Here is a 144,179-nt window from a genome sequence, read left to right as displayed (position 1 = left end):
AGCGTATTGAATGTGCTTCAAATGCCATGCGCAGGTTTGTAAGTCCTGTTTGTAGGCTGAGGAGGAGAGGGGGGGAAGCGGGGACGTGGGGGGAGAGGGCTGGAGTTTCTGTGACTGAGAGGAGCTGATGACGCATTCGTTTAAATGAACCTTGACACACGGTAGTAATGAAGCGGCAGAGCAGCTTGCAACAAGATTTCAAGCAATAAAAGCGCATTAGAAAAGAGAATTCAGATGGATTTTCTTGGATTTTTATGTTTCACTGTGTAGAAAAGGATTTCTGAATCTCTGTCTATATTCAAAAGTATACTGTGCGTTTAACACTATACAGCGATAGTTATAGGACACTGTTAGACACTGGTGTGTTGTGTGTCTAGCCATGCTTTCTTTTCCTTTACAGCACGGCCATAGTTTAATATGCATTTCTTGTTTTGTAACAGAGCAAGTAGATTTTAGACTGGGTTTACTGATTGGTTTTAGGATACTCAATCGTGCTGTGAAAATTCAATACACATATTTGTAGGACTTATAAGCACTAATTGGCAAGACTGGGGAAATATTTGGGTTTTCAAACTTTTTTATACTTTTATACTTGTACTTCACTTTTTACAATACAGATTATTGGGTTTGCTGCAACTAAAAAGTGGTCATGTAAAGAGCTAAAATAAAAACGCTAAGAAAGTTCAAGATATCAGTTTTTACTTTAACTACCTGACTGTATATGAAGATGAACAAACACTGACATCACCCGTAGAATTTCTGAAGAGTGTTTTTGAAGCTGAACGCTGTCGCCATCTTCCCCTTTCTTCCACCTAACTCCCAGCTGATTCAAATATGGCCAAGGAGATGGAGAATGAGTGGAGCTGAGCTGGGCACAAGAACACATGGCGGACATCTCACCCCCAGGTCACTCAAAGCAGCCTCACCCTTTACTTAAACATATATTTAAGCTATAATTAAATTTAAACCATATGGGCGGATGGTTAATTTAACATCAGAAATCAAAAGTTTTACAGCCTGTAAACATGTTTATTTCTCCTGTAAAGTTGGGCAAGGAACTTAAGTTGTTGGAACTTCCACATTGGCGTCATTTTTTTTTCAGCCCCTTCAGGTTGCTACCTGCTACCTTCCTGTTATATCACAGTTCCCAACAGTGGCCACATGCTTAGCTGAGCACAAAGACTGGAAACAAAAGGAAACAGATAACCTGGGTCTGTTCTAACCCCCACTTGGTGGTTAGCACATCTAAAGATCACTGAGCTCAACTAGCTGGCTCAAGGATGTAACCTCATTTTCAGCTTCAAGAAAGCAAATCAATGAGGACCAAGATCAATAATTAGGTTAATCTCATTAACCTGTCTGTACTGACACTACTGTAAACAAGAAACACATGCCATTTAGCTCCAGGGTTTCTACATTATTCATTCCGACTCGGTGTCTTGAAAAAATATCTCAAAATGAATTTCCATCCAACAGACCTCCAGCTTTGAATAGTGAAGTTGCATCTACTCTCCACCACACTCCACCACTGACCAGGTGTATACAGACTAAAATGAATCCATGTGACAGTTTCCAGAAAGAATTCTGACAGAAACCATCGCCCTGAACATGCGAAACTTATGAATGAGGGGATAGTATCCAGAGAGAACAAATAGAGGTGGTGCTGCAGTAATGTTGAGGTTTGCTTCTGGACACAAGATGATGCTGAAGATAGAAATTGTCAGGGAAATTCATGTAACCAAGCTACGGTGTCTGAGAATTTCAAAATCAGCTGTTTCATACAATGTAAACTTGAGCTCTTATTGTGTGTACGTTAGAAGTCATAGATGACTTCCACAGTGATTTAGACTAGCTTGTACCTTCGAAAGACTTGGTATTTCATACTGACAGAGAACAGAATTTGAACCTGTTGGTGCAGTAACATCGGGGCTGTAAAGACGAGCCATAGGATTACTTCATTTCGTCAACAAAGCTGGACCAGTCTGTGAGAATGTCTGTTGCACATATTTACTGCAGGTTTGACTGAGAAGGTTGCCATTGCACATATCATGTCTATTACTAGTATGTACTCAGGATCGCAGGATCTACAACAACTCTATGTACTTCACGAGTGATGTCTCAAAAACTGTTCTTGGTGTACGTGTCACTAAGCAACCTTCATTCAAATAGAAGAGGCACCAAACCTGTAATCTGGTTCAAGTTTCCCATTAGCTACCTAGTGGCCTTGTCCATGTGTGTTTGATGTAAGTTGCTCATTGAGTTTGATGAAAACAGAAAGTAAGTTTTATGAAATGGTGCAAAACTTTGCTTCCAGCTGCTCATCACTTCTAACGGGGCTTGCTAATGAGACTTTTTGTAGCTTAACCTCTTACCTCACCAAGCAACGCCATTAGCTCGTAAAACGTTTCTCACCCCAGGATGTAAGACTTGGTTGTTAATATGGTTAGTAGACGGTTTCCTGCTAGTATTAGAGCAGAAACACACTGTTTAATTTAGGACTGTAATGACTTTAATTTCAGTGCTTAAATCTCTCTTGGTCGCATCCACATCACTTCTGCATGGGGGAAATAAAAATCTGGATAGATTGCTTCAGGCAGCTGCATGTGAAGATGTAATCTGTGCATACACAGTAAGCCAATATATCATGGCATTTTTCTTATGTTAATATCCTTCTGTCCTGTAAGCAAGATTTGTATTTTAGTGGAAAGTTTTACATACGTGTCCAGATTTGACTTGTTCAGTCATATGTAGTTTCATAAATAGGGTGTAATTTTTCCTACATAGTGGTGTCAATATATGACTGCAGAGTTCATTTTGTTAATGAGGATTGCCTTGATAAGGTTAAACAGGAGTTTGCTGCAGATGGGTTTGAGCACTTGAACACATTTTTGATGAGATGCAAATTAGAATTGGACTCAATGTTGCATCCCCAATTTGTACAAAGGTGGCTTTCATCCCCACAAGGAATGCGGACTTGTCCCTGTGGAAAACATACCAGACATGTTGTCGCTAACATACCTGGCAACAGTTTGAGTCATTCAGCTTCTTCCCTCAGTTGCACCTGCACTCCAGCAACGAATCACACAAACCCCTGTGGAAAGCTTACTCATCCCTCTGCCCATGGTAACAATTCTCTCAACAGCCCTTGAGACGGAAAGAAGTGGTGCTCTCAACTGCATACCAGAGCTTATATTGCTGTACAGTTAGCAGTTATCATGACCTGTGTCAATTGTATCTGTACATGTGGTAATGGAATGTCACCCCACTTACAACTACTTAAAAACTTCCACTGGAAATTCTCTGCCATTCTCTGTCTAATTCTCATGTCAACGTGCCTCTGGATCTCACTTAGATCTACCAAGTGCATTTGTTACAAACAAAGCAGTTGAAATGAAATGTTAATTAAGCTGTATATTCCCCTTGATAGCTTCCTTGAAGTTGAATTCAACAAGCACAATCAATTAAAAGGAAGATGAAGAATACAACTCTGGGGATGCAAAAGATAATATGACAGAAGCATATTAACCATTGGGAAGCATAGTGAAAAAAAGGTGCGGCCCTCTGAATGCTTCTCATCTTTCCTTAGAAATTGTAAGAAGTGAAAAAGGTTGGACGTCATTCAGAGATGGTGTCACCACTATGTCATTTGAAAATCATGGACTCATCTGTAAATGTGCCACTTCAAATGTTTCTTTACAGATCACAACGATCATTGGCCGCTCAAGAAACAATCGGGCTACATTTAAAAACTAGAAATATTTACATCTTGAATACACAAAACAACTGTAAATTAGTCTTTCAGAGGCTAATGTCCAATGACGGACAGCACTTTAAGTGTTGTTCTGTATACTGTCAACAAAATCAGCTTATTTCTCTGAATGGTTCTACTTCTGCCTGTTCACCTTCTCTTACTTATATCCTCAAGGAATATTTAGTCATTAAAATCTATTCTTCTTTACGTCAGAGCAAATTTAACAGCAATTCTCTTAAGAGTTGCTGATATATTTAAGTGAGGACCAAAATGGTTACGATTAGTACGATTATTGTCAGAGAATTTATCACGATATTATGATTACAATCACGATTATTATGCGTTGAACTCTACAACACACAGTTGAGCTTTGTTTGGGCTGTAATGAATTATGTTGACTGTCAAAATATAATTATATTACTAATTATATGGCCCAGTATTTGTATTTGTATATTTAAGTATCTATTTATGTAGAACCAATCATTATCCTCCACAGGAGAACTGTTTAAATTATTTAAGTCATCAATTGTCATCTATATCAGATGTTTAAGTTTATTTTTAATCGTGTTAATCATTTGTCTAATTTTATGTGGCCACATGTAAAACTTTGCTAAAATATTGGATCGAATTGTAATTAACTGCAACATAATTTACAGTTCAGGGTTGATCACAATTCCAAAGTGAGCGATTTTAGTCAACACACGCCAGCTTTCTGTCTTGTAAGTTTGTTTATATGCAGATTTTACATCTTTATTTATACTGTTTTATGTAACTACATTTCAACTTATATTTTATTTTTTCCCCCATCATATTATTTTTATTTTCATCTTCTTTTAACTACCTTCACCTACATTCTCTTTACTAGTGGTCCTCAGTGTTTTTATATAGTTTATATAGTTTTTATGTGAAACTAAGCAGTTTCCCTTATAAATAACTAAGTTATAATTCATGTTGAAAAGAGAGAGAACTTAAATTTAGAACGCAGAAGACAGATGGTAAGCAATCGAGGATCTTTAACACTGAGCTGACAAAGTGTCCTTTAAAATGCCTTAAAAAATTGGAATATTTAATTTATTTAGCAAATTAATTCTTAAAATTAACTATTTATTGATGTCTTTCACTAGTCAATTTTGATATATTTATATCATTTTTATATTTCATATTTTCATAGATGGTCCATGGGATGTCCATTAAAACATAATAATAAATTACTGTGTAATTTAAACTTTTATTTGTACATTAATGGGTATAATTGTAATTAGATTAAGTAAGGCCTGTTGCAACATGTATCAGTGTATCAGTACATAACATGTTTTGAGTCATTAGGCTCATACCACAGTGTGTTATTGCAGCTGAGTATCTATGTCAAAGGTCAACTACAGGTGTTCTCGAATGTTCTAAAATGTTGTTGTCACGTCAAGAATTAAGTTGTTCATTCTTCTAACATTCTTCATTCTTCATCTCAAAGTCATTTTGTTTACTTGCGTATCGAGGATTTCCTGAGTGCTTTTACACATTTCACCCGACTCGTTGTAAGACATTCATCGTTACTTTAGTCAGTTCCGTATTCAGACAGCCTATCCTATCCATGGCGTTCACTGAAGCAAGTAGAGGCATCTACAGCCCCATCAAGGTAAGGATCAGTTCAACTGTCTTCGGTCTGATTCTAAACATTTTCAGATGTAGGTAACACAAAATAAGATTAGAAAAATGAGCTAACAAACTGACCTTTTTTTCCACAGGTGTTCTTTGACACCATCGTCTATGAGCAACCTCTTCAGACCTGCTGGCATCTCGGCTCCTACAAGTGTTATGTAAGATCCTCTACAGTTTCAAGTCTTCTATATCTGTCTCTATATAATACAAACAAGGTAAGGCATTAACCCGTCTGATCTCTTATTTTTCACCTAACACATCTGTTGAAGACACGATTGAGCTGCTGATGGAGGAGAGCAAGAAGACTCTCAGAACCCAGTGAGTATTTGACAAACACACCACACCTGGGTTTTACTATGCTCATAATAAGGAATTGTAAAGATTAAACTTTTCTTTGTGGGAAGGATGTGGGAATATGAAATATCATAAGACCTACGCCAAACCTCTTGCCCAGCTGGCAAGGACCAACTCTGAATACTAGTTTGAATTCAATTGATACTTTTTCACTTCTTTTTCTCCTGTAAATATGCTCAGTCTGCTCAGCACCCCTTTTCTTGTTTCAGGTGTGGGAAGTGAGCAACAGCATGAAAAATAGAGATGTGAACATTCCTCCACACTTCACAGCCAATGCCTCTCAACTTCCAGTAAGTGACATCTGCCATTTATTTCTTCTCAGTTAAGTTCTTTGGTTGTACTGTTTGTGTCGTTCCCTAAAACTAACTCTGGAAAACTGTAACCCACAGACATCCCGTGATCATCAGTCAGGCCAAGGAGTTTGCCAGGAGGCTGACAGAGGAGCAGTGTGAGGCCCCCAGCTCCAAAGAGCCTGAACCATGAGAGGTGGTGGCGGAGATGGTTCCCAAAGTCCTGCAGGGCTTCTGGGACCTTCCTCCAAACATTTGTGTCGACTTGCCCTCCAAGAACCTCAGTAAAATGGCTGTTGGAGTCACAAAAGCTGTAGAGGACCGAGTCTTTGCTGCTCTGTTGTCCATCTTCGTGCAGTTCACATACACCCGCGCTATACGAGATGACATGGTCCAGTCTATCCAGGACAAAGTTAGACAGGCCTACACCGAAGACGTCTTGAAGAAGAGTCACAACTGGTTTGCTGCAGAGTTGCTCAACACCATTGTTGATGTCGCAGTGAAAGAAATCTGTTCGTTGTTTCCTCCAAATTGTCTTGCCACCACTGCTGAACCACCAGTGCTGTGGTATAGGACCCTGAATGCAACAGAGGAACGGGAGTCGTCCATCCCTGTAGTCCACCAAACCCTGACTACATCTGCTGTGGCTCCACCCCCTCTACCTCCACCTCCACCTGCAACCACCGCAGATGAACCTCCAGCCAGCGTTCAGCTTCCATTTGGGTTTTATCCTAGTTTCAATTGTTTTCTTTTTTATTTCTCCATCCATGCATGTAGTTCATTTTCTGTGGCGTATTTCACGTCATTTTTGTTCATGTTCATTTTCTCTTTTTTAGTTTCATTTAGTTTTTATTCAGTTTTATTTAGTTTTCATTGTTTCCCATTTTACTTCAAGTTCATTTACATTTACATTTTTGCTTTCATTATTAGTTCATTTTCATTTTGCGTTATTTAGTTTGAATTTGTTGGTCTTGCGATGGCGTGTTTCGCATCATTTCCGTCCATGACATTTTAGTTCATGTTCATTTTATTTATTATTTTCAATTTGGCTTTATTCAATTTTAGTTATTTTTTGTATTTTAGCTTTATTCAATTTTAGTTTTTTCAGTTTTATTTAGTTTTCATTAGTTAGTGTTTACTAAGTTAATTTTCAATTAGTTTTATTTGGTTTGAATTTGTTGTTCTTTTGGTGGTGTCGAAAAATCTGACTGCTTCTGTTGGCTCTGAACTGAGCGAGAGACTCACTGTAGTTTCAGCCCCACTCCACCATTTTGATTTTGATTTTTTATTTTTTTATTTATTTCATTGTTATTGCTTTATTGGTTTTGTTTCACTGTTATCGCATTTCAATAAATTGTTCCATTCAGATTATTCTGAATTTCCATGTGACTGTGAGTACTAATTTGTCTTCCCCCTTTCCCTGTGGCAACTTGAATCAGTAATAGATCATGAAAAAAAATGTTTGTGCTTCATTCTGATTGAACTGAACCTGTATGATAAAGAACTGCGGGCATCCATCTTTTCAGGCATGCTGGCGCCACGGCTTTTGCAGTTTGTTGGTCTGTCCACCACTATGGTCCAGCTCAAATGTTACAGACCCGGGATGGAGCCAGTAGCCAGATTACTGTAACTGTAAAAACAGTAAAATAAAGATGAGATGGGTAGCATGTGGTGGTTCACCTTGTCTCGCTTCTTTATTTGCACAGAATATGGCATACATTTCCATACAGTTGTGCTGGTACTCTTTAACAAATTTGAAAGTAATCAGGTCAAATTCGTTTTGACTGTTGCTTACAATCTAAATCAATGCGAAAGTGTCTGGCTCACACAATAACAGTCCGCTTAGCAAGATGTTAACTGCATGACACTGCATTGGGAAATCCCAAAACGCCAGAAGTACACGAATGATTGAAAGACTCAAACCAACCTAGAAGATGCGACAAGAGCGTAAACGGAGTAGCAGAACAAAGAAGTGAATATTATATTATATTAAAGTGAACACTGACATGGGATCACACTCTCTTAACATTAAGGTTAGCTAGCGCGCATTTTAGCATCTGGCTACATTATCATCCAAACTGAAAATAAACAACTATACAAATTCAAGCAGGATATAATTTACGTTCGCACGGTACAGAAATTAAGAAGTATTAATTACGAACCTGTAAAATAGTAAAATAAATATGAGACGGGGAGCAGGTGACGTTTCTCAATGTTCTTCCTTCTCGCTTCTGCCATTCTGAGGTGGACAGCTCACAGGTTAAGCTAAACGTCTCCTATTCGCGGCATCGCCCCCTTCTGACATAAATTGGAACAGCAATCCCAAACAAAATAAACAAAAAATTAAATTAAGCATATTATAAGAATAAAAAAAATAAAAAATCCACCACATAATGTGGCCAATATACAGTCAATGGTGGCCACACATTGGTGTGTGTCACACAAACAATACTCCAATGAACTAGCATGGAACCTAAGAGACACGATAAGTATTCGTTGGAGTTCCCGATAGGGGCGCTGTGGCTTAGTTGGTTAAAGCGCCTGTCTAGTAAACAGGAGATCCTGGGTTCAAATCCCAGCAGTGCCTTTGGGGAAGGGTTTTTTTATTTATCCTCTGAGTCCTACTGATTTTAGTGATCCACAGACTCTTCCGGGAATCAGTTTTAAATAGTTAATATCGGAACATCCCCTAAAAACATTATTCCAGTGTAACCTTAGTCATCCCTGACTCTTCTAACACCACCATGGCCATGCCTGCTGTAGTCGAAAGTGAAATGAATGCATTCCCATATAAAACCTTGGTGATCATTGGCTATTCTTCTAGTGCAGCTAAGTTTATGACCAAATATCTGCAATCATCCCATCATCCTCATCTGTAGTTTGATGCTAATCACCACATTATTCTCACACGTTAAAACAATGTACCTTATATACTTTAGTGTCAGCATGTTATTATTGTCATTGTGACAACTGATTTCTCTAACGTTAAGATAGGCCCATGTTTGTCATGGTATACCAAACCTAAGCGTGCTTAATATATTTGGTGCTGTCAGTGTGAGGGGCATCTTTCTTAGCCGTGTCATTTCATATTTCTATGCAGATGTTTGATTGTCAAGCCAATACAAATTGATCTGGACACACAGTGTGGATAGACAGCTTTCAGCACGCATGAAGTCAAAGTCCCAATCAAACATTGGCTGGAGCTTCTAAGTGACTGACAGACAAGGGTGTTTTCCTAATGACTGTGGAGCTGTTTGCATATGAGGTAAGAAGTATTCTCTGCAAAGCTTTTTAGTCATCCAGGTCAATGGTATATTCAAAAATGTTGGATAAGGCAACTAGACATGTAGATTTTCTTGAAGAGGTTTTGCCACTCATCCGAGTAGCTACCTAAGTTCTAATGGACAGGTGGGGAGTTAAGGTTTAAATAGAAACATCTGCAGGTGTAGTCCATCATAAACTTGACTTGTTTCTGCTGACAGCCAGAAACGTCTGGAACCACTGCAGGGATGGCAGCAAAATCTTAACACACAAATTGGAACACAAGAAACAAGCAGGGGCAACAGAACAGAGACAACATAGCACAGGTGAAACAAGTGAGGGCCACACAAGGAGAAACCAATACAGCAATCAAAATGGGAAAAACACAGGACGTAAAACAAAACACGCCAAGGAAGAACTCCTTGGAACTATTTGAATATTCAATTAAGTCCAGTTGCTTTGTTTTTTTCATATAAAATGACCCACATGGCTGAGAACCTTCATAGATTCTCTTCATAAACATTAATAAGCTGTCTTGCCCCTGCTGCTAAATCAATGATGACCACATGCCTTCATCATCATCCTCCCTGGCAGCCTAGCCCTGCCCCAGTGCAACAGCGCTTCTATATTTAGATCCAGGAACCAGAATACAGTAGCCAAGTAATCACCCCCATCCTGTGTGAGTGATGAACTGCTCCCAGCCTCCCCCCCCAAGGCTCTACAGGAGGCTGAGGAGCCTCTGCCAAACACCAGCGTGGTCTGTGGTCAATAACACAAATCTTTACTTCAGTATCTACAATCAGACACGCGCGCGTTGACTGCGTCAGACACACGTAGTGACACTGTGACTGTAGTGACACTGTGAATGTAATACTTTGAGTCATGAATGCAGATGAGCTTGTACACACGCTCACACTCATCAGGAGGTCGCACACATGCGTCAGTGATGTTGTGATTGAATCCATATGCATCAGCCTGATATAGTGTGCATTATTAAGTGGAAATTCAAGCTTGAATTTACCCAGTTTTATCTTCAGTTATTATGCTGCACCTGAAATAACTTGTGAATGTGTACACGAGAAATCCCCTTTGTAAAATGAAGCAGAACTAACTAGCAAAACAGTTCCACAGCTATGGTCATGGTGGAAAATACAGTACAAGCCTCTCCCCCTTTAAGATGACTCGAGATCACAATCTACCCAAACTTTGTTTCCACGGTAACAATCCCCTCCTCTTTTTCCCTCTCTCTGTCTCCTTTGCAAGTCTATTTTAATTAAAGTGTGTAAGATGCCAAAGGCCAGTCAGCCAGTCTAGTCGTTGCCTCTGACTCTGTCCTGCCATGTTTGCTCTAACTCCCACACATCTTCCTTCCATCACTTTATCCGCACTTCCTGTATGTATGTGTACATCGTTTCTCCTTGTTTACTTTCTCTCTGGCCACCTCTGTCCCGTAATTCATGCATTTTTTAACACTGTCTTCTTTCAACGCAGGTTTCTGCTGTATGCTGAGCCACTTACGTATGCATTACAGAAGCAAGGCAGATAGCAGGCTAGGTATGTGTCTATTGCCACCGACAGGAATCTTAACCAAACTCGATGAAGAAAATTGACAGTTGCAGTTTAACAACATAATTTTTTATTTTTCTTGCTTCACATTAAAGTGGAAATATTATGCCCACCTTCCTCATTTTGTGTAGGTCTCTCTTGTGCCTCCAAAACAGCTGTGACTCATCAGAGAATGGACATGGACCTTCTGAGGGTGTGCTGTGGTGTCTGGTACAATGTTGTCAGTGGGGACCTTTGGATGTTATGGGTTGAGAGGAGGGGCCTCTGTGGATCATCTCACAGATACCTGATCAGTTGTTGTGGCTGACTGATGTATATAGATGACAAACAATGTGACATCATAGGTTCCTTGGAGATTTGAAACTGCATGCTCTGGCTTTGGTCGCCACCATCTTGGAAGCTGCCTAACTCCTGGTTAAACTCTGAACCACAACTTTTGGCTAGTAGCAAAAGACACGGAGAGTGAGTGGAAGCTACAAGATCCGTTAACAACATACAAGGTCACCCATCTGTCACTCAAATTGACTTTATTAATGTCGAACTTTAAGCTTTGATATCATTTAAATGGGTAAATTATTTAAAAATTGTTATGAATGAAAGATTTAGCATTAGAATCTGGAAATGCTTTGGTTTGTTTTTGAAAGTCTGTGGGCATTGTTTCGCTTTTGAAACCACCCTCTAGTGGCCATATGAGGAACTGCAGTTTTTGACGCCTCCGCTGGCTTCATTTTTCAGCCTCTGGAGGTTGAGGCTCGCTATTTGCACACCCACCACTCTAAGTGCAGTGTTACCATTCATCGTGACTCATGTTTCTGGTCACCGCATGAAAGCAATATTTTAGTTTTGCCTTAGTCTTTAACAGAAAAATACATCTGCATATTTAGTTGCTAAAAAAAATAAGCCATTGGCTCTATAATATATATATATATATATATAATATATATATATGTATATAAACTATTGACTTGTCGCTGAGGATATTTTTTCATTAGAATAACAAACCTTTGCCAATCTTTTTTAATTCATCTTATTCGGGATATGGCTGGGCACCAGAGCAATTTGTACAAAGCTGTAGCAGTCGCTTTACTCCATTTCCTCTGTCTTAATAATAATTTTATAAAAGCTCAAAGCAAAGAAAGGAAAAAAACCTTAATTGACACTCAGCACGAACATAAGCTGATTATGATAATCACATCTAACAAAGTGTGTTTTGCTTTCTAACAACGTGCCGTCCCCTGCCCCCACATCCCTGGAGGTAAGATCGGAGGAATTAGTTATCAGACCACTCATCTGTCACATCACATTCTTTATGCAAGTGAATTCCAGCTAATTAATGTGCAGAGAGAACAACTCGGAAACATTTGACCTCCTCCAGCTTAAAAATAAGTCCCAGAATCCTTTTGGGCTATAAGAACTGCGCAATGGGATGTCCCGATTTCCAGCGCGTAGAAACGTGTGCGTGTGATAATTATTGCAGTGCAGAGGCTAATTGGGGCAATGCATATTAACTCATTAAAATGTCTCCCTGCTGGTCTCCACTTTAGATCTGGGCCTCATCTGTTGCAAGGGTAGGTGTCCTGGTAGGTTCCTGGGAGAAATACAAAATGAATTATTCTCAGGTAGTATCCAGAGATATCATGATGTCTGTCAGCATAGATATTCAAAGAGTCTCTCTACTCTACAACTTTGCCTGACAAAGAAAGGTCTGATCCTTTTTGCTACCATTTAACTTCCTCTTGCAACAAATTATTTACTCATATGAAAAAATGTCCTTAGCGTGTGTACATGTAAATGTGTGGGAGGAAAACAAAACTAGAGTCTAAATAGGCCCATAGGCTACACTGGTGAGCTGGCTAGTGAGTAGTTACCATAGCAAACTGCGTAGTACTGACTTCTGGCAAAGACAGATGTTTTTTGTCCAATCCCTGTACTGTACTGTGCAAGTGTGTGTGTACTTTGAAGCCATCCATCTGATAAAGCCTTTTATTACATGTTAAATGAACCAAATGAGCAGATAGCAATCAGCTAAAGGGCAAAGTGGGCTTCTGGACACAATAGAGACAGGCCATGACCTAAAGCCACGGCGTGTATGTATGTGTGCATGTGCATGTCCATGTGTGTTAAACCTACCTGAGGCCATATTGTGTGCCAAGAGATGCGTGTCATTATAAAGCAATTCATGCTGACTGCACCTAAATAAAACCAGACCATTATTGTTATATGTCTTTGTGAAAGTCTTCTTTACCTAGAGAACATATAATTGAAGCAGTAGGAAAAAAAGGCTGCATCTTACAATGTTGAGAGGAGGTGGGACAAAAAAATGTAATTATGGATAATCAATGGTCTACTGGAGCACAGAAAAAGGGAGTTTAAAAGACACAGGCAGAAGGAGAAATACTGAGAGACATGACAAAGCCGTGACAGAGGACTGAGAGAATGTCTGACCACGTGGTCTATGACATTGAGAGAACGGGATGACAACGAGGGGGAAAAGACAAACTAGGTTAGACAGAGGGGAAAGGGGGGGGGGGGGGTATGGAGTAGAGTTGATGAGCTGGAAAACACAACCATGCCTTGACCCACTCTTAGAGAAGTAGATTTATGAGGAGGAAACAGGGACGAGAAGATAGCTGACAAAAAACAAAAACAACAACTCACAAAAAAAAACGAATATGGTTTAACTATTTAATTTATCCCACACCTGCTGTGCCCTAATTAATATGTTATAGTAGCGATGATTCAAATTTTTGTGTGGGATGTGAACGGTGATGTACAGGCAGGAAGTTAATGCATCATTTATGGAAAACCAAACCATGATAAAAGTGATCGAGATCTCTCAGATCCATATAACCATTTAGCTTCTTGTAGGTTCGGATTTGTGGACTTTGTAGCTTTTATTTTTCAGCTGACTCTTTACGGTCTCACTGACTTCATTTTCGTGTGCAGCAAAATATGCTTAAATATAGAATCTACCTGCCAGTGTGTAGTGGTACAGAGCAGTTAACCTGTCACTGATGACTGCTATTTTTGCTATTTTTGCTGTTTTCGCAACTAAACCAGAGCTCCCTGTCTACGTGCCAACAGCGGTTATGAACTGTTGGAAAACTTAATTTCTTTAGATTAGAACGATGTACGCCATTTCGGGATACAATAATATCTGCATGCTCAGTAAACAATTATGTCAGAGCACTCATAAACACAAATATGTATGCAACTCATTTACTGAGCCTCACAGTATTTCAAAATCAAATAAAAAATGTTCATGTTACATTGCCATGGGTTCGCTAAATATCCTCCAGTAAAATAGTTAGTCCACACAGCAAGCATTTGATGGATGAAGGCACAATGTACATAAACTTTCACAGTCTCCACAAATTCTCACTCATAACTGCAGTTAGCTTGTACGTATTAACATGAGACATATGTGACACCAAAACAGCTATGACCTCTGAACTTTTGAGTGACACCTCACTTGACCCAATAGATAACTGTTACCAAGTCTTTGGCGCACCCTTGTCTAGTACTATCCTCAGAGAAAATATTCTTGCTATTGTCAAATGTGAAATGCGACTCAGTAACATTTTTCAAGCTCTGCTCTAATTGTGTTTTTCAGTCCACTCCACCAAGCTACAGTAATTTTGAAGCTAAATATTATTGAAAAAATAAAAATAAAAATCCTTTTTTAGTGTATTCAGCCTCTCATTACTCAGTGCCAGTAGCACTAAGGCACATTCTGAAGTGTTAATCGAAATGAGGCTGAAACCTTGCCTGTACTCCAAATGGTTCACGAACAGCTCTAAATTTACTCTGGGTATGCTTTTGTTTAGGCGATTCAGGCAAAAATTTCTGGAATTTGAAGGGGTTAAAGAGACAGATTGCGTGTGAAACCAAGGCAGAGCTAAACACAGAGTGAATGCCAGATGACGAAAAGACAATGTTACTCCTAACCCACATCAAGATCGCATTTATAGTCCAAATCATGATCAGTGTAACTCTGCAGCTCTTTTATCTGCAGGTGAAACTCTTCTTGCTCTTGAAGTCTTGTCAACATTTTATGAGCTCAATATTTTATTTACATTTCTCTGCCTTGAAGAAGTGATTTATGTCACCTGAGGCCTTGAACAGCACATGTAAAACAATAGAATAAAGGAAAATAGCCACAGTATTAATTCATGAGGAGCAAGAGACAGGCATATGAACATAACAGTTACAATGCAGTACAAATGTTATGCTAAAACTAGAGAGAAGGGAGTAAAACCCTTCTCACACCATAGAGCCAGACTCTCAGACAGCTCATACTTACAGACTGTGGACGGCGTTCCTAATAGCACTCCTCATAACCCTCCTAAAAACTTAGAGGGAAGTGAGTGAAACTTTTCAAGATGTATCCAGGATTTAAGTAAATGTCACAGTAATTAATTGATGTCACTGTCACCGAAGCGCGGGATATTTTCATCTTTAGTGGTGCCACTCGGGAACTTGCTCAGGCATAGTGTGCATTACTGCTTATCTATAATAGATGTGTCACGTTCACCACACAGAGCTGTGGCTGGGAGGACTGTGTAAAGTAATATGCCACATGCTCCAGACTGAAATGAAGGCCTGACGGACGACAGACACACAAACACTCACTGAGTCTGCTGTGGCGGCAGGAATTGTAAAATCATTTCAAACGGATTCAGATAACAGGAAAAGGACTGAAACATGGGAAACCTCCCAGACTGAATTTGAACCCACTATATTTGAGCTACAAGTTTGAATTGATTTCCCATGCTGTACAGTAGATGTGGGCTTTTGAGAATCACAAACAGATCACATAGAATGATTTATTTGGAATATAAATTGTGATCACAAGGATATCTAGTCTAGCTTTATTCCCATGAAGTTAGGGATTGCAATTTAGTTTTTGCTGAAAAACAGACAGAGCTCAGCTGGATTTGTTGCCCTAACATAGCAAAAAGAAAAGAAAAGAAAAAAAAAACATTTCGCTCAGTTCATTAACACAATCATGGAACATTCTCTTGTAATTGAGACCTTCTGTGTTTCACTTTCATATACATTTACATAATTTGATGCTCGCTTTGCACAGAATGCAGAAATAAAGAGTTTGAAAGACGGAAAGCGGCATTTGGAAATGACAGTGTCTCAGTAGATCTGGCTCATCCAAGCACTGACACTTTCGTTGCCAAATACAGACATCACCCAAAATTGGATAAACTAATAGTTCGTATATTGTATCTGCCAGTGAACAATGAATAATGAGCGGATGAGGCTGCACTGACTGATCTGATTAATATTAAGACAAGGGCTTATGTGTTCAGCCAGAAAAACAAACGTGATGGGCAAGAAATGAAAGGATATCATGACAGGAAAATTTCCAGATAGATAGATAGCTATGCTCTTTACATGATCAAATAAAACCATTAAACCATGATCTGGCATAGTATTGTGATCACCTTCCTAATATTGTGTAGGTCTCCCTGGTGCCCCCAAAACAGTTGTGACTCATCAGAGGATGGACATGGACCTTCTGAGGGTGTCCTGTGGTGTCTGGTAACAGGATGTTGTTAGTGGGGGCCTTTGGATCCTATGGGTTGAGGGGAAGGGTCTCTATGGAGCATCTCACAAATTCACTTGATCAGTTTGGGATCTAGTGAATTTGGAGGTCAGGTCAACACCTTGTAATGTTCTTCATGTGGGGATGGCTACTGGGAGAGTAGAGTGGTCTTGGTCTAGAAACAACATAATCCTGAAAAATCCTAGTCTGGGCTGGTTGAGGATGTTAGCCCATGCATATTTTGGCAGGGGCTTATGGGTGAGGCCAAGCGTTGTCTAGGCAACAGACAGCCGCATCGGCTCCACAATGCACATTCACACATATATTCTTTTAATGAGGCAACTCATCAAGCGACTGGTCCGGAGCAGACACACACATTCACACACTTGTATACAGACATGTAATTCTATTGACAAAGTGCATTCCCCGGCCCATTACAATAACCCTCATAATCCAAACTAAGTTCCTAAACCGTAAACTAGCCCTAAACACAACCGAAGAACCTTTAACCTAAAATCAAGTCTTCACAAACGCACACACTTCCTGACTCTGATGTGTGATCAACTGTCCACAACCGCATTAATGAGTTGCTGTTGTAAATAGCAGCTGGGAGACCTGTCTCTGACTGCAAAGCAGCTACAGACAAATTATACTGATGCACACGTTTAAAACAAGAATATGACGACACCGAATTATTTTAGCAACTGTGTCGCATTATAGGATGCATTTATCAAACTTGGAAAGTTATTGCTCTTTTGCCTGCGGCTTTATTGCCTTTTATCTTCACCACTCTGAGACAAAATATCTTGATGTGTTTGCTACAGATATGAGTATTGTTTCACAGAGTCAGTACAAGCATGGAATTAAGATAGAGAAAGGCACGGGGGACATAAACAAGGAAATGGGGTGTTATGAGACAAGCTTATCTTCAAGTGTCTATTTGAGAGCAGCAAAGTGTTCGTAGTTGTACATCAAGATCCCAGTGTCCTCTAAGTGGCAGGTGGATGAAAAATGGTTGAAGGCTGGGATTATAATTAATATCAGTTTTGGTTGGCATTAAGGTTTAGAGGTTAAGGTTCAGTCCATAGACCGTGAGTGTTATTTTAAAAAGTTGACTCTGACTGATGGGACTATATTCATCGACCCCTACACTCTCACTCACTGGATGGACGATTTGAGCAAAGGAGGACACAGAGGAGACGAAGTCTTGTCTGTCTTTATCAAATGAAGCCTCTCCAATAAAGATATTACAAGAAGTAAGTGGAACTACTGTGGAGGGTAACGTAGTAAATTCAACTTATGCTTGGACGCCACTGAAACACACAACTAACGTTGTGTTTGCTCGCGGTTAGCATTAGCATTAACCTGTAACAAGAATCCCCCAAATAAGGATTCATTTAATGTAATTTCAGTTATGATGTATTCTAACCCATAATGTTTTCCAGGTTGAAACTGATGATGCATTACATATTGATCTGGCCTGATGTGAAATGTGCCCATTGATTGTCTCACTCCAATCCTTTCTTTTAATCGCCAAAGCCAAACCAAGGTTGTCTACGACTGACAGTGGCTGGTATGTGATAAAACTTAACGTTTTAGATTTTTCAGTTTTAGCACCAAAAATACAGCGAGATGACATTGTCATAGTTGAAAGTGATAGCGTTTGGCTGAAGGTTCCCTCTGTTTTGCCTCCAGTTAACATCATGATGTCACAGTGACGTAGGCCATGAAGGGGTCTGTAGCCTTGTCCAGCAGTGGGAATAGGGTGAGCTATGGGGTTATGACATGTAATCAAAAATTACCAAAAACCCAAGGACTCTTAACTCCCATATGGTTCAATCAAAAAAAAAAAAAAAGGAGGTCAGGATTTATTTTAATGAAAATGAGGCAAGATATTCCTTTGGTACTCGTGGATTACCCATGGATTTCATCATGCATCTCTTTATTTGCATTAGAGACTTTGTTCCCAGGAAGACCTGAATTAAAATGTTTTTCAGTATAATGAGGTCAGTCCGAATCTCATAGTCAGAGGTCTGGGGTCTGTGGATCAATACATCAACACTTAAGTGTGTATATTTCTATTTATATGGCCTGTCACAAAAACTGTGGGAGCAAACTGTCCACATCAGATCTACGGAAGCTTAATGATACTTCGAAGGCCAGTTAACACTTTTAAATGACTGATTTGTGTTTTTGTTTGTTTGGTCGCCACAGTCATCCATCATTCTACACACATATGTATTTTTTTTGTTTTGATCCAAGTTAACAAGCTGAAACCTCTATAAGGCCCTCAGCTATGGATCCCGAAATATTGGTTTCTCACCTCATTAGTATGCTACGGTGCATTGGCCATTCCACAGTCGGCCCCAGGGCATCAGTGCAGCGTGGTAACCAACAGGAAGTGACAGAAGACAAATGGATGTTGACAAATTTGATGACTGATGGTAATCTTCCCAGCAACTCTGATTTAATGGTTTGGACTTTTTCTTCCACAAGCTGATGTATTACTTTATTGCATAGCATTAACTTTATAGTTCCTGAAGTACACACACATGGAAATGAGGCTTTTAGCTGCTACTACCAGCTACCGTGAGATTACCATTAATTAAGGTTGCCGTATGGTAACCTCTTATTGTCAGTGGTTACCTGCCAATACATCATAATGACCAAATCAATCAGCATTTTAATTCATATTTTGATTTAGAACAGAAAATTTGTATTGGGGCTCTTCGTAGCTTAGCAACAACGGAAACCATTAGTTGGGATATTAATGTAATGCAACAATGGGGCAGCTACATCACAGCAAATTCATGTCCATCAGCTGGCCAATTGTGTATACTCTGTGATCATAGTAGTGGCCAAAACCCTGCCATTGTCAGTTTATGTAAATGAACCCGCAATGATTAGTAATCATTTCCAACAATTTGTGTCAGCCGCTCAATTTGGAACAGAGTGTGACAGAGTTTTCTCTTAGTCGGGCCCCGGGCTTGGACAGTTTAATAAACGGTTCCGGCAGCAGATTTACAACATGACTCACAGGCTGCCTTATTAGCTCAGTTGTGCAGTATGTATGATGCACTTACGATTTCGGTCATGCAGTCCGGTAGCTGGTCACTCCTGACTTCCATAGAATGATGCCTGAGGACGTACTCCAAACACGCTTCGTCATTGTCAATGCAAATTTAAATATTGATCTCTTTTATGGAGGTTGTTAAAGCGGCCCTGCAGCTGCTGGACAAAGCATTTCAATATAATGATTCGGAAGTCACCAGTTTTCCCATTGACCCTTTATTCTCTCCACAGGATCACATTGTGACAAGGTCTCACTTTGTTGCGACAAATTCAGCTTTTACCATTAATTAGTTTATAAGAAATCAGCTTCCTATACAAAACTTGCCTTATCTTGTTTGCTACTGACTCAATTACAAGATCACAAATTGAATGGAAAGCTGTCCACGAAGCAGCATTTTCAGATGAATACTCTGTCTGTGTGCCAATGTAGGATGATTACATTAACCAGCAAATGTATGTATGCTGGTTCAAATTGGCAGTCTAAATGAACATTTACAATATTTTGCATAAAAATCACATGAATGTGTTTTAAAGAACTGTGTGGAGCTCACCTCTTTGCCCTGACACACTTTTTATTATTATTATTATTATTTTAAGTTGTCTTATCTCCACAAACCTCTATAAGGGGTGACTGTTAGGGCTAGGGCTAGGGCTAGGGTTAGAGTTAGAGTTAGAGTTAGTGTTAGAGCTTGGATCAGCACAAGTCCAAGTGCAAGTGCAACGTTAAAGTTTATAAAATCACAATAGCTTTATTAATGGGAAATACTGCACATCAGGTTGAAATAACCTGGAATTATTCTAGAGTTCCCACGAAAGTAAATTTGATGTGTAAGTGTTGTGTAATGATATGTCTTTCCAGTATCTTGCTGAAGAGTGACAAGTGCTTTTGTATGGTATATAAATTATTTCCACCTCCTGGAAAACAATCTAAGAAATGTTGATGACTCACTCATCCTGCATTCAGGGGCTTATCTTGCGCAAAAAAAATATTTTGATCTTCCCGCAGTCTTTCCTTCACTACCAGCACTCAAGTCTTTGGATTTGTGGATCCTCACTCCATAAAAATTGTCTCCACGGTCATTTCTCTCTCATCCCTTTCAAATTCATCTGTCAAATTTTCAGGCGCAGGCAATGGTGGTGGCAAAAAGTCCTCAACAACAGAGAATATCGTCAGAGCTGGGGTAGGTAGTGGGGTAGGTTTCCTTTGGTTCCCATTTCAGCCTTAACAGGGAAGTTAAGGCTGGGCCGCTGTGTTTGCAGAGGCAGATAAAGCCCTGCAAGTCATTTCATGGGAAATTTATACCATTAAAGAGAATTTGATGTCAAACGCTGTGACATGTTGATTTGCCCAGTTGTGATTTAGACTCTCCATGTTGTAATTCTAATCTCTGTGTACATGGAATGGAGGTGCAGAGTGTTGAGGTCATAGTGCTACCTGCTGCTGTAAATTGGGACTGCTAAACTATAGATTGCCCCCTTTCCCTGTATAACAATGTGGGGCGGACACAACTGTGCAGGAGGTGCTGGTGACTCAGCGAGTGTGGAAATAGAAAACCATGTAGTGGAAAAATTCTATTAAAATGACTTACTAGCCTTCTACTGGAGTGGACGCTGTAGGTGATAGAAGAAGTAGAGCTAGCTTGCGTATGCCTCATGAATGGAGGAGAAAGCTAAAATCTGAAAGGGTCAATCCTTTTTGTAAAGAAAGACATGAATTATACATTGCTGAAAAATGGGAATTGACTTCTGTCATGCAATTTTCTGAGGATATACAGACACAGTCCAGGGAGTTGAAGAGAACCAGTGTTTAGTAGTATCACAGTATTGCAGCATTTCTAAATCCTGGATAGTATTTAGAGAAATATTGAATATCAGTATCGTTATATTTCTTATACAGAAAGTCATAATAGTTCAAATTTCAGTTCAGTTTCAACATTGTGCTGCAAAGAGCATTACAATGGCTGAGATTCTCAGCGCTCCCATGATATTCTGAGAAGTGTAGCTGCGCCATGATTTGAAAATTCTGGGTTAAATAAACAACTAAAGTCATGACTTACTTACTTGACGTACTGTAGGTTTTCTGCTCTCTTTCTTCATCACCAGCTCCAGATGAGTCATTCCTGCTGCACTCAGCTCATCAATTATACAAAAGCCTCCATCCTCATGCCAGTGGGCCCAGTCCACATTACTAATTTAACTTTTTATTTTTCTGTTTTCTCTGCCTGCCTTGCTCCCTGCTCAGATGAGATGAGATGAGGAGGTCGGCAGCATAGTGATGAGGGCGAGGTTTCTGCAAGCTGTAGGATAGATAGATGCTTTATTAATCCCAAACTGGGAAATTGCACAAGTTCAGTCTAAACAGTGCAGTCATACCATTAATTTAGTGTAACAATTTCACTGTCTGAATGATATATACTTTGCCGTTCATTCATGTGTTTACTTGCAGGACTGGAAGAATTACTTGAGGTTTGAACCATTTTCAACAGGAGCATACAGTCGTGTTTGTTGGCCTTGTAGTGTTATTTTACATCCTCAGTGGTTAGGTGTTCATCCCTCAACCAAAAGGTCACTTTAAGCTTCACCTCATTTGTCTACTCTGGTCCTGACAGTTAGGGTGCTATTGGACATCGATCCTTGAATTACGCATCCTTGAATTGCTGAGAGGTCAAGCAATCAGGCTATGCTAGCTTTTCAGGGATTCTCCTGGGGATGATGTAAACAGGTGTAGCCCAACAGCAATATATTGAAATGGATCTTTTAGACTAGTTTGTATTGATTCACATGGACTGTGTTGAAAATCCAGCAGATGCAGTACACGACTTCTGACTTTAGAAGCATATGTGTGTGTGTGTGTGTGTGTGTGTGTGTGTGTGTGTGTGTGTGTGTGTGTGTGTGTGTGTTACATAACCACAGCATAGCCTGATGTATTCTTCAGTAGATGCTATTAACTAGCCCTGGGCATTTAGCCACATCTAATCCTTTCATGCCATTGGGGGTGCTGCCAAAGCTTGCTAATGAGCAACAGCTGTATCAAGTGCCTCTCACCACCTCACAGTACTCCTTATGAATTATAAATGCATATTACATAGTAAAGTATACAGTATATACTAGTAAAGCACCATAAATTTCAGCCGTTATTGTTTTCATTGATGTTCATCCTTGTCCTTGATACTTTTGCTACTGCTCAGGGGTGCCAGAGGTAGAAAAAAAATGATTTAGTCATTTTTTATTTGTTTGTTTTATGGTTTTAAGGAGTGTGGGCGGACAGCTTTTGTAATTCTGTTCAGTTTTTGGATTAGTAATTCTTTTAATGAATTATAACTCTCAAGTGAAGACAATTGAAAAAGAAATAAATAAATAATCAAATCCTGTATTTAAATATATCAGGGATGTAGCCATTAAAACTATGCCAAATTCATGGGGGCTGGTTAATACGTTCTGTGGCATGATATACTGTGTTATTAATCATGAACATGCATCAGCACAGCTGGAATTCCATTGGAATAATATGGTACAAATTAATTTTGGTGAATGTGCCTCTGCTAATTCTCTGAAATGAATCCATTCATTTACACAATACTAAATTTAGCTTGGACACAGATGAATTTAAGACGTTGTCATTTCCAATCAAAAATGAGAAGTTATGTTTCGTAGCAGGTCAACGGTTTCAGAACTTGAGAACCATGGTGAGGGGATGACACAACAATTTCCACAAAGACTGCCAATCAGAAAAAAAAACACACAATGAGCCTTTTGTGGCGTGCCAAGGAAGGCCGCTATTGCTTACAACGCTATATAAAAATCCATACACTTACTGTAATACTGTAAACCATTCAAAGACTTAATCCCCCACTGACATGTAACAATGGATATAAATTTATTAATGTAGAAGCGCCTGAACTTGATCTAGAAGACCTTGGAGCTTCTGCCAATTTTATGATCAGGTACAGACTAGGTGGAAAGCTTTTACTGTTAGGATTAGTGCCTTTCTTCTAGCTTGGTTTAGCCCCAACATGATGAAAGTTTATAGTCATAACAAGAAAAACTGAAAATAAAATTGCTCTCAGCAAAATGGCTGGTGAAATGGGACATGGGGCGCTACCAGTCTTAAAAAATGTTGCTTATTTCTCGACTCTCAGAATTGTTTATTACTTCTGGATCTGGTTCATGTGTCTCAAATGTTTAGCAGTACAAATTCTATATGAGTGTAGCAGAGGAGAGTATTAATGCCAGCCATTCATCATCATCAGTTTAGTCCCAGCTCCCTGCCCTCGCTTCGCCAGTCATTAAGTCCTCCTGTGTTGATCTTACAGGTGAGAACGTCCTCTTCTCACAGCTGAAGGAGATTATGTTGAAGCATTACTGTATGCAGTCAAAGCATTAGCGAGAAGTCCATTAAAACCAGCCGCCTCACTCTGGCTTGACATGAGTGTTTAAGTCTGGTTTGAAGTATGATGCATTAACGAACCATGAACCTGTGAAGCCATGTGAAACCATTTAGCTTATGTATTCACCCCCACTCTTCACTTTTTAGACTCATTATTAACAGCATGGGGCCTCAGACAGTCAGGGCTCACTTTGAGAAGTGCTTGCATATTTAAAACAAATGAAACAAGAAGGATGTCATTGGGATCACAAACAAGAACATCCCTGTTCCTATGAAAGCAGCTCTGGTATAATTCCTCTGTCTGAACACAGGTGATACTCCAGGATTATCTGACACACTGCAGACAAGTGGGAGGAGGGAATCCTGGTTCCCTTCTGACAAATCACCTGCTCAGTGTGGTTTCATTTCTACCTTTTGTGAAGTAAATCGTCTATGTATGGGATGCAGGGCTTGCATGTTAACACATTTACACATGTATTTGTTACTGTTGCTTATAGCTTAGCAGGTGCTGCATATGTGCAGTTTTTGCTTGTTAATTGTCATTTCAACAAGTGAATAACATTGACCACATTGTGACAATTCACTGGTCTGCTGGGAAACTTTTGGACCTGGCATTCATGCGTATGTAACTTAGACATGTAGCACCCACCTAGACCAGACACCTCCACCCCATGAGGGTCAACAGCAGGATGCAGCTTGACACACACACAAAAATCAACAGCACTTCCACTTAAGTGCATACCACACCAGCCTGAAAATTAGATCCAAACATACAAACTTTCCATTTCACAGATCAAAAAATGGTGAGGGTAGTGAATTTTTGATGTGACGTGTAGCCATCAAAGGCATATTTAAGATTTTATGATTCTTGTCCAAATGGAGGCGCTAACGTCAGCTCAGTCCGCTAGCAAACTCTTCATTTAGTGATGAGGCGCCTGCTTTTATTTATCTCTGTCTGAAATGAAAGAAACACGGTTTTATAAAATATTAGTGGTAAATCTACCACCGTCACTGTAAACTGCGTATGAGCTAAGGAAGGAAAGCTTAACTGGCATAGTCGTCATCTTCAGGTGATCTTGGGATATTTGTTCCAGTCCATGATGACACTGAGTATGTTTGCGGTGTTTTTGTTTTGAACATTGAACTTTAAATGTTGGTTCCCATAACATCCATCCATCCATCCACTATTACCACTTATTCTCTGGAGCAGGGGTGTCAATATGTTGATATACCCACGCATGAGCTGCTGCAAAAAGTAGTTAATTGTCCAGTTTATATCGGCTGGCAACCAGCAGCTCCTGTCCTTGTCTATGCAACCCTGGCTGACTCCATGCTGTGGTATACCATGAATGTACTGTATTATACTATATATTACAAAAAAAAATATATATATATATTATTTTGTATTATTATTTTGTATTATTATTTTTTTCAGGGTTTGTTCCCTCAGTACCAGCTGATGCAGGCATGTGCTCTTTTTCATTTTACTCAGATTTATATTGGCAATAATTTGATCGTCAATTCTCAGCAGCCACAGTGTCAACACAGACACAACTGTCTATGTCCCTCCCACAGTGAACCAGAAGCGTACAGATGGCTTGTCACTGGGACAAAAGTAAGCACCGCTTGAAGAAAACGCTCTTCTCGGATCAAAATTAAGGCTCCAAGTGTAGGAAGTCTTGTCTGTCGTTGACTATTTAATGACGTCCAGGTGTAACAGTGAGTAGTTCAAGCAAGTTCAGAAACTGATATAAATGTATCTGTGCTGTATGGAGTTTTTGACTAATAAGAGAATGCACTTTCCTCGTATATTTTGATGCTTCAGTGTAATGCTTTTTGCTCTTGTTTGACAGGATGATTCATGGTTGAAGCTCATGTGGCAGCATGGTTGCACGGTAGCCACATGCAGGGACAGCTATCATATCTGCTCTTCACTGAATGCTCAATTATGGGAAGCGGGCTCCCCGCTGAGCTCGTGTCTGTGTTGAAGATACAGGTGAGGTGCAGGACAATGACTATGCCATTGTATTTCCTGAAAAGACAAATATCCAGTTACATGTCCAGCTCTATTCATGGATTTTCCACATGTCATAGAGCTTGGGTCAAATTAAACAGTGGAAAATGTTCTGACATTTACCATTAATGTTTTTTTTTTTTTTGTTTTTTTGTCATGAGGAGAATATCAGGCAATTAAGTTGAATGATAGAATACTTATTTCCTGTTGCTCTTATTTAGTACTAATAGTTGTCTGGAACAAACGTGTACCCAAATGGTTTCCTAGCAACCTAGTTGCACTGTCTATAACCTGGATGCAGGATCTTTCTCTGCATTGTGCTCGTTTGTTTGGTGTTCAGTTTATTGCTGACTGCTGCAGCGCATTGGGAGGTGGGAAACAGACCTCTAGCACTTCTGCTCTGTAATAAAAGTTTCATCTGATCGCGATGCCTGCAGGGCCAAACATGCAAATGGTGACAAAGCAGACGGCTACTCACAGGAGGAATAGTTTTTTCAGTTCATGTTCATATTGACTGTATATAGTATATACAGATGCATAGATGTATATACATATATATACTATTTTTTATTCTAAAAAACGATTTATGTTGTACAGTATTTCTTTTTTTGCGTACATGTTATTTATGTTGCTTTTTATTTTCTTGTACCATTGAGCAAAGTGACCGGAGTCAAATTCCTTGTATGTGTTCACATACCTGGCCGATAAAGCTGATTCTGATTCTGATTCTGAAGTCTGCCAGACACAAACCTGAAGCTGGTTAGGATGTGCGAAGGGGGCGCAGGGAGCTGTATGACAGTTTAAAATTTAAGATGTTGGTCTACTGGAGAAAAGAACACCCCTTGGATAATTCAGATTGCTTGAATTGGCAGTACAATAAAGGCAGATGACATTTTGCTGGCATCAGCACTATCAAAAATTTACTTTGATGCTTTATTTTCATGCTTTTCTGTCTTTTGATTTTTTTGGCACTGAAGTCTTTGACAGATCCTAGCTCATATCAACAGACTGTTGTTCCACTACTGATGCCAGTCATTTTTTATCTGGCTGGACTACTCCTTTCAGTAGAACGACTGCCAGCCTGGGCATTATGTAAGGTCCTTTCTTTAATATCGAGTAAAATAGAGGACTTTATGTGTGTATCTTTTAATCATGTCTGGCAGCAGGAATATGAATTTTTGTGTGTTTTCATGTTTTACTGTCTTCATTGCATTGTTGACTCATACATTACATACTCTAGTATAGACTGCACTTTTTTTTCCTTCTAGGAATTTCTAGTAGATTAAATAATTTTTAATTTATAATTGTATTTATATATATATCCTCTGGCATATGGTGCATATGGCATTGGTATTTTGTTTGCTTCAGAATGAAAGTTACATAATGGAAAAGCACTTACAATACAAGTGTTAAACACTATCGAAGTAAACCATGTGATTTGTTATCGTCATACACAAATTATTTGTCATGTATATCAACTTATTCCTTTGGGAAAATGGCTTCTGAGTGAGTATTTTGCTGATTCATCTGGACAGTTTTATGAGAAAATGAGAAATAAGCAAGATTTTGTATTGATTTTTAGAGCTCACCACCCAAGCCCTGATAACGGCGACCGGCATGTAGAAAATGTGGAGTACTTGGGCACCATAACAAATGAACCTTCAACAGGGACAGCAACTGGTGTAACCTAACTCATACGCCGATCAGCCACAACATTAAAACCACCGGCATGAGAAGTCAATGACATTGACCATCTTGAGACAGTTCAATGTTCTGATGGGAAACCATTGGGCCTGGATGTTACTTAGACATGTTCCACCCACTTAGACCAGACCAGACGCCCCCACCCCATAGCAATGACACTCCTTGATGGCAGCATCTATCCCCAGCAGGATGCAGCCTGACACACACACATACACAAATACGCTTTAGGAACAACTCAAAATCCCCCAAATTCACTAGAAGAATCTGTGGGATGATCCACAGATGATGATCTGATTAATTAGACATATGTTTATGTTGAATTGTGAGAAGAAGCCAAGTGAAGTTATGAATATCCTCAATAATTTTTTTCTTTCACTGCTGCGGTCATTTTTTTCTAACTATAGACTTGAAGTCTCCAGAGCCACTGACACGGAGCTGAGTGAGCCCACTTGAAGCATTTATCCGGTTTTGTATGCTTTTCACATGCGGGTATAAAATTGATTCCTCTTTATAAATAATGTTTTGTGGGTGAGGCGGAATTCCTTGTTGTTATTTAAATTGCAGCAAAATATATATTTTTGCCATCCTGTGATGTCCTGTATTTAAACACCCGCCTGTCCCTCTGTGGTGAATGACACCGAGAACAGCAGAAAGCCGAAACATTCCCATCAATAAATTACAACATAAAGTCAGTGCTGGTCATGTTGTTCGACAGCGCAAGTCCAAAGCGGACCCCAATGCTTTATCCTACTTCAGCAAAGGTCAAACAGGTCTAACGATGCTCTCCTGTGGGGAGTCGAGCTCCGAGCGCAGCGAAGGAAGTCTTTCTAGAATACTGGAATGAAGGTCAGTTTTCTGGGCCGCCGTTTCCCACAGTGACCATCCTGCCTGGGGAAGAGGAGATGGAGGATGCAACGCAACACGACCGCTGCACAGTTACGCAAGACCGGAGAAAGTGCAACAACAGCACTGAACCTTGGCTCAGAGGAGGGAAAGTGCCACAGTACACAAAACACAAAGGGGCGAGTGAGGAAAAACCGAGGGAAGGAGAGGAGGAGGAGAATGGGGTAATTCAATCACATCAGTGTCCTCATTCACAGGACAGAGAGGGAGAGAGTTATGAACAACTAATGAAATAAGCAAAAGCTGAGTCAGATATTTTCCTCATGCTCACGCTCATGGAAACAACAGAAAGGTGAAACAAGGAGAAGGATGAGGAGAGAACCCCAGAACCACAGCTGGATAGAGACACAGCTGTTCGACTGCTAAGTGAAAAACTCTCCCATACACCCTAATCCCACTGAGCCGTAGAGGACATGCATGATCACACACATAAACGGCCAACTGTCCAAACCTACAGCTTCCCGCTATCCTGCACACTTCCATGATTATTCTCCCTCGGGTCTGATCTCCAGCACCAAGACTGATGACAGCTCCAACCACACCCAGCAGCTCACTGGATGCAGCAAAGACCCACTAAGAAGATTTTAGCAGCACACAATACTGTGATGAACCAACAGACAGAACTGATTCCTGTTTTATGTCGTATGGGACCAATGAGCGAAGTATCTCCACAACTGGTAATTATGATAAATGTGTTATGATGTGATTGTATCATTAAGTTTTCCATGAGACTACTCTCTTCATATACCCATCTCACAACTTCACTGGCCCTGATGACGTTTCCAAATCCAACCCTTACACACTGAATGACAGTGTGGATCACATGTTCCTACATTCTGAATACGATGATGATGACAGGTGTATTTCGGCACTACTTGGCTAATTTTAGTTGCAAAAGCAAAGCTGCCTAACTTTAGAGGAACTTTAGAGTTTCAGTTTACATAAAATACCTTTGGTTTTATGCCTTATCCCTTGTAGCTAACTGGGGCAGACAATATCTGTCATTAAAACACAAGCCACCAGAAGGGATGTGGACCACTTTGTGACCTGTTAATGAGACCGAAATGTTCGTAGCTTGTGTTGTACATCAGGTCCAACACCATCAGTGTTACGGCTGCTTATTGAAAGCTGTTATTTAATCTTTAATTTAGAATAACTATTAAGCCAAAGTAATTATTGCAGAAGTAAAACTTTTTAATTCTGCCTGTGTACCTCACATCTCACTCTGGTCAGCTAATTGGTGCAAAGCAACACACAGATGTTGTAAATTGTGAATCTGGGTGTTTATTCATTCATTCTCTGCTGCAAGGTAGAGCTGGAGCCATTCAAATAGCAGTTCATTGACATGCACAGCTATGGCCTGTTCAGAATCACCACTTAACCTACGCAGCATGTCTTTGGACTGCGGGAGGAAGCACAGGTACGAGGAGGCCCTGACATCTAGATGCTTAGAGGAGGTAAAACTTCAAAAGAGTCACCTGAGGTCGAGTGTTAATTAGAAAGATAGGGTGAGCAACGCAGGCTGATATTGTGCTGACTACCTTGATATTACTTTCAAACTAGCAGCAAATGAGCAAAGAGCTACAGTTCATTTTCAATAGAGGCCCAGCATTTGTTGTTATGTGATGGCTTACTATCAACGTCAACGAGAGCTTGAGCAACGCTTAAATGGGAACTGTTTTGTAGCTTTTGTTGCTGGGTGTGTGAACGCAGCATTAGTCAATATTTGCAGGACAGAGTCTGGATGTTCTGGTGTCACTTGACTCTTGCTCTGGATCTTTCCACAAAGACGATGGTAATCAATAAAAGCTTGTTTTTGCACCAGTCCGGAGACCCCTAGTGCACTATTTGAGACCTTGAATGCTCTTTACTACACGCCCGCTTATGCATCATTTGAAACCCATGCTGAAATTGTAATTTTCACTCCTGCCATCCTGCAGTGACATCTAATTCTGAATTTGATTTGTCCAGCCCCGTTGTGATTCCTTCTCCTCCAATCCACGGCTCTCAAGTGAAGATTTGTAATTCTGTTTAAAGGATTCATCACCACACACTGGTGACTGTGGCGAAGAGACAACGTGGACAATGTCAACGACGTGGTGTTATGTAAATGACTGTGGGCTAATGAGACATGATCATCACACGCTACAACGGTTGATTAAGAAGCTGCGGATCCTTTGTCTGAAATCCATCATGGCAGAGGCTGTCTTAGGAAATAGTTTTTGCCCCCTGCACATATATGCTCCCTTTAGGAATGTGTCGTTTTTAATTTTTCTGTCAGGGTAGCACTGGTTACGCTGGCCAGCTGTCTCTTAGATGAGCAGTCAAACTTAGTCCTGAGAGATCTGTCTGTGACTCATCTCCAACCTTTGGAACTAATAAAAAAAAATCTTCCCATGGCTCTCCGGAGCTCTGTGAGGTGTGACAAAGTACGGCTGATGTCTGGCTCAGATGGTGAACTTGGGTATGTGTGTACGTCCCTAAGAGTGTGCGGATGGGTCCTCAGCCAGTCCAATTAACACTGCCTTTTTTCTAACGCTCTGAATCACACCTTTTTCTTTATAATGTACGTGTGTGTGTGTGTGTGTGTGTGTGTGTGTGTGTGTGACTTACATTAAAAACAAAGAGGCTGCCCAACAGTAGTGAAGAGCAGTGTGTCCCTGTCCACCTGCATTTTTAATGTCCACAACAACAACAAAAACTGGGGTAGATAGGTTGAAAATAAAAAAAATAATTGAAATTTTATTTCACTGCATTACTACTTTTAGATTTAAAAATCAAAATTACATTACTTGTAAGTAAAGTATTCAATTCAACCTACCAGAAAAATCTTGTGTCTGAGGCGCCGTTCTCTCTTCTTCTGTCCAGTCACATGGATCCAAACAAAAACGGATTTCGACAATAAATGGGTTGAGTTGGGTCAAATGAGCCCAACCAGGGGTTTATCTATAAATGAACCTCTTTCAACCCCATTTACCCAATACAAAACAACCCAGCAATATGTTTGTAGTACCTCAAATAACCCAGAAATATGACCCAGCCTGAACAGAAATTTGTTTACAGAAACAACCCAGCAATTTTAAAAGTGTAACATTTGGATCAAAATCATTCAAACATAGACATTCCACGTATTCTGTTGTTGTGACATCTGTGTCTATCGATATTTCAAATATGGATTCTAGATAGATGCTTCATTTATCGTGTGAGAAATTTGGTAAACACCTTTGTGCTGACTGTGGAACTGAACACAGGTCCACTGCTATGCTCAACACTATAACAGCTCCTTCACCAAAACCACCTTAAAGCAAAGCAACAGTTTCTGGGTGCAACTTTATGAAACACAGCAACAAAAGAAAATAACGGCTCACAACTGCTACTCAGTTTTAAAGAGCCAGTCAATAGTTTTGGTTTGTTTGCCCCGACTGTACTGAGCATGTGCAACATGACTTCTGACTTTATGCTATGTGCTTGAACTCCAGTACGTTTACATTGTTTTACAGCCTTTTGTAGTAAGTGAAAAGGGTTTTCTGAGCTACAGCGTGTAGTGATGGAAACTACACGTTTTAATCACTCTAGTAGTACTTACTCCTCCTTTGTACTACATTTCAGAGGAAAATGTGATGGATTCATTTACTCACAATTAGACAATAGACCATATATCACGCTTTTCAAAACATGGCTGTGTGTATTTGAGATGCCACTTCTCATATGTTCGAGTTCTTAACCGCTCGACCGAAGAGTGACGATTCCCTTTGTCATCTCATCTCAAGTCATGTCAAGGTTTCTTTTCAAGGAATGTTCCTGTCATCCAATACCTCACAAAATGTCCAAGATTAGAAGAATCACAACATTGTGGCTCATTCTCCTCTCGTACATGGCCTCTCAGATTTAAACTGGTGTGGTGAATCTACTGTATTTAAAGCTATATTCAAACAGTGTACAGGTGCTTGCACACTGACGCTATTAACAATCAGATTTAATAATACAACTGTCAGAGGAAACCAGTGGTTTTCATTCTCTTTTTAACTAATACCGCCAATGATGCTGAAGTACTTTTAATAAAATAGGATCATTCACACAGGCTCTTTGTAATGCAGCATTTTTATATGTCTGTATTCATACTTTTAAGACACACTGAACTTAAAAAACAGTCAGATCAGGAGAGTATACATATACACTTACAGGTGTATTCTTCATTTAACACATAATGGCTATAGGTGCACATAGACCCACATTTTTTGCAGCACTGCCCACATTGAGTCTGCAGGTTGCTTTGCTAACACCATGTATACACCACGAGCTTCCAGGAAACCCAGTGTTTGCTCTGCATGGAGGACCTATTCACTCCAACCATCAGATCAAGTGTTTACATGGTTATTAGGTGCTATTGAACGGCTTAACAAAGGGTTTACATTACCTCTCTCAATCTGATTGAAATCCCTTTGGAGCAGACAGTGCCATCAGGCATAATGGTGATAGATTATAATTCTGTTTAGTAGTCAAATACTGGTGTCCTGCTGAATATATACAAGGCATAAAAGACGCATGGCCACCTGGAATTAGGATCCTAGAAAGGTGATGCACATTGGTTGCCTATTGATTGGAAAACACAAGTAGGATGAGGTCTTCCTTCTCTTTTATAAAGTGGTAAACTTAGCTGTGTATTTCGTTACTTCAAATAGAGGAGGATACCTATGATATCAGCAGAGGGCTGCAAGGTAACCAGGGATGAGTCACAGGCAAGTTCAGGAACATCTGTGATGTTTAATGACTGGTTCTGATTTGATGCGTTCAACAACAGCATAAATATCTATTCTAGCAACAGATTCAGGTACATACACAATATAATGCAGTTTTGGCATCTAACCAGACGTTTAAATAGCAGCAGATGCAAAGTTAGCCCAATAACAGCTATCACTATTGTTTAAGTATTTTGAAATAAGAGTATATAAATGTGTAGCAACAGCATATAGGGTATGTATATTGCAGTATGTGTGCAGAATAACAATAAGAAAGCCTAATGTAATCTTCCTTCTACCATTAAGACAAATACACTAGTGGTCAACGGAGTAATGTGGAGTTATTTCTCTCCTGGGACCATAATGGAACATTATGGTGATATTATACTGTACAGTGTGAACACTCATTTGTGATCCCTGCTCAGTCCTTCTTAGGCACAGAAACGCTATTATTACACACACGGTTCGCCATCATTCTGTGTTGTGGCACACACATCTATCTGTTTTACGAGAGCGAGAGGGAGAAGAGAGAGGGATAGAGTAGGAGGAGGAGGAGGAGGAGGTTCTGTGCGCAACGTCGGTGCCAATAGGCGCTGCGCTATCTAATTAAACCCCTACCACGTAATCCCAACGACACCATCCCCCCGTTTAAATCCACACCACCGGCACACCACTTAAACACACTGTCCTCCTCTTCTGTCCTGTCCCGTCCTGGCCACTGGAGGAGAGAAATAAAACAGCATCAGCAACAGCAGCAGCAGCAGCAGCAGCTCTCCACCGCAGCACCATCACTGCTGCCTCTAGCCCGCACGGTAACATGGTTTGCAGGATTCGGCTGCTGTAGCCACGGGACACTTAGTTAGTCACTTAGCCAGCGAACAGTGTGGATGTGTGCGAGCGTGCATTAAGAAGCGCCCAGCATAACCGCACGGAGGTCTGTCCCGCAACGCCGCTCAGCAGGAGCTCCGCAAGGAAGGCGTCCAGAGCGAGCCGAGCATCCCCGCATCTCTGTCTGCCGTCCTGCACACCGGCCCCGCTCCACCGCAGCAGGGATACAACTCTCTCTCTCATCCCGCCGGCACCAGCACCATCGCTTCATCGGGTAAGAGGGAGAGAGAGAGCGGATCAGCGCTCTCATGCACACACGCGCGCCTGGTCCGCCTAGATTATTAATGTTTCCTGTAATGCTACCGCTGGTGTAGGCTAATGAATACGGCTCCTGCAAAAGGCAGACGCTTTTGTTTACCCGCGGAAAGTGTGCGTCTTCCGGCCGCGCTGGTGATGATCAACCTGCCCGAGTGCGCGCGGGGTGCTGGAAACACGAGCGGTTCATTTCACTTCATAAATGAGGTGTTTATTTAAGTAGCAGTGTGGCTCTCGTACCGGCCCACAGAAATACAAGGAGTAGAAACATGTTTTCTTTCTTTCTTTCCTTTCCTTTTTTTTTTCGCATCAGCAGCCAATAGCGTGACAGCAGTGCAGGCCTGCCATTTTTTTATGAATGATCTTGACGCGGGACATGAGGAGAGGACGGAGGCGCATGGCGGGGCTCTGGATCTTCGTCCTCTCCGGCTGTTTTAGCTTGAAACGCGCTCATAGCAGACAGACAATGTTAAGTACGTGTGTTTGTGTGCGCAGAGCTTTCAATCAGCCACCTTCCCTCTGCATTATAAGCTCTCTCTGCGGTGTATTTCTTTATTAGTACAGGAGCCTGATGAGCTATGGTAACATCCTTGCCTCTGTGGCTGAGCATGAGGTTATCACTCTGCTTCATAGTGTTACTATCAGCTTTCCTGACCAATCTGTGTGCTCAGAAAGCAGCTGGGGGTCTGCAGAGATAGCCCACACCCTGCCATCTCCACATGTTTAGCCTTCATTTCATACTGGCAACTGGATAGTGGAGCTTCTCTTGCTTATTGGCAGTTGTGATAGGAATTGGATAAATTAAATCAGAGGCAGGGGCAGAAGCCTGGTGGCCCTCTTGGGCATCGAGAATGCTACGTTAAATCTCCATCTGCCACAGAGGTGTTCAGGACCTCTGCTCTGCTTTTCCGTGAAATCACAAGCCGGCCGGTGCCTGATTCGGGCTCCGGTGATAGCGTGATTCATTTCCGCCTGCGTTTTTGTCTTTCCTAAATGCCACTCAGCTGTTGCGCGTCTTCAGTATAATCTGTTTAGCTTGAACAAGTCTCCGTCGGGCTTGGGGTCAGGCGCCAAGAAATGAAATTTGTGCGGAGAGTCATCGCTGCCGGAATATTCAAAGGAGTCCCATGGGTGTCAGATCTCAGGGTTGCAGAGCCATTGTGTTCATTCCCTTCTTGTCATTTAGGGCCGCTAATAGTATAAAGGATGATGAAAGAGCCAATAATGTGGCTGTTAGGGCCTGATGCAAGGTTGGCTGAGAAAAATCGTAGCCCCCCCCCATCAAATTGAAATGCTTTTAGGGACGGTGTCCTGAGAAAACCTGCGCCGCTCCACTTCCTCAGGTTGTGAAACAGGTTGAATCCCACTGCTTGTGCTTTGGTTGGGGAGGAGCAGCATTTCGCCTGCATGGGCTAATGCCAGTCTACTTATTACATAAGAAGATAAATGTGGCTGGAGCACTGCTCTTGCTCTAACTTGGACTCAAAAGCGTAGCAAACAGCACACACAAACACTTCTAACTTGTATCCATACACATCAGAAGAGGTTTTAACCACGAGGGGCTAAGCACCTAGCAAATATATGTGTAGTGTAGGTGTTTTTCAATGGGGCAGGTGAGTTGTAGCGCAAAGAGCAAGCACAATAGTGTCATTATCATCTCATACTCTCTTCAGCAGTTATCTCATGCCTTTCTCCTGTGTTTACCACAGATGTCTCTGTGTGTTCCATACGGCAGGTTTTTACACTAACAGCCACAATGCAACCTCCCTTATATGCTTGACCTTGCTCTCATATGACACAGCTAGAAATTCTAGACAAGATGCCCCTGACTGCATGTATGGAATACATAAGAGCACAGCCTGAAAGTCACTTTGAATTAAGTTGCTTATATTGTTATGTGAACAACGCTCAGCAGTTCATCAGGTTAAGCATCTTGTATCTTCCTGTTTTCTCCCATAGAGATAAGTAGAACCTCTGAATGTTTCTGATGTCTCCCAATGCTCAGAAATCCAAAACCATCTTCCAGCAGCATGGTGGATGTTAAGGACTAGTGGCATTTCCTCTGAGGACAACTGCTTCGGAAATAAAGACATAATCATTACTAGCACAGCAAAGAGATGGATTTCAGTGTAAAATGGTTCTGTGGTTGGGTGGTATAACACACTAATGGTGGTAGTGGTGGAAATGATTCTGTTTATCCTTTGTGAGTGTTATGTTAATGAGCAAACACTGAGCAGCCACTTTCCCATAAACCATTAGCACCATAATTGTTATGTTGTTTTCCATTAGGTATTAATGTGCAAGAAACTCACAAGAAAATTCGCAAGAGCACAGAGTACAGTAGCGTGACAATCTGATACCACTGAGTATAATATTTCTATTCTTAGATGAGATTTGAAAAACATACATTCAAACTATATTCAAATGTTAGTTCTGGATGCTCGCTCACTCTCGATCGGTGTGCAGCAATGCAGGACTTCATCTAGCAACACATGAGCTCTGCCCAATCAAATCCAGGTTAGAAAAACAACCAAGACTTCTCACCAAAAAATGCTCAAACTCAGATTAGTTTGAGTTTACGTTGGACTGCATCTCTTACATTTGGAATTTTATTTACAATATATGTTTGCAGGGTTCTTTAAACAAGTTGACCAAGCTGTAATAGCACAGGATCCTGCATTTCCCATCACGCAACACGGTAGCATCTTTCAGTTTCGATGATGCTTCCTGGCTAACAAATGCCCATTTCTTTCAAACCCAGCACATGTTGTACAAGCTTTCAAAACACGTTTATACTGCTGACATCAGTGTGACATCGCTGGGGTTATGTTGTCATATTTGTTCCTCCCCTAAAGTCGTAGAAAACACATGAACATTGCTGCTGAGAATCTCTTCTTTCCCTTGTATTATTGTATCCCTTGTACTAAATTACACCCTAATACCTACACCCGGTCACGTGCAAATAGTTGCGTGCTACTTATATACCAAGGATCTAATAACAATCAGGGATTCTGTGTGTTTTCATGCTGTGTTGAGCTTGTGTGCGGCTCTGTTTTCATATGTAGGGGAGTGGGATGTGGACTGCATGGGTTAACACGAGGTCCGTGTTTCCCATGCCCGGCCCTGTAATCTGCCCTGATCCGACTTGGGAGGGGCGTCTCCCGCCTGTCAGATATCCAGTCTGGTAATGCCTGCGACATGGCTGGGAGAGCAGCTGCTCTGCTGGAGGTGGACGACTCAGAGGGGAAAAAAAACAAAGATTTTATTTTTCTTTTTTATTACAAATCAGCACAAATTATGCTGGATGTAGCTTAAACTTCAGTGTAGGTGTTGAGTTTGGTCCTGGTTGGTGCATAGTTCTCGGGTGAAGTAGTGAGAAAATACTGGCTGTTATTTCTGAATGTTCTCAGTTTCAGATAAAACAAATGACACGTGAACTTAATCAAGACATTATGCTTTGTAGGGAGGCCTAGCCGCTCCGTCTCCAAGGGATCCTAATCAGAAGACACTGGCCTGGAATAATTTGACTAGAGTATGTGACTCTTCCTTCTGTTTTCTAACAAAAGCACAAAAACAAATTAGAAGAGAGCAGCGGGGAGACAGAAAGTAAAGGAATAATATTAAAAAATATTTTGCATGCAAGAATACGTTTTGAGCTGCGGTCTTTAATAAAGGACAATAACTCTGCTATCTCTCCTCTGCTTTCCTCTCCTCTGGCCATTAGGAGGCTGAAAGGGCAACCGATTACTCCCAGAGCCCTGCACGCGGTTTGGCTAATGAAGCCGGGGAGAGGGGAGAAAAGTGTTTGTATGTGTTCTTTATCATAATGGGCCAACAGCTCTCGACTGATAAGGCGTGGTGGAGGGAACGCAGGCGAGCGCCATGTGCGTTCACCAGTACCTCCGCTGAGATCAAAACCTCCATCCCCTCCTCCTCCTCCTCCTCCATCTAGTCTCCACGTCTCTATCAAACCCTCAGAATCTTTCGGTTAAGTGATTTTTTTTCTCTCTCCATCGTCTCGCTTCCTCCCTCTACAAATTAGCTTTCATCTTTTTTCTTTTTTTGCAATTCAGCTCCTGTCCAGTTCAGACGGCTCCCTGAGAAATAAAAACTACTTTAATGAGCCCCGTTGCTGTAAGAAGCCGTGCGAAGCGAAAAAACAAAACTGCGTTCTGTTCTCCGCGACTTTTGAAGGGTTTCTACCTCGATTTAGTTTCCAGCCCTTATGCCTGAGTAGAATCTGTGGAGTTTTACAGAAGAACAACCACCAGCTGTGCCTCAGCCACGCAACTGTTAACAGAGAGATGGATGTTGCGCCTGTATTTCTTTTATTTCTTTATTATGTATGAGAGCCTGGATGCGTTCCACGCAGTGAGAGGGACAAGATAAAAGGTTCCGGGTGGCAAATTCAAACCTGTTTCATGCCCCGACAGTGTCAATTAAGCCCAGCGTTTTCTCCCTGTCGTCAGCCTCTCTTGCTGGGGCTCCCAGGGCAATAACAGAGGGCCAATCAGGAATAGCAAAATCGATCTGGCGCCGGCTGGCATGGATGCATTTACAAGCAGCCGTAATGACTGCAGACTCGTTTCTCCGGCTGCTGCCGGTGCAATCACATAGCAACCCTTTTTCTTTCTTTTCTTTTTTCTTTCCCGTGGAGCTGTGAGCAAAGAGAGCAGCATTACTCCGTGGAGTCTGTTTGATTGCCGTATGTGCTTCCTGCCTCTTAGGTCAAAGTGTGACACTCTTCTGATGTGGACTGCACTTGTTTGTTTGTGGAGATGCTTCTCATGGTTTGCGACTTTCCCCATGCTCGGTTTTTCCCTTCAGGTTGACGAGGTGTTATTGATGATGCTGCTGTTTGGCGGCTGTTGGTTTAAATTATGGCTCATCAGTTGGAGGAGGGGTCGCTCTTACTGATCGACGGGGGCCAGGGCTGAACCCAAACCCTGGAAAATGGCAGATATCACAGAGAGGTGGACGTCCTGCGGAGGGGGGACGTCCTCCCGTACCTCTAAAATTACAGTTAGTGAATGAAAGTGTACGGGTGGATTGTATCAGTAGAAAAGGTACTCGAATCTTAGCATTCTTTTTGGTCAGCAGCACAAAGACAAACTAGTATTTCTGGGCTTGAGGTTTTAAAATGTGCTAAAACCATCTGCTTTCAGTCTCTTTCTTTCTTCTCCACTGCCTCGGTCAACAGGTGAATACTACGAGGCACGAATGCAGATAAATTCACTGTGTCCTTGTGCTAATTTTATGGCCGCAATTATTTTTATTATCAGTGGAGTCGACGTTTAGCTTCTCACAAAATCAATTAATTGTTTAGTCCTCAAAATGTCAGAAAACAGGTCCAAGGTGGTGCTCTAAGGAGTCTTGTTTTGTCCAAAAACAAGACGAAGCAAGTGAGCAAAAAGGTGAAGCTTTTTCAGCTATAAAACGGTATTACAGAACCTTGTATTTAATCTAATCTAATAACCTAAGTATTTTCTTCAAATAAAATCAAAAAATTAAAAAAAATGAAAATCAAATCCACTGTCCGACTGTTGAATGTTTGCTTTTGCTTTTTAGTGTCATGTGTATCGAGGGCATAAGAGAAAAGCGAACTATTGTCTTTGGACCATCCTTGAAAAAATATGAATAATAAGTGTGTCCCCTTTTCCTCATAGTGGAGCACAGTCAGGCAATGACATGAATTTGAATGGAGTCAGTATTTGCAGAGGTACACTGGCATTTACTCTCTTTAGTAACTAATATGCAACTTTAAAATCCAACATGGCAATTAAAAAGTAAGCTCCTCCTCCAAACGGGGCTAGATGTCTGCTGTGACCTTTAAAGATGATGTGCTTGGTAGTCAGAGGGAAATATATGCTCTCTATTTGTGTCACTCACTCGGTTGAAAATACTATAGCATTCCATCATGGACAAACATGTATACAAAAGTATTTTTTCTGGTAATAATACAGTAATAGTTAATATGGTGCATTATAGTCCTCATTTATTAACTTGTCATTTAATGGCTAACCCAAACCCCTAACCCACCTGGACCAGTAGCCATGGCTAGTTACTTCATTTCCCTTTATAGATCGTTGGTCCTTTGCTTCACTGGTAAACATCATCATCATCATCAGATCTCCTGCATCCCGGCTCCCTGCTCCCCTCTGCTGCGGTCATTTCTTGTATCACCCCTCAGCGCTTCACTCTTGAAAAAAAGGGGGAGCGTGACATGCAACCAACATCTAATGATGCCAAAAACCTAAAAGGCCAGTTACCCCATCTGTCCCATATGCATTAATATTGACTCCATCTGTTTGCTATTTGTAAAAAAAAAAAAACAAAAAAACAAAACATCCCAGTGTAATGAAGTTATTATCAAGCAGCAGGCGCCAGGGTCACAAAAAATGAAGCCAATGCGGAAGTGCAGTTCCTCTAATGGCCACTCGAGACTGAACCCAACAAGTCAGTTTCTATCGACCTCCATGATATAATTCCAAACTTTACAGCAGAAATGAACAGTGAAAAATATAATGCTTTCTACAGCTAACTGAACCATTATATGCTCAAAGTTATGTGTGGCGTGGCCGCTCTGATTGACAAGTGGGCGCCCTCACAGATAACCAGCTGTCTGCCGAGACGCCACCTGCCTCAGCTCCACTCACATTCCAACCCAAACCAATTCTGGATTAACCTGGTACAGCCAAGATGGTGAAGGCCAATATCATCCATATTGAGCTTTAAAAGCACCCTTCATGGCATCTATGCTGGACATCTCTACATGCAGTCAACGACTATTCCTCAGATTGGGAGCAGGCTTATTCAGTGCACCTGCTGGTATGGGCATCCAGGATATCAGTCCACCTCATTATCCTTCCACATGTGGAGAGACCTGGACTTGATTTCCACCATGCTATGAAAGAAAAGTTGAAATGAAATGCAAAACCAAGCTCATACAACATGCAGTATGATGACATATTTGCATACGCCAGCTGACTTTTCCATGCTCCTCACAGCCTTGGATAGACACCGTCTCTCTCTCGTTTACATGCCCCAAACAGTGAATTCGCAGGCAGATCAGAGGAGAATATGAACGAGACATGATACGTGATACAGCAGATTGTGTTCACCCGCCTGGATAATAGTTCTCACTGATTAGTCGCCTTAATTGTCTCTTTGGAGAATACACTAATGCTGGGATTATTGATTGCTTTCGAGGATGTCCTATTTCACACGTTGGTACAGTCTTGACAGTGTTTTCTGGTCGTCGTAAGTCTTAAGAACAGCTGTTACTGCACACAGTCAAAGAATAACTCTAAAATCACGCGTCGTGTCTGTTTTTCATTCTTTTTAGTGGTTGACTTGCTCCTTATGTTTTCTCTCAAGTTCATGTTTTTTTTGTTTGTCTGACGTGAAACGTCAGTATCCACACATTCTCGTGAGGATCCAGCTGTGCAGGAGCTAACTTCAACACGTCCTCTGTCCTTTTTTTTGTCAAGCACTTGAACACACCGTTTTCTTTTTTTGACTTTGCCATGTTTTCCAGCGAGGCGCATGCTTGACAGGCAACTCTTCATCACACATGTACTACATACTACCGATTATATCATGTGCATGCAGGCAGGTTTTTAGCAGAGATGCAGCTAGCCAAAAGGTGAGACAGGCAAATGCTAGGGGCCCCAGGTCAGAAGGGGGCCCCCAGAGGACTGGAAAATGTTAAGCTACAGCGAAAGCTAAATTAAGCAGGTTATGCACTGTGGAGCACATGGACTTTATTCATCCTCATAGGGAAACTAACAATAACAAGTGCTTTATATCTAGTTAAGAGAACAGGAAAAGGGAATAAAAATAGACACAAAAGATATAAAGTTGAAAACTAGATAATGAGCAAATGCGGTGAGTTTAACAATACTTCAAATTTCTTTGTTGTTTAGAGTATTTCAATTAGAGTTAAATTTACAAACATGGATCCAACACATTCTAATCCTAAACCAAGCCACTGTTCCTTTTCTTTGTGGTGACATTACTCACTGAATGACAAGCTAACTTTGCCCTAAGGTAATAACATTAAAGTCACTGAGATTACAGAGTATTTTATCTCAAAATGCATAATATCATATATGTATGGAATGATTTTTCGATTCAAAAGCTAGCTGGATTTTTGCTGCATTTAAACAAGAACAGATAAGCGGAAATGGCACTTTTGTGCATTTATTTTGAGATGTAATTAAATGGTGCACAGTTATTGTGGAGATTGCAGGTATGTGAAATATAACTGAATCGCACTTTGTTATTGTCAATAAAATGACAGGATTTCTTACCACCCAGACACCCAGGTGTGGTAAAGAGTCACACTTCCAGTAGTTGTGATCCACAGCTTCTTGGTTAAAATAAGAAACTCTGGGAGCTGCTAACCAGTGAGGATGTGATTCTTTGCTGGGTATCAGCAGATATGATGTGTGAATTTCACAGCTGAGCCTTCCGGAGACGAGGAGGGAGTATGTGGAGCAGCAGCGTAAGAGAGAGACTGCAAGCAAGACACAGGGAGTTGTCTGAACGTGTGATCTTTCCATCAGGGCCCAGAGCGAGCCCCGCTGCGCAAGTCACGGCACTGCATTGTGGTAGTATATCTCCATCAGGTAGCTCGCGGGGCGCTCAGTCGGTGCGACACGATCTCCTCTGAAGGGGAAATTCTCGCTGAGCTGGCGCTCTGCCTCCCTGACAAAAGTCGGGGCGTATTGGGTATTTTTAGATACTTTGTCTCTTTTCATTCCCAGTGCAGGAAATTTGAAAGTGAGACAGCTGTGATGCGGTGAGTGGCCGTGGCGTGCTTTTCCAGTCACGCCTTGTATCCCTGTCACTGAGGCACGAGATTTAGGTTGTTTCCCAAGCTTTCTCTGCCTCCCTGCATATCATATGTCGCATGCCTCAGCCTTATTTGGCAATTCAAGGACCTTTATACATACCCCGGGTTCCATGACGTAGCATTACTCCAGCTGTTAAAATATCGTCACACTGTCTGACTTGAGTTACACATTATAATTCCTTTTGAGCAAGCTGCTCAATGCATTTACAGATCAAATCAAAGAAGCTGCACAAAATAAGCACAACAGAGTGATTATAGCTGAGAGAACGCGCAGTGGAGGCTAAATCCTCTTTATGTAAGTATATTTCGGAGCCATGTCCTTTGCCTTATATTGATGTAATGACTTTTTGGCAATGCTCCCCCCCACAAGCACACAAAACTTCTGTGACAGAGATACACATCGGAGACCCAACCGACGTAATCGCCAAGTGGAACACACCAAAGGGATTTGTGCGCTTATTCTCAGGACGATTTTTCATCATGCAAAGATGAAAAAGATTTCTTCTGAAGAGCAGCCAAAGACGTGAACTGTAAATATAGAGTATTTATTCGCTGTGTGTGTGTGTGAAATGAAGCAATATGGCCCCCACGCACCCATCCCTCTCTTCCGCATATGGGATCCGTAAACAGAAGCGCCAGCAGAATTATGGGGATTTTTATAGATTCATTCAGTGCATTAAAGGAGTCACATTCTGAAGGATGTGTGATCACCGTGTTGCATGCGAGGTGGAACCTAGCCAAGAAGTAAGGAGATGTGGGGGGTGCTCACCGGGTGATTGGCAAACGGCACACACTGCAAAGGATGTCTGCAGGAGAGGCACGATAAATGGCAAATGAAGGGAGCGGGCGACAGCGAAAGGAGGGCTTCGGAAATGAAGTGGAAAGCTAGAGAGGGGAGGACAAAAAGCGAAAGGGGTCGCAACCTTGTCGTCAGTGTTTGTGACAGCGAGCAGCTGGAAAAGACTGATGCTCCTGCCTCTCCCATCTGCCTTTCACACCCCCTCCACTCTTCGGCTCCACATGATCAGAGCTCTCCTCTTTGCTTTTTCTCACTGTAATGTCACTCTCTTTCTCTCTGTATCATCTTTTTATTTCGCCCTTCTTTGGATGGGTCTTCCTCGCTACTGACACTCGTGTTTTCCTGCCTCATTTTATCACCCTCAAATCTTGGCCCTGCCAGGGATGTCACAGTGCAATTCATTTTCCACCGTTCTCAATATCAAATGTGACCAAAAAAGGATCCAAACATAAACTCTTAGAGTTTGGCCAGAATAAAAATTATCATCGTAGACTATGAGCAGCGTCATTAGCCTTAACATATTATCGTTATCGTTTGTGAGTGTGAATCAGAAACAGTCGAGGAGCGACTCCATATCTACTGGATTCCTCAACTCTGCAGGGTATTGAGGCTGGAAAACCAGGCCAGGCCACAGAGTCAGTGCAATTTAAGATGCGTCTTTTGAAATCTTCATCTGATAGCACAGTTTTCCCACGTCATGCATACTAGCTCTGGTATGCTCCAAGCATGGCCATGGCCAGCGGCTCATTTGCAACACATGGAATGGGTGTTCACTCCTTGTTTGCTTTCTTTTGCATAATACCGCAAGATAGGCAAAGGAAGGGAGTGTTTTTTGTCAAGAAGACTTGTAAATAGGCTAAAAAGGGACTGTTAGATTATAGAGCTGTAAAGCTGCCCAACAGGATTTGTCGTATTGGCCAATGCCCCTTGTTCAGTCACATAGCCTGGAGTTATATTCCATTGCTTGATTGAAAACTTGTAGATGTGCCATCAAAACATCTTGATCAATGCTGTTCTCAAGCCTTATTACAATCTCTTGACAACTGACATGGGCTTCGTCGCCTCTTTTGATTTGGTTTTCTCCTCACTTGTTTTCACTACAGTGAGAAAAATAGATATAGCAGATACAAATAAGCCAATAGAAATCTTACATACTCTATGTAGGTACAGCTACGCTTGCAGCCATCCACAGCAGGATGTAGCCTGACGCAGGCAAAGAAAAAATGGCTTAGGACTCAACTCAAAAAACATGAAGAACGCTATAACAGACCTCACTAGATCCTAAATTGGTCAGTTATCTGTGAGATGATCCACAGAGGCCCCTCCCCTCAAGCCATAAGACCCAAAGGCCCCCACTAACAATATTCTGTTACGACACCACAGATCACCCTCAGAAGACCCATGCCCACTCTCTGATGAGTGAGAACACAACAGGCACAATGGGAACCTACACAATATTAGGAAGGTGGTCATAATCTAATGCCTGACCGTATATAACTAAGCTAAATTTGGTGCAACAAATTGCCGCTCCTGGATGCTCCTTCAAAAACTGTTTTCTGATAGTTTTTGCAAAATCCTTGCTCTTGTTTATTGAAGCAAAAGAATGATGGCATGGAAAGTCTATCTAAAGGAAAATGGGTTTTCTATGTCCAGTTAGATTCTCTTAAACTGTGAAAGTGGCCCATCTTGCCGAACCCAGCGATGCCCATGTAGTTGTGTGTAGCTGTGTGTAGCTTTTTTCTCGCTCACTTTCTCATCACAGAACAATCCTTGACCTGAATAAGCGAATAATTGCCTCCAGCAGCCAAGGAAGGAAGTTGATGCTGGGAGAATAATTACCATCTTCATCTTGGGAAGTGTGAGTCCCTGCAGTGTGTGTGTTTTAGCGCTGCGTTATCCCTGCACGCCGTTGTGAGCATATCTTTGGGGCTCCTGCTGCTGTGCTGCTGTCTGGGATGTGAACTAATGTACACTTTGGTGCCTCGAAAGCCCTTCACCCAGGAGGCCCATCTCTGTAAGGGATGTCCCGTTTTTGAGATCCCCTGGAGAGGTTAAAAAAAGTGCAATAACCCTTAAAGTACTTAGCGCCTGTGGGACAAGTCACTTCCCAGGCAACGTGATACTGCTGGCAGGTTGAAAGGAGAGAGGTTTGATTCCATGTCCTTTTTAATTTGCCCTTACAGTATCATTTACGGTGGAGCTACAACTAAAGAGCCAACCACAAGCTTTTCAGCCTGTTAAAGATGAACATTAATAAATGAACATTAGAGTAATTGCGTTCATGTAGTCAGGTTTCTTCTTACTCTAGTTCTTTGAATAAAGCTGTTACAGTTAAGGAGTTGCACTTAAATCTGTGAGGTGTACATGGATTAAAGCCTCACTACTACCTGCTAGCTTCTCTAAGTAGCCAGGCATATGAACCCATTTGTATGTAGTGTAGTAACGAGAAGAAAGACCAGAGGGTCCGGGTTTGGCGGTCCTGTTGCCAGTTTGCGTTGGCAGAAGCAGGACAGAAAGATCTAGAGCAGTGATACCAAGGGAGCACAGGCAGCAACAAGCTAGGCCCAAGGCACTTAGCAAAGATCAAGGACTGTTCAAAAACGACAAACTGACATTGGAAACGGTTTAGAGGGGACAATGGGTGATGGATCAAGGAGGAGGAGGGGGGAAAGAAAAGGGAAAGGGTAAAGGAGAGGAGAGGGAAGACGGGGGTTGTATGTCAGCAGATCGATTGCAGCTAAGGATAGAACTATGTCTTTCACCACAGTGACAGGAATAGCTGCACTCGTGACTCCTTAGGGGAATCTGTGGATGGTAAAGATTTGTATAGGGGACAGACCCAATGTCTGTATTATATTATGTTGGCCTTGAATGGGCTGAGTACACATTTTTCAAACCAACCATGCCCCCCTTGACCTTCTGGCAAGAATTTGAGCAACCGTAAGTCTTTGTCATAAAGCCCTTGAAAATCTAGTATTTGTGTATTACCTGAAATCTTGGTGAAACGTTGGAAAACCACATCACCATGTGCTCTTTATTTAGATGTTAACATGGAAACTCCAGGAACTGCATTGGTTTAATCAGATTTTAAGATGTGAATGGTGCTAAACTCTAATTGGTCCACTGTAGCACGTGACATTATACATTTTAGTTAGCCCCACCCAGTTCAAACCAGGAAGAACAAGAAAGAAAAGACAGATACATAATTTTCTTAATTTATATAAGAACAGTTTTTGTGCAAAATGCCTACTGTATAATGACTACATTGTCATAACAAGGATCTGAGAAATATTTGGTAGAACCTTTAATTTTTTCATTTGTTCAGTTTATTGCTACGGTGAGCGACTTTTAGCATTGTAGCTCATCCCATGGTGGCTGAAAACCACTATTGTGAGCTTATTTGATTCATGAGTCATCTCTGCTTTATGTTCAGTGATGTCCTTGTGCGTGTCATAACATAGATGAGAAGTGTTCCAATAATCTGCCTATACTTCCCGGGTAGCGTCATGGCAATTGCACAATAACATTAGCCTGGTACAGTCAGAAATTATCAGAATACGACTCCGGGAACGCTCCATTTAGATTTCATTATGTGGCGAGTTTCAACTGATACTGAGAAAACAAAAGGCCTAGTCCTACAGGCAACCCAGCAACACAAACAAAACTCTACAGCGTTCAGAGGGCCTGTATGACGTTTCATTTTCTGTCCATCGCGACATTAAATCCGTGCAAACAAGCTGATTGAAAAAGTTGTGTGGGTGGGGGAAATTGACTGGCTTCTGGCCTGTATTAGCATGTTAGCGTGGAACTAAACAGTTTTAGAAAAACTATGATAGTGTGGCTTTTTAAATGATTCCAAGTTGCCTGAGAGCATATCAGAGAATGGCCACGAGCCGTGTTATTGTATTGTCTTAAATTATGCCCACGTGTGTGTCTCAGCTGCTGAGGTCAAGTTGTCTCCAAGAGGAAAAGGAGTGAACGGCTTCTAATATAACAAGCTGTCTGACTGGAGGGCCACAATTCGGCCTGTCAGCAGCTGAGCCTGCCTGTCTTCAGTTTGCACAGTGTGCAGCAGACACTATGGATTTTCATATATTATTATGCTCAGGCCCTGCGCTAGAATTACACACTAGCTAAAGGTCATAGCACTGCACGGAGCAGATACTGAGGCGAAAACAGACGGAGGGAGGAGAGGGAGGGTGAAAGAGGAAAAAGTGGCATTAATTATCCATCACTGCTCCACTTGTTGTGTTTAATCTCTCCTTTCCTTTCTCTGTCTTTCCTTTCTCTTAATCCCCAACCTTTATCGAATGAAACCTAACCTTGCAAACATTTTCCACACAGTCTCACATATGGTGTAATCACCAAAAGGAAAAGCGTGACTCCCTTTGATGCACCAACTGTGCAGGCACTCTGCGCGCCGTCTCCCCGAACGTGGCCCTTCCCACACAAACACATGGCGTGCTACGGCCGGGAAGCTAACTACAGCCTCCCCTGCTGCGAATGCACGGACAGATGCAGAGCTGACCTGAGCCGTATGCTGGCTAACACAAGTCTTCCTCAAAGCAACAGCTTGGAGTGTTCATGGCACTCAACCAAACGCTCGAGTCCCTGCCCTCATCGAGTAACGTATTAATGTGCCTTTGTCATTAGCTGAAATACACCCTCTGAAAAATCACCACCATAATGGCAGCCCACTCTTTCCTGTTTGTGAACATGAACCATACTTTTTTTTTATAGTACCTCAGCCACCTCAGACATTTGCATGCAGGAAATTAACAGAATAAACAGCGGCAGGTGCATTTAAAGATCTACTGTGATTTGTGTTGCGAGAAGGGAAAAGGTTTGTGCGGCTACAGAACTGTCTTGAGCGCAAATTGCTTTTGTCTTCAGCTCTGCAGGACACACGCTTCTCATATCTGAGTTCACTGCCGTGCATTTGTACGTAACAGTGCCTCAGACGTGGAGAGAGCAGAGCAGCTACAAGACCAAACTGGTTAACAAATGTGTCCTGGCTGCACGGTGAAATTTGTGTTATCGACTGCGAAGATGAGCTTCCCGGTGTAAATATTTCATAGAGATCTGCAGCTCGGATCCTTCCCACCATATTAAATAAATAAAAGAATCCTTTCTTTTTCCCTCTGGTATCAACTGGTTCATGCCTCTGCCCTGCAAGAACAATAAATAATATGTGTGCACTTTCATATGCTGACATATGTGGGCATGTACACATTTGATTTTGTTTTCTCTCTGATTAAATATTAAAGACATGGTTCGGAGAAGACTTTCAGAAGATAAGGAGACCTTAGACTAAAGTGGAATGTGAATTCCTCTATTCTCAGTGTGGGAATAGTGTTACCTGCGTGACTGAGAGACCCTTAAATAGACCCAGATTTACCGGCAGAAAATTGATCTGTATTTGTTTGTCGCAGACCCGAAGAAAAGGATACACGAGAGGTGCTTGAAGTTTTCAGTCACGTAATTGAGATTTTTACTCCAAGATGGAGGACATTATTCCTTGTCTTTGTGACCCAGATGGAAATAGATGGAAATAGCTTTGCCCCCCTAAATGAGGTCAGCCTCCTTCCAGATAGAGGTCTGAGTTCCTGAAAAGAGGTCTACTCTGGTTTTGTGAGGACGGCAAGGGCTTCCAGAAGAGTTGCATTCAAAAAAAAAGTCCTTAGCTTTTATCACTTCAGATAGAACCAGCAAGTGACACAGGTTGAGTATTTCCTAGTATCATCAGTGTATAGGAAGGATCTTATTCAACAGGCTTAGGGCTGGTGGGTAGAAGTGGTGATTTCTGATCATAATACCAAACCCCAGATCTGAGCTTTCATTCAGGCAAACCAGGCAATCTCAAGTAGGATTTTTTTTTGATACTCCCATTTTGTGATTAAAGTTTGTAGTTTGGATAAGTAACAAAGTTCTATGATTAAATTATTTATTTGAAGAAAAAATACTTTACAGCCACAACATTATGACCAGGAGAAGTAAATGTTAGTGTTCTTCAGGGAAACTTTTGGACCTGACATTCATGTGGACGTTATTTGGTAATTGAGCCTGTGCATGTGCATGTTACTTAGACTTGTACCACCAACCTAGACCTAGACCAGACCAGGCACCCCCACCAAACAGCATCTTCAGTAACTCTTCAAGAACAACTCAAAAATAACATGAAGAACAGCACAAGGTGTTGACCTGGCCTTCAAATTCACTAGATCCCAAACTGATCAAGTATCTGTGAGATGATCCCAAATGAAGGCTTTTTTCAGTTTGTTAGGAGTGTAGTAATCACCCTCATTCTTCACAAAAAATGAGATTTTATAACCACCAAATGCACGCCATTTGATAGAATTACTTTTAGCTTTGCAGTGTTGCGATTGACCAGACAGTATTTTAACCAAAACGGGGGGACTCGCCCCCCTCACTCGTTTCTCAACATGAAAGAAAAACCCAAATTTGCAGGTTGCACATGCACAAATAGTTGTGAAAACGCTTGCTCTGTCTCAAAACATGTCAAAATGAACAGTCTGGAATTGAGTTTTATTCCCCCAATAGGGGGTAAGATAATACATTCATAAACAGAAAATCCATATTCAGACATGCATCAAAGAGTAAATCCCTTTTCAGTTCACTGAATTTGATTATAATATTCTGTGGAGTATGTTTTTTTTTTCACCACAGTAGTTATTTTCCATGGTTCCATGGTTTCCGAGACGTCACTGATTTACCCCAATAACTTCTTTCTATTTTTCTCTCATCCTGTCTCCCTAAAGCGAATACCGCATAAGCCTTTTAAGCCTCCTGCACTTATGTGACCCTCCGTGTTACTTCATCACATGCTCCTCTTGTCTCTCCTGCGTTTTATACCAATTCGTCATGTTCTATGAAAGAGGGAAGATTTCAGATCATACGGTAATACAGGGTGGGTTGAGTGTGTGCTCCTTTTGACAGCGAGTTATTATCTGGATTTGGACATGCTCTGAAAACCCTCTCTGCAGCGGGAGAGCGCTCCACACTGAGGACCAGTCCTCATTCTTATTTTTAACCACTCCATTAAAGTCTTTTCTTTCAATAACTCTGTGTCTTCATCAATCCTTCCTCCTGTCCCCCTCCTTTGCTTCAGCGTGTCTATTTTTTCCTCTCTGTATCTGAAGATGGAAACACATGAATTTTGAGACATAAGTTCTTCGGTATTGATCAGCAGTCAGCAAAAGCCATTCCCACTCATGACTCAATATGGAGCAAGGGGGGAATGGAAGTTGATGGAAAATGTCGTCTTAAAGTCTGATACATTATTTATACCTAGAAGAACACTTATTTTAGGTCAGTTACTGCGAGAAATCAATGAATTATCACCACAGATCCCACTAGCTATGCTTTAGCATCTTTTAGCTTACCGTTTTAGTTTCACCAACAAGCAATTATATTGGAGCACTCTCGTCAGTGCTCTCAGCAGCTTAAAGAGCCACGCCTTTCCCTTTGGAGATGGTGGAAACCAAGTGGAGATAAGACTGTAGTGAATATCATCAGGTGAAGGAGCCATCGAGATGGATCCAGAGTCTGACAGACTGTTTGCAACATTAATATTTATGTGTCTGCTTTGTTTGCCGGTAATTTTACCATTGTATCAAGGTGATAATATTACAACCCTGTGTTGTTTTAGCCTTACTTCTTAGGAATACCCTGCACACTACAGATTCGCATCATTTTCCGCTCTACCTCCTGAGCTACTATGTTCCTTTCATTTCATTCTACTCAGAACTCTTCATGCAAATTGTTACCTTATTTTTTAGTACAAACTTAATAACTTAATTATCTAAGTCAAAATAAATGTTAAGTTGTGCTAACTGAATACACCTCTATGTTGAGTTAAGGCAGTGATGTCTTGAAAATTCACGTACTATTGCGTTGGGACTACTTCATTTATGTTTATTTAGACCAACAAGTTATCAACTCATTAACAAACTTATTTTTTAGTGAAGAAAAAAGCTCTTGATTTCGAGCTACATCTACTACCAACAGGAATTATTTTTTTAGAGTGTACTAGTTTTTTTTTTTTTTTACCCCTGTCAACTCATCTAGCCAGGTAGCACACCATGATGTCGGATCAAGCCGCTCCAGCACCTTTCATCAGTTCTCCTTGAAACTGTAGTAGCTCACAGAGGAACTTGTGCCATCTTGTTCGCTGCTGGTTATGAAGTTCCTGGCACATGTTCTTGACAGCTGGCAGTGGCAAAGAATGGCTTCTTAACCTTTGCAATATGGCTAACTACAGCATTTGTAGAGACGATTGCTCTCTACATGTGGTTCTGGAACATACCCCATTGACCCGGACTACTGGCAGTTTACAATCAATGAATTTGCAGAGTGGTTAGCAAACTCTTTCCAATAACTTCCCCCAATAAAATGCATTCATAAGCAGCTTACTCACCGCTGAGCAGCTCGACACTGTCTTACTACAGTCCTTACTGAAACATAACGTTTTTAACATTTCTGACTTGAGGTGGGGTTTCAACATACACCCCACATACATGGAACATGGAACTCACTTTTTTTATTTCCAAGCTGCAACACTTTTTGCACCAGATCATCGGTTGTGACTCAGTAGAGTGGGTTACCCCTCCTAGTACTTGGCACTGGTGTTTGAATATACAGTGTATATACATGTGCGCTTGTGAGAACGAATTGCTAGACGTGCCATACTGAGAAGCAGTTTTAGTACCAGTTATACTATAACGGCGTTTTGTTTTCTGTAGCTTCTGCTGTCCATGTTCATGTCTCCTTGTGGTTTCTCTCTTCGTGTTTTGGATTTGCCTGCCACCTCTGCAGCGTCTTCAGCTGTTTGGTTTTCATTAAATACTTTTTGTTGCCCACTCCTTCCTCAGCCCGTTGTGTCCTACCTAACCACCTAACCTTGATAGAGGCAAACATGTTGGCATCCTTGCCAACAGTAGACGTGTGAATATATACATATATTTATATATATAAGCATACTCATTTTCCATATTTTCTTACTTGAACACTGCCTTGTTTGTTTGTAATATATCTTTTTTGGCATGAATAAAGGCATGTCTTATCTTCTCTTACAAGACAAGCAAACCTCAACACAGAATACAATAAAAGCAGCCAACAAGAGAAAACGAAATACTACACAAAACTTGGCCAGTTTTACTTCCTCAGTGTGACACCAGGCCATGTGCTCAGCTGAATGGTGTATTTGAACATGTCGAAGACCACAGGGCTGTGCACGCTGGTGACACCTGTATTTCAGTGTAGCTTGTTCAGTTTGAGGTTTTCAATTAGTCTTTGTGTCCCAAGCTTTAGTTTATATTTCCTGGAGGGGTGGACATTGCCGCAATAGCACTAGAAGTAAAGTGGAAGCATGAGTCCATGTTGACAAGGACAACATTTTCTTCTAGTTCCATTGCACCAGCACTTCAAGGATTATACCAGTGTAGATACCATCAAAAGATAGAGAAAAAGAGGAATAATTTAGACTCCAAATCTTCAGCTATAACAGCCGTGGGACAAACAGTGTGACAGAAAGGAACAGCATATCACCAAGAGAGACGCTCCAAGAAAAGAAAGCAAATTGTTGGGTAGAAACAATTTGGGTAGGAAATGCCGAGTGAGATAAAAGCACAAAGAGCAGGATGCGGAGAAAGAAAGAAATTGAGTATGGATGAAAGGTATAAGTAGCTAAGCCTCTCAGGTGGCCTCTCAGATTTCTGCTCTTTGAGAAGAAGCAACAACGGCAGGCAGAAAACACTCTAGTGAAGAAAAAAGACATCAGTGTTGGCCGTTAGTTGTTGTCTTTTTCATCTGTTGCTTTTCTTTTATATATTGCACCAGTTCAGTGTGCTTTATTCTAGTCCCACTTCAACCCCCCTTCCCTCTGTCGTCTTCTCTGCTCGCCCAGTCCTCTCTCCTGTCTCCATCCCTCTTCCTCCCTAATGACTGAGCTGCTGGCAGGCGATATGAAGGCAGCATTTTCTCATCTTATAAGCACATTAAACAGTCGAGAAAGAGACTGGCTCTCTACAATGTTAAATTGGACTTTCGACCTATCTTTTCTCGTATGGCTTTCTGTTTCTCACATTCCTCCTGCCTCCCTTTTCCCCCCATTTCCCTCTCTCCATCTCATTCTTGGCTCCAATTTATCGCAGTTAACGTTCTACAGTAACAGGCCTTTTAATAAAAACCTGATATTGGCCAGCCACTATCATCCAGCTTTGATAGTGGCATCTCCTCCCTCCACAGTTAGTCAATATGCTTTTAATATTCTTTATTTCACACTGGCACCCAGAGAAATCTTTTCAGCCTGGTGTGGGAGGATTTCACCAAACCTGCAATGAAACACTCCTCAAGGAGCAGCTTATGCAACTCAAAGAACTCAATTACTTTTAGTATACACTGATGTGCTGGGAGGTACTTAGGAGGTTTCTGGGCAATAAAATGGCCTTATTAGAAAAAATCCAATTATAATGTTGGTGCAAAATGTTGGCAGCTTAAGTGGAAAAAAGAAAGCCTAGCATTTGATAAACCGTGCTGATTGTTCAAAAATTCTAGTTGACAGTTTTTGGCAACTTTAGAAAAAATATTTTGGCGGCTTTGAAATAATAACTTCACAGTAAGATTTTATTTGTGACTCTAATGTAGCTATAGCATGAACCCACACAGATAGACATCCAGGTCACATAAACTGTATTTGCCACAAAAAATATAACAAAGAAAAAACCTGACATGATGATAATATAAGTGTATCATATTATAAGCTAGTTTATGTCTGTAGTGTTTGTCATTTCCTGCCCATCAACGACTAGCTTAGTGTTAGCTTAACATTAGCTCTGGTAATGCAGATACACCAATAGCTATGTTAGCCAGCTAACATTCAGATGGCCAGTTGTTTTATTTTAACTTTTTGTGCAATGTAGGTGCACTAGTAGGTTTTAAAACTTCGCCAGGAAAAAAATAAATAAAACTTGGTTATTTACTAACCAGTAGTTATGTGTTCACCGTTGGGAGCAATTGTTCCCTGTGGGGTTAGCGTTGTCTCGGGTTGTGTCATGAAGCCTTACCTGGGGAAAGTGGGTCTGGGTGTTCTCACTTACTGTGTCAAGGTAAACGTCTTCTGCAAGCTTTTCAGACAGGCTTTAAAATTTGGTGAGATTGTATCAACTTATACTACAAGACGCTGTTCTTATCTAAGACACAGTCATCGTCAAAGTAATTCCAACGCCGAACAACTGCTGTCAAGATAACTGATTTGAGCAGATGTGATGTGTCTGCTGTCTGCTGGTGTAAAACTGACATAATTAAAATACCAGACATCAGATTACTTTCCCTTGCAAAGTATAAGACTTACATAGGAACTCACGAGCACAGACCACGCCTGATTGATGCAAGGAAATTTATTGGTAGATAAGATGTCAGAGAAACGGATGAAGGGGTCGAGGGATTGAAAGGAGGGAATAAGGGGGTGGAATGGAGGATGATCTGCAGACGCAGAGGGACAGAGGGAATATGACCCAGGGTGGGAGCACATCTCAAGAGGCTTAGATGTCTCGTCCCCTGGTTCCTGTAAAATGAAAGTTGGAAGAGGAAGACAAGAAAATAGAAGAATGGGGAGGTGGGGGTTGAGAACCGAGATGAGGGGGATTTAGACACAACTTTATAGGTAAGCATAGGAAATAGAATGACGTGGGGTGCGGTCTTGTTCTTGAACTTAAGCCATCATCACTTCATCTATCTCTGACAGATGCAATCTATAGACTTTTTTTTTTGTTTGTTTCCAGAAGAAGACAAAATCGATACCAACACTTCCGTCAATCTTTTGGTAAAACAGCTATCAAGGTTATCAGAGAGATTGTTGCAGTGATTAGTAAATTAAGTTTCATTTTTAATTTTAAAAAACAAACAAAAAAAACCAAATAAAAATAAGGAGTAGCACCGACAATGCTGCTGGCTGTCATCTTTTGGAAACACAGTGGAGCTGCAGTTTGTCAAAACTGCTGGTCTTAAGTGTAGTTCAGTGACCTTTTGAGTACCTAAAAGACTGTCAGCCATTTATTTTTTAGAAAAGGGCTGTCTCACAGTTTCTGAGACTCTAAATTACCTTCTTCCACTTAATAACACAATTTATCTCTCTGGTTTAACTGTTCTCCCTTTGCTCAGAATTTTTTTCTCCATAGCTCAATTTCTCTTTTGTTCTGTTTTTGTTTTGACATTGGTTTGCATGGTTTGTCTCTGTGCACTGATGATCAGTCCGGAGGTCGGTGACCCGCTTAGCAGCTCTGGAACAGATGTTCTTAGGGCCTGTGCATGTGTGCGCGTCTACTGACGACGACAACTAACAAGGGCCGGGCACTTAGACTGGGGAGATGGATTAGTGATTTATGCTTCAGGATGAAGGGATGAACGATAAAGAGACTGTTTGGAGGGATTGGAACTAGGGTTTGGGTTTTGTGGGCCACACTGGAATTAAAAGAAGTGTGGGTGGTGAGGACAGAAGTATTTTTACCATGCTGTGATTTTCAGACGTACTGGGAAGTGCTCAGAGAGCTTTCAGGGGTCACAGCTGGGGTGAGGAAAGGAAAAAAAAATCTAGGAGTGGTGAGTGCAGTGAAAAGGTCAGTGTGTTAGAATAGAATTTGTTGTATGGATGTAGCTAATGCTGACAGCGTGCCTGTCGGTTTACACTCACAGTCTGTCTTCAGATTTGTTGTTTGTCAGGCATATACAGAGCTATGCAGAGAGGAGGTGAAAGAAAGCTATGAGTGATTATATGACTGGACTAGGAGCCTTAATAACTCCCTCTATGATGACAACATGCCACAAATGCAAACAAAGTACAGTTCTCATTGTATCTCATTTCTGTTCTGGTTCTGGGGCCTAATTCAGTCTAATTCTGAGCCTTTCTACCAAGAATAAGTACATCACATTGATGCTCATGGGAAAAACTATGGAAAATGTGTCCATTGTCCATAAAATTATAAAAGGAACACTGCCTGTGAAGGTTCTTCAAGTCATACAGATCATGCTATATCCAAAAGCCAAAGCTGTAATAAGGGCAACTAGACTTGCAGAGTTTCTTGATGCCGTTTCACCACTCAGTCAAGTAGCTTCTATAGTTCTACAGGGGTCTAAATATGAATATCTTTTAACAATCAGATACTTTCCTGCTGTTGGAGGAGACTCTTTGTCTTTGCCCCTATGCTACTCTAATGCTCTAATCAACCCACGGTGTTTCTGCTGACCTTTAATGGTTTGGAGATCTGCGACATTTCCACTAACTTAGACACTTTCTCCAGAATGCCCACTGGTAGGTGTTGAGCATTTTTTCAGCTTCTGACTTAGGAGGATCAATGGGGAAGTGAACCTGACTTACTTTCTCATTGAGCAGCTGATTTGGGGCATTGTAGAGAATTTGTACTGCTCCATGGCTCTTCTTTGTGCAATTTAGGCATAAACTAGTGGGAATTATCTTGTCTCTCCTTCATTTTAGGTTTAGGTTCCTGCAATCTACAACTTTCCTCTATGTCCACCCATATTCTTGCATTAGTAGAATGGTGCTAGTCTCAGAGTCTAGGGTCATTAGAGTGCCATTTGTCAAGGAAAGAAGACAAGATCAAACCCTTTTTCTGTCAGCTACAGGTAAGTATCTGGTCATTAACAGACCCTAGTCATGCGGGGTTCAAGTGGGCACCACCCATAGTTGTGCCTATCAAACTCCAACTCCCCACCAGTTCCTTAGAACTGAAGAAGCTATTTGAATGAGCTGTGAAACGTCTTTAAGAAACGCTGCAAGTGAAGCTGCCTTTGATTCAGCTTGTTTTTTGCATAGCAGACTACTATTAGAGCAGAAAAATGTCATTGTTGTGATGATGCAATGATTCTGCTACATGTTGCACCATTGCTTTCACAGTGGTTTCAGAAAAGCACAAGGTCTGTTTTCAGAATGTCTGTGGTGGAAAAGTGGTACCCAGGCCTTTCAGTACGAACTCAAACCACTTCTTTATCTGAGTGCTTTGGCGTGATCCCAGCCCTAACAATGGTAGAAACGCTACTTTCTGGGTATTTAATGTACCCACAGGCCAATTAAAGCACTTATTTGCTTTGTGTGTTTGCATTTGTCTCTAGCTTTAATTAAAGAATCTTTGTCCCTCCAATTAAATCTCACCCTCTCTTTCAATTTTTTTCTTATCCCCCCCCGATGCGCCAACCCACGTGCTCCCCACGAGCACACAGAGAGAGAGAGAGACAAAGAGAGACAAACACACAGAGACATAAAGACTGTTTGGTTTGGCTGTGCTCTCCAAATGACAATAGCAAAGCGTGGGAGGCGATTATTAATTTCACCAGGTACTAAACGTATGTGCGTCATTCCAAGTGTGACGGCGGTGTGTTTTCCAAACACTCATCTAAGGCACAGCAGTGCACTCAGTCCGTTCTCAGCCTGCACAGCTACAAATTACTGGTTCCAGAGAGCACCTACTGATTTCACATATAGCTTTCAGCAGGGCAGACTCCGCTCAATTACGCCTAGAGGAGAAATTAATTTGTCTGCCTTTGTCCTTAGATTATGTATTGTGCTCAAGACCGTCTGAGCATTGCTGGGCGTCTCAGTGGCGGAAACCAAAAAGAGCGTGGAACATTGGATCACTTTATTCCTTATATGCCACATTAAAACGCAAAGGCACATTTCAGGTTGTTCACTGGTGTCAGAATATTGGTGTACAGGTATGTAATAGGATTTTAAGACAGTGTTGTAATTTGGCCTTGTTGTGTCTCTAATATGATGACAGCAGTAATGTGATGACCACAGCTGGTTACAAGTTTAGTGCAGAACTGCATTTTGTCTAAGGTTTTTGATGATAGCAGTTCTGCAAATAAGCATGTACCTGGGGCCAGTGATGATGAGGAGGAGGAGGGGGAGGAGGAGGAGGAGGAAGAATTAGTCTTTGTGGCATAATTTAGATATTTTAAAAACAGAACCAGAGCATGAAAATGTCAGGAAGGAAAATTTGTCACCTGAATTTCCTCAATCCAGCCTCTATAAACATTCAAGTAATTTACTAGGTCAAAGTTTGAAGTCAGGAAGACATATCTTACAAACGTACACTCTTCTGGGAAATGTGGCTGATGTCAGCTACTTCTTATAAACTTGTAGAGAAGGTTCATTCTTGTGTCGGCTAAAAGACAACACTGGAGATGGCACATCTGTCCATTGAGAATCAGAACAAACTATGGAGCAGTGCACGCTTAACCTGTGCTGCGACCATGAGCATATATATGATAGCAGGAAAGATATATGTCATGAAATACTGTATGGTAGTGTACTCAGAGACATAGATAAAAAAATGAACAATTATGTTTTAGGACCCCTAACCCTAACCTTAACATTAAAGCAAGACAGCTTTAATCGACGGTTTGTTTGTTTTTTTGTCAATAAGCTGTCAAATCATTTTTATACTGCAGAGTAAGTTTGGTGTAAATCCTATGTTTCCTCAAGGTCAGGAGTGGTGGACAAGAATCTAAACATAAATGAGATGTGTACTGCCACGATATAATGTCAGTTCCTCACCTTTTCCTCCATTCAGCCAACAACCAGGCCCCACACAGTGTCTCTAGCCTGAATATAAGTGCAGTTTTTATGCCAGGTGGCAAATGGCCATTATATTACTTCCTAATCGTCTGTGTGTGCAAGTTTCACCAGTCTCCAAACACAGAGGAGAATATTATTATTGATGGCTACAATTCTCTCTCCAGTAGTCTGGGAACTGTCTGCAGGCATCACTGTTAGTGTACAAGCAATGCCTTCACAATGAGGGTCTTAATCTGAGTTGAAATTTTGTTAGCCCAGCAAACAGATGGTTGTGTGTGTGTGTGTGTGTGTGTGTGTGTGTGTTTTTGTGTTTGTGGAGCTCTGCGGTGCCGAACACCTGCAGCGTAGACACCGTCCACCTCGTACCTGTCACGCATACGCTGAGGCTTTCTCGGGTTCGTATGAATGCAAGCAGGCCTGTGCTTGTGCTCAGTTTCTCGTACACACAAAGCAGCTGGTGCAATTACCCATCACGATCGAGACTGGAGGTCGGAAGGGTCAGAGAGTCTCATCGGAGGTGTTTCATAACCCTCTGATCTTGTACTTTAAATTACCATTCACACACACGTAGACACACACACACACACACACACACACACACACTTACTCACGCTCACACACAAACAGTAGCAAACACTTTGATGGCTGAGCACAAGCTAATTAGCTGTCTAAAACAGGAAAGTTGGCAAAGCACTTTTTCTATTCAAAGCAGTCACGGTATATAGTGGGAAAAAAGAATTGATTATTAAGCCATTATTATGGTATAAAGTAAAGCACATTTTTCAGGTTTTTACATTTTAAATGCCTCTTCTAATCCATAACAGAAATCATAGCAATCAACCACATAACTGCATAATACTAGGTGAATTCCCATAATTTTCAAGATGTTATGTAATCCATCTCATAGTAACGGTTTCATTTTTAAATCACTGAAATCGCATTTTGCCAGGCAGGTTGAGCTGAGATGAAGATTAGGAGATCTGAACACATGCACACACACACACACACACACACACACACACAACACACAGCTGATTTGACACACAAACACACAGCTGGGCAGATAAACCCATAAAAATGTGATCAGTGGGCTAGTGCTTGACGTCAGCCGGTGTGTTTGGGATTATTTTATGTTTTGTGACTGCGATGCGGCAGTTTAAGGACTTGCTGAGTTGCATAACATCTCGTGTCCAGGGGATTGGGAAGCAGAACTGTCACAAGCCCTGTTTGATTTCATTAAAAAAACAAAAAAACAAAAAAAGATTAAAAAAAAGTAGTAAGTCAAGTGAGTGGACAACTCATCAATTTGTTAGTGGTAATTGGTAATAATTTATAATGCTTGTTTATGTTACTTTAGCAAGCTAAATTCCTGTCTAATGCCGCTGGCCGATAATAGAAGAAATAAAAACGTTTTAATTAGTTTTTCTACTGTGTTTAGTCTTGCCTGAGGAATCCTTTTTTTTTTTTATCTGCCGGTCCCAGTCATGTTCCGCTGTTTGCTGACCAACTGCATTTTACTTCCCATTCGTCACCAGAGTTCGACATCCTCTCTCCTTAATTGGTGCTGACCTGCTCCTGTTCCCTTATCTCTGATTGACAGGTGTGAAAAGCGGCCGGGCCAGAGCTACAGTATAGCCGCTGTTGTCGCCAAGGAAACCGAGAGTCCCGTCCCGTTGCCATGGGGAAACAGAACAGCAAGCTGCGGCCAGAGATGCTGCAGGACCTCCGGGAGAGTACAGAGTTCTCCGACCACGAGCTGCAGGAGTGGTACAAGGTACACACTACACACTGAGTACAGACATTGGTGGGAAGTAAGCCTACCAAGTCATTATATTTGGTCCTTTTACAAATCTATATTTTGAATGTATTCAGTTTGAACACTTCATGGGCTGGCAATAGTAATGTAACACAGCAAAGTACCATTTGGAATAAGTATGTGATCTTTTAATAATGAATAACATTGTGCTACTACTTGAACTTCAGTGCATAGATTGTTTTGTCATTTGGAGGCAGTACAACAATCTTTTTGCAAACTTTTGACTATTTTCACATCCAGCAGTACTAACGACATTAGCATCATGTTTCTAGCAATGCGAAAGACAGGAATCCAGTATCTATTCTCCTTTCGGTTCCGTTTTGGTCTCCATCAACATTTGAGGGGAGATCTGGATGCTAAAGACTTGAAGATGCTAACTTTGTTCGTTAGCAGTACTTGGTCACATGGTCACACAATCCCCTGTGCAGTTCTTAACTCCCAAGCTAAGTGCCGTGCAGCTCCCATACCACACTGTCACACCAAGACAGAGGACAGGTTCTGCTGTGGTCCTGTACAAGTTTGTGAGTAGTTCAGCCTTCTAAAGCTTCCTGAGAAGAAGAGCCTTCTTCAACAGGTGTTCACAGACCAGGTCAGGTCAGATGTGATGTGGATGGCCAGGAATTTGATGTCATTGATATGCTCGACTGCCTCGCCTTGTATGAGTATAGGAGTCCGCTCTGTCTTCCTGGGCCTCCTCTAGTCCACAATGACCTCCCTGTTCTTACCAGTGTTCAAAACAAGGGTGTTGTCTGAGCACCACTCTGTTAGGTGCTGGAGGATCATTGTCTGAGATGAGACCCAGCATGGTGGTGTCATCACAAAACTTCACAATCATGTTTGTGAGATTGATACCACAGCAGTCCTGTGTAAAGAGTGTAAAGAGAGCTGGGCTGAGTACACAGCCCTGCTGCATTCCTGTGTTCAGGACCAGTATGCACATGTACAGTGACTGTACACTTGCAATGACTGAGGACACTAACCTTCTTTTTTGTTGGATAAACATGATGAACATGTTTATTTCTGCAATAAAGTTGAACATTTTAAGATGGAGGTCTATTGGGAGGGACTCACTTTCGTAGCTAGTCTCAAGTGGTCGTTCATGGACTTGCAGTTTTTGGCACATTCTAAATTAGGCGTTTAACTGTCACCTTCTCATATCAGTGTTTTAAACTAGAGGTCATGTCAGTTCTCAAAAAAACAAATCTGATATTTGTGGAGAAATTGTACGTCTAATTTCTACTGGGCAGAACTGATTAGATCTTGGCATTACAAAGCGTCACAGGGATCTGACCACGTGAACGATCTTATCTTGCGTACATGGACGTGTGTACTGGCTATATGGCTTCATGTGTGGATTAAACCAATGGAACATCTGCGTGAGCTGTCCTGAATAACAGCTGTACACATTAAGCCGTCACCCTCTGACCTGTGACCACGGGTACCCTCATACTGACCGGTCACGACTCTCACCAGATTAACAGCCCCTGGATGCTGGACATATCACAGCATATTCCACAGTATGTTAAGGTACTCTAAATATGTGAGAATTTGTATAAATAATCTTGCAGGGGGAGATTTATTTGTCATAAATCGGAGCTTTGTGTCTGAAGGTTTTGCTAAATACACAGAAAATGGAAAAGAAAAAAAATGAAGAAAACATCCATGTCCAATCTCTACCTTCACTTGTGTGAATATTTTATGTGATGTTTGAAAGGTAATTTCACACTTCGAATTGGGACAATGATTTTGTCTGCTCACTGGCTCTATCTTAAAGGTCTTGGTAAAAAAGCTGTATTTCTGCTGAACAATACCAGAGACTGACGTGACTTTTACCTTGCTTTTCTTCTCAGCCACAATGCCTTTATCTAATGTGATGACTTGAAAAGAAGATAGCTTTTGCTCTCAGCTGTCCAAGACTAAGCTTCTTTTCAGAAACTACTTCTACAGCCTGTGAATTACATGGAACTGGATGAACTTTTTTTTTTGTTGTTATAAAGGAGTGTCCACTTATGTAAAACTTATGTCATGAAGACGTGTTACATTATCCGAGCGTGTGAAAGAGAGTGTTAAAGGACATCTCACCTCACATCTTACCTTTCCCTTACCTCAGGGTTTCTTGAAGGATTGCCCCAGCGGAACCTTGAACGTGGAGGAGTTCAAGAAGATCTACGCCAATTTCTTCCCCTATGGTGACGCCTCCAAGTTCGCTGAGCACGTCTTCCGAACGTTTGACACCAACGGCGACGGGACGATAGACTTCCGGGAGTTCATCATCGCCCTGAGCGTGACGTCTCGGGGAAAACTGGAGCAGAAGCTGAAATGGGCCTTCAGTATGTACGACCTGGACGGAAACGGGTACATCAGCCGCGATGAAATGCTGGAGATTGTACAGGTGAGGAAGGGATCATTTTGCTGACATCAGGTCACGTTCAGGTCAATTTTCTGCTTTTCATATTTGCAAGAAAATGATATTGATTAAAAATGTAATTTATCGGGGCTAAGTTAGAAGCTAAATGAGCAATCTTTACTCATAGTCAGTGGGCGGGATGGGGAACAAACCTTTGACCAAATTATTTGTATCAGACAACAGAATTCAAACATTGTCAAGGATAGGTGTTTCCAAGCAGCGACAAAGCATAAAATGCCAAAGATGTGCTTGCACAAATCTGATCCAAAGTGGCTCCAACTCGCGAGGACGAGAAATTAAAGGATCCACTGCTGACATATTGGTGTCGGATAATACAGAACCTTCAGCGGTAGGCAAACCCAATCCAATAATGGTGACCAAGTAGAACAATTATTTTCTTGGTAATTTTACAGAAGAATGAATATTGGTTTCTAAGCAGCTCTAACCTTTTAGCGAACACACCGTGCAGGTGATGCACTATTAAAGGGAGGTGATTGCTTTCTTGCTTACTATTTTAATTAGACATTCAGATTCCCCTCAAGCCTATTGTTTTGACCGTGTTACATTTTTCCGGCAATTACACAAGTTCTGCAGAATAGGCAGAGGGCTTGTGATAAATACTCACTTCAATCATGTAAGTTAATACATTCATTTAAGTACGTGCACAGAGGCACAAGTACTGATATGCAAAGGCTCTCATAGACACACTTAATGTGCTGAGTGCAGTATTGGCTAAGGCAACAGTTTGCAGGGAGGCCGTTAAGTACAGCGCAACATTAGTGCTGCATTTAATCCTTTCACCATTGAAGGGGAAATCAACTTGTCTGCTGAGATATCGGACTGAAGATCTCATTCCATGTTCTGTGTGCGTGCCTTTGTGGTTCTCGTGGATTAGCAAGTTAAATTTAACCAGCGTTTATCCCTGACTCTGCACAATGCCAGGATTATCTCCAAGTTCAATGAGGTTACGCACTGACGGAGATTGTCATGACTGAGGAGGTCAGATTTGGTTTACGCCACAGACCACACCTTCGACCTGCGCAACCTGATCAATAGACATGCCTGCCACAATAACCACCATTTAAATCTGGTATAATGACTTGGAATGTATACTATATAAAGCATTTACGCAGTGCTTTTGTCTATATTGGTACTCAAAGCTGAATCCTTGTGTAGAGTCCCAGTGACTGTACACAAGGATTCAGTGTCTTGCTTAACTTAGGATACATAGGAATGTGCTGCCTGTCCTGGATATTAAATAAATACTGGATATCTAACCAGTATGTGGACAACCAGCTCAACACTACTGAGTCACAGCATGTCTTGCATTATGTGTAAATCTTGCTGCAATAAGCATTGATTTCCTTGTAAGCTTTAGATATTTTTGGTGTATAGCACCCACCAGAATCACTTTCCCTTGTTAAGATACTAAAATGGTAATCAGTACTGTGACAAGAAAAAGAAAAACTCTGCCGTTTTTATCTATGTCTTTCTGCTGGCCTCTAAATCTTCAAATTAATAACAAGCAGTCGCTTCTGTAAAGTGTCTTTCTGGATTACCGCCTCTGCACGGTAGGGTCACCGTACCTACACCTACACGCTTACGTTGAATGATTGTTTTCTATAAAATGTCTGATGGCGTGGTTTCAGTTTGGAGATTTTTTCTTTCATAATTATTTTTCCTACGTGGGCAGGTACACTGTAGTGTTTGCTGTATGCCATTCAGAGTGTGGCTGATATACATTGATGTTGTGACGGAAGCAGAATCGTTCAGACGGAAAAACATTTGCCTTCTACAAACAACATCTTAATCTGCATTTAAGGTTGTTTTAATATTAAATGGAGATGGTTTCAAATGAGCTTCTGATTGATTGATTGTACTTATGTCACTAATTGTCTAGAACCAGCTTTTCTGGGAGTGGAAGGTTTTCGGACTGTTCTTCTTCTGTATAGGAGGATCAACAAGGATGTTATTCTATTCTACAGAGTTTACTATGCTAAATGTGTTTTCATTCACAGTTGGCGTTAGCTATTTGGTGATCACATAGTGTTTTGAGTTTGAACTAACTATGATGAGTTGAGATTGTAGTCCATTTATTTTGCTCTTTTATCATGGTTGGTCATTAGTTTGGAGTTTTTTTTACTTTCTGTAGGCAAACAACTTCTACGGTTCTTCCATAGTCTAAAGGACAGACATATTATACTTGTAGGCTTTTCTGAAGCCACCATAGCCTGCCGTTGTTATGATGTGGACTACTCAAGGAAAGGGACCCCAAACAAACACAAGTGCAAACCCAAAGAGGGCAAAAAGTCGATCTCATAGCCAGACTCAATTCTTATCACAATATGAGTTTTGTAATACACTATTTGGGGTTCATTACAGGAAAAAATACATCAGCACTCAACTGGATAGTCCTGGATAGTCCAATCAGAGCCATTTCGTAGCAAACAAATCCAACTCCTTAGTGCTCAGGTGGTGTGTATTGCTTTTGTTGCTGTTACTCTTCTGTCCATCAGTAGACAAAGGCCACAGAAACGATTTGATTGGCCCAGTAGATCTTTGCCAGCGCATAATCAGATGTGTTGGCTGGGAAGTTTGTCTTGCTTCCAATCTAAAACCAATGCGCTCTTATTAAAATTAACATTTCCGGTAGCATCTCCTTCTTGATGACGCTACGCAGGGCTGTGATTGGCTGGTTGACCAACTTGCAGTCTGTCATGGGTCTCAGTTAAGTCACATCAAGAATGAATGACAGTATCATCTGAATCTGTGACTCACAACATTGTCTAAAGCCAACTTTATTGATGTGTCCTGGGAGGCAAATAATAGTACGCCTTACATTAATCAAAGCCACCTAGCATGGAGGATAAGCACACTAAAGGATGCAAACCTGGAACCGGTGGGCTTGTATTTGTCAGTTTGAGCTAAAAGAAAGTGTGCATAACCCTTGTGCGTTCTTCCGTTGAATGTGGTGTTTTTCTACCTTTCTGAAAAGACGGTAAGAGCCTGATGGAGAGCTGAGAGCTGAAGAATCTCAGAGGACTTATTTCCTCCTAGCTACATTCCTCTCTGAGGGTGCTGCTGTGACACCGATCTGCAGTCGGTTTTACATCCTATACTCCCAATGGAGGAGATTTAATGGGCACGTAAGCTGATTTTAGTTCCGTGCCCGAGGCCAGCTGATACTTGGAGCTTCTCCGTGCTCACTCGCAGAGGTTAATTTAATGCTACCAGGGGACGCGAGCTGCTCGTATCGGTCAACAGATAAAGACGTATCAGATCAATACTGTAAGCTCCGCTCGTAAGACTCCTGGACCTGCTGGTATATGCCATTCATGTCACTTTGGTGTGATGGCTTGATTCTACAGCCGTGCAGATCCTGCGTGGGTATTTGTGGAAAAGCTGCCTGGGGAGCAGCTCTTAGCATCAGGAGTAAGAAATGTCAGTGAATCATGTGGACTTTGAGAAAGGCTGTTTATCAGCATCCTGAAAACTGCACTGACTTTATTTTTCAGTTCAGTTGTGTTTTAGTTCTCTCCTGCTGAGTCTCCTTAATGGGTCCCTGCTGGCTGGAATTCACTTATCTTTCTGTTCTGCTGCCACCACCCACCCAGCCACCCACCCTGTCTCTCTCCTTCCTTCACTCTCTCTCTCTCCTTGCATCTCTCAGGCCATCTACAAGATGGTGTCATCTGTGATGAAGATGCCAGAGGATGAATCCACGCCAGAGAAGAGGACGGATAAGATCTTCAGACAAATGGACCTCAATAACGATGGTGAGTGGAGGAAAGGGCAGCATGGGGGGATGCCACTGAGAGGGGCAGTGGGGGTTAATGGGGCTGTTTATTGAAGATAATCTTTGAAAAGTGCTCATTTTAATGGAAACGGGAGATTTATCTACATTGTGCATGGGCATAACAGCAGAATCTATTTGGGACTGTGCCATGCAGTTATGCACAAGAACCAGATGCACTGTATGTAGTGTTCGTAGCAAAATGCTCATTGCAAACGCCCGCCCATTAAGGCCTTTTGAGTATGACATCTTCAATGCATACAAGCAAAAATCGGTTACAAACACGTATGTGTTTCTTTTTTTTCTTTTTTTTTACCTTTTTTTTATAAAGTCATTTATTTAACAGTATACAAAGAGAAAAAGTAACCAGAGGTCAGATGAATTATAATGACAACATGTACAGTTTTGAGAGATAGAGCTAGCTCTGGGGTTTAGGAACATTTCAGTCCTTTTTGTTCCACTTGTCCATAGTCTTTTCTCCACATCAAAACTGGGCAGAGTGTACGAAAAACATTGAGAGAGTACATCAAATAAGATATAAGAGGGCAAATTACTAAAATAAAGAACAGAACACAACTAAACAGGTAGTAAATAATAGCATCCCATTGTGGAGAGAGATCACTTAAATGAAATGAGCTGTCCATTTCCTCCAGTGTGTAGTGAATTTGTCCATGCACATGTTCAGGGAAAAAGTAAATTTTTCCATAACATATATTTCCTTAAGAATTTTAATCCACTCCTCTTTTGATGGGGACTCTGTTGATAGCCACCTTTGTGTAATAGCTTTTTTACTGGCTACTAGCATTATTTTTAATTAAATATTTATCGGTAACATTAATTATGGGGGAGATGTTACCAAGGTAAATTGTGCAAAAATCATGATTAATATCAAACCCTACTATTGATTTAATTTCCTCCACTACATCTCGCCAATAAGATTGCATAATCGGACGTTCCCAGAAAATATGGAAATGATTGGCCTCAGTGTTTCCACACTCTCTCCAGCACCATCCATAACTTGGTCGGCCTCTCTGAAGCTGTTTGATTTTGGGGGTGATAAAAAATTGAATCACATTCTTCCACGAAAATTCCTTCCAATAAAAAGAACTTGAGGTGCTCATTTGAGTTTTACAAATGTTTAAGTAATCATCTTCAGAAATGGTTATATTTCTTCTTATTGCTTCTTTTTCCCAGTTGGATTTAACATAGAGAGTGGAATGACTGTAAACATGAGTAGATTCGGGTGATCAATTTCTGGTTTAGTCTAGATTTTTATGCGTCAATCAAAATGTTAATTAAATCAGAACTGCCTTCCTCTGACGTTTTTTTATGTCACGGATGAAATGAGCTCTAATTTGAAGATGTCTGAGGAAGTCTTGATTTTCTAAATGGCAGCTATCTTTAAGTTTTTGAAAACTATCCAGTTTCCCACTGTTTACAGTGCCCATCTATCTTGCTGGGTTTAAAATCATTATCATGTGCCATCAATCGTAATATTTTGATGCGGGTTTGTTTTTATGACAGTCTGCAAACCAAATGTTTAGAGGTGTTTTTGTCCATAAACACATATGTGTTTCTTTCATTTTAAATTTTTTTTGACAAATAACACAAGCCTTCGCAGATCAAAAGAACTAGTCTTCCTGTACGTGCAGACGATAGAATCAGAACTTGGAATTTGAACCCACGGAGTGAGTCAGTAGTCATGGCTGCTGATGCTGCCGGCGTAATGGTGTGAGGAAGCTTTTCTTCGGGTCCATTAATATCAATCAGTCATGGTTTAAATACCGCACCCTATCTGATTATCGACTCCGACCACGTGCTTCCCTTCGCGGCCGCATCTTTTAGCGGCTTCTTCCTGCAGGGTAATGCACCGTGTCACAAAGCATGACGCTGAGTTCTGTGGACTTCACATGCAGTCAGCTGAGAGTAGTTTTTTTGGGATGCTTTGGAATGTGGTGGAACAAGAAATTGTCAGCGTGAATGTGCAAAATCTGCAGAAATGACGTTACGCAACCTTGTGGACTCCATGAGGCCAAGAACTGAGAGTATTTCGCAGATTCAAATCAGGTGCAAAATGATCCCGATCCTTCAGGCTTCTAAGAGTTCTACTCTTCGTTTATTCAGAGGGTTTTGTAGTTTACATGTAACACAACTCCCGCTGACATATTCGTACGTAATAACCGCTGTCCTCCTCCTGTTTTTCTCTCCCCCCGTCTATCTGCCCCGCAGGCAAACTATCCCTTGAGGAGTTCATCAAAGGTGCCAAAAGCGACCCCTCCATCGTCCGGCTACTCCAGTGCGACCCCAGCTCGGCCTCCCAGTTCTGAGCCCTTTTTAATTTCTTTTCTCTCCTCTTTTTTTTTCTCCGCCTCACCCTCTCTCTGTTGCTGTTGAAACAGTCACTCAAATCGATGCATGATGGTTCTCGTTTCTCATATCATCTTTCTGTTGTTGTTGTTGTCGTTGTGAGCAAGGATGGAGGGAGAAGAGCGAGAAAAGTCATCGCTTTCATTTCATAATTCTGTTTTATTTTGTTTTTTTTTTTTAATTTGGGAAACTTAATGGACATTTAGTGCACGTTTAACGATCACTCAACAGAAGCGCCCGTCGACGTTCCCGTATTTCTCATTCTGTCTCTGGAATGTCGGATTTCCATGGAGCTTGTGACAAAATGTGTTTTTTTTTTTTGTTGCTGGGTGGGGATTGCTATACACACACACATGTATATCATGTATATACTGTTCGTCCATGTATATCATAAGATGAAGTACAATTGTCTTCATGTATGGTGCACACTCTCTGGCGGTGAAAGGCAGTATTATGTAGCGTAGCTTTCCTGGTTCTGATCCAGTCGGTCGGTTGGGATTGAGGGTGGGGTTCTTGGGATTTTATTGCTATATGATCTTTCGCTGAGAAAAAGAAGGCCTAAGATCCCATTAGGTTTATATTGATATCGACTTGCATTTTGTTGATTTTTTAAATTTAAATGCTTATTTTTTGTTCATGTGTACATACTGTTTTCCTCTTCCATGTGGTTTTATTTATTCATTGTAATATTATTATTATTATTATTATTATTATTATTATTATTATTATTATTATTATTGTTGTGCTTTTACTTTGTTGTTTAAGATGATCATATTCCAGTTTACAGTGAGAGCAAGAGAAAATGTTGAAGTCTTTGAGATGTGTGGATTAATTACAGAGGAGGTATATGGAATTCCAGTGAAGCGAGGGGAGGGATACCTTGATGCATTTGAGCGACGACACCAGTAGCACATATCGTTTGAGCCGCCATGTGTTTCTGAAGCACGGCTGTGCATTATTTGGTCTGAATGCGTGTGCGTGCATGTGAATGTAAAAGCGTATGCTTGGGGCTAACTTTTACAGTATTACCATGTTGTGTTGTTTCTTAATTTGTAAGTATTTTAAAGTTCTCTAACAATGAGCAGTAAATTTAAGGTAGTTGTAACCTCTCACCATACTGCATGACCTGATGATGACAAAATCCACAGAAAAAAAACAAAAAAAAAAACAAACAAACAAACAAACAAAAAAAACAGTTTACGCACGTGGTATCTTTTTGTAGTTCTGCAGCGTCCTCCTCAAGTCCTGGACCCGGGCAGAAATATTTCTCTGCCCTGCCCTCCCACCCCCTCGCTTTCTTTTTCCTCTGACAGACAGAGAACTCACTAAGGGCTCGTCCATCACTCTTCTAGCTGAACGCTCTCCTGACCTCCTGGACTAACCTGGTTGCTGAGCAGCTACGACGTGGTTCGTGACGCAGCAGCGAGCTCAGACACGCGTCCTGACCGACAGACGTCAGTGGCTGCATTTACAGTGGCACTCCTATTATCTTATTTGATCTCATTTGTGATCCAAGAATGTCAAATAATTTCGAATCTACGTCTCTGGGGGAGAACAAAAAAACTTCCGGTTGAGTCAATGGACCATGCAAACGCAAATAAAACCAAAATACTGTGCACATGTAAACGTGGCCACTGGCTGCAGCACAGCCGGCCCAGCACCACTCTCATACTGTGGGTCACACCTTAATGCCCCCATGAATGGATCTTTATTGCCATCTTCTGTTTTGAAGGTTAACCACACACTCTCAAATTCAGTATTTGAGGTGGCTAAGCATTGGGCAAACTGGAAAAAAAAAACTTCAGTGCTCGTAAGATAGTTTGATCAAGAAAAGCAAGGCTTTTACATGTGATAATGGATTACCAAGGAGCGTTATAAAAACTATTAAATGCTCATTAAATAGCAAAGCAGACGCTTTTTCCTTCATTAGACCATACCATATTCATCCGTTTTTATATTTAATATCATTTTATGCAATTGATTTATTTTTTAAGAGGCTAAAAAACATCTGAGGTTCGCAATAGGCTAACATCAGGCCGCTGTTTAGTACCGGTTTATATGATATGCCCAATATTTCATGACCTCACACACTGAATTTTTCTGTGCTATGAGGGCAAAGTGAGAGCCTGAGACTTGTCCCGGTGCAGCTTCACTCACACGACAATAAGACTGATCTAAAGTTAACTTGTACCAAACATTTGCACAGGAGCTTCCTAACCAGCCGCACCTCTGCTTCGGGGATCCTTTAGTGTCACTGCCTTCTGCTGGTAGGATAAGGAACAACAGTTGCTATTCCCTGGTCTACTGCAGTTTAATCCTTTTCTATTCTCACTGCCTGATGAACTGGTACCTGTGTTGGACAAATATGCCCCCTTCTTTCTTCCTTCCTTCCCAACTGCCCCCTCCTTCCTATTTTTCTGTTGCATGAAAACCTCATGTGAGGATGTCATGTTTGTTCTGTTGGACCTGAAATATACCTATGTGTTTCAAAGCTGCACGATTGAGCCGTGTCCTCATTTCTGTTCGCAATATGTGCGGAATGAACCGCCTGGGTCTGTGTCTGGGTCCGACAGCTGAACGTTGCTGTCACAGGTCTACAGCGGGTCACAGCACACTGCTTATTAACATGCGCCTGACAGGAGTGTTTCCACCAAGCAGCCAGGATTGCTACATGTGTGCAACCAGTCATACCTGTCAGGTCAGCTGCTGCTGTGAATGCACATGAAAAACACATATGAGGAAAGACAGCAGACAGTTGGATAGTTTTCAGTAAAAACAACAAAAAAAATATTTATTTACCAGGGAAATAAATACAAAAACTTGCAATATCGTTTCCATTGACCTAACAGCAGATATATTCCTCTTAATTGTCAGTCTATCCTGCCTGAAGTAAAAGAAACGTCCACCCTAATATATAGTCCATGGTCCATACATACTTATATTTATACAATACCGGTCTCCATTATACACATAAAACCAAACATTAAAAGAAATACTTAATGGGGGAAACACTTGTCTTGCAACGATTTAGGCAGAAGTTAAGAACTATTCCCTTGTGTTCATGCCAAATATTGAAGCTGGAGCCATGAGACCTATTGGCTTAGCTTAGCATACCATTTATAGCAGGTTAAAATAGCTAGCTTGGCTATTGGTGCTTATGTGTGAACCAAAAACAGGAATGTTGTCCTGAGACAATAACTAGGGCCATGAGACCATTTGCTTAGCAAACCAACTAAAGCAGATTAAATCAGCTTACTTGGCCGTTTCTGCTCATGTATGGACCAAAAAAAAGGAGCACAACCACATGGCCTTTAGTTAGAGCCACTTGACCATTAGCTTAAGTTAGCATACTGACTGAAGCAGGTTAAAACAGCCAAGCCATTTCTGCTTGTATTAGGATAAAAAAGAGGAATGTAGTGTTGGTAAGTGAGATTTAGTGGGGCTGATAGACATATGTTGTATCAAACAAGGTGTTTCCAGTCATGCCCTAAGCAATGCTAAGCTCCAAATTGGTAGAAAACAACAACACTTAAAACAAAAACGAGTTTTGTTAAAGTGCTTTCACATTACATCGTTAATATAGCTGTTGGCAGTCTGTACTGACCTAGTTTAATCTGGTGACGAATAGCAACAAATCTGAACATAACAAAAACTCAAGGAAGTTTGTTTAGGCTGTGAGATAAGGAGAGTAGCACTAAAGCTTAAGCACAATGGAAACACTTGGATCTTTCCACTTTACCTGCCTACCAAAAGACAGCAACTTGTCATTTTTACACTTTTCATAAATAAATGGTGAGTGCAAGCTATTCCTACATGCTTTTAGTCATGTTAAGTTAAGCTAACTATACCATCAGTACGGCTTCACATTTAACATAGACAACAGAGATGTGGCTATCTTCTCACCCAAAACGGGCAGAATGTAACAAGTTACTTCTCATCAGGACAAACTATTCCCTTAAGAACAGCCTACATGCCTCGTATTTACAGGATTTAGCTGTTGACATAAATAATTAGTCTTGCATAAGTAGAAAGACAAGAACAAACTCACATAACAAGGATAATGATAAATATGGACAATCTGAAACTTAGAAAACTGACACATGATCTACTAAAAACATTTCCTGCCTCCGACGTCATAACTTGACGTACTGACTGGAAATGAGTGTTGTGAATATAAAGTTTGACTTCAAGCACTGTAACAGTAACGACTGCATAGATGAAGAAGATATGGCATGTGGCTAAATCCAGAAGCTGGACCTTTCCAGTGTACCCCTCTCCAGCAGCTGGTGCTGCTCTGGTGCCCTTTGCTGGGTGCCAGGCCTCGACTGTGGCCTTTCTCGGTTTGACCTTTCCCTGTGTGGCTTGTTAAGAGGTCGTCTCTCTGAAGGAGGAAGGCTCTGGTGCTGGCGGGGGACGTGCTGCGGTCGGTGCTCCTGTCGGTGCTCCTGTCTTGGAGGCCCAGTGTTCCATCTTGGAGGTTCACTGGAACTTCTTGGAGGCTCAGTACGGCGTGCTACAGGTTGGCTGCTGCTCCGAGGAGGTTCAGTATAGCGAGAGGGAGCAGCTACCTCCGCTGGCCTCACCACATTGACCTACACAGAGAATTTTAAATGTGATTTCAGTTTTCTGATCAACACCAGACCAGGAATTCAGTTTTCAAAGGAGCTAATTGTGTGTTTGGGTTGAAACCTCACCGCTTTGGTATAGTTTCTGCGTCTCTTCCTGGTAGGGCAGCAAGGCAGACCCAGGAATGAAACGCACACAGCAAAGCAACGAGCAGAAAACACCATCTGGATGACACAGGTCACGATCAGAGGTGTCCAAAGGATCAGAGTGGTACTCTGGGGAGGCAGAGGAGAGGAGTTAGTGGAACACCAGCTGGACCATGCAGAGTGCAATTGGAGTGCAAGAGACCTAGAACGAGACCTAGATCTAGAATGTGACTCATTCTCTGACGGCGGCGTAGTGCTGCAAAACAAACACCAGCAAGTGTTCAGTTTGCACAAGAGAGTCAGCACTGACGATAAAATATGCATAGCAGAAACGTATCAAAGTGCACAGAGGGACTTGAAAGTAAAAGAGCTGCCTTTCGTTAGACGCGCTGACTTTCAGGCTACAAACAGAATGAAAGGTACAGCTCTGAGTTTGGAAATCTTGATGAAAAATGCAGAAAGCAAAGCGAATAAACCTGGCATGAAAATCATTACTGCCTTCAAGCAACCAGGAGTGTCAGAACCAGAAGACCAGAACACACTTTTCAGGTGATGTAATACACCCTCCAGCAGTAGTAGTGGAGCCTCCCAGCTAATAGGCAGCTGTGGGGGAACAGAACCTGCAGTCTCAGTGAACAAGGACAAAGTTATTTGTAAGTTTTGTGGTTGCCTAAACACTTTAACAGCTGAGGACACTGAGAGCGAAGAAATATTTTAGCTAAAAAGCAGAAGTAGAATTAGTTGCGCATCAGGATGCATTCAGGTACAAGCACTAAGCATAGGTCACCAGTGTTTTGGTATCCAGTGGCCAGAGCATACAGCGGAGTAAATGAGAAAGAACACACTTGGACAGTCCGCTCAAAATAAAACATGTCTGTGTAGCGATTGGTAAATAGCCAGTTTATTCATGGCTGCCCGGAAGGTCAAGTCGAGAGTTTCCACTGATGCCCTCACACAAGTGATGTACACAATATAAACAGATTCTGTGGGGTCTAATACTGACTTATGGTTGCATTTGTGCAGCTGAACAGCTGAAATCCGACTCAAATCGGAACATACGCTGCGTGCATCTGTAGCGGCTCTGCCATTAACCCCCCCGTGCCATGACTAAATCCAGCTTAAGACAAAGGTCACTCAGCTGACAAATTGTCAGCTAACAATGCCACAGTGGTGCCGGCGCATGGAGGCAGCTGTGAGGCTGAGCAGGCCTGACAGTCCATCTGTAGCACACTGGAGCAGGACACAGCCTGGAGGGGTCAGGGTCAGGTCAGCGTTTCTGTCACCAGGGTGAAAGTGACTGAGTGACAGAAAAGATAGACACCCAACTTCCCACCTCTTCTCCCACTCCCACCCTTATGTACACGCACAAAACGAACACAGTAGCCTCGCCCTGCTCTCTCGTGTTTACGCAGCAGTGGCAACGGTCAGCTGTACAAAGAGCTGGCTGCTGCAGAAAAGGTCAGTCGATGCCTTTCGCCTCAGCATCTGCCGTGCGCAGTTGTGCACTCACATAGATGCGCGTGGGGTCAAAGGGACACTCGTTGGTGACGCTGGAGTAGCTGATGGCGTCGGGGAAGCGGCAGTGTGTCAAGAGGCTCCGCCCACCGTGAATGATGGCCCTGACCGCAGACACGAAGAGCCCGATGGTCGAAGCTGCCGCCATGAGGGCTGACAGCAGGCTGATGGAGAAGAGAGACCACGTCTGGGGAGGGAGAGGGACAATAATATCAGTAATACGAGTAATAATCAGGGAAGAAATTCTTGAAGGCCGACAGGACGAAGCCTCAATCTGGGAAAGTGGGGCGTGTGCAAAAGTGAATAAACAAATGAATGACACAGAGTAAACAAAAGATATTTTGACATGTCATAGCAGGAAAAGCGCAGGTGTTGCAACGGCTGGGTTTCAGCTCTCCCTGCTATTGTCATGACTTTCTCTGGGACACTTAATGTTAAACTGTCAGAGCACATAGAGTAGCTTTAATGGTACAGCTGCAGCATGAAACTGGGACATTTAACCACGAAGAGAACAAAAAAGAAGAAATAAAGAAGTAACTTAATATCAAAAACACGCTTTAAAGCAGCTTTATGGATAATCCATTTTACAATTCCACAGATTTACTTCAGCATAGAGTGAAATTTGAAAGCATCTATGAGCATTTAGCATTCATGGAAGGACTTTCCTAGAAAAAGAAGAGAGATTCTTTATGTTCAGATTGGAAAACTCTTACAAGTAAAGTCTGCTGCGGCAAAAAAATAAAATAAAATACAACTTAATAATAATAATAATATTCATCATGTGTTGCTTTGCTTTGGAAAATCACTTTTGATCACAGTGTGGGCAGAATCAAGTTAATCCAGATTTTATTTTGACGTTAAATGTTACCTAATATCTGCTGCGCTGGTTTGACCAGTCTTGGTTAAATCCCCCTTGTATACATGTGTTTGGTACGACATTTAAGTGTCACTTGGCTGCGATTAAGATAGGGTTGCTGATAGCTGGCATCATTTTAAATAACATGAAAAGGTCCCAAGAGCAATGGATAGATCTTGCAAACTAGGATGACTTTGTTCCTAATTCCTCTGCGAGTCTGAACGTGAAGTTCATGTAAAGTGCTTTAAAGTACCATTAGTGAGAAAAGTGACGTTTAAATACAGAACCATTTGATACAAATCACAGTGCACGTTAGCGTTCAGGAATTAATTGACCTTTAAAAAAAAAAAAACTGAACCGTGTGTGACTGTGTTTGAGTTGGCCACAATCAGCACTGAGATGACTGGAAGTGCTGAGAAGTTAGACTGATAAAAACGTCACAATACCACACACTGCAGTTATACTCCAATCAGAAATATTCTGCTACTTATAATGATAAATGACACATGTGATGGAGCACACATGTTGTCTAGACCTATGACTATGAAGATGACTGAGTGACCTGGATAAGGACAACAATAAGTGCTGCAATTTGTCAGCGAGATTAGAAGATGTAGGTCAGAAACATGCGATAAAGGCCTATGTTTTCATTCAACAGGTTTCCCTCCAGATGCCTCCAGATGCCTGACTGAAGACAGTTTAGTCAGACTGGTCTGTGTTAGCTCGGCCCTGCCCGTCTCAGAGTGGCCCTTGCTAACAAAGGGAGCAAGGTGTGGCTTATCGAGCTCTCCGGCACACTCATTCAGCCGACTGCCTCGTCAGTCCCGTCTGATCAGCCCGACAGCTGACTGAATAAACAGAGAGGAGATGCCAAACTATAGGAGCGGAGGTAGAGGGTTAACAAACAAGAGGCTGTTCCGGCTCCATGAGGCTGGATCCAGACACCTGAGGCAACGTGCAGGCTTTTTAAGTCACGAGAAAGCTGAGAAGAAAGAGCAACAAAGCTGAAAGAGCAGCGCGGGTAGATGGATATGTTGAGAGGAAAAATAGGCAGTTTGGCACAGTGACAACAGATCAACAAGACAAGCAGAGAGGAGAGAGTGAAAGCAGAAGGGATACTAACCAGGCCTTTGCTCTTCTTATTCTTAGACAGTATGATAGCCAGAATCCCAACAACAATTCCCTGCAAAGAAGAAACAAAAAAAAAACATTCACATCAGCTACCGTGTGTCCATGACAACACACTGAAAAGAAACTACTAAACTATAACTAAACTACAACACTTTTTCATGTCATACGCGTCTCTTACAGACTCAACACCACAGCGGTGCCAAGAACAAAAGCATTTAAAACATGCCTTCAAGTACCCGTGTGTGTCAAAGTTGGTTTTGTAAGGCTTAAAGTACAAAATCATTACAAGATACAACTATGTCTGCCTTTCTAAATAGGGGAATTTACAGTTATTCTTCATTGAGGGAAAGTGGTTTAACAAGACGACCCCAAAGTCTCGATGATTCCAACAAAGGCCGATGTTGTTTTGCAGGTTTCAAACATGTTTGACACAATTTTAAGGGGCTTAGTTGGGACATTTTAACACATGATCTCATTGCATCCTCGTGAAAGGCTTATTCCCGCAGCAATTAGGATCTTTTCTGGCACAAACCCAAACAATCTATTAGTGTAGCATTTCTAGAAGAGGAAGCTGCACAATGGCTAAAAGTGAACCCTTTGGAATTATCTGCATTTGTGTCTGCAAGCCAGAGCTTCAAACTGAATCTACCTTCAGGAATAATACACATATCATTGATTTTTCCTCCCATACTGAATACATCCTTCCCCTACAGGATACAGGAGTTGAGAATTGGCAAACATAGAGCTCAGTGTTTGTACAGATCATAAGGCATCAGACTCAGAGGGGTGGTACAGACATTTGACGAATCATTCAAGGGTGAAAAAAATACTAGCACCTAATAACAATGTTAACGCTTGATCTAATGGGAAGACATTCTTTCTGCCTACGTTTGACGTATATGTGGGGACAAATATATGGAAAGGTCAGGTGGTGAGGCGAGTTTTTGGGAGTTAGAGAAGTCTGTGGCTGAGCGCTCTTTTTTTTTTTTTTTTTTGATCAGTGTTTTAAGAGTCAATAGTTATTGGACGCCTCAATGGTCAAAACGCTTGAAATGAGCTGTGTGGAAACATAAATGATGCCGGAAGTGATGTGGGCCTGTCTTGGTCAATAAAGTTGGCGAGAGAAGACGCAGTTTCTGGTTCCACACAATTTGGTCGTCCAAAGCAGCAGATGACACTGCGCATGTCAAAAAATTCTACTCTGACTAATGTCGTGAAGCATGTATACACACACAGCTTATCAGATCATTCCACTTTGCGTTAATGTAAACAGTTAAACCAGATTGAGGGGACGAGAGAATGATTTCAGATTGCAGAAATATTGTCGATGCTATTTTTATAAACATTCAGTTTTTTGTCCCTTTTTCAAAAAAAGACAGATTTCTGACTGGGATATTAACATGTCTACTAAAAATTTATCTTGCACTCCTATTCCCATTTACATAGATCGGTGCATTCTCAGACTGACATAAAACTTAGGTCATGCTCGACCATACAAACATTTAGAATAGGTTAGAGCTGCGTCTTGTGTTTTTCCTTTCCATCACAAATGTGTGACATTTGGACATGAGTTTCTACCACAGCCTTAGAAACTGTTGGCTGGTTGGTTTGTGTACAAAACAGAGAGCGCTGAGCGGGAAGAGGCAATAATCTGGATGTGGTAAACTGAAAAAAAACTTGACTGAGACACATACGCTGTAGACATTTAAAGACTACATCTAAAACCATGTGCATATTCCACATATCCCACTGGGGCCTCATTCTGAATATCAAAATGGAATACGATCCTTATCAAATTCTGAGTACTGTCATATTCACATTAACAGTGGAACGTAGTGCCACTTCAAAAAGACCAGTGGAGTGGAATGGAAATGAAAAGTTAGCTTAAGTCCATAGTCGAAACATTTTATGGCCTATGCAAAAACAAAAACATGTTGTTCCAAAGGGTTCACATACTTTTTTGTCACAGTGTTGAACTTACGGCATCATAGCCCTGTAGGAAAACAATGCACATGCAGCGAACCATGACTTGTGACTTATTTCTGGAATGGTAACACAGAGAATGTTGAACCTCACACCCAAAAGCTCCAAAGAGACGTCACCTATTTCCATCCTTGACACTACCGCAAAATCTGTCCGCCGTGCACTCACCACTAGTCCGGACGTGAGGGCGATCACGTTGGAGATGGCGTACTCCATGGCCCGGGCCTGCTTGTGGAGGTTGATGTGTCTGAGCACCACGCCGTGCATCAGCGCTCCCAACAGGAAGTTAACGTGACCGACGAGGACCACGCTCAGACCCATCTTCATCAGGGCCTTAGGCTCCTCCAGGCTGGAACAACACACTCCTGAGGAGAGGAGAGCGGGGTGGGAGGACGGACGGAGGAGAAAAGCAAGCTAGCCTTCCACAACATAGAGTTTCAGTGATTTCAGATAACCTTACATCGGCCATGTTGCTACTGCTATTGATCGGAGGCTAGGGAGCCAGGTCAAAGCCACAGCAGATATGTCACCTGTGTTAATGATTAGCTGCTGAGCACATAGCTACAGTGCAGACTGTACAAACCAGCATCTTAAAGTCCAATAAAGAGGAACAAAAAGGATTCAGTTCACGCCATAGTCAGAAAATGTCTCAAACTTGACTTGGCTTGACTAACGTAACATATCTTAACTGATGTGTCCAATCACACGATGCTGATCTCGATCTGTGTTTGAGAAGGCAAATAGATACTGGTGTATGTGTGAGACAGAGGACAAGTCTCCATATTATCCTAATGATTAGCTGCCGGGCACATAGCTCCACATTGTAGACTGCACAAACATGTGCCATATAAACAAGTTTTCAAGATGCTCTCAATTCACACCACATGTGGAAAAGAAGGTTAGGTCTCACAAAACATAAGGGTCTGAACTGATTGATGGAACGGACCATGAAACTGATCCTTACTCATGTGTTTTGTGTGGTTATAGTTATAGGTGACACGTGAGGACAAGTCTACATTAAAAAATGCTACCTCTCCCACCTTGACAGGACAAGGTATTTCAAGACCTAACATTTGGGGAATCCCACTCAACCCCTTATGCAGGGGTGACAGTCCACAAAGCTGCTGAGCCGGATAATTTAACCACAGGGGCAAAGGCTGCAGATTGAAATCATTCAGATCAGAGTTATCAGAACATCATCATTGTAGACTTTCAAACGAAAGGGTTGACAGTTTAGTTCTAACTTGGCAGAAAGCCATAAGGACATTTTATTTAATTACTCACAAAACAAATATTGCTTCTATCCTAATGATTATCACCTCCACGCTGCTACTGCCGTGTCACACCACGCCCAACCAAACTTCGCGAAAGTTTGAAACGAACACTGTTGAACACTTTACATACTTGTAAACACATGAACTCCACGGACTAGTTCATTACCTGTACCGGACATCTCTGTTTAGGTCACCATTCAGTTGAAATGACAGCGAGCCCTGCGCGTTGTCGGCCTGGTCGGAGCGTCCTCTTCAAACCAAACACACGCTCGCCACTGTCAGAGCAGATAGTGACACACAGGACACTTCTGCACACTGCTTTTTCAAAATAAAACCTTATCTCAAAGGGCGTGAGATTATCAGAAAAAGTTTATATTAAAAAACACTTATCATAATTAGGACTGTTTTGCAAACTGAAGCTCAAAATGTATTCAAATATTCCAAGAAAATACTCCATGTACTCCATAATACTCCTCATATTGTCTCAGACTTTTATTTTGAAGGTGATGGTTGCTAATTAGCAAACGAGATGCACCTGTTAGGCTTACCTAACCAAGCCTAACCTAACCTAACCTTTTGTTTTGTGTGTGGTTGCAACAACGTGTATACATGCAACACTATAGTCAGTTCACTTTATTCATTATTAATAATATATGTGTTTATTAACATTTATTATTATCAAATATAATTGCTGTTAAAAAGTCAAAGGTCACTGTGGAATCTATAAAAATAAAAAATAAAAAATGACCACGACAGAGGATTAAGAATCTGGTAGGAATTAATAATTCAAACGATAAACTAATATAAAATAATAGAAATCCGGGAGCTGTTTTTCTCTGAAGGCTTCTTGCTTATCACATGATTGTGCGTTTGGTGCCACCACGTGGTGACAGGACGCTAGTGAAGAAGGAGAGATTGAAGCCGATCTAAATCAAGTTCTCTGGTTGCATCATAGTAAGACAAAACCTTTATTGTCATTGCTGTGGAGAGAATGCATACACTTTCATCACTTGACCAATCATTCTGTGATGATTTCATTACATAGTTGTATCATAATAATATTTAAAAAAAACAAAAAACAAAACAACAAAAAAAAAAAAAACTGAGATAATAGAAAATGTCTGTTATATCCTATACAATGTATAAATGTACCCTCAGAGGATACCCTCGAGGCTGTCTAATGACAATACTTGATAAACAATACTATGTGTGCATTGAAGGAATCACTGGTTTCTATAATCATGCCTCCAGTCAGTCAGTCCAGACGGCAGAGGTAAAGAGCTAATATCAGGCTACAGCTGACTGAGGATGTCTTACATTTGAGGAACAATTACAGTGAAAAAAAAACAACAACAACAACAAAAAAAAAAAAAACAGATTTCCCAATGCTTGGTTATCTAGAGCATAGAAAGACTTGAGTCTCCAGCTATGATGCAAGAGAGGACTTGCAGCCATCACAGTCCACGTCAGGGTGGACCCTCCTAGGTGTGGTGTGGACGATGCCTCGATGCTTGAGATTCACCACCCGGGAAGCAATCAGATAGAAAATCTCACAAATGTTGAGTATCACACACAACACAGATGCCCCCACCATAAAGTAGGTGAAAATGGTCTTCTCAGTCGGTCGGGCTATGTAGCAGTCCACCAAATTTGGACAGGGGCTGACATCACACTGGACCTTCCTGGGCAGCTTGAAGCTGTCGTAGATGTAGTGGAGCAAGTAGAGGAAAGTGACCTCGACGCTGGTTTTGATGAAGAGGCTCATCAGGTAGGTCCACCACAGCCCACCGTGCTTCTGGCCCGGGTTGTCGTAAAGCCGGCAGTTCTCGCCGTGCTTGGCCTTGTACTTGCGTTCCCGCTCTTCCCTGTAAGCTACGTGCAGCACCACCATGAAGGAAGGGCAAGTGACAAAGATGAGCTGGAGGGCCCAGAGGCGAATGTGAGAGATGGGGAAGAAGTAATCGTAGCAGATGTTGGTGCAACCAGGCTGCCGAGTGTTGCAGTCAAAGTTGCCCTGGTCGTCACTCCAGACCCGCTCTGCAGCCACCACGAAGACCAACACCCGGAAGACGAAGACCACTGATAGCCAGATCCGTCCGAAGGCAGTGGAATATTTGTTGACTCCACTGAGGAGACCCTCGAGGAACTTCCAGTCCATGAGTTCTGCTTTGGTTGATTTCTTTTAACCTGGTAATGTTAAGAAACTGTGGACAGAGAACACAACAAATAAAGTTATCCAATCATTCATATGTGAGTGAAATATTCTCCCACCTCTCTGTAAAGTGGTTCACTCTGAAGTAAAGGTTCACTTGTGCAAACAGCTCTACAATATTTTACTTTAAGAAAGTTTAAGCTGGAGCTGGAAAGCAAGTTACTTTGAGTTCCAGCTCATTCTGCTGCCAAATGTAGTGATTTACACCTAATTCTGACTTTAAGTTAGTCACAACTAAAACTTACCCTTAGATTTCTGGTTTCCTCTCAGTCCATCCTCTGCCCTGTCTGGGAAATAGACTCACTGTGATTCAGGAGGTAGCTTTGGTTGGTAGAAGAATCAAACCTTGGCCAGAAACTCGAGGCGTGGCCACTCATGGCGTCCACCCAGAATGTCCCTTCAAACTTCTGTGTACTTAAAACAAACTCCTTTCTTGTTGTCAGCTTCATGTTATCTTAAAACGCCAAGCTACGTCTAAAACTGCAAGAACAATTAATGTTAAACTTACAATTTTTCTTTTTCTTGCTAACTTCTACTGTTACCAACTCCTGTTTCTGAAAATGACTAATACAGAAAGTCTGAATTTAGTTTCCAGGTGTGACTCTAGTAAATGGATGTTGACTTTAATAGAGTCCTTTTAAATGTGTTTGTGTATACACTAAGACTAATCAGCATGTTTCTTATCTTTTCTGCAGGCTAATGCTGATGTGGAGATATGTTCTTTGCAGCCTTTGGTTAATCGGGATTAAAGAAGGCCAACACCTAACGTTTGACTGCGCAAACGCTGTAGAGCAAAAATGCACCAAAGATACGTAAAGTCAATATTATAAAGTCAAATATATCCTTGTTCTTTTTCTCAGATAGGAGAATTTCCAGCACACTTTCCAGGTACACCCACATTTTCCTGATAGTGTCCTTTTACAAATCAACTCTCAGCCTATTATTCTGAACTTAGCAGAAACCAGGTTGTTTGTCAATGAGGTGGTCTGAAACGATAGTGTACAGTAGGAGTGGTGTTTTTTTTTTTTTAATCAATAATAGCCCATACACACCCATAGCCATCATTTTGGTATGTGATTGTGCTGATTACTTCTGAATGTTTTACCTCGTAGGCTGGATTTCTATTGGTTCAGTTTGCGATACTTCTTCATTCATTTTTGTCTTTCTTGCATACTGCTGCGTGCTTACACATATGCGGGCAAAAAAAATGATTTAAAAAAATCTTTTTATTACATTACATATGTTCAGTAAGTGTGGTTTCAGAACTTTAACATGGTTCTAATGCTAGTGTTTCATTCTCTGTTTATGACTAATTCCAGTTTGTGAATGCTCACAATGCACAATTTTCTTCCATGTATGATAGAAATAGATAACACATAATCATGTCATCAAAATAAATCATTTCTGCTCAGTATCAATCATTTCAGATTAAAGGTTTATTACAAAGCAGCAGATATCCATTAAGCACAATAAAATTAAAGGACAAAAACACAAAATAGTTTGAATGTAAAATTGCTTTAAAAAAGTGACATGACCTATATTTACAAGCATTTCTTGTTATTTCAGCATTTGCGGATAATTCTTGCTAAGATTTATTCTGAAGCTCATTACGTCTCTCAGGTGACCACTAATGTGTACGGTGGGGCTGAAGTCTCGTTGCTTGATTGTATGTTGTCGTCCACCTTGGGCTTCTTGTCCAGGACGGGCTCGTTGTACACAGAGTTTTCCTTCCCAGTCAGAGGGGTTCTGGTCATCATGAAGGAGTCCCCCCTGAGGGAGCGGGATCCTCCGCAGCAGCACTCCCAGAACCTCTTTCCGCACAGGTAGAAGACCTCGCAAAGGGTAAGAAATATGCATACGAAGCTGGTCACCACCATAAAGACGGTGAATATTTTCTTCTCAGTGGGCCTGTGAAACACACATAAGATAAGGCACATTATAGAGACTGAAATTTCTTAATCTTTCACCATTTAGAACCTTGAAGGAATCCCTTACCTAGCAATGTAGCAGTCCACCACATTGGGACATGGATCTTCAGTGCACTTCACCAATGGAGGGAAAAAGGCGGCTTCGTAGATGTAGAAAAGCAGGAAGACAAACACGGCGTCCACTGTTATCTTGAACAGCAGACTGAAGAAGTATGTCCACCACAGCCCCCCTCGTTTCTTCCCGGTGTTATCATACAGAGGGACGCAGTCTTCTCCATACTTCAGTTTGTGTTTGCGCTCCCGGTCATTTCTGTAGGACACATGGAGAGTCACGAGGAGGGATGGACAAGTGACAAAGATCAGCTGGAGAGCCCATAGTCTGGTGTAGGAGATGGGGTAGTAGTGGTCGTAGCAGACATTCTGACAACCGGGCTGACGGGTGTTGCAGTCAAAGTCCTTCTGCTCGTCCCCCCAGACCTTCTCGCAGGCCACCAGAAAGACCAAAAGTCTGAAGATGAAAACGATGGCGAGCCAGATGCGACCAAACGCAGTGGAGTACTTGTTGACCCCGCTGAGGAGCCCCTCGAGGAAGGCCCAGTTCATGGTGTTGAGCTGTCAGGTTGGACCCCCTTGGACACAAACAACCCCGCAATGTGGCGCACACTCTGCTGTGTGCTCAAATCTAGTTGGCTTGGGTGTGCTCTGAACTAGGCTTGTGAGGCACAGAGGCTTTTTAATATTGTACTTAATCATGCTGCCTTCTTGGCACAGGTTGAAGGGGAGGGAGAGCTAGTGAAGAAAGCAAACAGAGACTCATACTTTAGCTACAGTCACAGGTGGAACTGGCAGACAGGAAACTGAATCACAAAATAAAGTTAACAGCACAGTGCCTGATATTTAGGGCAACCTTTAGGAAGAAATGCTACATAGTATGAATAATTTTTCATCTGTTTATTGCCGAAAAATAAGAGCTGTTGTGTTGTTACTAGCTTACAATAAGACCTTAATACTAAGGGGGCCCTCTTCCAAGGTGTCCAGCATGTTTCCTAAGAACAGATAAAGCAACCAAGTGCACCAAATTTTTCATTTCTTCATTTTCAACAGACAGATGTGAGATCTATTCATTTAATTCAGTCAAAAAACTATCCATTTTATTCCACCAGAGCACTTGTTCTCAATGATTTCCTCACGCATCGACCCACACAGTTAAACCCGCTGGCCCGTCCGTTGTCTGCAGTGGCCGATAACTTCTTGAGAGTGCATCATTCAGAATCAAGTACTCCTTAGGGTTAGGAACACAAACCGTGTAATACAGTCTGGGCTTCGTCCGAACTTGTCTGCATCAATCCGGCAATCAAATATAGCTATATTAGATTACTCAGCAGTTGGTACAAAAGTGCAACGATGCAAGTGGGGCGCTCAAGTCTAGTGAGTGTTACAGATTGAGCAACTAGTATGAAGCTGTTCAGAGACTGAAACAAGGATGCAGTGTAACCCACAATGATTGCACCATGGCTTTGCAGGCTCTATCTATCTATCTATCTATCTATCTATCTATCTATCTATCTATCTATCTATCTATCTATCTATCTATCTATCTATGTACAGGGCTCTCAGGTCTCACCATTGAGCATTTCAATAAGTTCACACCCTCACAGGTCGGGCATATAATTTTTCAACTGAGAAATGATAAAACTTGCACATCAGTGACATAGACTGTATAAAAGAGATTAGTAATCTATGAATGAATGAGGCAAAGACAGGATACTCTGCTTGAAACTATCAGCCAATCAGAAAATAGGTTTTCTCGTTGCCAGGTGAAATAGCACCGCCGCAATCACGTTCCAATCGTTCCACAAACGAAGCGATCAAATTAAATTTGAATTTCAAATAAACGACGCAAGTAAAACAATTTATTTGATTTAAACGAATGTGCTCGCTCAAAAAAAAAAAAAAAAAAATCTCATTCCAAGCTAAGTTCAAAACTTGGGCGCCCTGTATCTATCTGTAATATATATTTTAGTTGAATGTCAGCTTCACTTTCTGGTATGGTATGTTTAGTAGGTACAATATGACCGGAAATGAGAGTTATAATTCCTGCTGCCTTCACAACGGTGTTAGATGGAAGGAAAGAGTAGGAGGGGGGCACAAATTGAGACAGAGCCCACATACATTTGCATTCACTATTTCCCCACTGCATATCTGAAAGACAGTATGAGCCCACACCGCTCAGCCTCCGCTCGTTAATTAATCGTCAGCGCCGGAGCAGGGGGCACTTTCCGCAGCGGGGTGGGTCTGGACCGACACTTTCTCTACACTTTGCAATATCTTTGCACCCCCCGTGTCCGTCCAGTCGGCTGCAGCTGTCTCTCCACAGCAGCGGGAGGTAAGGAAGCTGCTCCGCGGTGGGACACCCCGCCGCTAGCTGCCAGCTAACCTAGCAGGCTAGCGAGCTAAGTCGTTGGCGGCCGACCGTGCAAGAAGACCTATATTCAACATATGTGTGCTTGTTGCCACGTAGGGCAGTTGCTATCTCGTAGGCGGCAGCACATTTGAAATGCTGTCAGCGTAACCTTCACAGTACAAGTTTGAGCAAGTTGTTAGCCGAGACAGCACCGACTGAAGTGTCACTGTAGCCAGATTTAACAATGTCGCTTCCTGTATCCTTCAAAATAAAAGCGCCGCGTTTGCTCTTCATGAAACTGTGCCACTCCAGGGTAACGAATGAAGCTGTAATATGACTGAAAGTAGTGGTGAAATTTGTTTCTAAAGGTTTAACATGAACCATGGAAAGATATATTTTTATTTTATATAGATTTATTTTAATCTTTGCACGTTCCACTTTCTATGCACGTTCCATACCTTAACGCAAAACTGATGTTTTGAGTCAAATGCTGGCCTATCTAATACAAATTAAAAGCGTTGTAATGGAGGTGTAATGTGTTATGACAGACAACATAAATGCCTATGCCTACTTTTAAATAAGGGTTTGTCGCTTCCATTTTACTGAGGATATGTATTATTATTAGTAAAACAGTATTTCTTCACTTAGCACGGCTTATTTTTGTAAGGTATTTTATTATGAAGGTTCCCTTCTCTACTTGTGCTCCCTCGTCCCGTACGAGCTAATAGTGATGTTCGATACCACCGATTTCCTTTCCGACCCGATACTGAGTAAAAGTCAGGCAGGTATCGGCGATACCAAACCGATACTGTGCAAATACACCAAATTTGTCTGGTAAATCTAAAGGAAGTAGTCTATTTCAAATCACAGCTTCATGAAGAATAGAAGACATCAGAGTCATTTATTTATTTCAATCTCTGGAGTATATTGATTTAGTGGCCTCATTTCATGTACAGCTGAGGTAATACAACAACTGGAAAACCAAACAGAGGCCACGATCATACAAACTTAAATCTTTATTGACCCTGTGCACAAGCCTCGTGTCGTACTTGATTTTCTGAAGATGTCTCCAAAAGTCTCCTAAAGTATCAGTATTTCCATGTCTGCATGCAGAAATGCATGTAATTTGCTCAAATCCAGTCACAGCCAGCAATGTAAATATGTTTATTTTGAACTTGCGTGGATTTATGATGTAATGCTGACTGTGTAACAGTTCATTCACATTACAGCGTATTTACTGTATGGAACATCAGATGACTGCCTTCTTAAACTCTTAATAGAAACAAAAAAAATCAGCTGTCATGAGTCACTCTTCTATGGTTAATACAGATGAATGACTATAAGTGAGAATTTTATTTGATCTATTTTATTCTTTAAATGTTACCTGATTATACTTTTAACACTACAGGTACAGCTCAGTAAATTATAATATCATGGAAAAGTTCATTTATTTCAATAATCCAATTCAGAAAGTGAAACTCTTAATAGATTACACACAAAGTGAAATATTTCAGGCATTTATTTGTTGAAATTTAAATAATTCATCATGCATTTTCTCATATTTCCCCCGGCCGACACACACAATGCCACTAGCTGTGTAATCATGTTCCACAACCACTGGAACCATAGGTTCTTCTATCTCTTCGGTCTCCACCTTAGTACAACGGACTTGATGTAGGACAACTCCAGCACTCCCAAACACTGGCCGTGTCTTACTGTACATGAAGTTGTTCCATTTGAACAATGACAGCATGGCGCTTGCAGCTAAAAGTCGCCTACCCTTAGGAGGGATGTGAATCTCGACATTTTTGAAATGTCGGCTGCACAACTATGCATGTTTGGTCACGAAAATCCCGTCCTTAATATTCTATGCAGCCACTGCGCACAAAGCCCACAAAGTTGTGTTTCCACCACTCAGTAGTTTACTTTCCACTGTTTTCTTGTTGCTGACTAATGATATACTTTACCTCAAATGACTGAATTATCATACGTATTGATATTTTAATTTGAGAGTCGATTTTAGAGCGTGAAGATCTGGTATCGGTGGTATCGATATTCCAGTATCGATCCGCACATCACTATTGGCTAATGAGACGGCAGAGAGAGCAGCTATCGGCGGTGCTCAAAGGAAACAACCAACAAGAGTTGACGGCGCTAGCTTAACCAGTGTAGCACGCTAGCGAGCTGCCTGTCGTTTGTAGGGTAGCCAGAATGCTAAGAGACGCGGTTTAACCTGCAACTCACTGCAGCAAGTCTCCCGTCTGACCCCTAGAGGTCCAGTCGAGCCGAACCCCGCTGAGCCATGCGACAGTGGTGTGTCCCCGCTGCGACCCCACGCACCGAACCACTCCCGGGGCGCCTGTCCGTGTCCCCCCCTCCACCAGGTAAGAGAGTCAAACACGAGACATGTTTTTATTCTTTGGGTTCGCTTTAGTTCGGAGTCTTTCATTTTCGCACTCAATCCTCCCGGGATACCTCAAACCAAAGTAGTCTGCTGTCCAAACTTGGGGCAGAACTCGATTTAAAAATCCAGCAAGTGAACTTTACCCACTTTGTCGTTAAGGGTACATGCGGGACAGCATTGAACTTGACCTGTATTGGAAATCTTTGTCCCCCTGCAGTAAATTCGGCATGCATCCCATTTGTCAAGTTGAACTTTTTATATGTGAACCTATCTGTGTTGTTGCTCACCATTGTGTATTTTGGAGTTACGCAAGCGTGCGTAGAAAATAACCCCAACATGATTTGTTAAAATAAATAAATAAATAATGCCCACTGTGTCTGCCTTTTCAAGTATGAAAGGTCAATGCCAGATTGCTCAGTGTGATCTTTTCTCTAGTCTGCACAATTATTAAGATCAGACTCTGCAGCCTTGCAGGACAACCAGGTATGTAAAGTAAAAAGGATGGATGGATGGATGGATGGATGGATGGATGGATGGGTATGACTCCGCTGACAGGACTTGATGTCAGGTTATGCATGCCAGGGTGATCTTACTTTAATTCCACCCTGGACAAATAGAGCAAGGTTAGCCCCAAGTGTCTGTGCCAAGTGTTTGAAAGGTTGCCAAACTTGAATGACCCACGGGTTCTCAGAGGAGAATGCAGTCTGCTATGTTTTGCAATTCTATAAACTGATCTTAGTTATTTGCTATTAACATGACTGAACATTTTTTATCAGATCTCCATTAAAAGTGTCATATTTGAGATGAAATGTTTTAAATTGAGCTGCAGATTTTTCTTTTTTTTATCTATTAATAATCCTTTCATCCTTTATCAGTTTGCGGCAGGTTCTGAAAATGTCTGCCACGTGTTATCTAAATTTAAGGCCGGGGCGTAGTAGAGATAAATATAGCGTTGTTTATCTTGATAGCACTTTGTGAAGTCTTGTGGTGCTGTTTATCTGCCCAGAAATCATCACAGACATGCCACTCTTAGGTGTATTAATAGGGTGACACTCATACTGACTAACATATTGGGTCTTGTGATTCAGTCAAGTCACCAGTGTTGGTTGGCTTTGATAAAGTGTACCCCTCTGTGGTGTGCATGCAGATGCCAGGATGGAGTGCTGTGAGGTGGAGCCGCGATACACCATCGAACAGATCGACCTCCTCCAGCGCCTGCGTCTGTCCGGCATGACCAAACCTCAGATCATCCACGCTTTGGAGTCCCTGGAGAGACTCGACCCCGATCACCGCCCGTCGCACTGTGACTCTCACCCTGCCCCGTCCAACAACGCCCCGGCCGCCGCCGCTCCAGCCCCGTCTTCGTCTTCGTCCTCCTCCTCCTCGCTCTCCCTTGCCTCCGCTACCACGCAGACCTCAGGCCTGGACGGCGCCGCTCTGTCCCCCAGCAACAGCTACGAGGCCTCGCCTCCGCCCCTCTACCCTCCCAGCGTGGCGGTTCAGCGGTCGTTCAGCTACGACATGATGGGGGAGGAGGAGTGGGACCTGGAGGAGAAGGTTGAGGAGTACATGAGGTGAGAAAGGCGGAGGGAAGAGGGGCCTGCTTAGTGTTATCAAAGAGCCAGAGGAATGAATTAGTGTTGGGTGAAGATGAGCTGGTAAGAAATGCTAAAGGAATATGAGAGGCTATTATAACATCAGATAATGACAGTTGCTGTCCCCAGAGGCGCAGGCTTATTCTCCAGAATTTGAGTGGAGTTAATTCAGGTCAGGTGTTTAGGGAGGCCTGAAAAAAAAAGAGAGAAGCATCAGTGAATAAGGTTAGTCAGAGCAAGGGCGGATGCTTTAACCACCGTGTAATGGTTCTTGTGTCACGGTGGGGTTGTGCTTCTTTTACAGGAGAGACAGCAACCTGGTGAAAGAAGAGATCAAAACCTTCCTCAACAATCGCAGGATCTCTCAGGCGATCGTGGGCCAAGTCACAGGTACTCCACTTTCTCTTTGACATTATTACCAAGTCATTCGTTTATTAAACTGTCTCTAGTGGGCAATTATATACAGTATTGACGTAAAGGGGTTGAAAATGTTAATTAGATTCTGGCTAATAGATTATTTAGTGCAGACACTAAATAGATTCTTGATTGAATAAAGCAGGACAAGGGAGTCACGTTCGGGCTTTTCGCTCTAGTCCACTTCCTCCTGACCTAATCACTTGTGTTTCTGGGCAACTAAATTGCAATGGGAAACTTAACTGGCTGCTAAGTCAATTGGTTCTGATGAAAGACTCAGTTTAACAGAAAATAAAAGAAAAGGGAGCTTCAAGTGAAACATTTACTGACCGCTGGTCTAGGTTCTTGTGTAGAAACAGAAGTCAGTTTAAGCAGTACAGAGTAATCTGTGCTTTTGCCCAGGGAATCCCATTGTCATCCACAATCCTATGAATGTTCACAGTGCTGAAAAAGTTGTCAAGTGTTTCATTGTGTGCGGTACTTTGATCGTTTGTTTGCTCTTGCTGACAGCAGCCTCAGACCGATGGTGTACAGTGTGTTCACAAAGTACTTGCTAAGTCTTGTAAAGCATATTTGTAAGTTAGAGTCAAAAATATACCAGATGCCAAAAATAGACGTATGTAAAACTATTTGTTTAACATGAGAATTCATGAGAATTCAGTGGAGTACTCCCCCACATACCTCCTTCAGACAGTGAAGTTGGAGTTTACGCCCACGTCTGATCAGACTCTATAAAATAAAATAATCCCTTAATTTATCCTACACTGGAGGAATTTGCCATGTTACAGCAGCATATGGACTGTTAGGACTGTGATGAAACAGATGTGTTAAAAACACGAGCATGTCACATCTAAATTGACCTTTGACTCTTCTTCATTATCCTATAAAGCCTTGCCCACATTAAAGCAATTTGCTTGTATCTCAACACTCTGTAGAGTGAGTGGACATTCTAGGTTATTGCCGCCTCGGTAACTGTTGTATATTCCAGGAAGAAGTGTAATTTAAAAATATTGGTAGTGTATAGTCAGAGTTGGACAGTCTCCGCTGTCTGTTTGAAAATAAAATACAGCCAAAGTCGCTGCGGCTCCATCTGTGTACCAGCAACACTCCAAGCTATCAACATGGTGAATTTGGTGGTAGTAACCAAAGTCATGGATGGTAAACATTTAGGAAGTTATGTGTTTGGGTCATATGTCAGTCAACCTCAACCAAGTCGGTACATGGCTACCTTCTACTTGTATGGCTACAGATTTATTTTATTAAATTCTATGGTCTGTTTACACCACATCATTTCTAATTTGTTCTTGTGTGTGCGTGCCTTTAGGCATCTGTGTTAAATTGCTCCATGTTTGTGCAAAATTTGAACACATTCCCTCGACACATTGTGGAAATGAGTTAATATAGCCATAACATGTTTTGTGAGGTCACAGTAAACTTGAAAAATGAAATTAGTCCTCTCTTGAGTCCAAGTGAATGTTGGTGCGAAGTTCGAAAAATTCCCTGATGGCGTTTCTGTGATATTGTTTCCACAAGATTGTGAGGAATGTTCTGTACGTACAGGCCACCTGAGAATATGAAGCTTGCAGTCACAGCCTTCGCCAAGCTTCTTTACAAATAGTTTTTTGCTCCACTTTGATGTGTGTCTTGTATACTAAATAGTCACAGGTCCAATTTCTCAAATGTGAAAAATTGTAGTTTTTGCTCTGTTCTGACAGATGAAATCATCACTCTGTAATACAGAGATACAAATATGTCCAGGAAACAGTTCCGCCTGTTTGAATCTCTCTGCTGTCACTGTGTAGCATACTGCACTTTCTGGTGGCACTCAGACCTGCATGTGTCCATAGCGAGCAGGTCTTAAGGTGATGAAACCTAATGCGTTATTCTGGTGGAGTAGACTTGAGCCACATTAGGTGAGCATGAGAGGTGGTTTTTCATATGTATTGATATAAAAGTTTGTCACAAAAGTGCAGATAATGGTGTTTCCCCATCACCGGCGTCGGTGGAGATGACCTCCGGGGTCATGTGACTAGTTCATTTTAAGTCCATTTTCCTCAGAGTTACAGCTCATTTGCAAAACACCTTTCAATGGAAACACGTACAAAGTGCAACTGTACTTTCAGAAATATCTATTTAGCGAAAAACTGTAATGGAAACGCACCTAACGCTTACTTAAAAACCCAGCTTTGCTTAGTGAAATGCAGTGAAACATCAGAACTCCTTGTTCCTGAGTCCCTGCCTCTCTTGTCACAATGACTGACAAGATAATTTATTTGTCTGTGTGTTTTATTTATTTTCAAGTTGGTTCTGCTTCTGTTGTTTTCCAACTTATTTGATCTACATGCGATTTTTCAAAGTGTTTTTGTTTGGTCCTCTTTGTGCTTGGGTTGATAAAGAGCAAAGTGGACGTTGGGTAGAGGTGGAGGCAGGCAGATGAAATGCCCATGCTATATCATAGTTGGCGTCTAAGGTTTAACACGGTCACATACAACCTACGGTGGAGTAACTCTTTATGGACAGGCTTTTTGTGTTATGAATAAAACATGAAATGTGCTGCAGGGTCTTTGGGTTTGAGATTAACTCTCCTAGGTAAGACATATTTTTCCAGCCGAGCCCGTTAGCGGCCGTGCACTAATAATAGATGCAAATTCACATCAGTAAACTTCCCTCCACCCCTTCCTTGAAAATGTATTCCATTAAATGACATGTCATTAATTCAGGTATTGATGTTGGGATGGCTTCATTAGCTTAACAGTAGTATTCCAGTGCTGGAACACAGCCGACCTCAATAATACCCATGCTGCTGGCGCTCCGTGAAATAAATCAGGTCCTTCAACGTGTTTAAGTAACATGTCTGGACTCCTTGCACACAGGCATCAGCCAGAGCTACATCTCCCAGTGGCTGCTGCAGCAAGGCCTGGAGATGAGCGACTCCAAACGCAGAGCCTTCTACCGCTGGTACCTGCTGGAGAGGAACAACCCAGGTGAGGCTCCGGGCGACGGCATGAGGGCTGGATGTACGAGGGATACGTTTCAGATCTACCGTCTAATTTGACTTTAACAAAGCTGAGAAGTGGGACGTAGACGCTCACGTGGGTGATCGAGCTACGGAAAGAATAATTAGAAAGATCAAGATCAAGGTTGAATGTCAGGTTAATGATGATAGATTACAGATTAGATAATGGGAGGCTTGTATTAAAAAGGGATATATTGTGTGTGTGTTGTGAATGTGAACCACTGCTTGCTAACCCTTTTCACATCCATCTACCTCCTCTGTGACCCCATCCTCCCGCATGGTAAACTCACACACCTCCAAGTCCTCACGCTAACTCCGAGCTGGTCCTCAAGGGCTGTAAGTCGAGGAAGGACGAGAGACAAATCTATAATTTCAGAGGAAAGACAAATGATAAAGGTAGTCCCGTCACAGGAGATTCTAATCAATAATGTTAAGGCTTCTGGTTAGGAAATGAAACTTTAGTGGGTGAATGCGGTTTGTCTGCACGGGCTACAGTAACAGCTTGGGTCTGTACTGACCTCTCAGTGTCCTAGGATAGAAATCCAGCATGCGTTCAAACAGCTGCAACACGGCAAACGAGTAGCTGCACAAGATGCTCACAGATTTTATTGATTCGTGTCAAACAGCATGCATTCATAGTAAATCATGTCCAAAAGTCACATTGTTTTGCGTTATTAGCCTATGAAATAAACAAAGCCGCTGAAGGACCATCTGCTGTCCCTGCCGTCTCCCTCCATCCTAATGCTTTATTTCTTTCTGCCCCGCTGACCCACCCAAGCTTTGCTTTAGCTCCTCTGTAGTTCTCAGCCCTGATGCTGGAGGCGCTCTGGTGCTGGTTTTCATTCCTACATGGCTAACAAACAGCTATCAACAGTGATACTAACAATAACTCCCTTTTCTGCAATGTTTCCGATCCAAATTGCCACCGATGCTTCGCTTCTTATTGGCTCCTATTGACCTGTCCATCATGAATCTCCAAAGAATCAGTGACTCCTAAAACATATACACTGAAATTTGCGACTAAGCACACATCAAATGACTGATTGCTGAAAAGTTCAAGGCAGGTCTACAGGAGTGTGTCACTTAATCCAGAGACACATATGCAAATGTAAAGTATCAGCCTCCAATTAATGCCACAACTCCTCGGCTGTGGCCTGCCTGACTATTGGTTTTGTCCCGACTGAAGGGCTGAGGTGGAGTGAAAGCCAGCACAGCGTGAGCCCCATGACCAGGGCCAGGGGAGGGGACAGAGACGGGACAGTGGCAGGGGCAAGTGGCAGCCTCCCCAACCCCAACACCAACCTCAACCCCAACCCATCGTGGAGCAGGCAGAGAGAGCTGCTGATGCACTTGCTGCCGTGGTACACTGCTGCTGCAGCGGCTGCCCAGGTCCAGCCAGGTAACCGTGCCCTCCGCGCCCCCCGCGCCCCGGCCTCAGCAGCCTGCCACAGGAGACACCCGCAGATCAGCTGGCCTGCATGCCACTCATCTATCACTCTTTCTTGGGATGCATTGCAACTGTCTCAGATGGCAGCCATCAACTGGAGGATTCCTATCCCTCTAATGCTATAATTAAGTAATATCCGCTTGACCTTGCTATTGTACCAGCAGACTGATGCAGCAGCTACGTGTCACTTCAGTTGTAGGTTGGTTGGAACATGGCAGGGGAGCACGCACATTTCTAAATTAAAAATACCACTGCCTGCTGGAGTAGCCAGGAAGCTTGTTAGAGTGGGTTAGTGTCTATTTTTCCATCCATTCAATATGTCTGTGAAGGTTCTCAGTCATCCAGGTCGCGGTAATTCACAAGGCATTTAAAGTCTCTTGAAGTCCAGTTGGGTTTTTTTCTAACACCTTTTGAACATCCATTCAACATTCCATTCGCTGACACTTAAAACAACTCAAAGCACAATCATTTGACTAAACGTATTGTTTGGAGTTGGTATGTCCTGACAGGAAGGTCAAACAATGTCATACAATTCTAAATCATTATAGATCTCATCCTCTCACCTGGCTTTTGGACACTGGCTGCTGTCACTGTGAAACTTTAAATTTGAATGACCATATTTATGCGTGAGGCAGCCACATCCATCGTAAATCAAATCACTGCAGAGCAATACATAATTTTTATGATTTAATTGGACCTTTATTAGTTAGTTCACATCTGATAATGTACAGTACCTTGTTCCTCACATACAGCTTTCTTATATATGTCCTACTCTCTGTTACTAGTTGGTATTGTCTTTCTTTCCATCCACTCTGCTTTGACAATACTGTGATGAAGGCCAACTTAGTTCACTTAAATTTACAGACGACAAACTAACCAGTTGCAGATCCAACTTAGCTGGTGCATTGGGCAGCTGGAGGCTAAATCAAGTTGGTAGAAATCTTTACCGAATAGCTGCTCCTTATCTCTTCTTCAGGCGCCACCTTATCAATGCGGTCTCTGGTGAAGGAGGAGCCTGACTGGAGGACGGGGATCATTGCCGGGGACAGAGCGGGGATCGTCGCCGGTCCACTGAGGCTGCGGAGGGGAAGCAGGTTCACCTGGAGGAAGGAGTGCCAATCAATTATGGAGAGGTGAGCTGCTGTATCAGATTTGTTTAATAAATGGAGCATGTGCTGATGGAAATGGCAAGTCATTAGGATTTCTGAAACAGCTCTGGTCCACTGAGGTGTGGACAACATTATATTAAAACCAGATTAGTCACCAACCAAGTCCTGACACACTTTACTAAAATCAAAGAACTAGCGGCAACAGAGGCAGACTGCAAACTAGGGATGCACCAATCTGGTATTGGTATCGGCCCCGTTAGTGTGTATGGTTTGTTATTTATTTATTTTTTTTACATATTGGGGCCAAGCTAGTGAAGCTTTTGTTTTTTTCAGTTACTTTTGTAATGGATTTTTCATTCCTTTTTGCACTAAACACTAAACATTACCAGGTCTACCAACCGAACTAATTAAGCTATTGCTTTTTGTTGTTGTTGTTGTTGTTTTTTACCCCAATTTCAGCTCCTTTTTTTATTTATTTTACATTTGGAGTTATACTCCCAATTGCACTGACCGAACCAGGAGAAGTTTTGTTATTTTTTACCTGTTTGACCAAGTATGTGAAGCTGATGACCTTTTTAAGATTGTTGTACTCGGTGCCTCCCTACTGTCAACTAGCACACATGTTCTGCTTCTGCTTGAAAGGATAAAAGCTCTAACTTACCAACAGGTGGTAGCTGTCTGTACTGAAACAGTGTTACTCAAATCTAAATGTATACAAATCCTCCCATCATCTGTCACCACTTACATCCTGTAGAGGGTAAAGCGACAGTGCTAATCACTGCACCAACATCTCACCACTTTGGTCAAAACTCTCAACCAGGTTAGTTTTAAAATGACCATAACGCTGCTTGGCCAGTTCATCCCTTTCATTTAGTTGATATTTTGCACTGAACTATATACATAAGGAGTTTACAGAAAAACTTTCATCAGCCCCGGTGAGTTTTAACATGTGTGAATGTTTCAACAACCTTCGTTGTGTTTGTGTCCTTCACTGCCTCGCAGCTGTCACTTCCTGCCTTTGGTGGTGTGGGTCGGAACCCATTCAGTGTGTGCTGCAGCTGTTTTTCTTTCTTTTCTTTTTTCTTTCTGCGTACTGTGACCCTGCATCTCTGTAGCATATTTGTCCCAGACAGTCTTCTCAGTAACCTAGAAGGATGCTGAGAAAGAGGAGCACAGTGCCCGCTGCGTGCAATTGATTTCTCTGTTACATGGTTGCTGTAAGTACAGGGCGCAGTCTGGGCACTCACAGTAATAAGACCACACAGACGACGCTCACCAGCAGAGCCCCCGGATTACGCAATCCTACCGCAATGCTGATCCTTATGAGCTGGTTGAGAGTCAAGGACGATACAGTAGAGGTGAAGATTGTGTGTGTGTGTGTGTGTGTGTGTGTGTGTGTGAGAGAGAGATGATAGGGCAACTCAGAGGGTGAGAGGATAAGAGGTCTGGAAGAAATTGATATCTGTGTGTTTTGTAATGTGAGATAATGACTTTTTTTTTCAGCCATGCGGGGACAGAAAAAAACAAGGCACAGAAATAGTTTAGCTTGCATTTAACAGTCCTGTACACACCGTCTGTATGCATCCACCTCGTTGTTGTGTTTTTTGTCTGACCTGCTGTATGTATCTGTTTAAGTACACTGAAAGCAATGTGTAACCAGAGTCAGAGTCAGCTCTGTACGATTATTTCATAATCATAGAAACTTGCAGCTTTTACCAAATCATTTCCATATTTATAAGCCTAGGAAGACACGGTTAGTGTACAAAGCTTGAGCTGCCCAAATGAATCCTCATGATGGATTCATTGATCCATTGCCTTCCAGTGAAGACCCTCCCCGATGCTCCTTCACTGTATAAATATTTCTCTTACCCTCCCGTGGTTCGATGCGTGAACTAAAAGTTGATGAGGTGTAAAATTAGGGCGTAACTAGCCCTGCTCTGGCTGGTGCCCTCCTCTAATGAACACGGAGCCTGTGATGCAGTATGATTTAACTGTTTCCAACACTGTGGGCGTTCATCTCTTTCAGCTTCTTCATGGAGAACCAGTACCCAGATGAGGCCAAGCGAGAGGAGATCGCCAACGCCTGTAACTCCGTCATCCAGAAACCAGGTAGCAAGAGGCATTCTTTAATTAACTGTGTCAGGGCCGGTTCCTGATGGGAAGGTCTTAGGACAGCTGAAATAAAGCCTTTGAAGTGAAACGCCGTTCTGCTGTACAGTTGATCTGTTTGCCAAATCAATATGTCAGTTGACAAATAATTATTTTGAGCCGCTCATGATTAATTCAGTCATTTATTAAGCAAGTTTTCAACTTGATTTCTCAAGTGTTTTCTTTGGAAATGTACAAGAAAAAGTGTAACTGGTAACTCTGATGAGTCACAACTGTTTTAGAGGTACAAGGGAGACGTACGTAATATGAGGAAGGTGGTCATAATGTTATGTCTGATCAGTGTATGTTCTCTCCCTGTGTGAAAGGAAATATGTCTCCATACAAGCATTAGTCTAGTCGTCATTCAAAAGGGAAACAGGAAGAGCTATTGTTAGCTATGAATTGTACTGTACCAGCTGAATCATGCTGAGCGGTTGGTCTACAGCTTATTAATTCCAGGTGATAGAGTCTGTGATGAGAATGTAACATGAGATAAACTTCAGCCAATCAGAGGGATCTCTGTGATCAGCACATTCTACCTTAATTCAACACAGTGTACGAGCTGAAAATCCAAGGGAAAACCTTCCACTTGTTGTGTCAAGATCTAAAGTCACGAGTATAGACACAACACAACGTGATTATACTGATTATACTAATGAACGCACACGACAGCTTTAATCTAATGTTCTACTGAGCTTCAGTGGGACAGCCTTTTGGGATTTTCCATTAAGACACCATGATAAATTCTGGAAAACCCTTTTTTCTTAAATATAATATGGATTTGAACCATGCCAGAATCCAAGGGTTGTTTTGAAAGTCAACTCTCAGTAAACATTATTTATCTACTTCCACCTTGTTTTTACAGTGTTTCTCAAACACAGTTAGAGAATTCTTCCAGTGAATGACTGTATGTTGCAGATTTAAAATCTTGTAAATCTGACCACACAGATAGGTATTTATTGATGAGTTATGTTAATCCCATATACAGTATGTAGTATATGGGTTCTTCCAAATAATTCAACCAGCATTTTATCAGTCTACAGCATTTTCACACTAGTGTTGAGTTTCAGGTGCACAGTGAGGTTGTTTTTATACAGAATGAATAATTCCCTGCTTCAGACACCAGGATTTGGAAAAAGATCCCGTTTCTAAATGTGACTGTTGAGACTGTATTCGGACGTGTCTTTTACTTGGAGCTAAACGCAGGGAGGTCTGCTTCTGCAGCTTGGAGGATCACTGTTGTTTGTTTTCTTTGTTTCCTTCCTCAGGCTGTAAGCTGTCTGAGTTTGAGCGTGTGACAGCTTTGAAGGTGTACAACTGGTTTGCCAACCGTAGGAAGGAGATGAAGAGACGAGCGAATATTGGTGAGACTTGACATGCTGACAAACAGGCTTTTCCCCACGTCTCTGTCTATGGACACCCACCGATTTACATGCACATTTGCTTCCCTTTTTCACACAATCAGAAGCTGCCATTTTAGAAAGCCATGGAATTGAGGTGCCAAGTCCAAGCTGCCACTCAAACGGAGAGGATGGAGAGATGCAAGAGTTTGCGGAACAGGTGACTCATCGATTCTCAGAGCAAGTAAGTCAGCATAGAGACACGTTACCAGCTTGGGCTGAAGAAGATCCAAAACCAGACTGATAATAGCAAGATGTGTTGGCACCGATCATGTTGCTTTAAAACTATTAATCAGGTCTTGGATCAATAAATAGAAACAGGTAATATAACACATTACTGTTAAAGTAGTTGGGCCTCAGAGTGTCAACATGTCTGAGTTAATGTAACACACACACACAACAGTGTGAATATTAATAGCCCTGTCTGTTACGATTACAAGCTTGTTTTTAAGCAGTTCCTCCACTGACACGCATAATATGAGTCCAGCATCCCTGACTGGGAAGAAAATTCTTGCTGAAGCCCTGAGTAACCTATGGTAGTGAGACGGCATGCGCAAAACTGCACACTTGCACTAGCACACACATTGCAGAATGCAGACACAGTACACCTACATTTGTGAGTTATTGGTTTTGTTGACTCAATAGTCTTCCAAAAGCAACATAGGGAAGTTGATGAATAACTTGACGCTGAGAAAAAAAAAAAGAAATCACTGGGCCCCGTTTTCAAATTCCTTAGCTTTGATCTGAGCGTAAAATCATAGATAGAGGATCAAATACATGATTCAGAAATGATATACTTATTATAGATGGTAGGTAAGTACTTGATTTGAAGTCATAGAGACTGTTCCACAAGTTTACTCCTTTAACTGAGATGCACAGACTTCGAAAATGAGTCCTAACCTTTATAATTTTAAACATATTCGTTCCCTTAATTTCATACTGGCATTCTCTGGGTGACAACGTTTTCTGAATGCAGCACGGAAGCTGATTGTTTTGTGCCTTGAACAATGCAAGAGTGGTTCTTATCTCAGCAATATCAATATCGTTTTCTATTTCACATTCTTGTGGACAAATAAGGAAAAGTTGGACGAGCATCTCATGAAAAAGAGATGATTTTATCTTAATCAAAACCTGTATGTCTCAACAGGCTGTGATTACACACACTTAGCCTGGTTAGAACTGTATTTGTAAATAGGTGCTATTGTGTTGGACTCTCTGCACTTACAAAATGAGGGCGTCCTAATAGTCACTCTGGCCAACTTTTACATTTTCTGTGTAGACTTAGTGTAACAGTTAGTGTTATGGCACGTTCCAAACAACTGGATGTAAGCGGGCCCAGATGTTGGCCCTAAGAACACTAAGAAGTAGGTCAGAGACAAAATCTGGACAGTTGCTTCACTGGCCTTAAGACTGACAGGAACCCTTTGAGGCCTGAAACAATCCAAGCTGCTGTAAGGCCAAGGTGGGGCCCCTTTATCCCAACAGGATGTATAATAATATCCATATATTTCGCTCATACATGCTCTGTATGGTTTGTAACAGGAAGACACGCCTTCCCAGAGGATTGTCGACCAACATGATCCCTCCTCGTTGGCCAGCACAGAGGTGGCAGCCCTACCCAGCCCCAGCACTCAGGTCCTGGAACAGAAAGACGAGGATTCAAAAAGGGAGACTGTGGACGAAGAGTGACCAAAGCCGGTGCAGCCAGTGGATCGCCATATTTGAATTTTAATCATATGAAATAAGAAAACAATAAGTGTCTCCTGCCCCACCCAGGGCCTTTCAGGCATATGACACCCAAAAGGCAAAGGGAGGAGGTCGCTGAAACTCGCTAAGGTGCCTCAGATGGTAAGGAGGCCACTGTATTTATCAACAGTAATCCTGCTTATATTAATGGCAATATACAATATATATATATCAATATATAGTGCATTCCAAGATGGTATTAAATTCCTAAATTCCTTAGAGGGAGAATTATGTAAAGGATACCTCGTCCATTTTAAGCTAAGCTTCTTCTGCTTTTTTTGCTACATGCCTTCTTTTGGCTTTTTCAAAAGGTGCCTGTTTGATGGACTGTGGTGACATGAATGTGCTGAGCCTGCAGGTCAGGTGTGTTTGGGTGTGGGGAGAACGGGCGGCATCGAGGATCTAGTGTGCGGTGAATCAAATGCCCGCTGCTCGCTTGAATGTCTTTAACCCCCATATGGTTCACAAGACTCTAACCTCAATCAGTCGATTGATTAAATCAGTCGATCAGTCAACGAGTGCTGTTTCCATCGAATCCGTAAAGCCCTGAGGGACAACTGGAATCTCAGGTAATCCCAACAAATCATGGACAAAGACGGTGAAGAGTTGCACCAGGTTCCTTTCAACATGTGCTTTATTTTTTGCATCTTATCTGTGTTTAACCAAAACATGATGTTATTTATACCTTTATATATTAGCCAGACAAGCCTAGGACACTATCTCCTAGTATCTCTTCATCATCCGTCTTCTTTCTTATACTGAATGCTGCTGTTGGGTCATTTTTGTAGTCACCTCAAACCTCAGCCAGTGAAGCTAGACTAGTTAAAAAAGTCTACCCAGACTTTTTCCTCCTTCTTTTTTTTCTTTTTTTTTTTTTTTAATATCGTTTGAAAGAACGCTAAAAGAGATGTGATCAAATATCATAATGTGTCAGTGTAAATGCTACAAGCACCTTCTCTCCTATTGAGATAAGCTAAAGCTTAAGCTCATGTAAGTTTGTATGACTGCAAAGCTGCACTTCAAAGTGGGATGTCACTCTAACTGTAAGAGGGGAGCTTTCCAGACTGTACATGCGTTTGAGCCATGTACATAACCCATATCCAGAAAATATACACGTCTGTGGGTGCTTTCTGTTCACTTACACTAGCAGTATATAGAAACTGTTATTTGTCAAACTTGAAATAGCTGAGTTAAACTTTGCATTACATAGTCCCTTATATTGTCTGGCCCAAGGCCTACGGAGTTACCTCCTAGATGTTCATATAATGAACGAACATGCTTGTTCTCAAATGCCCCCCTCAACAGGGTGCTACCGTGTTACCTCCTAATGCCAAAGCTATGCCAAGGTAGAGAAGAGCTACAGGATATGACAGTCACAACACTATAGACGTACAGATGTAATACATGTTTAGTTGCTCAGTACAACACTAGCCAACTCTAGCTTACCTCAGAATAAACTGTGTGTCATGAGCGTGTCACAGGCCGGCTGTTGCTGAGACGCAGACAGCGGCCAGTCGTGACCGTTCATGCCGTGGACTATGTAACGTAGCATTTATGACAGTGGGGGGGTCCACCCTGTGCCGTTCACAGGTACACTCACCTCAGACAGTTCTCTCGTCCAGCTTCGGACAGGAACCCCCAAAGCTGCACGTCATTTCTGATGGATTATGCTCCTCTTTATCTGCTTTTATCCGACAAGGGAAAACAATAACAATAAAATTGTACACAATCAGACATGTCTCCCATCCCGTTTGTTTTTAAGGGCTTTGCTTCTGGAATGTGCAGTGAGATGGTGAAACCTGACTTAAACAAGGCAGCGTTTCTTCACCCTGTCGGCATGTAGAGCTCAATGATCACGGTGTAATTATCACCCTTTAGTTCAGTGCTAGACTAAACGAGTGTAGAATGCATTCAGAGCAGGTCTCCAGAGAAGTGCCAGCACTGTGTCAATATCTATTAGAGTACATTCTCAGAGATAACTGATGGAGCTCAATATGTTTTACAGCATGGAAAAATATTAAAATGACCTGTCCCCACATATATAGACTAAAAATGATTGGTTTGGATGGTACCATCAGCTTGTAGAACAAGCATAAAATAAATGTTGACATATCAAACAGTATAACCTATATAGAATATACACCAGCCACAACATTATGACCACTGACAGGAGAAGTTAGTAACATTAATCATCTTGTGCCAATGCATTAATCCAATATGTTCTGATGTGATGGACCTGACATTCATTTGTGTGGATGTTACTGAGACATGTATCACCCACCTAGACCAGACCTGACACCCCCACCCCATAGCAATGACACAACTTGATGGCAGCAGCCATCCCCAGCAGGATGCAGCCTGACACAGACACACACAACAACAGTTGAGGAACAACTAAAAATAAACAGGAGCACACAACAGCACAAGGTGTTGACCTGGCCTCCCAATTCACTAGATCCCAAACTGATCAAGTATCTGTGGGGTAATCCACAGAGACCCCTCCCCTCAACTCATGGGACCCAAAGGCCCCCACTAACAACATTCTGTTACCAGACACTACAGACACCCTCAGGAGACCCATGTCCGTTCTCTGACGAGTCCCAACTGTTTTGGAGGCACAAGGGAAACCTACACAATATTAGGAAGGTGGTCATAATGTTTTGTCTGTTCGGTGTAAATATAAATATTCATTGACACTTTGTGAATACTTGCATTTCTCCTACGTGGAGCTGCCTTTTCCCATCACAAGGTGGCAGCATTGTCGCTTATCGATCCCTCCAAGAAATGTGACATACATGTGAAAAAGAACAAATATACAGCCTGAAAAATATGTGAATGGAGCCCAGGAACATTTTTAAAATAGACTGAGACAATTTCCTGTAGGAAATACTGCTGTAATATTCAGAGCAGTTGTCCAAGACAAACGTTAAACAATACTCTTAAAACATTAAAATAGCGCTAGGAGCCAGTAAGCATGCAATTAAAACGTCACTGTGAATCACAGACTGTGTTATTAGATTCAACTTCACTGTGAAGGTATCTAAGTGCAGGTATCTACAGAGGTGACAGTACTTCAGCAAAGTGTTGCTTAGACACAACAACATTATCTGCACAGATAGCAAAATATGTACAGCTGTGAGTACAGGTTTGACATGTTTACAGGATTTTTCCATTGTATGAAATGGATGGACGTCACTGAGAGTGGCAGTTATGTATAAAAATATGTATCTAATATACAGGATTTAGTCTAGTATGTGCTTGTGGCTGCTTTATTTGAAGATGAGTTCATGCGTCATGCTCATGACACAAAATAAAACGTTACAATTTGTTGAGCAGTGTGCAGAAACCCTACGGTGCAGAAGGAGCCAAATTTAAATTGTTAAAGGAAAATTATTCATCACTGCAGCTTCTACTGCCTGCGGACATGTTGACTGATGTAATTTAATGGCAACATGTTAAAAAAAAAATCATAATCATCATAATGCTGCTTTATGTTGAAAGTTCAGTGTTGAGGCTGACGGCTGCAGCTACTCCAGGTGGTTTAGTCTGTCATTTAAATAAGAACAAATGTGTGAATGCTTGCAGGTTTAACACCCATAATAGGTTGGATGCTATGGAACGTTTCTGACGGAGCGGTTTCAGTATCTGTTTGCCATCCCTACTTTTAGCCACACGGGGGAGACATTGTCTACTGTTGATTGTTGAGCGCTGGAAACAGCTCAAATTGTCCATCCTCCATCCAGCTGCAATAACGAAGTCGAGTGTCTCATTTTAAATTCCAGCTTTTAAGAAAAAAAAAGTTAACTTGCATGAATAGTGTGTTAAGACTGACTTTATAAGTAGAGGGATTTGTTTCTGTTTAGCTCGTCACGTTTGTTTTGCCTGCTCCAACAGGTTTAAGACAATCTGACAGTGTCAGACATCACACTGACGTATTTGCAAGTCAAATTAGCACAGCTCCCTAAGTTTTTCTCGTCGTCTGGCATTCCGTGAATAATGGCGCAGCAGTAAAACTGCAACCATCTGCTACATTAAACTTGGTACAGACTCTACTGCATTTGGATGTGCGTTTGTTCAATCGATTTATGCAGAGCAAATGTCAATCTTAACTAATTTTAGGGCCCATATCAAACAGTTTTGCTTTTAATACGTTTTTCGTAATCTGATTTGGATCACCAATGCATGTAAAGGACTGTGGAACAGCTACCCAGTTATAAATAAATAAATAAGTAGATTGTGGCAAAGGCAGTAATAATGTTGGTAATGGTCAGACCAGACACCACTATAAAAGGATGCAAGAAGATATTTAAATTAAGAATATTTGTGCTGAGATCAGGCAACATCATTTTAGTAAAACTGAAATCACTGATGTCCATGTACAGTATGTATGTCAAGTATCATTTAAAAAATAATGTGTGGACAATTGTCAGCAATACTAGGTGATTGTTGACCATAACTTACACTAAACCCGCAATGCTGTGCGTAGTAAGCAGATCACACTGAGACACACCACAGAGCACAGACTTGTTAGGAAATAAAAGTTATGGAATGTAAAGTAATCTCAGAACACAAATGATTGTTTTTTATATTTCTTTGTGTCCATTTGTCAAATGAGATACTCTGTGTAAAACGAGTGCACTTGAATGTTCATGGTGCCCAAAGTCAAGCTAGCTGTCCCTAGGGTTGCCATCTTTCAGAAATGAAGATATGGACGTCCACCACAGCTCCTGGGGGGCATGACCACTCACAGGCCTGAGGACCTGTGAGATGGGGCGCCCACAGCAGTGGTATGTTTCATTTTCTGCAAGTGTTTTTAGTAAAGGGGTGATCAACAAAGCAATTAGTCATACCTAAAGCTTTAAATATGTTTGTAAAAATTATCCCATTTTTGTGCAATAGATGAACTTTTAAAATATAAACTAAATAAACAGAGAACTTCATGTAAATCTTAAGGTACATAACTATTCTTGCTGTGAGGACACTTTGTGAACCCTAGGGACATTTTAAAATAGAAAAAAAAAACACTTGTAAATTTGTTTCTCTGATTGCTCAAATAAGAAAAGGGTGAAACATCACTCCTTCCCTCAACAATATTAGATACATCAGAAACTCTAGCTCACTGAGTTACTTATTTTTCCAAGTTACTCCTTGCAGCACTGAGTAACACTTTGTCTTTCAAAGTGCAGTGGTAGAACTCAGAACAGGACTGCTCAAAGCTGAGAGTGATCAGGAACTCGCTTCTCGGTCACTACATTTGTGGTCCATTCTGGAAAATATCCTTTCTACATATCCAGCAGATGCTGGTATGCGCAGGATATGGCTGATGACAGACTGCATGTCAGGCAAGTCAGCTACTTGAAAGAGAGCCACCCACCTGGCAGCCACACCTTTAGACTTCTATTCATCTTCAGCAAGAAGAAGCAACAGTTACATGCAGACTGATGGGTTAACGTTATTGACCTGGAAAAAAATAAATAAATGAAAACTCACAAGATGTCCAACAGAGCTGTCTGCTCAGAACTGACAGAAAGCAGTGGGACCCAGGTACACCCATCTACTGTCTTGGAAGAGTTGCAGCCAAACTTCCTCTGACATGGAAACAAGGCCGAGAGACTTAACTATGCACGAAAAAGTCACCACACATTATATACCACAGCCAAACAGCCACAGACAGGTAAACAGCTCAGTGAGGCTGTGTCCCGGCACACCTAACTGACTATCTGCAAGTGCACCAGAAAGAATTGCTGCTGGTTTGAATGCAAAGGCTAGTAACACCAAATAATGTTTAAAATAAATAAACCCTTTCTCTTAAAAATATTTATCTGTTAATCCATTAGAGTGATTTTTTCTTTAAAGGGCCATATATAATACTGATATCGGCCAGTACTACTGTATATTAAATAAATAATTCATTATACTAATTCAAAATTCACTGACATCTTCTGGCAAAAGCAGAACCAGATAGCAAACTGAATCACTCATAACATCATGTCCCATACCATATCAGTCTCAGGAGATGTTTGGGGTACAAAGAAATGTGAAAGTCAGTGACAGTCAATGATCCCACCACAACAATTTCACTGGCCTTAGTCTTTCTTGTGTTTTATTTTATTTTGTTAGATTTAGTGTTGATGTGTGTGTGACAGACGATTCCATATTTTGGATGGGTGTGATTACTGCCTTTTTTCAGTTGTCCATATCTAATACAGAAGATAAATCCCCAAACATTAAAAAAAAAAAAAAAAAAAAAAAAAAAAAAATTACAAACATTTTAAATGTAAATGACCCTTGTACACACATCAAATGAAATCAAAGTGCTGTACAACCCAAAGTGCTGTACAAGTCAATGTCAAGAGTCAAAAGGACACATATGGGGAGATGACACCTGAGACTAATTAAGGACAGTTAAAGTCCTGGGAGAACATAAAAGTTTTAAGATTGGTCTTGAAGGTGTTTATAGAGGAGGAGCATCTGATTGTGAAGGGTAAGCTGTTCCACAGCTATGGCGAAGGCACAATCACCCTTTCCTTGTAGCCTAGACCGGGGAACGGTCAGGAGCAGCTGAATGGAAGATCTAAGAGATCTTGGGTTGGAGAGGGGGGAGAGTGGGTCGCAGATGTATTGGGGGGCTAGGCCAAGGTACTGCTTGAAAAACAAAGAACCTTAAACTCTGTCCTGGATTTGACAGAGAGTCAGTGAAGGGACGCTAGCATTGGTGTTATATGTTCTCTCCTCCTAGTGCCTGTTAGCACTCTGGCAGCACAATCCTGGATCAACTGCAAGTAGGATAGAGATGCCTGGCTGATTCCTAAGTAGAGTGAGTTGCAATAATCTAATCTAGAGGTGATCAAGGTGTTGGTAACTGTTTTAAGGTCACAGAGGGAGAGAACTAATTTTAGTTTTTGCAATATTTCGTAGTTGAAAAAAACAACTTTATGTGTTTATCGAATTTTAAATCTTGATCAAAGATCACCCCAAGATTTCTAGCCTGAGTGTGAAGATTGGGCGACAGGGGACCTAAGGGATTTTTTATACCTTTAGAGGAGTTTGGGGGGGCAAAAAGGACCACTTCTGTCTTCCCGTCATTCAGTTGGAGGTAGTTATTTGCCATCCGTAGTTTGGCGTCTTGGATGCATTCAAGAATGGACTCCAAGGTGGAGTTATTACTATGACCAGGTTCAAGTGGGAGGTATAACTGCGTATCATTGGTGTAGCAATGATATGAGATGTTGTGCTTTTGGAAAATGAAGCCTAATGGGAGCAAATATAGGGCAAGTAGGATGGGGCCTAAGATGGAGCCTTGGGGTACACCGCATGTGATTGGAGCAGATGAGGAGTAGAGATTACCAATCTTAACAGAAAAAGATCAGTTTGAAAGGTAGGAGGCAAACCACTGGAGGGTGCTGCCTTGGGTACCGACCTGATGCTCAAGCCGGTTCAGCAGGAGGGAGTGGTCGACAGTATCAAGCTGAGGTCTAAGGGGATTAATATGGCGGGTTTACCAGAGTCGAGGGAGAGCAGCAGGTCGTTCGTGACTTTTAGCAGTTCTGAGTCCGTGCTATGCTGTAACCCGAAACCTGACTGAAATTTATCCATGATATGGTTTTTAACTAAGAAAGGCAGAAGCTGGGAGTAGACAGTTTTTTCCAAGACCTTCGATAGAAAAAGGAGCTTTGAGATTGGCCGAAAATTATTTAGGACAGCAGGATCTAGGTTTTTTTTTTTTTTTTTTTTTTGATGATTGGCTGAACAACTGCGTGTTTGAAGCATGATGGAACAGAACCACTAACCAGGCTACTGTTGAGGAAGAGTGAGACTGTGGGACCTAAGGTATTAAAAACTTGCCTCAGCAGGTGGGTGGGAACAATGTTTGTGGTACGGGTAGTTTGCCTAGTATGGGAGATAATGTCAACAATCTGAGAGACGGATACAGGCTCAAACTTAGTTAGAACAGCAGAGCAAGGCCAGAAGGAAGAGGGGTCAAAAGTTGAAAGTGAGACGGCAGATCAGAGGTTCTCAATTTTGTTTATGAAGAAATGTAGGAAATCTTCACAACTTACTGTGGGAGGCACAGGGCAGGGGTTAGCAACAGGGTTTAGAGTTGTGTTAATTGTTCTGAATTGTGATTTTGAGGAGTGTGAGTTTCTGGAGATGATGTCGGCAAAATATGTTGTCCTCGCTGCCTTAACAGCTGGTAAGTGTTAAGACAGCCCCTCATGATGTCGTATGAGACTTGTAGCCTGTCGCTTTTCCATCTACTTTCAGCTTTCCCTACATGACTGCCTCAGTGCGCGGCTGTCAGCATTATGCCAGGGCTGAGTTTTAATTTTAGATTTCCTCGTCTTAAGGGCGGAAACAGCATCTAAAATAAGAGCACAGGTAGAGTTGAACTGGCTTAAAAGCTCCTCAGTATTGATATAAGGGGAACTGGCCAGGACATTGTGAGATAAAGAGGCTGCGAAGGCCTCGGCAAATTTGTGTGTGTGTGTGTTTATTGTGCAAGAGTGTAAGACAGATGACTGAGGTTTGCCAATAAAATGAAGCAGGTGATGGACAATCCAATGCACAGATGATCTGATCCCCATGTCTTCCATATCTAGAGAGGGAATATTCAGACCAAGCTTGAACACAAAGTCTAATGTATGAACATGGTTATGGGTTTGGCCAGAGACAGACTGCACAAAATTGAGGGAATCCATAATGGTGAGGAATTCAGTGGCTTTGCTGTTAGATGTAACATCAACATTAAAATTAAAATCACCAGAGATCAGAATTCTGTCATAGCTCATCATAAGTGAGGACAGAAACTCAGGAAACTCAGTGAGGAACGTAGCCTCCAGCCTGGGGGACGATACACCAGTAAAAAGAGGACTGGACTTGGGCCACCATACTTTAACATGAGGACCTCAAAACTAGGATGGCTGTTGGTACCAATATGGATACACTTGTGGAAGTTTCTATAGACAACATCTAGACCTCGCCCACGGCCGCAAAGCCAAGGGGAGTTATAGAATTCGTTTTGAGGGAGACACAATTCCAGAAGCTGACTGTATTCACCAGGCTTCAACCAGGTTCCTGTCAAAAACAGGAAGTCCAGCTGAGTGGATGAAATGAAATCATTAAGAATAAAAGTCTTATTTGAGAGAGACCTCATATTCAGCAGGGCCAGGTTACACAGAATACCAAGCGGCGGAGAAGCAGTAGCACTGAAATTGAAATGGAAGAGGTTGTTAATATTTGCAGCTTTGAGAACACCAGATGAGCGACAGGATCTGGTTGTAATAATTGTTTGAATTGGTACTGCTTCAGTAGGAGAGGTTAATGATGGCCAAGGCCAGTAGGGGGCAGTGTTACCCATAGAGGTGCTGGGAGGAACTGTCAAAGTAGCAGCAGAGGAAGAGGCTACGAAGGCGTGTTGCATAAACAGTCAATCAATGAGTATATATCAAGAAATGTTTAACACTGCAGGCAGTTATCAAGTATTCAGCTCCGATGAGGTTCTGTGTAGGCCTAAAGCTCCTTTTATATGAAAATATGCCGTCTATAGTAATAAAAAGTGTTGTTTCTTTTCACATATTAAAAGCCCGTTTAGAACACGGAGTACAACTAAATTATTCAATAATGTGACTCAAAATAATGATTCAAGGAGATTTTATTCATGTAAAACGAGCTTCCTAGTTATTGTCACCTCTCTTACCCATTCTACACGCTTTTCTTTTCTTCTTCTTTGCTGGGGACATATTATTCTTCAGACATGTATCCAGTGTTTTGTCCTCTCTAAATAAAATAAATGTTATATTCAAAAAATACTCCATATTCCTAGTTATTAAGTGAGCTAAGTGTTGTTGGTTGGCAGGGGCAACATTGTCTATCTCGTTGCCAGGGGCAGCGGAGGTCCAATGAGAAATAATCAGCATTGAATACTGGCGATTTGCCAATCAGAATCGAGTATTCAGGAGAGAGCCGTGTTCTTGCCTCCACATTATCACTTCACCGCTTCACAACCGGTTGCGAAGAGAACACCTGACTATAGTGACGTTGGTCAAGAATGGACCAATGAGCAAACACTGAACACGCAGTGCTCATGGGAGTTTTAGTGTTGTAGTTCCGATTATTTCTACAATTAAAAAATTTATATAAAATTCAGCCTGCCAAAGTGGCTAGTGGGAGTGGCTGTGCTACTGCTGAAATTCGCCCACTTTTGGCTGGTTGGTGGGTGTTAATATCAAGCTCTGACAATCCCACTTTTAAGTTGCGTTTGTGTCATAGTCCCGCTCATATTTATGATAGTGGAGATCAGAAATCTTGCTTTGGTATAGCAGATGTGCTGCTAAAAAGTACAAGAGGAAAAAATGCTACGCTATTGTGGCAACACGAGGGATAATTTACTCAGTTATGTCTCAAAACTCTTTTCTCTTTTGTATCCTGCCGACAACATCAAGTTTGTGGCAACACGAGGGATAATTTACTCAGTTATGTCTCAAAACTCTTTTCTCTTTTGTATACAACCGACAACGCCACCTTGGGTTAGGGCCCAAGGACCCGTATTAAAGGTCAATTACCAACTATTACAAAAGGACACAGGTTCGTTCAATCAGGGAGAATAGGAGACGGAGTTCAATTATCACATACAAAAACTTTATTTTGGCACTCTAAAATAAACAAGGCATGGGACAAAATGAAAATAATAAAAAAACGGAGCCAACTGAGAAAAAGGATATGAGCTGGGGCTTACCGGCTGGAGGAGGAACCAACATGGGGAGTGACGTCCACAATAAAAATGAAAAGGGGGGCACCCCACTCACACAACCAAAAAAACGTGAGGAGCGCACAAAATAAGCAGGGACCACCACACACACACACAGGGGACCAACACCACCCGGGGAAGAACCACCACCACCGTCCACCTCCAGCTCTAGGGAAAATAAAGCACAGTTAACAGGGCTCACAATTAAAGGAAAACAAACATATCCCACAATATAAACGAATTAAAGAATAATCAATTAATACACTAAGGAATAATACAATTAGATTAATCAAAAATCAAACAAATTAACAAACAGATTAAAGAGTCTCTGGCCAGAGATATCTACTCAACAGTAATCGTAACTAATCCATTTCTGACAGGTAACTGAGGGCTGAAATTAAGAAGTTTTCCCCCCAAATAGAACGTAAATAATTACAATAAACTCCCAAAATGACACCTTACTCAAGCAAAGCAAACCACTTAACCAAAAAATAAATAACCACAATAAACTTTACTATTAAATCAGAAAAAGAAACAAAATACAAATAAATGAATAAACAAAATTACACCACACCTTGAGAATTACATTTAAAACGCACACACACGCAAACACTCACACACACACGCAATCCAAACTAGGGGCTGGGGGTCCGGACTGGGCTCGTAATGTCCAGCACAAGCGGTAGCCACACACCCACGAACGCGCACCGCCACACGTGCAATAGCAGCAGAAAACCCGGGCCAGCAGCGCGAAGCAGGTCGACCCAAAACGGCCGTCAAGAACCCAAAGTCAGGAGCAGCGAAATAACAGGAGCAGCGAAATAACAGGAACAACGAAGTAGCAGTAGCAAGGTAGCAGTAGCGAAGTGGCGAGGCAGCCGTGGCTAATCAGCCGGGATTATTCAGTACCAGTCTTACTCTGCTTGGCGTCCAAACTACCGGCCTTTTATCCGGTCGGTTTCGGTCTCTACCAAAAAGGGAGAGGGGTGAAGAGGGTCGACGTAGCGGCGGGGGACAGCCACCACAACACCAACAACCAGCACTGTTAGAGGGAGAGGAGTGGAGAAAGGAGGAGGCTCAACACCTGGCCAAGACAATTAGCAGCAGCAGCACACCGCAACTCACCTAAACGCCAGTGATAGCGACCCCAGTGCCCTGCCAGGACCGCGTGATGCCGGATCTATCGGAAAGGTTATGTTTGAATTAACTGACACTAACAAGTGTGCACTTTTACCGGCATGCTAATGCGTGCCTACCTGTCCGATGCGGTGAGCAGCGGGGACAACCTGGAAGTGGGCGGGCCGACGAGGCAGGAAGCGAGAGGACAGGGGGGAGAAACCTCTCCTACTTTTATCCTCTCTGTGTGACTAATGATTGGCCAGAGAGGGCAGGGTGAACCGGAAGTATTCAGGACAGTGGTGCCTCATACCACTACACTATGCTAAATATTTTTAAACTTACTGCTGTGTAGCGTCTCTACGAGGAAACAACATGTACTCAGTGCTGGAACAGTGTGTCACATTTACACTTCTGTACAATATGCAGTCACAGGTTTTTTACCCTGTTGGCTTCCAAAAATGTTTTTAAAACAATGGTTGTGTTTGTATGGTGTTTGGATGGTGTCTCTGTATAAATATACAGATATTATTTTCAGCCGATGAATCTATGTTTTTCTTCAGGTGAGCTGTTGTGAAATCCCTCCTGCCTACCAGTGTGACAGATGTTTGTTCACTCTGTTTTCTTACTTTACACATCATATTACCATGTCACCATTGTGCACTGCACATCCCCTACATTCTACACCCCAAACATTTATTGTAATTACTTGATCGACATAAATAAAAATAAAAGGTGTCTTTTTCTTCACCCGATAGTTAGCTTGAGTTAACGCCACTCCTGCGTTAGTTTAAGAGAATGTTTACTTGCTGTGATATACCAAATTCAACTTGGTTAGAATTTGGTAAAACAGCTTCTCAGTTGTTGGTTAATTATGCCATTTCCTTCAATTTAACATCCAACAGTAACATAAAAGCTGGACATTTTTCCACGGCCTAAACTAGATATCTAAATGTGGTTGAACAGTTTATTTGCTTGGAAGTATATCCCTTGAAGAAATATAGCAATTTTGGTTGTTACTGATTAAAAGAGTGAGAATCTTCTTCTAGAATCCAGTACACAGTGAACTGGAACAGAAGAAGAAGAGTGGTGGCCATCTTGTGAGCACTCCCTCTCACATGTGGAAAGGAGGCGATCTGTTGTCCCATATCTTGCTTTAGGTTTAAGGTTTTGAATATGTTTTATTCTCATTTAATTCAAGATGTTTCTTATCATATGGAGTAAAACATGCAGGCCAGACTTCAGGCCAGACAGTGAAATTCTTGTGAGCCCCCCTTGCTAACAACACTAAATAAATAAAATAAAGATAAAAGACACAAAAACAAATCAACACTCTCCTGGTCCCACTTGGCAGTCAAAGTCACCACCAAAGACCAGCAAGGGATTAAGTTCTGTGGTTGCACACTCACATGCACACACCGCATTCATGTCCATACAGTACAGTACAAGCTTACAAGCCTTTCTTCACACCCTCACAAACACACATATCCAGTCACACCCTCAGTCCCATTCACAGACATGCGTAAGCAGACAGCGGTGTGTTCTGGCAGCGTCAGGCTTTGAGGTCAGCGTGGCTCTTCTATCATTCATTCCCTCAGAAGTGTTTTTCATCCTCTTTTTTTTTCCCACCCCCTGTGGAAAAAACAGAATTCATGACCTGCCACCTTTTTCGCTGACTGCACAGGCCGTCCGCCGCCTCAGTAAACGCCTTTCCCCAGCTATTTTAGTTGCCTCACAAAACACTTGATGACACAAGTGGCATGAAAAGTATGCAATTCAATTTGTCGACGGTCATTACTTTGTTGCACGGACGGCCGCGGTTTATGCGTTGATTACGAGCATTTTCTGGCGAGCCCGGTGCCACTCCAACTGTTAAGGGAGCCGAGAAAAAGTGCTCATTTGTTCCCACTTTCTATGAAGGGTCCCCCCCCCCCGTGTCTGATTAAATTTCACCTCATTGCCAGGCTCACCGTAGAGCGAGGTGTCCTTTTGTGCGACGGGAGAAAGGAGGTGAGAAACAAAGTGGGGAGAGGGTGTTGCAGAGATGAAGATAAAGGGACGAAGGGAAAGGTTACCTTCAGACTGGCAGCAAACTGGAGGATCTGGGCGAACATATGAGAAATTTGCTTTGCCTCCAGTCCTCTGATTTGTCTTGCAAAATGTGTGCACACACTTTTGGTGTGTATCTAAATAAGGATTCGGGTTCAGCCAAATAGGTTATATGCCCTTGAAATAATAACAAAGGTGAAGATGAGCAGGAAGCATTTTACCATGTCCTATTTCACAGTACAAATAAAAGGAACACGCACACACACACACACTTCGAGGCACACAATGACACGCTGTGCCCTGAATCTGTCAGGGCCTTGGTCCCCCTTTCCTCCAGTCAGATAAGAATTTCCACAAAGGATTTGTCGCACCCCCTTCCCCCCCCAACTTACTTTTCTCATAATTCAGAGCAGCTCTCAGCAGCATCTGGCGACTCCTCAAATGAACAACAACAGGTTCAAGTAAAATAAGCAAAGGCGCACCCTCCTTGGAGGCTCTGAGCTACATATGTTTTCTTTTTAACCCCCCTCCCCATACCCTCCTCCGTCTTCTTGTAAATTTTTCTATTTACTCCCCTTTCCATCATCATCCGCCTCAGTAGGGTTGCAGCTCGCTAAAAAAAAAAAAGCCTTTCATGTTGAAAGAAATCTAACCTCTGGTTACTGAAAATACCAAACCAACAGCTGTCAACGGTTCAAATACGACACCAATGACAGTTACACATATATTTTTAACCTTCAGCTTTATTTATTTATTTATTTCTGAAGAGGCGTGTGTGCTCCTTGCAAACATTTCCCTAGTTTGTTTTTCATACAGTTGTGCACATTTGCAGTAGGATCTACCACTGCAAGGTTAAGCTTTCCACTGCTGGTCACTGAATAGACTCCTTGCAGGGTTTGCCTTACTCAGAAGCATGTGAGGATTTTCCTCAACTGGATTTGTCAGTCCAGAGGCCATATAAAGAGGATCTATTTTTCCGGACCAAAAGTTTTGTATTTTAATAAACATGGCTTGGCTTATTTTAAGTTTTACATGCAGCTGCTGTACAATGATTGCTAACTGGGTTCTGGTAACAGTGACACCCAGGTGTTCCTGAATACACCATATGCTGACATCATGTGGAATCTAGCTGCTCATGTGCTATTGATGTTTAATTACTCATATTCCCTGAGTCACATGACATGCAACCTCTTGCTGAATGCTGACGGTTTTGTCTTTGAGATGCAAAGGCAGGCGTTCTTGTAGCACAGCAGGAACATATGGAAGCCTTTTAAAATGGCACGAGTGTCCAACTGTTTCTTCGTAAATTGGATGGGCTGTTTCTCCGCTCGGTCGATGGACTGACGTCCACCAAAGGGAGAAGAAAAGGATATTTTTGGCCACATTCAACCGCAGCGTTTGACTGGTTGTCAGTGACTGTCACTGTTGTAAACTTTCTGAATGTGGTCTAATCAGCGTAAAGCTGTGTTCTTTGGAGTGCCGCTGGGCCACTCCTTTGGTGCAATCCTAATACAGCTGCACATTGCAGGGGTAGCCTGTTATCTCATGATGAAGACATCATTGTAAAACGCAGGAACAGCAGCAATGCTTTTTTCAATGGCGGGGAAATTCATCAGGACCATGCCTGATTTCTCTGTCACGAGTGAAATTTCAATATGAGTCATGTAATAATGAGTTATAGTATGTGATTGTGCTTCTTGTGTATTAAATCCTGTGACTGAATTGAAAATGCTGTAATGCTGTGAGCCCCTGTGTCACTGTTCTTTATTCTGGAGTTGCTGCACCGAAAATGAAATGTACGCAATGTACTGAATCAGATGATCATAAGGAGTCACAAGATTTTTTCATTAATACTATAGTAGTTGCCTAACCTGGCAACTACTATAGAGTATGGATGTGGCTCTGGTAACACACAATTTAGATTTCATTATAAGGAATGTTTCCACCAGTACAAAGAACAAAACCCTTCAGAATAAGATCTGTATAAGATACAGAATAATTGGTCTATAACTAATCAGAGCTATTATGTTCAACTCCATTGCTTTCAGATGACACGCTGTTACTCTGCTGTCCATCACTACATAAAACCCACCAAAACAGTTCAATAATCAGGGTGCACTCACACTAGGGCCAGTTGACGCAGTCACTCATGGAATCAAGAGGGTCGAGTCATGTTCACCACCTCTTCCAACCATACCATGCCAGGCACTCACACTAGCACTAGCCCATAAGGTCACACTGGACCTTATGGGGCTAGGAGACTAGAGTGCGGAACGATTGCCTAATATCTGTTCCCAGCATACTTCCAGACCGACTTTCCAACTGTTCAACACAATGTGACAAAGTCTACTTAGCCTGTGGTTATTTGTCCGTTAAAGGGGTCACTTTACATATTGGTGCAACATTGCCCAACTTTAACTGCCTCCCTGTGTCGTTTTCTACAGCACCACTTTGCAATAGTGTGTTTGTCTTAAAACTTGATTTAGTTGGTGCAATTTAAGAAAAAAGTGCAAAGATGTATGAAGAACAGTCCGGTGTAGCCAGACTCACCCTAGTGTAGTAGCACATGAATACAGAACAGAAACTGTCAGAGAGCAATTTTGTTGTAAACAAATTGAACTTCACAATGCTCAAATGATGTGTTTCACTGTGCCACTGTCACTCTTCTGAATCTCACCACATCAAGAGTGTCTAAAGTATTTGATAGGCACGGCTGATCATAATCAGAGAAGAGCATAGTCCGTTCCCAACTGAGCGACTCCAGACCAAATTTCTGCTATTCTGGCCTGTCTGGCTGCTATGCTATGCAGAAATGCAAAACCAGACACTGCAGAAAATAAATCCAAACTGAAATGTATTGTTTAAGCCAAATATAAGAGCACAAATGTGTTTTCTTTCAATCCAAAGACACCTTGACAGAAAGCACTGGGTAGACGGTGGGACTAATTTTGCCAATAGTCAACATACACTGATCATCCACAACAGGAGAAGTGAATAACATTGACCATCTTGTGACAATTCAATGTTCTGCTGGGAAACTTTCAGGCCTGGCATTCATTCATGTGGATGTTACTTAGACATGTACCACCCACCTAGACCAGACCAGGCACCTCCACCCCATAGCAATGACACTCCGTGATGGCTGCAGCCATCCCCGGCAGGATGCAACAGTTTTGGAGGCTCAAGGGAGACCTACACAATATTAGGAAGGTGGTTTTAATGTTATGCCAGATCAGTGTAACATCAAGTTCTGTTGATTTAAGTAAACCCTAAATATAGAGGAGTTTTTCAAACATATGGAAAATGACAGTTCTACCAAAAACCAGTCAACAGTCTATGAAATCTCTTGATCTCTTGACCTGGTCTAGCATGTGGCACTCCCTTATGATTTCTCTTTTCCAGCCGCCACGCTGTTTCATAAGGGTTTAGGTTTACTGGCAGAGGACACAAGAGATGAAGCACCTGAGTGTGCTGAGCTTCTGAGAGTGCTACTCTGCCCCGCGACAGATAAGGCTACATCTCCGTCAGCCTGGTTCGCCACGCGCTCATCCCTCAGTGAAGAAGATTGAAAGGGAAGATTTCCTGGAAAATTTCAAAGCGGCAAACAGGATCAACAGCTTAGAAGGCTTTTCACTTCTCAGCAACTTTTTTTTTTCCCCTGATGTTTTTGCTCTTTTTCAGAAGGATGCTGTGAGGATGCTATTTTTGTGCATGCGTACGTGTACATGTGTGGAAGAAAAGGGTGGTCTCGTGTGGGAATTTATTCTCCAGTGTATCGGTGTGTAAAAGATGCCAGAATGCTGTCTTTCACTTCACTGATGATGCGCAGCAGCCTTGCAAAGCAGGGAAGTAAACCTGCCCCCTCACACACACACACACACACACACACACACACACTGTAACTCTTGCCCTCTTACCATCATACACTTTGTGACATTGATATAAATATACCCCTTTAGTACATTATTACTTTAAAAAAGGCCATTACATTACGCTGCGCCTGTATCACTTTTATGGCCACTGCTCCGCCATATGAATGCAAATGAGACTGCGAGCATCCACAGACACAGCAGACGCTCAAACACCTGCAAAATGGAGATGGTGGCTCACGTCTGCCAGAGTCAAAGCCTAGTGGGCACGGCTTGATTGTTTTTCCTGCCTCTAACTCCTCGGTCACGCTATTTCTTTACTTTTTTGGTTGATGGGGAATAGGAAGAGCTGAAGTTCCGCAGTGGCTTCCTAGATGTTCTACGTTCACTCACACAGAGTGTATTTCTGAAGGTTCAGTTCATTTAGAGTTCAGCATAGGCCGTGCATCAATTGGACTAAAGTGTGGTTTATACATCTTTGGGACATGGATGACATAACCTACGCTGGTGGGAACCATTTATACTTGTGCGCTTGTCCGTCTTGCTAGCTCTGTAAAAACGCCACCCAAACACTAGTTGGCGCTGTGTCTTTTTTGCCAGTTGGGTTCATTTTTGTTTCTACTTCCTGCTTCACTTTCAACAATAGCAACCTAAACTTTTGCCGAAATTTCACAGAAGACGAGTCGTATAAAAGTTTGTGTCTCCGAACTGCCTCAGTTAACATTTTCTCGATGTGTTCCATCTTTATTGATCCAAAACAATCAATTAGAAAACTGCGAAGATGCAGTAGCAGCCACAGTTATAATGAAGCAGAAACATGCTACTACCAAGTGGACCAATCACATGTAATTACATTTCTGTAGCTATGGCATCAAATTGACGCAGAAGTTTAAACTGCACATTAAAATAGGACTTAGCAAGAGGGTCAACCAGCTGAAACTAAACGTTCTCAGCCACAAACAGTGCAACACGTCCTTCAGCTACATTCCAAATAAACCAGTCTACAAACTGACAAGCGCAGACTGGAAAGGGAAAAATACGTATATTGCTGACAGGGCCAGTTGGGTCTGTGTGTTTTTCTTGGCAATTTTGGTAACCAGTTTGGATTGATCAGCATTTTTTTGAAAAGATAGATGGGTAGCCCTGAAAAGTCACTGGAGGACATATTCAGATTTTCAATGGTTGCCCCTGCGCCACGACTGTACTTGTTCAAGTTTTCTTGAGGTGCACTCGCAATGATTATGCTCTGGTGACAGCCAGAGAGTTATAGAAAGATGTTCAGACTGACCTTGAGTGGTTGTGCGTTGGTGCGGTTGGGCATTTTTTTCAACACTCAGTGGCGCCCTAATAGCTCATTCATGGCTGGATCCTCCAGACTCATTGTGTGAATAGTGGTGAAACCTTCAGTTGATTAGATAGATAGATAGATAGATAGATAGATAGATAGATAGATAGATAGATAGATAGATAGATAGATAGATAGATAGATAGATAGATAGATAGATAGATAGATAGATAGATAGATAGATAGAACATGCCTTTGATCCTTTTTCCTAACATCAACAAAGGGCTAAACATAAAAACTTGACTGTTGCATCCTGTGATGTGTTGAGAAATTTCTTTTACGATTTTAGGTTCGTGCCAATTCCTGTAAGAGCTTTGAGGAGAAGGTCTGCGGCTCAGAATGAAATCCTGCTGTTTGTTCCGCTTGTTCTTTGTGCTGACCTCTGGCTGCATGCGATGCACACGGTGAGCTGATGCTCTTCTGTTCCGCCATTCTGCTTTCAGCTTCCTCGGGCCAGAGCTGGCTGTGAGAAAGCACCTTTGCCGGGGCATGCCCAAAGCGTAGGATAAGATCCCTGATAAAATTTGGACAAGATCTCACATTATTGCTTGGTGTGTGCCGGCGCGTGTGTGGGTGTGAGTGACAGAATCTATGAAGTTCTGACACTTGTTTTCCAGAGATGTCCAGGCAGGTCGAAGATTTGTCACGCTGTGTGCCGTCTGTTGGGGACATGTGTGCGAAAAGAAACCTCCTTCCCTGACAGAGATAATTACAAACTTAAGCATCGAGCTGCGAGCTCATACAGTATCCAGGAGGATTACTACCATTTCTCTTTCCATGTCCTCCTTCGTCTTGCTTGACCTTGTATTATTGTAATTATTCTCATTACTGTGCGGCTGTAGAGACTTCCTGTGGCATGTACCGTGCTACTGGCAGAGCCTCGGCTGACCTCAGAGACACTGGGGCGATGATGGCTCATTTAAACGCAACTGTGAGGGTCTTCGGTTGGTCTGTGGGAGGATGGAGGGGGTGGTGGGTGTGTTGTGGGCTCGCTCAGGGAGCTGGTTTGTCTCCCACACAGGTAATTAATACGCTTATTAACTCCTCGGCTCATACCACACTCCAAACCACAAGGAGAGAGTGGAGAGTGGTGGGGGTGGAATGTCTTAATTTAATTCGCGTGGCTTTAATTTTCAGGGCTGAGCCTGATGTAAGACTAGAAAAAAAAACCTCATAAAGTTTAGAGGTGACTGAATCACCAAATCGCTTAACTGCGTGTGCTGTGTTTCTGGTAGATGCAGGCATGGAGGGGTCAGTTCAGGGTGGGGAAGCGTGGGCAGCTGCCATATCTTAACCTTTAAATGAGGAGAAACTTGAACTCGTAGTTTACAGAACTGTGGCGATATGGGCAGAAAATACCATAATGAGTAGGTCACTTTGCAAGGCAGTACTGGGGGTTAACAATGTATAGGTTTACTTGATGCACTTGGAATCGTGTGTGGGAGTTGCAGCTAAAGTTGAAGGTGCTCTTGAAACCTTTCTTTACTAGTTGCTATCCTTGTATTGCTAAATGAGTAACACAATGTTGACTGACCCTAATACCATTTGCAATATTTATGAAGCAGGAAGTTAAAACAGGAATGAACCCAAATGGCAAAAAAAAAAGTGGCAACTAAGTGGCAAACAAATAAACAAACAAAATCGAAATGACTCGCACCGGCATAGGATACATACATAAGTTTCGGCATCTAGGTCACACAGTACCCTAAAAAAGCCTTGCTTCGTGCGTAAGTGCCATAAAAAGCTCCAGCGACAGTCAAAGTGTGAGCACTTAGATGCCATGAGGCTAATACACACAATTAGCGGACACGACAGCACTTAGAGCAGTTAAGGTATGGATTTGAGAGTCAACACTTGATGGTCTTGAAATGCCGGCGACTTGAAGTTGCGGGGTCAGTTGATGAGTGATAGATGCAACCGGCCGAACTGTCACTTGAAGTGCAGAATCTGAGAGCATCCGAAATGGTAATCAATATGTGAGCTCCGGACTTAGTTGAAGGGTTCATTTGGGAAGCTCTCAGAAGCGTGGAAGTTGACGGACGCTGAAGTGCCTGTCGAAGGGAGGGAAATAGTTGAAATGTCAGTGGATCCGCAGGCAGGGCATGTGGGTAAAGCCATGCAGTGGAGGCTTTCTAATAAGTGTGCTCTCTGATCTGATGATCTATAAGGACTCATTCAGGAGCCCATCTTTTGATGATAATGATGTCACAGTGCAATCTGTTCCAAAGGTTTATTAATCAATTACCTAGTATTTTTTGTTGTTGTTGTTGTATAAATACTACCTGAGAGCTCCAAGGATGAGGAAAGATGCTGAGGGGATTTATTGCACAGAGCTCTACAGAACACCATGAGAACAACAACAACCAAAGCTTTCTTTAAAATTCATCTGAGGTACTCCCTCGGCTGCTGAGGTCGGCGCGCCTGCCTGACCTCGCTGCTGTAGGAAACACTGCAGGTAGCTGAGCGAGCCCACTGAGAGGGAAGACTTTCAGATGCCCGAGGCCACATCAGACCTCATCAGGCCAGCTGTCTGGATCCAGGTGTTGTGCTTTGCACGCAGCTTGTGGTTGTGAGGGTTTTTTGTGTGTGTGTGTGTGCACGTTGCTTGAATGCACACCTTCACTGAAGGCCACACCAGACAAATGGGACTCGACTAGCAAGGAGGTCTGCCAAACAGTCAGATTGCCCCAAAACGACAGGAAAGACTGCAGGTTCTTGACATGTGAAAAACACAAAAGAATCCCCAAGGGCTCTGATTGATGGCTTCTTTGTCGTCCACGTGAGCCGGCCTCGCTCAGAAAAATCATAAGCCGCGTGATTGTGAGCAGCGAGGTGAGAAACAAAGCATTGTGTTTGAAATTAGCAGGTGTGACGGGGCTTTCTGCCGTGGGGTTAGTGGCATGAATGCAAAGCAGTGAGCAAATACAGTTAACATGCTCCATTTTAGACAAGCAGCAGAGGAGAGATGAGCAGAACATTTCATGGCTGTGGATTAATGACAGAACATTTTAATGTCTAGGGAGTGACCCAGCTCACGTGGATGAGCTTCTTCACTGCAAGAAAGCTGAGTCACAACGTAAATATTGTTCACGGGGAAAGTGGAAAACATCTCCTCCGTATGACTACAAGTTTCCATGAATAATCTCCAGCGATATGTGGAGCAGAGAGGCGATAATCAGCATTTCTCTGCGTTCGACGCGTGCGTGGAACATTCAGAACACGGGGTAATGATGCAGTGAAGTTTGGCGATGGTGGTGGCAGATATGGCTCTTTTGCTTTTTTTTTTTTTCTAGTTTGCATTCAAAGCTCTGTCTGGAGCTTGTATCATTAGCAGGGAAGAACTAAAAAGCACATTTCCACACACACAAGCACAAACACATACACAAACACACACAATATGCTGTGTATGCCAGGAAGTTGTTTTTGAAAACAGATATCTGGCTCTCAGGACATTTGTGTTTACCACCAACTCATACATGCAACACACATGTACACATGACATGAGAACATATATACACACTTTCTCGTTCAATTCAATGAGAAATTGTTCCATTTTTTACTCGTAGTACATATATGTGTGTGTGTGTGTGTGTGTGTGTGTACATGCAGTGTATATATTATATATAAAGCACTTGTCTGAATTTTCGCTGCCGTACACGCTCATGCCTCGATCAAAGGGGGGGAAAAAAAAAATAAAATAAAATTCAAAGGCAGGATTCCTCTGATTTACCCCTCTATTTTACCTTAGAAGAACGGCGGCTTTGAAGAACCACTATGAAAAGAGGCATATCATTTACAGTCATTAAAAAGCGAATGTGGGATGAGTTATGGTTGGATTGTTATAAATGCCCCGAAGGTAGAAAGCAGGTGAAAGGAAAGAATAAAAGATCCTTAGCAGTCGTGACATTTCTTTCCAGAGCTTTGACAGCTAAGAAATGCCTCTGATCTCCATCTGTAGCCGGCCTTTGAAGGCCTAAACGCATTTCTAATTATCAGAGCCTAAGACCAAGCGGCAAATCCTCTTTTGGTTTTGGAGCTTCGTTTTTACAGTATTTGTGCTTTCCAGACGCTGTTCCCTAAAGAGGGACGGGGATGAACCGTGCCTTGACGTATCAAATGGGCTGCGCGCGCTGTTAGATGTCGTTGTGCCACAGTCTGCAGCACACAATCTCTCGAGTTTTGGCCATGACAAACCACCTGTGGGCAAGGAGAAACTGAAGTAAATGCCGGGAGATTCGTTTTGTACATAAGATGGACACAGTGCAGGGGATGACCCGTTTTTGAAGAAAAATCTCTTAATTTCCTGTAGGTCCTGAGGAATGTTACACACCCTCAAAGCTCAATCTAAATTAAATAAATGATACGCACATCTTTTGTCGCAGGCTTTCACAGGGTCCTGCTTTTGGTGCCCTTTATGAGCTCCAGTAACTCCTCCGTGATGTGTTTTTACCAAAACATATTCAAGTCACGGTGATATAATGAATATTAAAATGCAGTCTCTGTGCGTTTATTTGAGGCTATGTATATTCAAATTGGACAAAAGATGTATGGATTCCATTTTTTTTTAACAGACCCATTTTCAGAGGTGATTGGACACTTGAGTTAAAACCTATTGGACCTAACAGCACACAAAAAGTGTAACTTTGCATTAAAGCAATACATGTACCGTTAAGGAGTAGAAAAAACTGTCCGATGCAAATGGGTCAGGGAAGCATCAATATATCTTATTTCTAAAGAAAGTGGGACAGGTCTGGAAACCCCTGTCCGCCAAACCTTCTCTGTTTGAGGTTGGGTTTGAATTTCTATCTCAAGTTTTTTTTTTTTTTTTTTTCATTTGTTACACAGCTATTTCTGTCACTTTTCATGCAAACAGCACTGAGTGTCTGCCCATAGAGACAGCCTGAAAGCTGAAAGCTTGTGTCGTTATCCCCATATTTAATTAACACCACTTCTCTTCAACCTCAGCGGCTCACCAGCTTTTTCATTCCACCTTAAGAGTGTGCCCATTCAGATCAGACATAAACACTGGGATGACTTCTGATGGTTCAGTTCAGTTCACATCTCTTCAAGCTTTTTGAGCGCGGCTTAAGAGCTGGACAGACGAATATGAGCGAAACTGTGACAATAATACACAACATGAAACAGTTCTCGTGCAGATTAAAGAATAAATGCACAAAATAACCTGAAGTACCATGCTCATATACCATACACACTAAAATCAAAAATCTCCAGCAATGGTTTTATATACTGCATTAACCTACAACATGTTTAATAGAAGGAAACTTCATGCATATACAGAATCAAGGAGACTGAGGCCAATTTAATTGTGTCTGAAGTCTTCACTCAGTCTATGTTTGGCACAGCAGCTCTGCCTGAGAGCTGAAACATCTCCCCCAGCCACTTTACTGTTTGCTTGCTGATGACACACAACCAGCGCAGAATGCAAACTTGTTACCTGAGCGTTCTCCCAGTGGTGACACTGGATATAAAAACTTAACGAGCCACGGGGCATTATGTGAAGATATATGTGTCTATAAACACCTTATTGGCTTTTCATTTGGGTCCGATGAAGGTGGCCAGGTATCATAACTCAGCACTGTAGCATGGTAATACGGTAGGTATATCCTTAGCAGGGAGAGTGAGAGCACTTACTTCAAAGTGTGAAGGAGACAGGGAAAGCCCCCCGAGTGTAAAGCATGTTCTACATGCAGTATATAAAAACAACAGCAATACTCACTGAGAAATCAAAACACTGATGCAAATAATGAATTCAAACAGACTCCTCTGCCTCCTGGCCTACTTATTTTCAACCCACATCCCACCAGTCAGCACAGACATATGAGTATGCATACTTCGCGTTCCCTGTCGATCACTACCTAAAGCTGCATTAATCAAATTTTGGCCACAAGGGTGCGGAAGAACACCAATGCATATATTGACTACTTGCAACATTATCACCTCATTACAGTTGGGTTTCTGACCCCTGACAAGGATGAGTCTAATTTCCCTGAGGTTTGAGCTTTGGGTTCAGCCAACCAATCCAAAAGCATGAGCGTTGCTGGCTTTTGTTGTCTTGTCAGGCGCAATGTAAATTTATTTACCAGCTAGCCAGTTCCTGTCTCTTATTCTGTGCGGTGTGGCACCCTGCAGATAGGTACAGTCTTGCAAGATTTACTGCCACATCTGAATGAATGGGTAGGGAGTCATATTACAATTTCAATGGTATCCATAGAATCAGATAGATAGATAGATAGATAGATAGATAGATAGATAGATAGATAGATAGATAGATAGATAGATAGATCCTGTAGCGTTGTTTGAGTTGAACATAAGGTTTAAAAGGCTTTTCGCCCTCTGGTTGTAACACTGCTACGCATGCAAGGTTTCATTACACCACCCCCATTTACAACTCAATCCGGAGCCCAGAGGTTCACCTCGCCATTTCACTGCCATGCTAATTCTAAGTATGGATACAGTAAGAGGAGGAAAATGCTACAGCTCAGTTTAAAGGTGTGTCATTTTATCATCTAGGTTTGTTTCACTTACAGACCGTTACAAGTGCATACAATATTTATAACGCTTTCCCCATTTTATTTTAGGTTTCAGAAGAGTTATGTGTGCTGAAGAATGGGATAACAGAGTCTAAGACCAGAGTTATAAAGGACATAAAGTACTCCATTCTATTTTCTATGTTTCTTTTTTACTCTAATATCAGCCATGGCAGATTTAAACAGGAGAAGTATTGCATATTCTCTAGGTTTTCTCAGACCTGTCAGAACTAATACAACCTAATACGTCACATCATTTATTTATTCAAGCAAAATATTTGCGATGTTACCTGCCATGCATTTTAGGCCCTCAGTTTGTTAATAGGGTAAAATAAAGTTTATTTTGGTTGCTGAGTCTGTGTCGTTATTTTATTTCATTATAATTTTAATTTTAAATTTTTTCCTGCAGCACCAGCAGAATATGTAAGCCCTCACTAATGGCTTTTCCTAGAACTCCGGTCTCCAAGTAGTGGAACAGGAATAACCTAATGCTCCAAGAGGCGGACACCTTCACAAAACACACATTAATCATCAAAACTTTGAAAAGGAAAATATGAAAATATGTTTATGTTTGGAAGCTTTGTCAGATCAAGATGTTTCCATGGGAACCATCTATAAACGCTGGAAAGAAGACCTTGTGTTCTGGTTTTCTGCAGTGGGTGAGTGGCGAGGGGAGGGAGGGCAGGGGGGAGTGGGACGAGGTGGAAATGGAGGAAGGGGAGGGGGAGCGGGGTAGGTGTTACAGACCTAAGCAGGTGTGACAGTTCTGAAAGCTTTCATGGGGAAAAAAAAGCTTTCTCTGGCCTTGTAGCAATGCTAAACTGAGCGTGACCCTCAGTCTGATCCCAGACATCCCTCACTTGCTTTCTTTCCTCCCAAGAACAGGGAAACCCTTTGTTGGCAGTGTACACACAATAGGATGAAAGCTTACAAATTCCCGTTCTCTTTCTATTTGTCCCTCCACCGCTTTCATTATGTCTCTATTTATTGTTTACCACTGTTGACGGAGGAAACATACAGCGGGGATGGCTTTCATTTAAAATTTGATATCATGCTTTTCGTGTTTCCCCTGTTGCGATGGCTTCTGGCATGGTTACATTTGAATGTGATTCTTTTTTATGTCTGATGCGCAACCTGAAAAAAAACAAACAAAAAAACATTGGCACAGTATGGTACATTTTTAGCCACATGAGTCCCATGGCTTTAGAGATAATAACGTCAGTGAACCAATCCACCGTTTTGGTTCAAATTGTAATTATTCAACAGCTATCAGAGGGATTGTCACATAATTTTGCGCTGACATTCATAGCATGCAGAGGATGAATCCTAATCTCTTTTTGTGATTCTCCGATTTATCCTTTAGTGCTCATTCCTGGATTTTCCTCTAGTATCAGTATTTCGATGAACTGGCGCGTCCGTGATTCTCCTAGGATTTATCCTAACGACTCAAATCTCAACAACTGTTGGATGGATTGTTGTAACATTTCATACTGACGTTCTCGGTCAGCAGAGTCGTTTGGACTCCTTTGACTTCTCATTTGATACCACCAGCAGGTCGCACATTTCACTCTTCTAGTAAAATCTCAGTGTTTAAATGGACTGTCATTTTAATGATCCTTTCATTATTATCCCACATACATGTATATTTCTCTGATGACATCTGTTCTGGTACTGTCATTAGGTTGGCATTTGTGGTTTTGAGCTGAATATCTCAACAACTGTTGGAAGCGTGGGTATGACATTTTGCACAAATATTTATTCCAGAGTCCTGTTGTCCTTTTGCTGGTCTCTGGTCTTTTCCTCCAACATCACCATGAGGCTGACATTCTGTTTTTAGAGAACTATCTCAATAATGTTTGATGGTATTGGCACAGTGTTTAATAGACGCATTAGTGGTCAGCAGAGTATGAGTCCGTTACGACTTTGGCGATTCTCCTAAAGCAACCAACAGTTTCCAGTAAAAGCTCAATATTTAGATGAACATGAATATTCATGATTCTCAAATGAGGTATTATTATGCATTTTTCTAAAGAGCTAAGGTGAAGTTGAAATGTGGGGTTTTGAGTAAAATATCTCGATACCTTTTGTGATGTCATTTTGTTTAGACATTGACGGTCTGCAGAGGATGAATCCTGTGTCACTGCTCATCCCAGACCGTTTATCTGGTATCAAAGTGAGGCTTACATTAGTTTTTTTTTTTTTTATGTGCGTGAAATATCAAAAGCAGTAACTTTGCCTTGACACTTTGTGCAGACATTCAAGGTCTTTCATTTAAGGTCAGCAGCCAACAAAATGTTCTCTTGTGCATAAAAAAATCTCAACATCGACACTGGACTGGCTCTGGCTGATTGGACTGGTTCAAAAATGACCTCAATGACTTTTAATCAACCACTGACTCGACATGTGGTTTTTAGTTAAATGTCTGAACTATTGAAGGAATTGCATGGAGGATGGTAATCTCTTATCATGCTGGCAAGACAAACTAAGATACTTATATAAATATTGTACCTATAAAACATAAGAATGTTAGCATTTTGTTACATTGAGTATAGATATAGCATTTTTAGTTATAGCATGAGCTCAAAATAGCTCAAAGCTCAGCTGTACATAAGAGGACACAAATGTCAGTGAAACCTACCATAAGGAGCTGCTAAGAATTTCATTAGTTTGACTTTTAGCGGAGTTTCAGACTCCCATGATGCTCTAAACGCTCTTTCGCAGAGTCCTCTGCCCTAACAAGGATAAAACTCCTGGGGAAAACTGAATCCTTGCCATTTTGTGGAATCTGTGGGGCATGAAAAATAGTCAGATGCAGAAGTACCGGCGGCTTATATAAGCCATAACCCAGTGTTTACCTCCTTCCATCTGCCCCTGTTTACTCCTGACTGTGGCCCTGTATGTTAGGGGACAGGGGAAGTCCACACAAGCAGAAGGCGAGCTATCGGATTGGAACTCCTCCACCTGCCAAGAGAAGTAACTCTTCCTTTTATGAGTCAATTGAAATTCAGCTCACAGGCCATCCATTCCGTCAATGACAAGAGGAGTCAGAACAACCTTGCAACCCCCAACACTAATAACACAGTAATGGTCAGAGATAGATCAAGCTGAGCGCTGATAGTTAGAGCGGGTCTTCGGCCTCCCATAAGTGTTTATTGCAGACGATTTTTGCCTTCATTTGTTTTGAGCAGATGCATGCCTGGGTACACCTGCGGTCGATCGTAATAGTTTTCAGTCCGATGGCTGTGCACTGACAAATGGCCCGTGGTTTTTTACAGTTTGCTCAAAGAGCGTCCGCCATCACACTACTGTACATGTTTAAAGACAGGGTACACAGGAAATGGTCTTTTCTTGCTTTGTATGCATTGGCCAGCTCTGACCTCTGACCCCACGTGCTCCACTGAACAGCATGGCAGGTTCATTACTGCTCTCTGAATCTGAGAAATCAATTGTGAGAGGTCTCGACCAGACATTCTCTTGCGCTTTTCACCCACACTTAAGAGTTTTTGAATCAATATATGGCAGAGGGGGAAATGATTGGACTAAGAAGGGGGGCCTGTGCTGATGATGAGCTGCTTGCGGCCTGCTGTTTGTCCTGGCCCAGTCTACCACTAAGGGGCAGTAGAAAGCCTCGAATGAAACAGCCACATGTTCAAGGCACCCCGACTCAACTGGAAATTATACTAATTAAACACTGAGGGTGTGCCATCATCAGCCATTATCCTCCTCACAGCAGTTAATATTCAATTGCTGTGTAAAGGTCTAATACAGGAGTACATTACAATGCAATAAATGGCAGAGTTAGGCTGTAAACTGCGTAAACGTATGTACAACTGTGTTTAACTTTTATTTCTTTTCGTGCTTGACATTTATAATAGATCATGTATTACAAAATATGTACCATGTTTATCTTTTATTAATTTCGTACTGTTATGCCGTTCAGTTGAGGTGAGAATATATCATAATACGTTTGTGGTGATTTCTTAATATTTTTAAATACATCTGAAATAAAGAAATAAATATTTTGAAGAGTTTAATCTACCTACATTCGTGTTAATTTAAGCATGACATTAGAAAATAATGAAATAAATAAGTTTTCCCCGTATGGTGTTGCGTTAACTGACATCGCAATAAATATGTAATGTGACGTCACGTTGCCATATATGGTTATCGGTGTTTACGCGCACCTCGGGCTCAGATGCAGCTTGAAATGTGAATATTTCAGTAATTTCTACTACGGGGCTTTCCCTCAGAGTCAAAGTGGAGACTTCAGCACCTTGTCGACAGTCTGGACGTGTTTATTATAGCTAGCAGCGAGGCTCTCCACTGCGGGCACACCCATATCTCGGATACTAACGGGGACTGTCGCTACCGGGGGCGGCGCGCATCCGCACGGCACACAGTAGGCGGCGCCAGTCCGGAGATCTACGTCCCTCTGAGCTCACTTCCGTCGGTTTGAGTCGGATCGCCCGTTCTTCCAGTCTCTCAACCTTTTGTTCTCCCATTTCCAACCAGTCCGCGCTGCTGAAAACGGGAGCCCAGGCGGTCGGGAGAGCAGAAAGACGCCAAGTAGCGGACTCGTCCGTCGCAGAAACAAACAAACAAACAAACAAAAAAAAGCCACATGCAAAGCGCCGTCCGCACGGAGGATACTCGGCACTCCGTAGTTACATAACTGGACTACTTTTTTTTCTATTATTGTTGGGATTTTTTCTTCTTCACGTTTTGCGTTGTGTTGCACCGAAACCCAAACTCAACAAAATGGAGAACGACGATAAATACCTCCCCGAGCTCCTGGCGGAGAAGGACAGCTTGGACTCGTCGTTCACGCACGCCATGAAACTTTTAAACGCAGGTAAAGTGTTTTTAAGTGATAAACGGCGTTTGCTTCGACTTTCTCTTGCTGTGCGGCGTTAGTTGCCCCTCGCCGCTCGGAGCGCCATGTGTGTGCGGACGGGACATGCGCTGCCCCATCAAACGCAACACTACAGCCAAGTAGCCCAGCGATTAAATAATTATTATATGTGTAAGAGTGTGTTTATTATACGTTAGTTCTTTGGTGACATTTGAAATAACAACGAGCTTAAAGGTATTACAACAACACAGGAAGAGGCACTTTTTCGAATCTAAATTTCCGCTTCACCTCGTGCATGTGAGACGTGTCGTATCCGTGGTTTTTGGCGCTGTCAGAGCTCGTGCTGAGTTTACACAAAACAACAGAGTGTTTCCGGACTAACGGCCGTTTGCTTTCGGCATCGAGTCCCTGTTGATACTGTTTATTTACTCCGTTGCGCAGCACCCAAAAAATGTGCGCCACTATCCGAGACCGGGGTCACCTCGATAATTTAAAGCCGAGAGTCGGCTTTGCCGTGTAGCGGCAACGGGGAGCTCCATGTACCCCGGCAGCGGGCTGCTGAAGTGTCTTCAAGACGGAGGGTTGTAGCACCGACGACTCCAGACTGCTGTCTTACAGCTGTGCTTGGAGAGGAGACAAATAATAAAAAAAAAAAAAATCAGCTTCCGATGTTATCCCCTATATCCCTGCAGTCACCGGCGGAACCACTCTTTATCCTGTTACACAAACGACGATGCAGTAATGGCACAATGTGTGGCTTCCTAAGTGAAGTAAGATGATCTGCTTGTAATTACCATATGCGAAGTCATTAGTCAGACATTCGCAGCAGCATCACTGTGATGCTACAGTAAATCAGAACATCACCACTGACCGGTTTTACCATGTGCTCCCATTTATGGTGGACCACGCTCTGCGAGCTGCTCCAGCTCAGGTTGCTCTGGTGATCGTCAAGTCAGTGCATTTGTCTTATCAGGATGTGCACAGTCTGAAATATAAAGTGTGAGCGGTGTTGTGCTTTACGGGTTCATTCTCTGAAACATCAACTGATTTCGCCCCCCCCCCCATCGCCTCCACCTGCAGCTGGTAGACTGTGATGTGGCTGACATGTTTGCACATTGTAGGCTCACCAGTTGTCGTGGCCAGGAGTGAGGCGGTGGTTTGAGATGTGAGTTCTGCGATGATGCCGTTGGGCGCCGGGGATTGACCGCTGTGCCCCATGGATCTGGTGGCAGAGGAGGACGGAGATGGCTCCTATTTATTTATTATCATTAAAGCTGTCTGCTTTCATATAGCATTTTGAACAATTCGCGATTCGGGATACCCATATTTAGTTAGATCAGCAGCCTGGCAATATTTTCAATCTCAGTTAGTGTAAATGTGTCCGTTATTAAGTCCAAGAGACCCATGTGAAGTGTCTTGTTTTGTCTGAGTAACGACCCAGAATTCAAAAAAGAATTCACTTTACAATGATGTAAAGCAGAGATCAGAAACTAATCTTTATACTGAAGAAGCTGCAACCAGAGAATGAGTTTAGTGTTTCTTGTAAAATGCCCAGAGCCATAAATCAAGGATTGCAATAGTGGCCTTTTGATTGGTGTGAGCTATTTCAGCTCTATTCAAGATCTCAAAAAATAGTGCTTATAATCCTTGTGGATCATTAGACTGTCTAAGTCACACATGCACTCTCTTTATCTAAACTCGCATCACACTCATATGAATCCACTAACACCTGACCCTCTGTTAATGTGGATTTTGTTGTTTTGTGACCCAAGATATTCTGAATTGTAAGTTAAAAACACACCAAGTAAACCTGAAAAGGTTATTTTCCGATGTCTAGTGTGCACACAGATGATGTTTCAGCTGCATTTCGATTTAATATATTTAATGTAGTTAAGATTTGTTTAATTGTTTAAACAATAAAACGATAAAAACATTAAATGTTGTAATTAAACTTGTATTAAAAAAGTTTTACTCCTCTTATGATGGTTTAAGATGTCAAACCCTGTGACTTCTCAGTAATGGAAGAATGCATGAACCGTCCTCATTATCATGATGCACTTTGCCATTTTGACTCATGTTTGATTATGTGAATACGTTGGCTGAAACAATATCTCCCCTTCTAGAAATTGATAGAATCCAGAAAGGCGAGACTAAAAAGGAGGCAGAGACATACCTGGACCTTTTCACAACAAAGAACATCAAACTTAAGGAACGAGTGCTCATACCTGTCAAACAGTACCCGAAGGTGAGCCTTCTTTCCCTCTTTCTTCTCCTTATTCTGTCCTTTTCTTTTTGCCGTAAACCTCTCTAGGTTTAATTTATCCTGCAGCTGCATTTCAATTACGCAAAGCCATGGGGTTACTGGGAGTCTCAAATTACTCCCTCAACCCTGCTCTTTAAGCCCCAGAGTATAATTACAGCTGATACTGGCATGTTTTAAAATATCACTAAAAGGATCAAAATGTTAATGTTACTGTGGTTAGGATAACGCTATAGTTCAGTGTAATTCACGCTGCGTTCAGATCCACTCCTCTGCTTGTAAGTGTTTCCATTCAGAGCGAACTCTTGCTCGGCTTCATCATGTAGACTCAGGTGCATTCATCCGTATCAGTTCAATCTATATCTGGCTCAGACATAAGGCTGCATTGATTTTAGGATGAGACCTTTATGATGGAGGAGGCACGCGAGGCTGTAATGGGTTCTGTAAAACTCAAATGACACTTTACAAGCTGCATAATGTATAATTTGTATGCTGTTAAATATATGCACATGTTTGAGTCACTAACATTTACGCGCTGGCTGTCTTCTGGCGTTTAGTTTTTCTTTTTGCCCTTTACAAAAGACCACACTGTTTCAAGATTTTATCGCAAAGAAAACGAGCTATAGAATCTGGCCCGTCTCAAGCGTTGGATCGATGCGATGCAGGAGTGTGGCCTGTGGGCATGCGACAGCCGTCTGATCTCCCAGATTTGGTTTTAGTTGGCACATCACTGCTCCCTGTCGTGGGTGACGGAGCTAATGAGCGTTTCAGTTCGCGGAAAACACTTTTACAAGTCCAGGAGGAATAACTTCATTTGGGGCTGTTTTGGCAATGATGACTAATTATAAGACGAATCATATACACGGTAATTACTTTGTCCAGAGATTGAGGAGGATAAGATTGCAGCTTTTGATCAAAAGTAGGTTCCAGCTCAGTGCTTGGATGACTGTAGTGAATGGTAGCTGAAGGTGTTACAGTCCTCTGGGGCCCATATCGACTTTGTCTGGTAAATCTACTACTTAAGTCTGCAGCATGTGCAACAAGACCCCTGACAGTGATTGCTCCTTCAATCTCTTTATATTAAACTCGCCTGTGCTTTGATTGTCAGGCTAATTTTGTGCTGCTTTGTTTTGCTATTAGTTCAATTTCGTGGGGAAGATTTTGGGACCTCAGGGCAACACAATCAAACGTCTGCAGGAAGAGACCGGGGCCAAGATCTCCGTGCTGGGCAAAGGATCTATGAGAGACAAATCTAAGGTACTGTACACACACATACACATCTGGTGTCGCACATCTGTGAGAAGGGTACCTGAAACAATAACACATCTGGCCTTTGCCAGAGAGGAATGGCAGACAGTGAGCCCAGATGGTGTCAACTTGCAGAATTGCTTGGATGAGCATTAACATTAAGCCGGGGGCTCCTGTGCAATGCGCCTCTGTTCCAGAAATCTTCAGGATAACTTGCTAAACCAGTTATCTACCACATTGATGTCATTATTAAGCTATAAATGAAGAGAATACCGCACTTACGCCGTATGTCCTCTTCAGTGGATGAAGTGCAACTACACGTTGCATAATTAATTTCATTTTTAGTTGACTTTGTTTATCTTTTGACTCACCGACGCTTGTGTGATGTTGCCCTTTTTCAGGAAGAGGGGCTGAGGAAAGGTGGCGAGCCCAAGTACGCCCACCTCTCGATGGAGCTGCATGTATTCATCGAAGTGTTTGCCCCTGTTCCTGACGCTTACCTGCGCATGGCACATGCCATGGAGGAGGTCAAGAAGTTTCTCTTTCCTGTGAGTTTAAAATCCTTTTTTGGCTGTCATTTTTATTTGTCTGTGCTGACTGTTGTAGAGCGTTCTGTTACAACAGTTAAGTCGTTGATCATTTATTCAGTTGGTCTTCAGTTGGCCTGTAAAAATATTAATAAACACTGATGAACTAGTTGTAAATCAAAGTGATGCCTTTTGATTTTTCAGCTAAAGAAACACAAAGCTTTGAGCTTTTGGTCTTGGAGACGAGCACTGATTTTTAACTAATGTTAATGCAACAAAAATTTTTGCATGTTATTATAATTGACCCATGCTACAAATTGAACTTTGGCTCCTGGCTAAAATGGCCAAAACATTGGAATTGTAGAATGTGTGGTATTTTGTCTTTAAAAAATGATTGTCATGCTAGCTGCCAAATTTCAGTCAGGCAACTGACTAATTGTTTTAGTTCTGAATCGAGCCCTGAATTGAGCCATATGCTCATCTGCCCCTTTGCCTCTGGCCTTCTGTGGTCTGAAGTGTAGCTGTTCCCACCTGGTGTTAGAACGCTTCTTCACCTGCATTTAGCATGACATATGAATGGATCCTCAGTATGTAAACAGCCTGCTCACACATGTTAGCAGGTTTTCCACAGAGGTTTATGCTGTGAACAACATCAGAAAGTAATTTTCCCTCTCTGAGCCCTCTTGCAGGCACAGATGAAGTGAAGGTGTGAATACCTAATGTAATACATTATTTCCTTGTCACCTTTTTCGGACTGTCTAGAGTCCCAGGTTGGGAAACGTGTGAAAACCTGTAAAAGTGTTCTTGGAAATTACTTTTTAGAAAATCACAGAATCTCTACGTTGAACAAAGCTTTGGGAGGGGGGCCAGTATGACTGGATCTGAGAAAACATATTCATTTATGGTACAGTCCAGGCACGTAAAGCATGCGTTGCTTAAGAGGAGGAATTAGGTTGCTTTCATTGTGTCGGCCGGGCTACCCCTTCATGCCTGCCCATCACTGCACCTCCGCCTTTAGTCTCATTCTTCAGGGAGCAAGGAGAATGAACCTGGTGATGTGTAGTTCCTAGACAGATAAGTGGGCATATTCACCTTGCGCAGCCTATTCCTGCTTTATTGGTTTTATTGCTGAGAGATTCTTGAACGCAGGCCAACGCTGTCTACTGTCAAGCCCAGCTGAAGCCCATAGTGCTCTAACAATGGCACATTTCAAAGCAGGGCCAGTAGCCCCAGGGGCCTGTGTGGCACCTTACATTTTTTAATTAGTGTCGAGGCTGCTACAGAAGAATGAACCATTTGGATCAGCAGCGAGATGAATGGGCCGACGAACCAGTTGCGATGTTGGTATTGCTGTGTTGTGTAAAAAGCTGTCCCTACAGAATCTGTCATTACAATTCAAGGCCATAATCTGTCAAGCATGATGACCTTGATTTGGAACAAGGCCATATTTTAATGAACAACTGTGGTTCTTAGAAAAAAATCATTTGTTTTCATGTATGTGTGTGTGTGTGTGTGTGTGCCAGCTGTGTATGTGGAGCAGAGTTTGAATCTTGTTCTTTCTTTTCATGTCCGCATGTAAATGCAAGAGCCAGAGCCTTGCTTGTGTAAAAGATTCTCTTATTAACGTCTACAGTTAGGTAAGAAGTATTTAGACTAATTAAGTCTATTGTACCTCATTTGCTCGTCCGATGTTGCTGCAGCCGCAGTGCTTCCACCTTCAGATGAATTTGTAATTGTTCCAGTGGCTTTGGGTTTGGCTGCTTTTGCATCTCATAAATGAAAATCTGACATCTGGACTGCATATCCTCATAGATGTCTTTTTCCCCTTTTGCCAGCGTTAGAGCTCTGTCACCGTTCCAGTCGGGGACTGATATATGAAAGAGAATTGATTGGGTCACAGTGCAGCTTATGTGATTGCTCCCTGAAGAAAGGCTGCGGATTGTGTTGCGGGATTTGTGCTGCTCAGACAGGCAGCTTCACTAATCCACCCCAACTTATTGTTTTCGAAGATAAAATAAGGTAACCGCTCATGCAGTTACACCAGACTTGTTGAGAAGAGCAGGAAGAAAGTGATTTACATTTTGTGCATGATGGAGAGACGCAGGAAGGCAGGGAGTGAGGATGGATGCTTTCCAGCCTCCCACAACCACAGCCCCCCTTCTCTTTAACACTCTGAGTCACTGGCACTGAGACTTTTTCTTCCACTCTCTCTGTGAGCCATTAGGTGGGGATGCCATGTTTTAAACAGCTCAGTAATTGTTTCTCTCCTCTGTTCCCCATCCCCCTTTCCTCACTGCATCCTTTTCTTTTTCTGTCTCTTGCTTTCATGTTTCCACCTTCACTTTTTCCTTGTCGCATGGTCTTGTTTCTCACCATCGCTCTGCTCTTTTTATTTTCTTCCTCTGTGTGCGTGTAGGACATGATGGATGATATCTGCCAAGAGCAGTTCATGGAGATGAGCTACCTGAATGGAGGCCAGGAGCACGGAGCCCGAGGCCGAGGGGGCCTGCCGGTCAGGGGCCGTGGAGGCCCTCCTGCCGGAGCACACAGGTGAGGGGGTGTAATCACACACATACATAGTTTCTTATTACAGCTGCTGGGTCACTGACACAATACAAAGACGCCGCTGTTCGTCTTTTACTTTATCTATGTAGGTGTGTATTGACAGAAGGTACTGAAGGGAACAGAGTATATATGTTATGTACTGTAAACTGCCTGTTGTGAGAAATAGGACCAAGAAATTTAAACTACAATACAAAGATTTCCATACAATACAAAAATTGTCAGTACATGTTATTTTTAGGCAAATCTTTTTTTTTTCAAAGACCTTATTGACCCCGTTTACATTCTTGATCTTGACAATGTTTGTATGGTACAAATTGAGCTATAAACCGTAGCATAATCACACTGAAACAGCCTGATTATACTAGGACATTTAACCTAATTCTGGTCTTTAAGCTCAGCTCAGCTAACGCTAACTGGCCGGCTGCTGTAGCCGCAGCTATGAGTGGTAGCGATCTTCTCTTAAATGTGTTTCCCAACATGTTGATCCGTTGCTTTTTGCAGAAGGCCACAGTATCTTAACTCTGTTTTTTTTTTTTTTTCTCCAGGGGTAGGGGAATGCCTCCCCGCGGTGCTGCCGTCAGGGGAGGTGTGAGCCGAGGCGGCCCAGCCAGAGGTGGCGCAGTGAGGGGCGCCCCAGCAGGAAGAGGAGGACCTCCCGCAGCACCTGCCAGGGGAGCTGTGGCACCCCGTGCCAGACTCCCAGCTGGTGGACCACCCCAGAGGATGGCACCACCTCCTCACCAGCATACCCCCGGAGCAGCCAGCGAGGGCTATGAGGAATATGTAAGTACAGCTGCTGAAGTATCTTTAGTTATTAGGCTTAAATTGTTGTCATGTGAAGCGTTAATTAGGAGGAATGTGTAGTTAAATGGCCAAGAGATTTATCGTCCTGACCAGACATGATGCTTTCAGGTTTGATGTAGATAAATCTGATCTCCAACACATGTCTCCTCTGAATAAGATTTCCTTGGCACCCTGTTAGCTTTGAGTTGCTCGTCCGTCATCGCAGAAATAAGTGATTTCAGATGCTCGAGACATAAGGGGTGCATGTCTGCTTCAGTACAAGTGTAGTACTTTAGAGACATCTTGACATTCATGATTCATGAACCAGCCTCTCCTTAAATCTCACTCTGTTTCTCTGTTTCCTTCCCTCTCCAGGGCTACGATGAGAGCTACACAGACACGGCCTACGAGTCATACGACAGCTATTACAGTCAGCCGCAGGCGTGAGTGAATCAGGCGTCTCTTTGGTTTTCACCTGCTCCTCACAAAGTGCACACACATCGCCTAGTCGCAAGTTTCACTTGAAATAGGATTTGAGAGCAGAAAAGATGCTTTTTAGCCACTCTGCACAAATTCACTGCTTAGTGTTTCACGGTTTGGATGGCCGTGCTATTTAGCAGGACTAGCCTGGACTCAGATGTTCAATACTAGAGAGCCAGGCTTTGATGTTATTCATGGAAGCCAATTATCATCCCCCTAGACATTACAGTCAGCAGCTACTTGATGTTTTCAAAGATAAAAAGTGAATTTTCTCCCTGTTTCTGACCACCAGAGAACCAGAATATTATGACTACGGACACGGAGAGACCACCGAGTCGTACGAGTCATATGGTGAGGAATTCTTTAATTCTGTTAACCGTGAGCAGAGAAGACCTGATTTATCTCGTTGAAAATATCAGTGTGTATATGTGTATGTTTTTGATTGGTTGCTTGAAAAATGTATGTTCCCCAAAGCGTGTTTTTAATCACTTTTCATTTATTGATTGGTTGATTGATTTTATAATGGGCCTTGAATTTTTTAATTCGTGACCCACCATGTGTGTCTTTTCTGTTGGAGCAGTAGTTCTATTCAAACTGGGCATCAGATTAAAAATTTAAAGCTGCACTGTGGAGCAGTGTGTTTGCAAGATAGTGGACACTGAATGCAAACTGAGCTCAATAGGACGTGTGGTGGAAAACTTGAAAAGGTTTTAATCCACATTGAGGTTTTTTGTATTTATGTTGCTGTCCAGGCCAGGATGATTGGAACGGCACCCAGCGAGCAGCTCCAGGGAAGGCCCTTCCCCCCACTAGAGGTGCCAAGACGCCTTACCGGGAGCACCCATACCGACAGTACTGAAGCAGTGTCGCCTTGACAACCGACTGTCTACCATGGCAGCTCTCGCTTTAAGAAGCCCGACAAAAGTAATTGTCCGTTTTGTCTTTGGTTTGGTCTTTTCCTACACTGGACTTTATACAAGAGAGCAAATTGGGAACTGAAAATCGGACCTGTTTTTTGAGATTTGACAGTGAACTCCCTCCCTCACCCCTACTTTGTCGCACCAACCAACCACCCATCCAACCAAAGCTTTTAGATGGGTCCGAGAGGAGAAGTTGGCACCCTTTTTTGTTCTTTTTCATTTGAGTTTTTGTTCATTTTGCTGTATTTTTCTCTGATCATTTTTACCCGCCCTCTGGCTTTTTTGCATTGTTGATCCGTTACGTTTTTACCTGTTTGAAACTAGTCATTTCTAGTGGAAATAGTGGCTCATTATGCACTTGTCTAAGAAGTTCATTTTAATTGTTTTTAAATATAAAGATCTGTTGAGGGTCAGTTGCAGATTCCCATTTAGGCTACATTTCAAAATTCTGTTAATATAGCCAAATAAAAGACCTTTTAAACTTTCAATTATGTCATATAGAAACAAAAAAAACAATCTTAAATTAAGTGAAGGCTAAATCAATGTTAATGGAATCAGTACAATTCATTCTTGATTATATTTTGTTTTTTAAATAGTTCTAAAACGTTGTCCATTTAGACTTAGGCAGCAATATTTGTCATTGTACTTAGAGTTTTGAAATATAGCCCTAATAGACACTGTTGAGATGGACTGTCCTCATATCCTCAATTTGTTTCACTTGTTAAAAATTAATTTTAAGTCTCTGAAGACAAAATGTTTGTTTAATGAGAACATGGCCCTGATATGGCCTCCTGTTATGCTAAAAACAGTTCAGGTCTTCATTTGTGATCTGATTCTATATAAACTGCATGCACAAAATACACCACGAAGGATTGGGACAAAAATCTCCACATGGGTCTTCTCTTTCTATAGAGAAGGGATCCTGCAGCTCAATCCGAACTCTTGTACATATTTTAAAACATCCTAACTGTACTTATTCTGCCACTAGTATCTGTACCCTCTCCATAAAATGCATTATGCTACATGTGTAAGCTTGCCTAAATAGGTTACTAAATCTGTCCAAAAGATGTTTTGCAGCAGTTTGTCAATAAAGCTTAGTTTGTTTTTTATGAAACTTAACTTGCTTTATTTGTTTCCTGTCCTAGTAAAATTCTGAAATGGCCTTTTTTAAACAACCTTGAGCAGTCAGATGTAGGTGTTTTCCTTTGTTTCTCATTCAAAAGCGCATTTTAAATCTAAATGAATGTATTGACGTCTGAAGACTTTAACCCTACTAAATGCTGTCTTGATTGATTATCAAAAGAGCACAACTTATTCTTTCTCTCTCTTTCTATACTTTTTAAAAAGGACCCAGAGGTAAGACCTCTAAAATAACCTGGATAGCTTCCTAATGTGTATAGAGTTCTAAAGCATTGAATGCCTGGGTATGTATAAGACTTTTTCAATCCTCTTACCTGTGGTCGTAATCGTTAATGAGAATTGCTTTTATAGCATCTGAAAATTAACTGAATTCAAACCACCATTCAGGTC

The 144,179-nt window shown here is 41.9% G+C and overlaps 6 protein-coding genes and 1 non-coding gene across 14 annotated transcripts in view; 4 read left to right on the top strand and 3 right to left on the bottom strand.

Moving 5' to 3' along the window:
• The first annotated feature begins 8,564 nt into the window (after positions 1-8,564).
• Positions 8,565-8,638, top strand: trnat-agu. The gene has a single exon. It is a non-coding gene; the product is annotated as a tRNA-Thr (tRNA).
• Positions 8,639-33,882: 25,244 nt separating this feature from the next.
• On the top strand, positions 33,883-72,541 carry LOC125020205 (hippocalcin-like protein 1). Its single transcript, XM_047605513.1, has 5 exons — positions 33,883-34,356; positions 61,264-61,437; positions 63,590-63,871; positions 67,557-67,662; positions 69,909-72,541. Exons 2-5 carry the CDS (start codon positions 61,342-61,344, stop codon positions 70,004-70,006), a joined length of 582 nt encoding a protein of 193 aa, XP_047461469.1. The 5' UTR covers positions 33,883-34,356; positions 61,264-61,341; the 3' UTR covers positions 70,007-72,541.
• A 265-nt stretch (positions 72,542-72,806) lies between these two features.
• tmem54b (transmembrane protein 54b) lies at positions 72,807-81,797 on the bottom strand. The gene is made up of 6 exons (XM_047604124.1): positions 81,684-81,797; positions 80,412-80,608; positions 78,253-78,312; positions 76,269-76,460; positions 74,741-74,887; positions 72,807-74,638 (listed from the first exon to the last, which is right to left on the bottom strand). The coding sequence occupies exons 1-6, from the start codon at positions 81,694-81,696 to the stop codon at positions 74,285-74,287; spliced, it is 963 nt and encodes a 320-aa protein (XP_047460080.1). The 5' UTR covers positions 81,697-81,797; the 3' UTR covers positions 72,807-74,284.
• Positions 81,798-82,456: 659 nt separating this feature from the next.
• On the bottom strand, positions 82,457-84,063 carry LOC125020152 (gap junction beta-3 protein-like). Its single transcript, XM_047605439.1, has 2 exons — positions 83,975-84,063; positions 82,457-83,721 (listed from the first exon to the last, which is right to left on the bottom strand). Exon 2 carries the CDS (start codon positions 83,673-83,675, stop codon positions 82,944-82,946), a length of 732 nt encoding a protein of 243 aa, XP_047461395.1. The 5' UTR covers positions 83,676-83,721; positions 83,975-84,063; the 3' UTR covers positions 82,457-82,943.
• Positions 84,064-84,936: 873 nt separating this feature from the next.
• Positions 84,937-86,559, bottom strand: LOC125020410 (gap junction beta-4 protein-like). The gene is made up of 2 exons (XM_047605748.1): positions 85,725-86,559; positions 84,937-85,637 (listed from the first exon to the last, which is right to left on the bottom strand). The coding sequence occupies exons 1-2, from the start codon at positions 86,258-86,260 to the stop codon at positions 85,346-85,348; spliced, it is 828 nt and encodes a 275-aa protein (XP_047461704.1). The 5' UTR covers positions 86,261-86,559; the 3' UTR covers positions 84,937-85,345.
• Positions 86,560-87,673: 1,114 nt separating this feature from the next.
• zgc:91944 (uncharacterized protein LOC436941 homolog) lies at positions 87,674-105,072 on the top strand. Of its 6 annotated transcripts, none has more exons than XM_047605743.1 (11): positions 87,674-88,043; positions 90,334-90,445; positions 91,613-92,039; positions 92,365-92,450; positions 95,348-95,458; positions 96,677-96,889; positions 97,914-98,070; positions 100,073-100,155; positions 101,463-101,558; positions 101,660-101,778; positions 103,137-105,072. In XM_047605743.1, exons 2-11 carry the CDS (start codon positions 90,364-90,366, stop codon positions 103,281-103,283), a joined length of 1,521 nt encoding a protein of 506 aa, XP_047461699.1. In that variant the 5' UTR covers positions 87,674-88,043; positions 90,334-90,363; the 3' UTR covers positions 103,284-105,072. The 6 variants fall into 6 exon arrangements, 5 of the variants coding, with proteins under 5 accessions (XP_047461699.1, XP_047461700.1, XP_047461703.1 ...); XR_007114204.1 differs by lacking the exon at positions 87,674-88,043 and having other exon boundaries at positions 90,157-90,445; positions 103,137-103,442; positions 103,652-105,072; XM_047605744.1 differs by lacking the exon at positions 87,674-88,043 and having other exon boundaries at positions 90,155-90,445; positions 101,663-101,778.
• A 28,367-nt stretch (positions 105,073-133,439) lies between these two features.
• The window catches only part of khdrbs1b (KH domain containing, RNA binding, signal transduction associated 1b), a 14,458-nt gene continuing 3,718 nt past the window's right edge, over positions 133,440-144,179 (top strand). For 2 of the 3 annotated variants that reach the window (XR_007114127.1, XR_007114126.1), the window contains exons 1-9: positions 133,440-133,866; positions 135,990-136,111; positions 137,267-137,383; positions 137,776-137,922; positions 140,318-140,451; positions 141,012-141,249; positions 141,625-141,692; positions 142,022-142,080; positions 142,482-142,653. Coding sequence is in view for 1 of the 3 variants with exons in the window: in XM_047604819.1 (XP_047460775.1) it covers positions 133,773-133,866; positions 135,990-136,111; positions 137,267-137,383; positions 137,776-137,922; positions 140,318-140,451; positions 141,012-141,249; positions 141,625-141,692; positions 142,022-142,080; positions 142,482-142,588 (1,086 nt within the window). In the remaining 2 variants the exon portion in view is untranslated. Of the gene's footprint in view, positions 133,867-135,989; positions 136,112-137,266; positions 137,384-137,775; positions 137,923-140,317; positions 140,452-141,011; positions 141,250-141,624; positions 141,693-142,021; positions 142,081-142,481; positions 143,764-144,179 lie in introns of those variants that run through there. The other variant, XM_047604819.1, reaches the window with a different exon arrangement.

Source organism: Mugil cephalus, chromosome 14, assembly GCF_022458985.1.
Source record: "Mugil cephalus isolate CIBA_MC_2020 chromosome 14, CIBA_Mcephalus_1.1, whole genome shotgun sequence".
Classification (NCBI taxonomy): Eukaryota; Metazoa; Chordata; class Actinopteri; order Mugiliformes; family Mugilidae; genus Mugil; species Mugil cephalus.
Note: the sequence above shows the minus strand (reverse complement) of the source record. Positions and strands in the feature narration are given on the sequence as shown.

Excerpts from the sequence above, each read along its gene's own strand:
- LOC125020205 (XM_047605513.1), top strand. The coding sequence starts at position 61,342 with ATGGGGAAACAGAACAGCAAGCTGCGGCCAGAGATGCTGCAGGACCTC. Across the intron at positions 61,438-63,589 it reads AGCTGCAGGAGTGGTACAAG|GGTTTCTTGAAGGATTGCCC; the intron begins GTACACACTACA and ends CCCTTACCTCAG. Across the intron at positions 63,872-67,556 it reads AAATGCTGGAGATTGTACAG|GCCATCTACAAGATGGTGTC; the intron begins GTGAGGAAGGGA and ends TGCATCTCTCAG.
- tmem54b (XM_047604124.1), bottom strand. Across the intron at positions 78,313-80,411 it reads CCCTCACGTCCGGACTAGTG|GGAATTGTTGTTGGGATTCT; the intron begins GTGAGTGCACGG and ends TCTTCTTTGCAG. Across the intron at positions 74,888-76,268 it reads TTGACCCCACGCGCATCTAT|AGTACCACTCTGATCCTTTG; the intron begins GTGAGTGCACAA and ends CTGCCTCCCCAG.
- LOC125020152 (XM_047605439.1), bottom strand. The coding sequence starts at position 83,675 with ATGGACTGGAAGTTCCTCGAGGGTCTCCTCAGTGGAGTCAACAAATAT.
- LOC125020410 (XM_047605748.1), bottom strand. The coding sequence starts at position 86,260 with ATGAACTGGGCCTTCCTCGAGGGGCTCCTCAGCGGGGTCAACAAGTAC. Across the intron at positions 85,638-85,724 it reads GTGGACTGCTACATTGCTAG|GCCCACTGAGAAGAAAATAT; the intron begins GTAAGGGATTCC and ends TGTGTTTCACAG.
- zgc:91944 (XM_047605743.1), top strand. The coding sequence starts at position 90,364 with ATGCGACAGTGGTGTGTCCCCGCTGCGACCCCACGCACCGAACCACTC. Across the intron at positions 90,446-91,612 it reads CGTGTCCCCCCCTCCACCAG|ATGCCAGGATGGAGTGCTGT; the intron begins GTAAGAGAGTCA and ends GTGTGCATGCAG. Across the intron at positions 92,451-95,347 it reads GATCGTGGGCCAAGTCACAG|GCATCAGCCAGAGCTACATC; the intron begins GTACTCCACTTT and ends CCTTGCACACAG.